Source organism: Spinacia oleracea, chromosome 4 (assembly GCF_020520425.1).
Source record: "Spinacia oleracea cultivar Varoflay chromosome 4, BTI_SOV_V1, whole genome shotgun sequence".
NCBI classification, from domain to species: Eukaryota; Viridiplantae; Streptophyta; class Magnoliopsida; order Caryophyllales; family Amaranthaceae; genus Spinacia; species Spinacia oleracea.
In genome coordinates this window covers 72,001,707-72,145,885 of record NC_079490.1, presented here as the reverse complement: position 1 = coordinate 72,145,885, position 144,179 = coordinate 72,001,707, and the positions used below count along the sequence as shown (strand labels likewise).

At 38.6% G+C, this 144,179-nt stretch overlaps 2 protein-coding genes, 5 long non-coding RNA genes, 1 other non-coding gene and 1 pseudogene across 13 annotated transcripts; 5 read left to right on the top strand and 4 right to left on the bottom strand.

Annotated features, from left to right (window-relative positions):
- The first annotated feature begins 48,465 nt into the window (after window positions 1–48,465).
- On the top strand, window positions 48,466–50,064 carry LOC130459357 (uncharacterized). Its single transcript, XR_008918713.1, has 2 exons — window positions 48,466–49,189; window positions 49,704–50,064. It is a non-coding gene; the product is annotated as an uncharacterized lncRNA (long non-coding RNA).
- Window positions 50,065–59,114: 9,050 nt separating this feature from the next.
- Window positions 59,115–60,773, top strand: LOC130459248 (uncharacterized). Its single transcript, XR_008918509.1, has 2 exons — window positions 59,115–59,838; window positions 60,353–60,773. It is a non-coding gene; the product is annotated as an uncharacterized lncRNA (long non-coding RNA).
- Window positions 60,774–68,915: 8,142 nt separating this feature from the next.
- On the bottom strand, window positions 68,916–99,996 carry LOC110775041 (serine/arginine-rich-splicing factor SR34-like). Of its 3 annotated transcripts, none has more exons than XM_056826756.1 (5): window positions 99,805–99,996; window positions 99,653–99,707; window positions 99,472–99,572; window positions 99,303–99,389; window positions 68,916–69,091 (listed from the first exon to the last, which is right to left on the bottom strand). In XM_056826756.1, the coding sequence occupies exons 2-5, from the start codon at window positions 99,692–99,694 to the stop codon at window positions 69,028–69,030; spliced, it is 294 nt and encodes a 97-aa protein (XP_056682734.1). In that variant the 5' UTR covers window positions 99,695–99,707; window positions 99,805–99,996; the 3' UTR covers window positions 68,916–69,027. The 3 variants fall into 3 exon arrangements, with proteins under 3 accessions (XP_056682734.1, XP_056682732.1, XP_056682733.1); XM_056826754.1 differs by having other exon boundaries at window positions 68,917–69,091; window positions 99,800–99,996; XM_056826755.1 differs by lacking the exon at window positions 99,805–99,996 and having other exon boundaries at window positions 68,921–69,091; window positions 99,653–99,774.
- A 20,253-nt stretch (window positions 99,997–120,249) lies between these two features.
- Window positions 120,250–122,662, bottom strand: LOC110775040 (uncharacterized; annotated as a pseudogene).
- On the top strand, window positions 122,047–122,155 carry LOC130460409 (small nucleolar RNA R71). Its single transcript, XR_008920284.1, has one exon. It is a non-coding gene; the product is annotated as a small nucleolar RNA R71 (small nucleolar RNA).
- A 1,491-nt stretch (window positions 122,663–124,153) lies between the features above and the next one.
- On the bottom strand, window positions 124,154–128,305 carry LOC130459119 (uncharacterized). The gene is made up of 5 exons (XR_008918819.1): window positions 127,532–128,305; window positions 127,247–127,314; window positions 125,326–125,557; window positions 125,088–125,182; window positions 124,154–124,433 (listed from the first exon to the last, which is right to left on the bottom strand). It is a non-coding gene; the product is annotated as an uncharacterized lncRNA (long non-coding RNA).
- A 6,158-nt stretch (window positions 128,306–134,463) lies between these two features.
- Window positions 134,464–139,016, bottom strand: LOC130459123 (uncharacterized). Of its 4 annotated transcripts, none has more exons than XR_008920086.1 (4): window positions 138,877–139,016; window positions 138,484–138,557; window positions 138,099–138,165; window positions 134,464–135,350 (listed from the first exon to the last, which is right to left on the bottom strand). XR_008920086.1 is itself a non-coding variant. In XM_056827828.1 (3 exons), exons 1-3 carry the CDS (start codon window positions 138,567–138,569, stop codon window positions 135,156–135,158), a joined length of 348 nt encoding a protein of 115 aa, XP_056683806.1. In that variant the 5' UTR covers window positions 138,570–138,869; the 3' UTR covers window positions 134,464–135,155. The 4 variants fall into 4 exon arrangements, 2 of the variants coding, with proteins under 2 accessions (XP_056683806.1, XP_056683805.1); XR_008920085.1 differs by having other exon boundaries at window positions 134,465–135,350; window positions 138,099–138,174; XM_056827828.1 differs by lacking the exon at window positions 138,877–139,016 and having other exon boundaries at window positions 138,484–138,869.
- Window positions 135,362–138,951, top strand: LOC130460142 (uncharacterized). Its single transcript, XR_008920088.1, has 3 exons — window positions 135,362–136,749; window positions 137,692–137,887; window positions 138,866–138,951. It is a non-coding gene; the product is annotated as an uncharacterized lncRNA (long non-coding RNA).
- Window positions 139,017–139,240: 224 nt separating the features above from the next.
- LOC130460141 (uncharacterized) lies at window positions 139,241–140,263 on the top strand. The gene is made up of 2 exons (XR_008920087.1): window positions 139,241–139,746; window positions 139,859–140,263. It is a non-coding gene; the product is annotated as an uncharacterized lncRNA (long non-coding RNA).
- The last annotated feature ends 3,916 nt before the right edge of the window (window positions 140,264–144,179 follow it).

The window sequence follows — 144,179 nt, the reverse complement described above, 5'->3', positions numbered from 1 at the left end:
CAAAGTGACCAGCCAACCCTCCACCATGAGCCTCACGAACTAGTAGCTCACGAATTGAGTGCTTGGGAATACAAAGACGATTGCCTTTGAAAAGAAACCCATCTTGCAACATGTACTCTCCATAGGCACCAACTGCACATTTCTCAAATGCAACTCCAAAGTCAACGTCAGTCTTTCAAGGTCTCAAACCCCAATAGACAAACATAAAGTGTAGCAAGCAAAGTATATCTCCGTGATAATGCATCAGCCACCACATTGCTCTTACCATCTTTGTACTTCGAAGAAAAATGAAAGGATTGCAAGAACTCAACCCATTTAGCATGCATTGGACTCAATTTTTGTTGCCCATTAATATACTTCAAAGATTCATGGTCAGAATGCAAGACAAAGTGACTAGAACGCAAATAATGACTCCAATGATCCAAAGCTCTAACAATGGCATAGAACTCTTTATCATAAGTGCAATAATTTAAACGAGCACCCCCTAACTTTTCCGAAAAATAAGCTACGGGACGCTTACCTTGGATCAAAACAGCACCAATTCCCACACCACTAGCATCACACTCGACCTCGAAAGGTTGAGAAAAATCCAGCAATGCCAAAATAGGAGCAGCACACGTTTGCTCCTTAATTACATCAAATGCCTTTTGAGCGTCCTCCCCCCATACAGACGCACCTTTCTTTAAACAACTAGTAATAGGACTAGTAATGGTACTGAAATCACGAATAAAACGTCTATAAAATGAAGCAAGACCATGAAATGAACGCACCTCACTTATAGTTTTAGGACTAGGCCATGATTTGATATCCTCGATCTTGGACTGATCCACGGACACCCCATCCTTCGGAACCACATAGCCCAGGAATACCACATTATCAACAAGGAACAAACACTTCTCTAGCTTCCCATAGAGCTTTTGAGGTCTAAGGGTTTCAAAAACATCCCTCAAATGAATCAGATGCTCTTCTTCGTTCTTACTATACACCAAGATGTCATCGAGATATACAACAAAGAATCTGCCCAAAAATGATTCAAGCACTTCGTTCATTAACCTCATAACTTACTAGGAGCATTAGTGAGACCAAATGGCATGACGGTCCATTCATACAAACCATGTTTTGTCTTGAAAGCCGTTTTCCACTCATCTCCTTCACGCATCCGAATCTGTTGATAACCACTCCGCAAATCAATTTTTGAGAACAACTTCGAACCATGGAGCTCATCTAACATATCATCAAGTCACGGAATTGGAAAACGATACTTGATGGTAATGTTATTCACAGCCCTATTATCAACACACATACGCCATGTCCCATCTTTCTTAGGCACAAGCAACACCGGAACATCACATGGACTCATGACTCACAAGTTCATCAAGATGTCTTTATTTTAGGTAAACAACTCAGCAACTCCCTCCAATTTGACATCAAATTAATTTGTGTTCGACGAAATGTGGATGTTAAGTTGAACTTTTGAAGGGTTATTAATTTCTGAGGCAATCTAGTCGTTTAATTTGGTATCTTGCCTCTTAGAAATGCAGATAGGGTGTCCGAAAAAATGCTTCACTGAAGTTCCATGTTTTGGAATAAGAATGTTGTATGGGATTTAGCAGCTTAAATCCAAAGTAGATTTGAAAATAATGGATCTACAGGATGATAGATGCAAAGTTACATAAGGATCTTTTAATGGATATTTTCCTCCTTGTATGGTCAGTTCACATGAGGCTTCGGTGTTGAAACTATAAGAGCATTCGATCAGTTGAGAGACAAGGCAAGATCATGTCATGTACATGTCAGAATTTACAGCAGACTCACCAACAATCTATACAGCATCCAAACCAAATAGCAACAACAGAACCAGACATCCTTGCATGACTCAGTCAGTTCTTACTAAATGGAAGTGTTTTTTTCCACTTATTCTTGTACAGTTGTCCATTAATTGGTTATGTGGAATCCATGCAATCAAGCTTACTGTTTTTTTTGTTTTGAGTCTATAAGCACCAACATGAAGGAATTATGTCCTTAGACATTTCCGGCAATTACTAAATATAAATAGGAATTAATTATGAAGATAATAAGTTAATTATTTTAGTAATCATATTTGCTTGCTAGAGAATAAATGTGATTAGCAGGACAATATTGATTGGACCTACAACTAAAATATATTAATCCTATAAGGTCACACATATAAGCATTAATTGGAATGGGCCCAAAAAGGCCCGATGGCAACCGGTCTGTTAAGGGAAGAATGTTGGGCTTTGGTTTTGTGTTAACCTAAAACTCTCACATTATAATAGTTATAATGTCAGGGATTTAGAAATCACGTTCATTCAATATCTGACAAAAGGAAAACACAAAAACCCTAATTCTAATTCTCTAAACGCCGTACATCCCAAACAAAGCAAGAGACAGATTGTGATCGTTCTCTTCCGTACTAGCATACGTGGGATTCAATTGGTGCTTGTGGACTAAGTAGAGGAGCAACAAGTGGGGCTCTAAGATCTTTGAAACTTGCATACGAACGGGAGAACACGCTACAAAGGTGATTATTCTTTCGACTTAATCTGATCTATATTATTGTTATGCATGTGATCCTGTGATAGATGTTAGGAAATTGTTTCCTGAAATTCCGCTTTATGCATCTATATGTTCCTACAGTGGTATCAGTTTTAGCCTCTTGCATAATATTTTATGATCATGATTGTATGCAACATTATTATTTTGATTCAATTAAGGGAAGATTTATTTATGGCTTGAATTTGCAAAATTAATATATGATATTAATTGATTGGAATCATTAAATCGTGATTTAATTAATTTTTGCTCAAAATAAATTTATAAAATTCCGAAATTTTTATCACAGGTTCGAAATTAACAGTTAATATCTCATAAAAATTTTCGGATTTTTTAAAATTAAATTCGTCAGATTTTAAATTATTTAATGGTTAATAAGATTAATCATGGAAATTGTTGTGGGCAAAATTACCGTGCCTTCGTGTACCAATGAGGACGTGACACATGGCACGTATTGCGCCCCCTAAAGCAGAAATCATACGAAGTCTACTCCGAGGCATGAGTATTAATCTAGGTATCTACAATGTATGTATTTAAGTGTGTATAAATGTATGTATAAAACCTATACCTGGAAAGGGGCTTAATTAGTATGTATCCCAAGTGAATGACTAAGCACAATAGGCCCAAACAGCCCACTATTGCCAAATGAGGCCAGAGAATTGTAAGGAGAAAGGACACGTGTCCTCCTCCCATTCCCCAGCCAATCATGTAAGGGGAATATTAGGTCATTCCCCCAAAAACCTAGTACTATAAATATTCCCACTTCCCTAGAAAAAAGGGTCACAATCAATACATTCTAGAGCAATTGCTGCTCTGCCTTCTCTCTACTTTCTCTCTCTATAAAAATACAATCTTGTTTAATCTGTAAAAGTTACCAAGAAACCTCCCAGGTATCTCACCGGAAAAACCCCACAACATTTGGCGCCGTCTGTGGGGAGGTACGGTAACATGGAAGATCAACGACAGGACAACGATGCTGGGCGGCCTACACGCGTAGAGCGGCCACCCCTCGAAAGAGAAATGCCGACTGAACATCATACGCCGGCCACAAGAATCACTGAAGATGCCGCACGTACATTTGCGGCCGGGCACACCCCTCGTCACACTGCCGAGGTAGAGGTGCTCAGCGAGGAGGACGACCAGGCCAATCGCACCCCTCCTGGAGGACACCTGGATCCTCGGGTGGATACGGTAATAGAGGAGAACCCTGATATGCCTGTCTCTGTGGGTGCTCTTCGGGCTATTTTGGCTGAGTTCCAAGCTGATGTAGGGAAGACAGTTAATGCTGAGGTACAGAAGAGTATGCTGATTTACACCACTGCTGTGGCTGCAAATCATGAGAGGCCGGCAAGCAATAGGCCAACACTTTCTTTGCGCCCCCCAAATGTCTGGACCAGGCTGACAGGCGAGGACCTAAGGAGACAGCCGCCAACAAGTCAGCCAAATCAGACCATGTCTTACCTACCACGCCGAATGCCACGGCGGCTGATCGGAGAAACGTCCCGAGGACGTGAGCAGCCACGCGCAGAGCGGTTGCCCGACTCTGAGTCGGAACTTTCTGACACTGGGTCAACCCCCGTCATGCCGGATAGACCTCTCCCTCATCCAACTTATACGCATCTGAGCCAGGCACGTCCAGGGGCCACCCGTCCAACCCGTCAAACTCGCGGACGCGAGTCCTCCCTGCGGCTACCTTACTCCAGGCGCCAAGACCCTGTATATCACATTCAGGAGGGGGTGTCCAACATGGCCCTAGGGCACACCACCCCTTTTGCAGACTCTATCATGAGAGCCCCGAGGGAACCCAAAGTCAAGCCGCCCAACATTGATGCTTACGATGGTACCACAGATCCGGACATGCACCTCTTGGTTTACCGGCATCACATGTATGTCCAAGGAACAACTGACTCAACTTGGTGTAAGTATTTCCCGGGCACACTCAAAGGAGTAGCCTCTAAGTGGTTCGAGAGACTTCCAGCCGGAACTATTCGCTCTTTTTCGGAGCTCGAGCTATTGTTCTCTACTCGGTTCATGGCTCACAAGGAAGAGAAGAAGACGAGCATGCATCTGAGTAGGATTCAGCAAGGGAAGGACGAGTCCCTGAGGAGTTATGTGAAGAGATTCAATCTAGAGGCAGGGCAAATTCCGGATTTGCCAGATGGTGTTGCATTCGATAACTTCATTCGAGGGCTTAAAAAGGGCTCTTTCAAGTTTGATCTGGTAAAGAAAAGCGTCCGAACAATGGCAGAAGTGCTGGATGAGGCGGAGGCCTTCATTCATGCAACAGAGATTTGCAGCGTCCCGAAAGACCCCAGAGGAAGTGATAACGCCGAGCTAGCGGCAAAAAAGGAGAAATTTGAAAAGAAGAACCGGCCTAACGGGACGTGGGCTATTGCAAAAGAATCAGACAGGGCCCCCGGAGCGGCAGGTCAGAAACGGCCCAGAACTTATGATCGGGAGCGTTTCGAGTATAACACAGACATGTACACAATCCTGATGGACGTCGGGTCCAAATATGACATTGATCGTCCATTTCCCATGAAGTCACCACCAGAAAGTAGGGACCCCAAACTGTACTGTCACTTTCACAGTGACATTGGGCATGACACCAATGAATGTAAAAGCTTGAAAAGGGCATTGGATGGCCTAGCCACCAAGGGGTTCTTAAAAAGTTATATCAGCAGGAACACGGGAGGTTCTGGCAAACCCTTCTACAAGAAAAACAAATCCCCTCCCTCGGAGGAAGATGGGAATCGTACCGACCCAGAGTGCGTGGCAGTCATCTCAGGAGGATTGGCCGCCGGCGGGCCGACCATGAGGGGCCAGAAGGATTATGCCAAGCGATTGGGACAAGTGATGCTGTCCGGCAAGGCCACAGTTGACCCGTTTCCAAAAGTTGAAATCGGCGAAGCCGACCGTGGGAAAATCTCCACCCCGCATGACGATCCTTTGGTAATTGAGTTAAAAGTTGCTAACCTAAGGGTTAGGCGTATTTTGGTTGATACAGGAAGTTCGTCGGACATAATTAGTCTAGAGTGCTTGAATCGGCTGCAACATGATCCCTCAAAAATTGAGAAAATCCACTATCCCATTATAGGCTTCGGAGGTAGTGTCATCCACCCAGTCGGCATAATTACCCTTCCTCTGAGGATGGGAAATAAAAAGGAATCTCGGCAAATGGATGTCCGTTTTCTCATAGTGAAAGATCTGACGGCATATAACATCATCTTGGGGCGTCCCACGTTGAACAGGGCAAAGGCTGTCATTGTGACTCATCTGATGCTTCTTAAGATCATTTGTGACGATGGGAGCGTCAGCACTATACATGGTGACCAGCAACAAGCTAGAGATTGCTACCTAACCACCTTGAGTCCAGAAGCATGGGGGACAGGTGAAGAGAAAGGGACGTCGAGCAACAAACGAAAATGTGGCGACACACAACCCAAGGTCGTCAAAGAAACATTAACTATCTCAGCAGGGCACATGGAAGAGAGACGTCCAGAGCCTGTTGGGGCCCATTTCAATGTGGTTTTAAACACAGACAAACCTGACAGAGTAGTGCCCATCGGGATTTCTCCTGACGACCCGCTGGCGGCAGAATTGGTCCACCTTTTGAGAGAATTTGAAGATATCTTTGCTTTCACGGTGGACGAAATGCCGGGTATTGACCCGGCTGTGGCCGTCCATAAGCTGAATGTGGACCCAAACTTTAAACCGGTTCGTCAGAAGAAAAGGAACCATGGGGAAGATAGAAATCAGGCGGCAGCCGCGGAAATACAGAAGTTGATGGAGGCTGGGTTCGTCAGGCCTAGTCAGTACCCCGACTGGGTTGCTAATGTGGTCCTCGTCAAAAAACCTAATGGTACCTGGAGAATGTGTGTTGATTACACCAACCTCAATAGGGCATGTCCAAAGGACAGTTTCCCATTGCCCAAGATTGACCGGCTCGTCGACTCTACAGCGGGGCATGCCATGATGAGCTTTATGGATGCCTACTCAGGGTTTCACCAGATTCCGTTGTGGCCTGACGACCAGGAGAAAACGTCATTTGTTACTGAACAAGGCCTTTACTGCTACAAGGTGATGCCGTTTGGGTTAAAAAATGCACCGGCCACTTTTCAGCGTCTTATTAACACTGTGTTCATTAAGCAGCTCGGCAGGAATATTGAAGCTTACATTGACGATATGATCGTAAAAAGTAAGCTGAGGGCGGCGCATATAACTGATCTCAGAGAGACATTTGAGACTATTCGAGCTTACAACATGAGGTTGAATCCTAAGAAGTGTGTGTTCGGGGTGACGGCAGGCAAATTCTTAGGTTTCTTGATTGATGAAAGAGGAATTGAAGCCAACCCAGACAAAATCCAGGCAGTAATTGATATGAGCTCACCAAAGACAGTGAAGGAGGTCCAGCGGCTCACAGGTTGCTTGGCCGCCCTGGGCAGATTCCTTTCCAGGGCTGGAGACAAGTGCCACTACTTTTTTAGATCTGTCAGAAAGAAGGCCAAGTTTGAATGGTCGGACGAGGCCGAGGCGGCATTGGTCAGATTAAAGGATCACTTACACACCTTGCCTCGTCTTGTTAGTCCCTTGCTAGGAGAGACTTTGTACATGTATCTCGCCGTGTCCGAGCACTCGTTGAGTGCCGTTCTACTGACAGAGAGGGAGGGAATACAGATGCCGGTATACTTTGTCAGTCATGTTCTTCAAAATGCTGAAGTTAGATATCCTACAGTGGAAAAGTTTGGCTTAGCTCTGTTCATGGCCAGCAGAAAGCTCCGTCCTTATTTCTTAGCTCACAAAATAGTGATCTACACCGATCAGCCGCTCAAACTACCCTTCACAAAGCTGGAGGCGTCAGGACGAATGCTGAATTGGGCAATAGAACTGAACGCCTTTGATATCACCTATGAGCCGAGGAAAGCTGTCAAGGGGCAGGCATGTGCCGACTTCATTGTTGAAATGACGAGGCCAGACTTTGCCAAGAATACAAGCACAGTGTGGACAGTGTATGTAGACGGCTCATCCACACAGAATGGATGTGGAGCAGGGATAATCTGTCACTCCCCAGAAGGAGATACTTTTGAATATGCTATGCGATTTAACTTCCAGGCGTCAAATAATGAAGCCGAATATGAAGCCCTGCTTTGTGGCATTAAAATGTGTAAGGCGGCAGGCGCCGAGGAGATTGTAGCACTTTCTGACTCCCAACTGATTGTGAGCCAAGTTAATGGGACCTACGAAGCTAGGGATCCGACTATGGTCAAATACATGCAGGCCGTCCATCAGGAAGTAGAGCCACTGAAAAGCTTTGAAGTAAGGCAAGTCCCTCGCTCGGAAAATAACCAAGCTGATGCCCTGTCAAAGTTGGCAAGTTCCGCGTCTTGTGATACCCCTCGGCACGTGTTCTGGGAGGTAAAAGAGCACAAAAGTGTTGAGCAAATGGAAGTAGAAACTCTTGACAGAACGTCCACATGGATGGATGACATAGTAAACTTCAAAATGAATGGAGTCTTGCCCGAAGACTCAAGGGAAGCGGCAAAACTTCAAAAGAAATGTTCTTGGTTTGAAATGTGGAACGGCACCCTCTACAAAAAGGCCTACTCCCGTCCTTTGTTAAGATGTGTAACACCTGAGAAGGGGCAGGAAATTTTAGAAGACCTTCATCAGGGGTTGTGCAGCTCGCATATTGGTGGAAGGGCTTTGGCTGAAAAGGCACTTCGAACCGGCTATTACTGGCCGACCCTTAAGGAGGACGCAATCTCACTGGTCAAGAAGTGTGACAAATGTCAGCGCTTTTCTCACCTAATACATCAACCGGCACGAGTTCTGACGCCCATTATAAGCCCAATTCCATTTGCTAAATGGGGGATGGATCTCCTAGGCCCATTCACGACCGCACCAGGAGGAAGGCGTTATGTCATCGTTGCCGTAGATTACTTCACCAAATGGGTGGAGGCAGAAGCGCTCAAAAACATAAAAACTGCTGATGTGAGAGCATTCATTTGGAAGAACATCATGACTCGCTTTGGGATTCCACAGGCTATCGTCTTCGATAATGGGCCCCAGTTTGAGACACCTAAGCTGAAAGAGTGGCTGGCAGATCACGGCATACACACCTGTTTTGCATCAGTCGGACGACCCCAAGCCAATGGTCAGGTTGAGGCGTTCAACAAAATTATCTCTGAAGGAATTAAAAAGAAGCTTGACGAAGCCAAAGGCCTATGGGCTGATGAGCTGCCAAATGTCTTATGGTCCATCCGCACCACGGCTAAGAATTCAACCGGTGAAACACCCTTCTTGCTAGCCTATGGCGCCGAGGCTGTCCTACCCATAGAAATGTGTGAGCCAACGTTGAGAGTCATGCTGTATGACGAAAATGCTAACTGGGAGACAATGAAAGCAGCCTTGGACTTTCTGCCCGAGGTTAGAGGAAATGCAGCGCTCAGACAACAGCTGTACAAGATAAGGATGGCAAGAGAATACAACAAGAGAGTCTCTAATAGAGTGCTCAAAGTGGGAGATTTTGTTCTCAGAAAGATGGAGTCCACAGGACGAGCAAATGAACAAGGTAAGCTGACGCCCACTTGGGAGGGACCTTACGAGATCTATGATGAAGTTAGAGATGGAACCTACCGCATTCAAGACATGCAAGGCCGCCCTATTTCACGCACTTGGAATGCCGACAACCTCAAGAAATATTTCTTCTAGATATGTGCTAAGCCTTGTCTTACTTACCACGATCCATTGCCCAAGGGGCGGCCTCTAATGGTCATAGTAGGGTAGTAATTACTTTTGTAACCGGCTAAATTCGCCTTGCAAAGTTATAAATAATACTACTCTATTTGTTTCGTAATATTTATTGTTCGCACAATGAATATAAACATACACACTCCAATGCATAACCAAATCCTAATTGTATGACGGCCTGAGAAGTGGCCCAGATTAGCAAAAACTCAGCAAGACTAATTGTTTGAAGCCTAAGAAGTGGCCCAGATTAGCACCAAGTTGTAGGCTGATCACCTATCCAACTCCCCTCCTAATATAAGCAAGCCGCTGGCCGACCAGTACAGCATAATACGTGCCAGCGGCACTCACAACTTTGAAACATAGGTTGTTCGCTAAATCAGGGGGCGGCCGCATCGTCCTCGTCATCAGATGATACAAACTCAGGGGGCGGCTGACCAAGACGTTCAGCAGCCAACACAGCGGCACTGTGCTCCATTCGCCGCTGGAACCACCCAAGATCATACTCTGACATGTGGCTCTCCCAGGCGTGCTTAACAGCGTCCTTGGTCGCTTGTTCCCCCTGATCATAGGATTCCAGAAGACGCTCACGCAAGGTGCGAACTTGCGATCTGGCCGTCTCTAGCTCCCCACGAAGATGCTCGGCTTCCTCAGCCGCCTCTTTGACCTGAGGGTACTCCCGCAACTGGTCCTGAAGCGCCCGTATTTCCGCCGCCGCTGTCTTGGCCTCCTCGACCATTGCCACCATGTCCTTGTCCTGCGCCAAGATCTTCTTAAGCAGCTCGGCCTTGTCAGATCTCAACGCAGCCACCTCCTTCGCTTGAAGGTCTATGGTCTTCAATGGACTTGAACGCATAGTCACCATGGTGGGTGGACTCAGCCACCTGAGCTTTGAGCTCCTCAGCAGTGCGGGTCTTCCAGCTCTTGCAGAATTCCATGCGGCAGAACAACTGCAGAAGAAGCTACATATTAGTAAATGACTCAAAGGGAAGACAAGTAAAAGCAAGTTGGAAATAGACTTACGTCGAGAAGAGTGGCCTGGATCGCACCAAACTGGGCGTCAGTCTTGCGGCCAGGAAGAGAAGCAACATACTCTGCGGGGACGGCCTTAAAAACCTTGCGGCATATAGCCACCCTATCCTTTGACGAATAGTGGGGAGTAGCAGGTACGTTCTCATCCTCGGCAGCAGCTGCATCCTTCCCTTTGTCTTTGGCTATAGGAAAAACAATGGCCTTAGGATGACGCGGAGAGTAAGAAGAACTGCCAGAGGAGGCTCGATACTTCTGAACGACGTTCGAATAATACTTACCGCCCGAAGACCTAGATCGGCGGGCCACCTCCGCCGGTATCTGAGAGCGGACGTCGGCCGGGATTCCCGAAAGAGGGTCCTCCACCAAGTCCACCACCAGAGACGGCTTGTCCACGCCCATCTCTTCGTCATCAGGGCATCCCCCCTCAGCAACCTTCGACTCGTCTTTCTTCACGAGACGGCGAGGTAGGGGTTTTGGCTTCTTGAAGGTACTCGGAGTCTCCGAGCCAGCCGGCACAGCTCTCTTCTTCAGCTGGGACAGAGTCGTCCCCTTCTTCTTCCCTGACGCCCTAGCCGCGTCCTTAGCTTGCTAAAAAAGAAAGGACAGTCAAATATTAGGCCTCGTCATCTATCACAAGTCACTCACAAGACAGTGGCTCGTCATTTAAAAGGACGCCCGTCTTAAAAATGACGAGGCGTACCTCATCTATCACAAGTCACTCACAAGACAGTGGCTCGTCATTTAAAAGGACGCCCGTCTTAAAAATGACGAGGCGTACCTCATCAATCACAAGTCACTCACAAGATAGTGGCTCGTCATTTAAAAGGACGCCCGTCTTAAAAATGACGAGGCGTACCTCATCAATCACAAGTCACTCACAAGATAGTGGCTCGTCATTAAAAAGGACGCCCGTCTTAAAAATGACGAGGCGTACCTTATCAATCACAAGTCACTCACAAGATAGTGGCTCGTCATTAAAAAGGACGCCCGTCTTAAAAATGACGAGGCGTACCTTATCAATCACAAGTCACTCACAAGATAGTGGCTCGTCATTAAAAAGGACGCCCGTCTTAAAAATGACGAGGCGTACCTTATCAATCACAAGTCACTCACAAGATAGTGGCTCGTCATTAAAAAGGACGCCCGTCTTAAAAATGACGAGGCGTACCTTATCAATCACAAGTCACTCAATAAATAGTGGCTCGCCATTAATAAGGACGCCCGTCTTAAAAGTGACGAGGCGTACCTTATCATGTGCAAGTCAATCGCAGAAAAGTGGCTCGTCATTAAAAAGGACGCCCGTCCCAAAAATGACGAGGCATACCCTATCAATCACGAGTCACTTGGAAAAAAAAAAAACACTAACTAAGGGGCCCGTCAATAAAAAGTGACGAGGCCTACCTTAGCAAACACGGGTCAGATATCAGGATATCGGCTCGTCACTAAAAAGTCGTCCACTGTAGACGCTGGACGGGAAAAGTTTAACTTGCAAAAAACAACCTAAGAGAGTACTTACCTTCTCCTCCAACTCGGCCTTGGCTTTCTGCATCTTGGCCTCATAGATGTCCGCCATCCAATCGGTCATATCGCCCTTCCCAATATCCGCCGCCGATAGCTTGCTCATTCCTTCCTCTGTGAACAAAAGAAATCCAAAGTTAGAAAAAATGAAGATAAAATAGACCAACGCGGAACGGCACATAAATTGGCATACAACCTCGAGTCATGGAATATCCTAAGCCTACGGCCGCTAGAAAGGCCTCGTTCCGAAACTGGCTAATGTGCGGCAACCACTCGGCCGGCACATGGAAACTCTTATCCACTGTTAAGTGGTAAGTGTTGGCCCTGAACAGGACCATTATCTGATCCCACTCTTCGGCAGTAAGGGGGGGAAGGGGCTCGTCACGATCCATGAAGTTGGCGTCACAGTTCCAACGGCTCATTCTCTCATACATCTCCTGGTCGTCAGTGTAAAACACGACCCACCTCTTCCTCCACATATGCCACTTGCTGAGCTTGCCGACCACTGTCTGGTAGGTACCACGGCTGCTCAGATTAAACCACCCTTTGGCGGCACTGGGGGAACGAGAGAGGGAGACCAGATGCAGAAAGGCATTGAAGGACGGCTCCACGTCGTTCAGTGCACATTTGGCAATGTAGCCAAAGATATCCGCCCATGAGTTGGGGGTCAGCTGGGCCACCCCAATATTGAAACCATCTAACACCTCCACAACGAAGGGGTGTGGAGGGAATCTCATGCCGAGTTTGATTGACGCGGCATACACAGGGAATTCTCCCTCGGCAAGCAGGCTGACGGTCGAGTCCAGACCGGCCGGCACGCGCATTTGGTACCCTTCCCCCACGCAGAGGTCATCCCTCATCTTGGCTCCGTGCCTGTCTAGCCACCGCATCCAGCCCACGTCTGGGTGAATCTCTGACGGAAGCAATTGGGCCTCCTCCCGTCCTCTGGGCCTAATAAGCTGGGGAGCAGCTTCTTGTTCCTCGGCGGCCGACGACAATGGAGCGACGCTTGGCTCCCCCACTGCCTGGCTCGCTGTACCCTCCGACGAGCTTGCCGCCTGCTCCCCCGCCTCGACGTACTCGTCGATCTCTTGAAAGAGTTCGGCAAATTCTTCGTCGACTGCCGAGGCGGTGGAAGAATATCTCTCCCTAGGAGGTGTCGATGCTTCTTCCCGCAAGCGCAGGCGCGTCGGATCTGCCGTTTGCTTGGTTCTAGCCATGCCTTCTGCATAGTGAACGAAGCACGGCTTAGGGGTGACCAACAATGAAGAAAAAGACGCGATTGGGCGTCCGCCCCGACAAAAGATGAACGGCGGAAAAATCTTAAATAAAACCTTTAAACCCTTACCTAGTACTAAGAGGTCGGCCGCTAACAAAGAGAAAAATGACGAGAGGATAACAAAAACAAGAAAGGCGAAAACTAACCTTGAAAGATCTGCGAAGTACTTGGTGAAGAACAGGATGAGTTTCGCGAAGAACGAGATGAGTTTCGCGAAGAACGGGATGAGTGTGACGAGGAAAAGGATGAGTCTCGTGGTGGCCGGAAATCGCCTGATGGTGGTAGGAACACGCCGGAAATCGCCTATGAAAGCTCTGTGAAAATGAAATGTAAAAAATGAAATTTACCCCCCTCACCTCTATATATAGGGAGGGGCAAAATGGAGAAAGGTGACACGTGTCACCATCTCAACACCTGACCCAAAGATGAAGATGCAAAACAAGAGTCAAGAAGCGATACCCGGAATGTGTTTCCAGAAATGCCCTTCTTGAGGGGCAAATGTTGTGGGCAAAATTACCGTGCCTTCGTGTACCAATGAGGACGTGACACATGGCACGTATTGCGCCCCCTAAAGCAGAAATCATACGAAGTCTACTCCGAGGCATGAGTATTAATCTAGGTATCTACAATGTATGTATTTAAGTGTGTATAAATGTATGTATAAAACCTATACCTGGAAAGGGGCTTAATTAGTATGTATCCCAAGTGAATGACTAAGCACAATAGGCCCAAACAGCCCACTATTGCCAAATGAGGCCAGAGAATTGTAAGGAGAAAGGACACGTGTCCTCCTCCCATTCCCCAGCCAATCATGTAAGGGGAATATTAGGTCATTCCCCCAAAAACCTAGTACTATAAATATTCCCACTTCCCTAGAAAAAAGGGTCACAATCAATACATTCTAGAGCAATTGCTGCTCTGCCTTCTCTCTACTTTCTCTCTCTATAAAAATACAATCTTGTTTAATCTGTAAAAGTTACCAAGAAACCTCCCAGGTATCTCACCGGAAAAACCCCACAACAGAAATAATTTGTTAACAATTAAAGATTTGATTTTTAATTTGTTAAATAAATCTACTGATTATCCCCTAATTTTTATACAATAGCCGAAATTTTTTGGTAATTTTTTAACTAATTTTCGGAATTTTTGTATATTAATTATTGAATTTGGTTAATTTTTATGTTTAATTCGATTAATCATAAAATTTAAGGATAACAATTAAAATTTTTGATTTTATTTGTTAAGAAAATTCAATAGATCTTCCTGGTAATTTAATTCGAATTTTTGGGATTATAATTGTTATTTTCTTGAATTATTTGAATAAAATGAGATAATTATGCCTTAAATTTTGAATTCTTGTTAGATTTAATTTTAATAAAGAGTTTAAATTGAAATCTAACTTCTAACAACCCTAAAATTCAGTTTAAGGATTGTTAATTTATTCAAATTTTTTTGCCATTATTTTCGGATAATTAAACCCTAATTAAATTGTTAATCTTTAACAAAAGTTGAATAAAGATTAATTTAATTTAGGTAATTGTTACCCAAATTAAAATAACAACCTCCATGGCTGGGTGGCCACCACCCGCGACGGTGGAGCCACGGTGGAGGGATAATTAGGGCGGCGTTCCGGCGAGGCAGGGGCGGGTCTCATGCCTGCCTGCTGTTCTCTTGCTTTAAAACAATAAAAAAAAATAAAAAAAAAAAAGAGGGAAAAGAAGAAAGGGGATTTTTCATACAATTAATTTCCAAAAAGTTTGAGTAATTTGATTTTTTTTTTAAATTGGAAAATCAGATCTTCGTTTTGAGCATAATTCGTAATTTTCAATGAATGCAAATTCTAGATTAATGAGATTATTCTAGCCATATTTAAATAGTAATTGAATTAAAATAATGTTAAACTTAAATTGTTTAAGTTTTTAGTATTATTTTGGAAATGTTATTTGCTTATTAATAGTTAATAAGTAAATAATTTTTGTCTAATATATTTTAAAATTATATGCGTGTATGGAATATTATGATATTTTGTTACAGGCAAGTGACTAAGTATGGCCCAAAATAGGATAGAAAATACGATCTGCGTATCGTTTTGTATTCTTGTAAATTTTGAAATACGATCTGCGCATCGTTCTGTATTGTTGTAATTTAATTTAAAAGTTTAAATTAGATTATAAAGTTCGTATTATGAGTTCGATGAAGTAAGAAGGTTCAATCAAAAATTCAAGGATGGAGATCCAAGAAAGATGAACAGGAACCCAAGAAGATTTGAGCTTATTTTTAGGGGCCATACTAGGATCACATTTATTTTTATGCATTTTATATTGCCTTAAAATGCTTATTGAGTTTATGTATGTGGTTATTTAAAGCAATGTGTTCACTTTTAATTAACCAACATAGTAAACTTAGGTCCCAAAATAATATTGAGTTTAAGTGCTTTTCCATACAACACCTATAAAGCCTTAGATCATGAGTAATAGGTTCTGCCAAAGCAGGGTGTTGCTTATAATTCCGGGGATAGTAGGGTAGGTTTTTTGAAACTTACATGTTAATGTTTGGTTTAACTCAACAAAACTATCAAAAGACAAAGTTTTGGGTTTTGAAGCTAAGAGATAGGATAATACAAAGAGTTGTTAACCTGTCTACCAAGAGTTATAATCAGTTATAATTAGTAAAATGTTTACTTACCTCGAATACTATAAATTAAAGTAGCAGGGCCAAAGTCCGTTTGATTGTAGTGGGAGGGGATCTTGGTTAATTCTTTATTCAATGGGGACTTCTAATTTTGAATAAAGGGTAGTAGTGAATTGAATTTGTTTAATTGCTACTTTTGATAAACATTATATTGAATCTTGCTTTACTTTTTATTGTAGTTATCATGTCTGGTGCAAACAACTCTACTTTTAACTTGCGCCCTCTAATTGAAAAAGACAAACTGAATGCTACCAACTTCCTACAATGGCAAATGGCTGTGAGAATTGTTCTCAGAGCGGAAGGAAAAGAAAGTGTTCTTGACAATCCTCTACCTGAACCCTTGCCAGAAAATGCTACTGCAGCTCAAAAGCGAGCTAGACAAACTCTAGAGGATAACTCCTTGCAAGTAACATGCTTGATGCTTTCTTGCATGGAACCAGAGTATCAAAAACGTTTTGATGGTCTGGATGCCTACAGCATAATCCAGCAACTGAAAACTTTGTTTCAGAAAAATGCTAGATTGGAGAGATTTGAAGCAAACTGCAAACTTCTGGATTCCAAGTTGGAAGAGGGGAAGCCCGTTGGTCCGCATGTGTTCGATTTGATTGGACATTTTCAGACCATGGAGAAATTGGGTTTCCCTTATCCTAAGGACCTGGCAACTGACATAGTCATCAGATCTTTGCCTGAAGATTTTCATAACTTTAAGTTGAACTTCTACATGCAAGGAGGGGAGGCTACCCTGCAAGAGTTGCATGGTTCACTAATTCAGGCTGAGAGAAACTTACCAAGTAAACCTAAACATAAGGATGTTCTAATGGTTAGTAAAGGTAAGCAGTTCAAGAAGAAAGGGGCTCCCATGAAGAAGAACAAGGGCAAGGTAGTTGCCAATGAGAACTCTTCAACCAAGCCAAAGGCCACTCCCAAGGCTAAGGTAGCTGCTCAACATGAGTGCTACCACTGCCACAAGATTGGTCATTGGAAGAGGAACTGCCCCAAATATCTGGAGGATAAGAAGACTGGTGCTTTAACTTCAGGTATCTATGTCATAGAAGTTAATTTAGCTACAACTGCTTCTTGGGTATTTGATACCGCTTATGGATCTCACATTATTGGTAATGTGCAGGGACTAAAAAGAAGTAGGAGCTTGAGCAAAGGCGAAGTGGATCCCCGAGTAGGCAATGGAGCAAGAGTTGCTGCTTTAGCTGTAGGAGATTATAGTTTACGCTTGCCTTCTGGTTTAATATTAGAACTTTATAATTGTTATTACGTTCCAGTTATTACCAAGAACATAATTTCTATTCCGATTTTGGATTCGGAAGGTTTTTCATTTCAAATTATGAATAATTGTTGTTCAGCATATTTGAATGGTATGTTCTATGTCTCTGCTAAATTATCAAATGGTTTGTATGTACTAGACTTACAAAACCATATCTATCACATAGAAAACAAGAAACACAAACCAAATGATTTGAACCCTACTTACCTATGGCATTGTCGATTAGGCCACATAAGCTCAAAGCGCATAGAGAAACTTCATAAGGATGGAATTCTCAAATCATTTGATTTTGAATCATTTGAAGTATGTGAGTTTTGCTTAATGGGGAAAATGACAAAATCTCCTTTCACAGGCTCAAGTGAAAGGGCCAATGATCTTTTAGCCCTCATACATACTGATGTGTGCGGACCTATGAGTACTTTGGCTAGGGGAGGGTACGGGTATTTCATTACTTTTACTGATGATGTGAGCAGATTTGGATATGTTTACCTCATGAGACATAAGTCGGAATCCTTTGAAAAGTTCAAGGAATTCCAAAATGAAGTACAAAACCAACTTGGAAAGAAAATTAAAGCATTGCGATCCGATCGTGGTGGTGAATATTTATCTCAAGAGTTTGGTGATCATTTGAAAGATTGTGGAATACTTTCGCAATTGACTCCACCAGGGACACCACAATTGAATGGGGTTTCCGAAAGAAGGAATCGAACTTTATTAGATATGGTTCGGTCCATGATGAGTCTTGCTAACCTTCCTGCCTCATTTTGGGGATTTGCGCTTGAAACAGCGGCATTCACACTCAACAGAGCTCCGTCCAAAGCAGTAGAAAAGACGCCATATGAGATGTGGACTGGAAAAGTTCCGAAATTGTCTTTTCTAAGGACATGGGGTTGTGAAGTTTATGTAAAACGTTTACTTTCTGATAAGCTTTCACCCAAGTCCGATAAGTGTCTTTTTGTGGGTTACCCAAAACAGACTAAGGGATACTACTTCTACAACCAAAGCGAAAACAAAGTGTTTGTTGCTCGCGATGGTGTCTTTCTGGAAAAGGAGTTTATTTCCAGAAAAACAAGTGGGAGTAATGTATATCTCGAAGAAATTCGAGATGAGCAACAAATGGATGAGGTTCACACCTCGTCAGAGACGACCCAGCATGAAAATGCTCAGGAGGCGGTGCATTCCATTCATGCGCCTTCTACCGTCCCACTTGGAGATAATCCATGCGAAGTCCCTCAACCTAATGAGGTGGAAACTTCTCCTGTTGTTCCCCAACGTAGGTCTAGTAGGACTGTCATTCCGTCAAAGAGATATATTGATTTCCTTTTGACTGAAAGTTCTGAAATAGAGATTTTAGAACATGAGGAACCTATTAGCTACACAAATGCTTTGACGAGTCAAGACTCCGAGAAATGGCTTGAAGCCATGAGATCCGAAATGGATTCGATGTTTGAAAATCAAGTATGGGACTTGGTTGCTTTGCCTGATGGGGTTAAACCCATAGGTTGCAAATGGATTTTCAAACTGAAAAAGGACAAAGATGGAAACATTGATGTCTTTAAAGCAAGACTAGTGGCAAAAGGTTTTAGACAAATTCATGGTATTGACTATGATGAAACCTTCTCACCAGTAGCCATGCTGAAATCCATTAGGATAATTCTTGCGATTGCTGCCTTTCATGACTATGAGATCTGGCAAATGGACGTCAAAACCGCTTTCTTGAATGGGTTCTTGAAAGAGGATGTGTACATGACACAACCACAAGGTTTTGAAGATCCAAACAGTCCAAGAAAAGTTTGCAAGCTTAAGAAGTCCATTTATGGGCTTAAGCAAGCATCCCGGAGTTGGAACCTCAGATTTGATGAGGCAGTCAAATCTTTTGGCTTCCTCAGAAATGAAGAGGAATCTTGTATATACAAGAACTTGAGTGGGAGTAGTATTGCTTTCCTAGTCTTGTATGTGGATGACATACTTCTAATAGGAAACGACAAGACCATGCTTGAGTCAGTCAAGGAATGGCTTAAAAGTTGTTTTTCCATGAAAGAACTAGGAGAAGCTGAATACATCTTGGGAATAAGGATCCATAGAGATAGATCCAAAAGGCTGATTGGACTTAGCCAAGAGACTTATATTGATAAGGTTCTTGCAAGGTTCAAGCTGGAAAACTCCAAAAGAGGTTTCATTCCCATGCAACATGGCATTTCACTTGGCAAGACTCAGTGTCCTTCGACACCTGATGAGGTCAAGCGCATGAGTAATGTTCCTTATGCCTCTGCAGTAGGGTCCATTATGTATGCCATGGTATGCACTCGACCGGATGTTGCATATGCTTTGAGTATGTGCAGCAAATACCAGTCAAACCCAGGAGAGGCGCACTGGATGGCAGCAAAGAATATCCTTAAGTACTTAAGAAGGACTAAGGATGACTTCTTGGTCTATGATGGAGATAATGAGTTGGTTGCCACTGGATACACCGATGCAAGCTTCCAAAGTGACAAAGATGATTTCCGATCACAATCTGGTTTCATATTTTGTCTCAATGGAGGGGCTGTGAGCTGGAAGAGTTCTAAGCAGAGTACCATCGCAGATTCTACAACAGAGGCTGAGTATATTGCAGCAAGTGATGCAGCAAAAGAAGCTGTTTGGATCAAAAAGTTCATTAGTGAACTTGGTGTAGTTCCTAGCATTAAAAATGGCATTGAGTTGTATTGTGACAACAATGGTGCCATTTCCCAGTCCAAGGAACCCAGATCGCACCAAAAATCCAAACATGTGCTCAGGAGATTCCATCTTATTCGAGAGAGCGTTGAAAGAGGGGATGTGAAAGTAAGCAAGGTTCATACTGAGGATAACGTGGCTGATCCTCTGACTAAACCGCTTGCTCAACCTAAGCATGAGAGTCATACTAGGTCTATGGGGCTTAGGCATATGGGAGAATGGCTTTAGTTTGTTTACTTTATGTTTACAATTGTAAAGACATTTATTATGCTTTGAATGTTTATCAATAAAAGTTCATTCTTATTTAATTATTTTGGTTTAGTATTAAATAAAATGTCCAAATAACTTGTGTTTTCAAATAGGATTATCGAAAACGTTTTGATAATGGAACCCTATAAAGTGAACTGAAATCACAACTTATTAAGTCCCTAGTCTAAATCACTAAATTGGACATAAGTGATTTATGTGAAGACTAGCATGTAATTAATTGATAGTGCAGTTCCATGGGCTATGGAGACATAGGGATGTCTAATTGATTATATGGATGTATACTTGATGCATTGAGACTTGACCTAACTAGATTCTAAAAGTAGAATCAAACTTCTATATTTAGTGGATTCCTTAGACATGAGTATGTCTTAATAACCACGAGACAATTAGTTTAACTTTGACGCTGTTAAACGCCGCGCCGTAAAAGGAGGTTATAAAGGCAGTGATCAGGTGGGCTAAGAATTGAGTGGGAGTTATGGTCATACAGGAGTGAATAAGTCCTCCTATTTGATACGAATGGTGTCTGGGCCTCTTGATGAGCGAGAACTGAAAATTGCATGGCCATGCGGAATGGGATTAAAAGTTAATCTTTATTTGAACAGTTCGAACTCGGCGATCAAGAAACTAGAATTTGAGAATAACACTGTGTTCTCAAATTTTGGCATTAAGAGACTTAAGGAATTTAGCATTGCGTTCTTGTCTTCGGACAAGTGGGAGATTGAAGGAATTATGTCCTTAGACATTTCCGGCAATTACTAAATATAAATAGGAATTAATTATGAAGATAATAAGTTAATTATTTTAGTAATCATATTTGCTTGCTAGAGAATAAATGTGATTAGCAGGACAATATTGATTGGACCTACAACTAAAATATATTAATCCTATAAGGTCACACATATAAGCATTAATTGGAATGGGCCCAAAAAGGCCCGATGGCAACCGGTCTGTTAAGGGAAGAATGTTGGGCTTTGGTTTTGTGTTAACCTAAAACTCTCACATTATAATAGTTATAATGTCAGGGATTTAGAAATCACGTTCATTCAATATCTGACAAAAGGAAAACACAAAAACCCTAATTCTAATTCTCTAAACGCCGTACATCCCAAACAAAGCAAGAGACAGATTGTGATCGTTCTCTTCCGTACTAGCATACGTGGGATTCAATTGGTGCTTGTGGACTAAGTAGAGGAGCAACAAGTGGGGCTCTAAGATCTTTGAAACTTGCATACGAACGGGAGAACACGCTACAAAGGTGATTATTCTTTCGACTTAATCTGATCTATATTATTGTTATGCATGTGATCCTGTGATAGATGTTAGGAAATTGTTTCCTGAAATTCCGCTTTATGCATCTATATGTTCCTACACAACATTCTTGATTAGATTATTATATAAGTATAAGTATTAGATTAGGAGTGTTCCTATAAGTTTATTGCATTTATCAGGTTGGAACATAAGTAGATAAGCTCCATGTTCATGGAACATAAGGCCCCTTGGATTAACAAGCTAGTATAATGATATTTCTTATTCAGATTTGTTAGTGTCTATTTCTAAGATATTAATTCTAGAGACATGACTTTAGGGGGTCATGGGTGTTTCTTGTGTTGTCTTTTTTTTTTTGTACTACGGGGAGCTTGTGTGAGTAGTGTTGTTTATATGTGGTGTTGTTATAGGGAGGTGTAGCTGGGAGCTGGGTTTTTGTTTCAGGTTTCCTTGCAGTTGGGCTCTAGAAACTGCTGTCAAAGTGGATGATGTAGGTACCAGTTTGTGTTGGATTTTCTGCAACTGTTCAGTCAGTTGGGAAGTGTTGTTTTTGTAGTGGCTTAAAGTTAAGTGCATGCATGCTGCTTTCTTGTTTTGGTTTCTGGTCAACTTTACTAGAGTTTACTTGCTGATTTTTGTGCGTGTTTTGTTGAGCGTTTTGTTGCTCAGTTGGGCTTGGTTTGATAATTATTTAACCTTCAATATTTTATGCAGCCGGAAATAGGGTAATTCTTTAGAAAATAGGAACACTTAGTTTTGAGTTTCGATCTACTTTGTCAATTTGTGGGTTTCGTATGAAATTGTTGGTGTGCTCCTAATTAATACTCACCCAAATTTTTGTTCATTATCTTAATTTTCTTTTTTTTACATTAAGATAATCCATTTTGTCCTTATGATTAGGTCCATTTGTTTTATAAAACATTCTTATTTGACCTTCTAACATTGCGGGTCTTTCTGAAATAGGCCTTTCAAAAAGCTTGTTCTACTTTGACCTTGCCGCTGCATATAGGTATCCTTCTCATTCATATCATCAAGCTATATTTTTTCTATGTTTAATTTCTTTTAAAGATGCTCTTGCCTTGCCTTTTCATTACTGTTTTTTTTAAGATGCTCTTGTGTTTCCTTGTCATTAATGTCACATATTTATGTACCTAAACATATGTTTGGTTCTTAGAGCCTGCCTAGAAGTAGCCCTACTATTAAATAGTTAGTCATTTGAGCATGTTATCCGGACTATGTTGAAATACTCAATTTGCCTCCCTGCTAGTAGATCAGTCACTTACTTTTCTCTTTCAAATGCTTCATGTATCATTACACACTCCCATTGTGCATTCATCGTGTTCATGATTAGCACATGTATATTGTTTACAAGAATAAGTATTATGATCGGTTCTGACATGTAGGTAATGAATTACTACATAGTTTGGTGGAGATAATGAGGTCATGGATGAAGTTGATGGTCAAGGTGACAGTGTTATGCTAACAATTGGAACCAAAGCTGATTTAGGTTCAATGGCTCATTTTGTGTGCACGGTGACTTGGATTGAATGAGTTCGTTTGATGGTCCGTTTAATCAAGGTGGTACGATGCACTTAATTAAGATGGTCCGTTTAATCAAGGTGATTCGTTGGTTAAAATCTGATTGTTATTTTCTTTTGTTTAATTCAGTTTAATAAGGGGACAATAGTTGTAATCCCATTTAAATTCAGTCATTCAATAGCTTTAAAGGTTGCTAATTGTAAGGAGGGTTTTAAGCCCTTTGTAACTGTAAATTAGTGACTGCATTAGGGAGGCTCTCATTTCTTTGTAACCACCGAAAAAAGGCCCTTAAATGGCTTTTAAATGGCTGTTTAAAGCTTTGTAACTGCCGTTCTTTGGCTGCTGTTTTAGGCTATTTATAGCCAGTTTGTTGAATGGAATAAACAACCAATTGGAAGAATAAACACTTGTTTTCAGTTTACTTTGAATTATTGATTATAATTCTGCCTTTTCTTTGTTTTTGGACGTGTTTCCTACTCAAAGAGTCGATTGTGAGTCAATAGGTCTTGTCTTGCAATCACGATCAACGAGCTAAAGGTCTAGCTTGTTAATCAACTATCCTTAATTATACAACGAGTTTTTAAACTCGTATCATTAGTGGTATCAGAGCAAGGTTCGTGATTCTTACGAGCAAAAAAAAAAAAGGATTGTGACGATCCAGACTTTCTACAACATCTCCAAGAAGCCTTGAAGAACATTCGAGATGGGTGATTTCGAAGGCATCCTAGACGTGATCCACTACGGGTTGTGGATGAATTTAAAGTCACAGAACTTCCTAAATTTGTTGGTGGAACAGATCCGGAAGCTTATTTGGAGTGGGAGCGCAAGATAGAGCGAATGTTCGATTTCAAGGACATTGATGATGAGAAGTGTTGCAAATATGCCATATTGAAGCTAGGACGAGGAGCTTCATTGTGGTTTGAGGGACTGAAATCCAAGAGAATTCGTGATGGGAAAGAGAAAATCACCTCTTGGGAGTCTTTGAAACGTAAGCTACGTAAAAGGTATGTGCCAACAACTCATAGAATAACGACTTATCGTAAAATTGCTGAATTGAGGCAAGGAAAAATGAGTGTGGCTGAATATATAGATGAGTTTGAAAAGTTGTCCTTAATGGGGGAAATTGATGAGATTGAGGAATAAAAACTGTCCAGATTTTTAAGTGGTTTAAACTACAATATTTCCAATACCGTAGACCTTTATCCATATTCTGATTTTGATACTCTTTGTGGACTTTGTTTAAAATTGGAAAACCAAGGGAAGGCAAAATATGGGGGAGGGTCAAGTATGGATGGTAACGCCAAGTCTTGGGCTAAATCCGAAACAGTCTTGAAACCAAACACATCACCTAGTACCGTAGGTTCAAGTAATTCTACGGCTGCCCCCAAATTAACTAATCCATCTAAAGAAACAAGTCTGTCCAAGGTGCGTTGTTTTAAGTGCCAAGGGTTTGGGCATTATCAAAATGCGTGTCCAAATAAACGGGTAGTGACCTTGAGAGAAGCTGTTGAGTGCCGTGAGGAGTTGTTTGAAGAGGAGAAGAGGTTGGGGGAAGTGTTTGTATTTGATGAGAGTGATCATGAAGAGGAGGAAGAGGGATATGAGGCTCCAATTCATGACACAAAGCGCTACAAACTCAGATTTCACCTACTGATTTGGACCAACGAGATCAGTTATTTCATACTAAATGTCTATTGAAGGATAAGTGGTGTAGTGTGATTGTTGATGGGGGGAGTTGTACCATTGTTGCTTCTAGTGAAATGGTGTCAAATTTAGGCTTAATCTAGTGCCCATCCTAGGCCATACGCACTCCATTGGCTAGATGATGGTAATAGTGTGAAAGTGTCGAAGCAAGTAAGGGTTTGTTTGACTATGGGTTCGTATGTGGATGAGATTCTTTGTGATGTTATTCCTATGGATGCTTGTCATATTTTGTTGGGTCGTCCTTGGCAGTTTGATAGGGACGTGGTTCATAAAGGAAGAAGCAACGAGTATGAATTGAGATATAAAGGCAAGAAAATTGTGCTAAAGCCTATGTCATCTCAAGCGGTTCGATCCATGACTGTGAAGCAAAAAAAGAAGCCGAATCTCACCATGTTGGCTAGTGAACGAGAAATTGAGCAAGCTCTAGATCATGGAGAATTGGTATATTTGCTCGTGGCTAAGGAGAGTCCAATCAAAGGCCAAAATTGGAATGAAGGCAGTCCCATTGCCGAGTTGCTGTTTGAGTTCAAAGATGTATTTCCCGATGAATTACCACTAGGTTTGCCTCCTATTCGTAGTATTGAACATCAAATTGATCTATTCCAGGAACTTCTTTTCCTAATAAGGCTTCCTATCGTTGCAATCCGGAGGAAACAAAGGAGTTGCAAAAGCAAATTGATGAACTTGTGAATCGAGGCCATGTGAGAGAAAGTTTGAGTCCATGTGCTGTTCCGGTGTTGCTTGTGCCTAAGAAAGATGGGACATGGCGAATGTGTGTTGATAGTAGGGCTGTGAATAACATTACCATCAAGTATGGTTTTCCAATTCCGAGACTTGATGATATGTTAGATAAACTCCATGGTTCGAAGGTGTTCTCAAAAATTGAATTGCGGAGTGGTTATCATCAGATTCGGATGCGTGAAGGAGATGAGTGGAAAACGACTTTCAAGACAAAGCATGGTTTGTATGAATGGACTGTCATGCCATTTGGTCTCACTAATGCTCCTAGTACGTTTATGAGGCTAATGAACGAAGTGCTTAAATCATTTTTGGGCAGATTCGTTGTGGTATATCTTGATGACATCTTGGTGTATAGGAAGAACGAAGAGGAGCATCTGATTCATTTGAGAGATGTTTTTGAACCCTTAGAGCTCAAAAACTCTATGGGAAGCCAGAGAAGTGTTCATTCCTTGTTGACAATGTGGTATTCTTGGGCTATGTGCTTTCTAAGGATGGAGTGTCCGTGGATCAGTCCAAGATCGAGGCTATCAAATCATGGCCTAGTCCTAAAACTATAAGTGAGGTGCGTTCATTTCATGGTCTTGCTTCATCTTATAGACGGTTTATTCGTGATTTCAGTACCATTACTAGTCCTATTACTAGTTGCTTGAAGAAAGGTGCTTTTGTATGGGGAGAGGACGCTGAAAAGGCGATTGATGTGATTAAAGAGCGTTTGTATGCTGCTCCTATTTTGGCGCTGCTAGATTTTTCTCAACCTTTCGAGGTCGAGTGTGATGCTAATGGTGTGGGAATTGGTGCTGTTTTGATCCAAGGTAAGCGTCCCATAGCTTATTTTTCAGAAAATTTAGGGGGTGCTCGTTTGAATTATTGCACTTATGATAAAGAGTTCTATGCTATTGTTAGAGATTTGGATCATTGGAGTCATTATTTGCGTTCTAGCCACTATGTTTTGCATTCTGATCATGAATCTTTGAAGTATACTAATGACCAACAAAAATTGAGTCCAAGGCATGCTAAATGGGTTGAGTTCTTGCAATCCTTTCATTTTTCTTCGAAGTACAAAGATGGTAAAAGCAATGTGGTGGCTGATGCACTATCACGAAGGTATACTTTGCCTGCTACACTTGATGTTCGTCTATTGGGGTTTGAGACCTTGAAAGACTATTATCGTGATGGTGGTGACTTTGGAGTCGCATTTGAGAAATGTACAGTTGGTGCCTATGGAGAATATATGTTGCAAGATGGGTTTCTTTTCTAAGGAAATCGTCTTTGTATTCCTAAACACTCAATTCGTGAGCTACTAGTTCGTGAGGCTCATGGTGGAGGATTGGCTGGTCACTTTGGCATAGCCAAGACCTTGGAGATTTTGAGAGGGCATTTCTTTTGGCCTAAAATGTTAGGCAATGTAACAAATATTGTGAATAAATGCGTGACTTGTCATATGGCCAAGTGTTCTTTCAAGCCCGGTTTATACTCACCTTTTCCGGTTCCAGTTCGTCCTTGGGAAGACATTTCTATGGATTTTATAGTGGCTTTGCCTCGTACTCAAAGAGGTAAGGATGCTATTATGGTCGTGGTTGATAGATTTTCAAAGATGGCTCACTTCGTTGCTTGTCACAAAACGGATGATGCTTGTAATGTGGCTGATTTGTATTATAAAGAGATTGTTCGTTTGCATGGGATTCCCAAAACTATTTTTTCTGATCGTGACTCCAAGTTCTTGAGTTACTTTTGGAATACATTGTGGAGAAAGGTGAGAACCAAGTTGTTGTTTAGCCCCTTCACATCACCCTCAAACTGATGGGCAAACGAAGGTTACAAATCGAACCTTGGGAACGTTGTTGCGAGGGTTGGTAAGTAAAACGCAAAAGGATTGGGATGTCAAGCTTGCTCATGCTGAATTTGCTTATAATCGTTCTCCTACTTATGCTACTGGTCATTCTCCATTTGAAGTGGTATATGGGATTAATCCTTACTTGCCATTGGATCTGATTCCATTACCAAAAGGTGAGTTGGTTCACAAAGATGCCGATGCCAAGTTGAAGTCTATGATGAGACTGCACCAACGTGTTCGTGACCGTATTGAAGCTATCAATGCCTCTTATAAACAGAAATCAAATAAGAATCGCAAGGCTCGGGTGTTTGACGAAGGTGATTTGGTTTGGGTTTATTTGAGGAAAGAGCGTTTGCCAAGCAAACGCAAAAACAAGCTTATGCCTAGGGCAGAAGGTCCTTACAAGGTGGTTGCACGTGTGAATGATAATGCTTACAAGATCGAGCTTCCGGGAGATTATGGTGTCCATGCTACTTTCAATGTAGGTGATATGACCCTATCTTGATGATGATGGTCTTGCTGAATTGAGGTCGATTCCTTTTAAAGGGGAAGGGGATGATACGGTCATGGATGAAGTTTGATACGATTATGGATGAAAGTGATAGTCTTATGCTAGCAATTGGAACCAAAACTGATTTGGGTTCAATGGCTCATTTTGTGTGCATGGCGACTTGGATTGAGTGAGCTCGTTATATGGTCCTTATTATCAAGGTGGTACGTTAATCAAACTGGTCCGTTTAATCACATTAGTCCGCTTGTTTAAACAGATTGTACGCACTTATTATTTTTAATTGCTTTGGTTAAAGTCGGTTTAATAAAGGGATATTTGTTTAAATCCCCAATTTAAATTCAGTCATTACTTAGCTTTGATTATTGCTGTTTGTAAGGAGAGTTTTAAGCCTTTGTAACCTCCAATTTAGTGACTGAATTAGGAGGCTTTAGAGCTTGTAACTGCCAGTTTTAAAGGCTCTTAAATGGCTCTTAATTAGCCGTTTAAAGCTCTTGTAGCTGTTGGTTTTTGGCTATTTATAGTCAGCTTCTTGATTGGAATAAACAACCAACTGGATGATTAAAACACTTGTTTGTTACATTTCGAATTATAGTTTATAATTCAGCCTTTTTCTTTGTTTTGGACGCGTTTCCTATTGAAAGAACTGATTGTGAGTCAATAGGTCTTGTCTTGCATTCACGATCAACGAGTTAAAGGTCTAGCTTGTTAATCAACTATCCTTGTTTATACAAGGACTAGTATTTTATGCACGCGATGCGTGTGAATTATATAAAAGCATAAAATTATTACAACCGCTTTATAAACGATGTCATTTTCATTAGCATATAGCTCAGTTGTTATAGGCAATAGTTCTCAATTCCCTGTTTTTTTTAATATTAAAAATTTACCCTAATTGCCATGACACCATTTTTTGGGATCTTATCCGTAACCCCTCTATGTGCTAACAGCTGCTAATTACTTTATATAGAAAAAATTACTCCGTAATACGATTTTTTTATTTACAATGAGTTAGTCCCAAATATATGTAGATGAACAGAGTTCCAAAACCATGGAATATCAAGCTTATAAAAAGTCAAATACAAAAATATGATCATCTACTGGCAAATTATACTCAATTTACAATACTCCAAATGGAAACAGTAATTTAATACACTGCTACCCATATTCTTCAATCTCTTTGATATTCCAATCCATCTTCTTCAATCTCGTTGATATATATTCTTGCAAAAGCAGCAATAACATCAAAAGACCAAAATTTAGAAATTTCGGCATAGATATATAATACCCTAGTGCTTTCATTAAAAGACTTCGGCATAGATGACATGTTCTTTCTTTAAAAAACTTTGGCATCATATGTAGGCCAAAAAGGTGCATGTTACTCTTTCCTCAATTTAAGTATTTCTTTAAAAAAACTTTAAACCTGTCATGCTTTTGTGGGAATAAAAACTAAAACCCAATCCTTTTTTCTGAAACAGAAAACTTCGTAAATCTAATTAAAACTAAGGCAATTAGAATTATACAAATTAAAACCATGATAGAATACCATTTTTACAAAATAATCCCAGAAAAATACTTACTCACGTACTTGAATTCGCAGGATTCATAACCAAAAAGATAGTAAATCAATTTATTTAACAATTGATGTAACACAATGAATTAAAGAGAGGAAGTCAGACATAAAAATTAAAATAACGAAGAATTGTAATCAAAATAAGATCTTACCTTCTCAAAAACCTCACAGTTGGGGAAGGTTATTGTTGAAGAAGATCTAGAGCCAACCATAGCTCTCCGCATCGTCTACAATATCCCACAAACATTTTAATAATTTTGCACAGCAATCCAGAAGAAATCAGTGTGAATCACCCCCATAAACAATACCTAGAAAAACACAAACAAAAAACTCAGATTATTGGGAAATTCGCAAGTGATTCGTTTTCCTAGGAATACAGAAAATTAGGGAAAGTGTAGAAGTAAATTAGGGGAAAAGAATAACAAAATTGTAGCCTTTCATGCGCCATAAAAATATTACTAAGTTAATCCTCAATTTAAGAATGAAAGAAAAATATTACACTAACTTCCAGCATGGAAGTACTAATTCATAGCATCGAAGTAAAAATTCACAACATGTAGAAAGAATACATGGTCAATGAGTTGCTCAATAATGTCTTCTTCCCTTATGAATAACTGGATTATAATTAATCATTAAATGAATCCCTCTTGGATAAATATAGCAAGGAGTATATAAATGAGGCATGTGTACAACACTCACTGCCCTTTCATACATATGTGACCAGTTCTACGATAGACATGATGCTGTCACAAATAATGTTGTTAGAAAATAGTGATGTTATATAGACTTGAGACAATAATGATATGGAAAGCATATATATGGTGAAATTATAAATACAGGAGGGAGGTCGTTTCAGTGTTCACCTAGTTCTGAATGAGCCAAACGAATGAATAGATCAGCTCATCAGCACCATCGAAGCAATAATGATGGACTTGAGACAATAATGATGTGGAAAGCATATAGATCAGCATGAAATTCGAATGAGCCAAACGAATGAATAGATCAGCATCATTCGATTGAGCCAGACAAATGAATTAATAGAATGAAATTTAAAGATTTCTACAAAAATTCAAACAACGCATTAAACAGAATCATACCTGAACAAAAAGAATCGATCTAGCAATAATAAACCTTACATTCCTAGCAGTCTCCCTGTACCAAGATCGTACTTCATTATTTGCATATTCCTAATAATTTCCCGCAAAAAAATTATCATTTCCATACCCTACATCCCTAATTATCTAATTGTATGATTATTTACCTAAGAAAATAGAACATCACATTTCAATTTTAAAGTTGAAGCCTTTGTAATAATCACTGTTTCACAACAAAACAAAAAAAATACAATAATCACAGTACAAACATAATTCTTTCATACATAACCAATTGAAACAATTTATCACCAAAATTAACCCAAAAATATTCTTGATATTACAAACTATCAATATTACTGTAACAATTACTTCCACACATAACCAATCAAACCATTAATCACCAAAAATTAACCCAAATAATTCATAATATTACAAATCATAACTGTTACTATAACAAATCACATTTCTATGCAACAAAATACAAAATTTTATGTAATCAAACTAAAAAAATAGAGAAACACATCACTAAACCACAGAAACTAAGCCCTAATTATTCATTCCCATAAATTACAATAACTGAAAATAATCACACTGATTTTCTCTAAAAATACAGAAATTCCAAGTTCAACACAAAAAATTGAGGATATTTCTACCAACAAACAACACCAATTAAACCCTAATATAATCAACAAAATATCACTATTACAACATTAAAAACAATGTTTTCCAGTAAAATTCAACAATTCCGCCATCAAAATCAAGAGACAGAGAGATAAAGTTACGAAAAAACCTGACGGAGAAGATCGGCCTCTTTACCTGGCAACAACAATCTTTGCACAAACATTCAATTTTTTTGGCTCAATAATGTCCACCTTGTTCAGCCATCAACAAAAGTTTCTCCGCTAAATCCTTCGTCGTACCTGTTTTAGTCGACATTACAACAAATTTCTAAACTTTCCCGATAAAATTAAACCCGGAAAATGTATTTTTTAGAAAAACAAAAATCTCTAAATCTCTCTCTTCAATCCCACAATATTTTAAAAATCGGAATGGCTAGAGCTCCAGAATAAAAATCTCTCTCTAAACAATTGGAAAAAACAAAAAAAATTGGAAAAAAACACATCAAATAAACAAAATCTCCAGAATTAATTGGAAAAAAATAAAAATTTACACAAAAATATTGAAATCTCACCCGAATCTCCAGAAGATCAGACGGTGATGGTGATTGGTGCTGTTTTGATCCAAGGTAAGCGTCCCATAGCTTATTTTTCGGAAAAGTTAGGGGGTGCTCGTTTGAATTATTGCACTTATGATAAAGAGTTCTATGCCATTGTTAGAGCTTTGGATCATTGGAGTCATTATTTGCGTTCTAGCCACTTTGTTTTGCATTCTGATCATGAATCTTTGAAGTATATTAATGGGCAACAAAAATTGAGCCCAAGACATGCTAAATGGGTTGAGTTCTTGCAATACTTTCATTTTTCTTCGAAATACAAAGATGGTAAAAGCAATGTGGTGGCTGATGCATTATCACGAAGGTACACTTTGCTTGCTACACTTGATGTTCGTTTGTTGGGGTTTGAGACCTTAAAAGATTATTATCATGATGATGGTGATTTTGGAGTTACATTCGAGAAATGTGCAGTTGGTGCTTATGGGGAGTACATGTTGCAAGATGGGTTTCTTTTCAAAGGTAATCGCCTTTGTATTCCTAAGCATTCAATTCGTGAGTTACTAGTGCGTGAGGCTCATGGTGGAGGATTGGCTGGTCACTTTGGCATAGCCAAGACCTTGGAAATCTTGAGAGAACATTTCTTTTGGCCTAAAATGTTAGGTGATGTAACGAACATTGTGAATAAGTGTGTGACTTGTCATATGGCCAAGAGTTCTTTCAAACCCGGTTTATACTCACCTTTGCCGGTTCCAGTTCGCCCTTGGGAAGATGTATCCATGGATTTTATAGTGGCTTTGCCTCGTACTCAAAGAGGTAAGGATGCTATTATGGTCGTGGTGGATAGATTTTCAAAAATGGCTCACTTCGTTGCTTGTCACAAAACGGATGATGCTTGTAATGTGGCTGATTTGTATTATAAGGAGATTGTTCGTTTGCATGGAATTCCAAAGACTACTGTTTCTGATCGAGATTCCAAGTTCTTGAGTTACTTTTGGAATACATTGTGGAGAAAGGTGGGAACCAAGTTGTTGTTTAGCACTTCACATCACCCTCAAACTGATGGGCAAACAGAGGTGACAAATCGAACCTTGGGAACGCTATTGAGAGGGTTGGTAAGTAAAACGCAAAAGGATTGAGATGTCAAGCTTGCTCACGCTGAATTTGCTTATAATCGGTCTCCTACTTATGCTACTGGTCATTCTCCATTTGAGGTAGTATATGGGATTAATCCATACTTGCCCTTGGATTTAATTCCATTACCAAAAGATGAGTTGGTTCACAAGGATGCCGATGCTAAGTTAAAGTCTATGATGAAACTGCACCAACAAGTTCGTGAGCGAATTGAAGCTATTAATGCCTCTTATAAACAGAAATCAAATAAGAATCGCAAACCGAGGTTGTTTGAAGAAGGTGATTTGGTTTGGGTTCATTTAAGGAAAGAGCGTTTTCCAAGCAAACGCAAGAACAAGCTTATGCCTAGGGCTGAAGGTCCTTACAAGGTGGTTGCACGTGTGAATGATAATGCTTACAAGATTGAGCTTCCGGGAGACTATGGTGTCCATGCTACTTTCAATGTAGGTGATCTTTCACCTTATCTTGATGATGATGGCCTTGCTGAATTGAGGTCAATTCCTTTTAAAGGGGGAGGGGATGATACGGTTATGGATGAAAGTGATAGTCTTATGCTAGCAATTGGAACCAAAACTGATTTGGGTTCAATGGCTCATTTTGTGTGCATGGCGACTTGGATTGAGTGAGCTCGTTGTATGGTCCTTATTATCAAGGTGGTACGTTAATCAAACTGGTCTGTTTAATCACATTGGTCCGCTTGTTTAAACAGATTGTACGCACTTATTATTTTTAATTGCTTTGGTTAAATTCGGTTTAATAAAGGGATATTTGTTTAAATCCCCAATTTAAATTCAGTCATTACTTAGCTTTGATTATTGTTGTTTGTAAGGAGAGTTTTAAGCCTTTGTAACCTCCAATTTAGTGACTGAATTAGGAGGCTTTAGAGCCTGTAACTGCCAGTTTTAAAGGCTCTTAAATGGCTCTTAATTAGCCGTTTAAAGCTCTTGTAGCTGTTGATTTTTGGCTATTTATAGTCAGCTTCTTGATTGGAATAAACAACCAACTGGATGATTAAAACACTTGTTTGTTACATTTCGAATTATAGTTTATAATTCAGCCTTTTTCTTTGTTTTGGACGCGTTTCCTATTCAAAGAACTGATTGTGAGTCAATAGGTCTTGTCTTGCATTCACGATCAACGAGTTAAACGTCTAGCTTGTTAATCAACTATCCTTGTTTATACAACGAGTTTTTAAACTCGTATCAAAGTTGATGGTCAAGGTGACGGTCTTATGCTAATAATTGGAACCAAAGCTGATTTAGGTTCAATGTCTCATTTTGTGTGCATGGTGACTTGGATTGAATGAGTTCGTTTGATGGTCTGTTTAATCAAGGTGGTACGTTGCACTTAATCAAGATGGTTCATTTAATCAAGGTGGTTCGTTGGTTAAAATCTGATTGTTATTTTCTTTTGTTTAATTCAGTTTAATAAGGGGACAATTGTTTTAATCCCATTTAAATTCAGTCATTTCAATAACTTTAAAGGTTGCTGATTGTAAGGAGGGTTTTAAGCCCTTTGTAACTGCAAATTAGTGACTGCATTAGGGAGGCTCTCATTGCTTTGTAATCACCGAATTTAAAGGCCCTTAAATGGCTTTTAAATGGCTGTTTAAAGCTTTGTAACTGCCGTTCTTTGGCTGCTATTTTAGGCTATTTATAGCCAGCTTGCTGAATGGAATAAACAACCAATTTGAAGAATAAACACTTGTTTTCAGTTTACTTTGAATTATTGATTATAATTCTGCCTTTTCTTTGTTTTTGGACGTGTTTCCTACTCAAAGAGTTGATTGTGAGTCAATAGGTCTTGTCTTGCAATCACGATCAACGAGCTAAAGGTCTAGCTTGTTAATCAACTATCCTTAATTATACAACGAGTTTTTAAACTCGTATCAGATAAAAGAAAAACATATTTTTACCAAATAAGGTGAGTTTTGTGCAGTATCGAACATGTATAATGTTTACACAAACTAGAGAACTAGCAGGAATCCATAGGCCACTAGTCCAATATTGCTCGTTTTTAATCCACAACAAAATGAACGCATTAAGATCACTCTCTATTGTAAAAAAACCCAGTTCCAGGATCAATCAAAAATGATATTTTATAAACTGAGTCACTCGCAATTTTGGTTAAATTTGGAGTGTTGAAATATTTGACAATTTAAACAGATTGGTGATTATGTTGAGAGGTTTAAGATTCATTATATAGTTCCACTTTTCCCTTTTATATTATCTTGCAATTCGTTGTTATTCTTTAGGATAAACTATGATTATATCTTGTTCTATCATTAAGCTTAAGTTGAACCTTTTATTGGTTAGGTGTTCAGTCTTTTTGACAGTCAGACCTCACTCTCACCACCAAACTATACACTATTATGTTAGTACTTTCAGGCTTAAACATATTATTTACATTTTGGTGTATAGGAAGAACGAAGAGGAGCATCTGATTCATTTGAGAGATGTTTTTGAAACCCTTAGAGCTCAAAAACTCTATGGGAAGCCAGAGAAGTGTTCATTCCTTGTTGACAATGTGGTATTCTTGGGCTATGTGCTTTCTAAGGATGGAGTGTCCGTGGATCAGTCCAAGATCGAGGCTATCAAATCATGGCCTAGTCCTAAAACTATAAGTGAGGTGCGTTCATTTCATGGTCTTGCTTCATCTTATAGACGGTTTATTCGTGATTTCAGTACCATTACTAGTCCTATTACTAGTTGCTTGAAGAAAGGTGCTTTTGTATGGGGAGAGGACGCTGAAAAGGCGATTGATGTGATTAAAGAGCGTTTGTATGCTGCTCCTATTTTGGCGCTGCTAGATTTTTCTCAACCTTTCGAGGTCGAGTGTGATGCTAGTGGTGTGGGAATTGGTGCTGTTTTGATCCAAGGTAAGCGTTCCATAGCTTATTTTTCAGAAAATTTAGGGGGTGCTCGTTTGAATTATTGCACTTATGATAAAGAGTTCTATGCTATTGTTAGAGATTTGGATCATTGGAGTCATTATTTGCGTTCTAGCCACTATGTTTTGCATTCTGATCATGAATCTTTGAAGTATACTAATGACCAACAAAAATTGAGTCCAAGGCATGCTAAATGGGTTGAGTTCTTGCAATCCTTTCATTTTTCTTCGAAGTACAAAGATGGTAAAAGCAATGTGGTGGCTGATGCACTATCACGAAGGTATACTTTGCCTGCTACACTTGATGTTCGTCTATTGGGGTTTGAGACCTTGAAAGACTATTATCGTGATGGTGGTGACTTTGAAGTCGCATTTGAGAAATGTGCAGTTGGTGCCTATGGAGAATATATGTTGCAAGATGGGTTTCTTTTCTAAGGAAATCGTCTTTGTATTCCTAAACACTCAATTCGTGAGCTACTAGTTCGTGAGGCTCATGGTGGAGGATTGGCTGGTCACTTTGGCATAGCCAAGACCTTGGAGATTTTGAGAGGGCATTTCTTTTGGCCTAAAATGTTAGGCAATGTAACAAACATTGTGAATAAATGCGTGACTTGCCATATGGCCAAGTGTTCTTTCAAGCCCGGTTTATACTCACCTTTTCCGGTTCCAGTTCGTCCTTGGGAAGACATTTCTATGGATTTTATAGTGGCTTTGCCTCGTACTCAAAGAGGTAAGGATGCTATTATGGTCGTGGTTGATAGATTTTCAAAGATGGCTCACTTCGTTGCTTGTCGCAAAACGGATGATGCTTGTAATGTGGCTGGTTTGTATTATAAAGAGATTGTTCGTTTGCATGGGATTCCCAAAACTATTGTTTCTGATCATGACTCCAAGTTCTTGAGTTACTTTTGGAATACATTGTGGAGAAAGGTGAGAACCAAGTTGTTGTTTAGCCCCTTCACATCACCCTCAAACTGATGGGCAAACGAAGGTTACAAATCGAACCTTGGGAACGTTGTTGCGAGGGTTGGTAAGTAAAACGCAAAAGGATTGGGATGTCAAGCTTGCTCATGCTGAATTTGCTTATAATCGTTCTCCTACTTATGCTACTGGTCATTCTCCATTTGAAGTGGTATATGGGATTAATCCTTACTTGCCATTGGATCTGATTCCATTACCAAAAGGTGAGTTGGTTCACAAAGATGCCGATGCCAAGTTGAAGTCTATGATGAGACTGCACCAACGTGTTCGTGACCGTATTGAAGCTATCAATGCCTCTTATAAACAGAAATCAAATAAGAATCAAAAGGCTCGGGTGTTTGACGAAGGTGATTTGGTTTGGGTTTATTTGAGGAAAGAGCGTTTTCCAAGCAAACGCAAAAACAAGCTTATGCCTAGGGCAGAAGGTCCTTACAAGGTGGTTGCACGTGTGAATGATAATGCTTACAAGATCGAGCTTCCGGGAGATTATGGTGTCCATGCTACTTTCAATGTAGGTGATATGACCCTATCTTGATGATGATGGTCTTGCTGAATTGAGGTCGATTCCTTTTAAAGGGGAAGGGGATGATACGGTCATGGATGAAGTTTGATACGGTTATGGATGAAAGTGATAGTCTTATGCTAGCAATTGGAACCAAAACTCATTTGGGTTCAATGGCTCATTTTGTGTGCATGGCGACTTGGATTGAGTGAGCTCGTTATATGGTCCTTATTATCAAGGTGGTACGTTAATCAAACTGGTCCGTTTAATCACATTGGTCCGCTTGTTTAAACAGATTGTACGCACTTATTATTTTTAATTGCTTTGGTTAAAGTCGGATTAATAAAGGGATATTTGTTTAAATCCCCAATTTAAATTCAGTCATTACTTAGCTTTGATTATTGCTGTTTGTAAGGAGAGTTTTAAGCCTTTGTAACCTCCAATTTAGTGACTGAATTAGGAGGCTTTAGAGCTTGTAACTGCCAGTTTTAAAGGCTCTTAAATGGCTCTTAATTAGCCGTTTAAAGCTCTTGTAGCTGTTGGTTTTTGGCTATTTATAGTCAGCTTCTTGATTGGAATAAACAACCAACTGGATGATTAAAACACTTGTTTGTTACATTTCGAATTATAGTTTATAATTCAGCCTTTTTCTTTGTTTTGGACGCGTTTCCTATTGAAAGAACTGATTGTGAGTCAATAGGTCTTGTCTTGCATTCACGATCAACGAGTTAAAGGTCTAGCTTGTTAATCAACTATCCTTGTTTATACAAGGACTAGTATTTTATGCACGCGATGCGTGTGAATTATATAAAAGCATAAAATTATTACAACCGCTTTATAAACGACGTCATTTTCATTAGCATATAGCTCAGTTGTTATAGGCAATAGTTCTCAATTCCCTGTTTTTTTTAATATTAAAAATTTACCCTAATTGCCATGACACCATTTTTTGGGATCTTATCCGTAACCCCTCTATGTGCTAACAGCTGCTAATTACTTTATATAGAAAAAATTACTCCGTAATACGATTTTTTTATTTACAATGAGTTAGTCCCAAATATATGTAGATGAACAGAGTTCCAAAACCATGGAATATCAAGCTTATAAAAAGTCAAATACAAAAATATGATCATCTACTGGCAAATTATACTCAATTTACAATACTCCAAATGGAAACAGTAATTTAATACACTGCTACCCATATTCTTCAATCTCTTTGATATTCCAATCCATCTTCTTCAATCTCGTTGATATATATTCTTGCAAAAGCAGCAATAACATCAAAAGACCAAAATTTAGAAATTTCGGCATAGATATATAATACCCTAGTGCTTTCATTAAAAGACTTCGGCATAGATGACATGTTCTTTCTTTAAAAAACTTTGGCATCATATGTAGGCCAAAAAGGTGCATGTTACTCTTTCCTCAATTTAAGTATTTCTTTAAAAAAACTTTAAACCTGTCATGCTTTTGTGGGAATAAAAACTAAAACCCAATCCTTTTTTCTGAAACAGAAAACTTCGTAAATCTAATTAAAACTAAGGCAATTAGAATTATACAAATTAAAACCATGACAGAATACCATTTTTACAAAATAATCCCAGAAAAATACTTACTCACGTACTTGAATTCGCAGGATTCATAACCAAAAAGATAGTAAATCAATTTATTTAACAATTGATGTAACACAATGAATTAAAGAGAGGAAGTCAGACATAAAAATTAAAATAACGAAGAATTGTAATCAAAATAAGATCTTACCTTCTCAAAAACCTCACAGTTGGGGAAGGTTATTGTTGAAGAAGATCTAGAGCCAACCATAGCTCTCCGCATCGTCTACAATATCCCACAAACATTTTAATAATTTTGCACAGCAATCCAGAAGAAATCAGTGTGAATCACCCCCATAAACAATACCTAGAAAAACACAAACAAAAAACTCAGATTATTGGGAAATTCGCAAGTGATTCGTTTTCCTAGGAATACAGAAAATTAGGGAAAGTGTAGAAGTAAATTAGGGGAAAAGAATAACAAAATTGTAGCCTTTCATGCGCCATAAAAATATTACTAAGTTAATCCTCAATTTAAGAATGAAAGAAAAATATTACACTAACTTCCAGCATGGAAGTACTAATTCATAGCATCGAAGTAAAAATTCACAACATGTAGAAAGAATACATGGTCAATGAGTTGCTCAATAATGTCTTCTTCCCTTATGAATAACTGGATTATAATTAATCATTAAATGAATCCCTCTTGGATAAATATAGCAAGGAGTATATAAATGAGGCATGTGTACAACACTCACTGCCCTTTCATACATATGTGACCAGTTCTACGATAGACATGATGCTGTCACAAATAATGTTGTTAGAAAATAGTGATGTTATATAGACTTGAGACAATAATGATATGGAAAGCATATATATGGTGAAATTATAAATACAGGAGGGAGGTCGTTTCAGTGTTCACCTAGTTCTGAATGAGCCAAACGAATGAATAGATCAGCTCATCAGCACCATCGAAGCAATAATGATGGACTTGAGACAATAATGATGTGGAAAGCATATAGATCAGCATGAAATTCGAATGAGCCAAACGAATGAATAGATCAGCATCATTCGATTGAGCCAGACAAATGAATTAATAGAATGAAATTTAAAGATTTCTACAAAAATTCAAACAACGCATTAAACAGAATCATACCTGAACAAAAAGAATCGATCTAGCAATAATAAACCTTACATTCCTAGCAGTCTCCCTGTACCAAGATCGTACTTCATTATTTGCATATTCCTAATAATTTCCCGCAAAAAAATTATCATTTCCATACCCTACATCCCTAATTATCTAATTGTATGATTATTTACCTAAGAAAATAGAACATCACATTTCAATTTTAAAGTTGAAGCCTTTGTAATAATCACTGTTTCACAACAAAACAAAAAAAATACAATAATCACAGTACAAACATAATTCTTTCATACATAACCAATTGAAACAATTTATCACCAAAATTAACCCAAAAATATTCTTGATATTACAAACTATCAATATTACTGTAACAATTACTTCCACACATAACCAATCAAACCATTAATCACCAAAAATTAACCCAAATAATTCATAATATTACAAATCATCACTGTTACTATAACAAATCACATTTCTATGCAACAAAATACAAAATTTTATGTAATCAAACTAAAAAAATAGAGAAACACATCACTAAACCACAGAAACTAAGCCCTAATTATTCATTCCCATAAATTACAATAACTGAAAATAATCACACTGATTTTCTCTAAAAATACAGAAATTCCAAGTTCAACACAAAAAATTGAGGATATTTCTACCAACAAACAACACCAATTAAACCCTAATATAATCAACAAAATATCACTATTACAACATTAAAAACAATGTTTTCCAGTAAAATTCAACAATTCCGCCATCAAAATCAAGAGACAGAGAGATAAAGTTACGAAAAAACCTGACGGAGAAGATCGGCCTCTTTACCTGGCAACAACAATCTTTGCACAAACATTCAATTTTTTTGGCTCAATAATGTCCACCTTGTTCAGCCATCAACAAAAGTTTCTCCGCTAAATCCTTCGTCGTACCTGTTTTAGTCGACATTACAACAAATTTCTAAACTTTCCCGATAAAATTAAACCCGGAAAATGTATTTTTTAGAAAAACAAAAATCTCTAAATCTCTCTCTTCAATCCCACAATATTTTAAAAATCGGAATGGCTAGAGCTCCAGAATAAAAATCTCTCTCTAAACAATTGGAAAAAACAAAAAAAATTGGAAAAAAACACATCAAATAAACAAAATCTCCAGAATTAATTGGAAAAAAATAAAAATTTACACAAAAATATTGAAATCTCACCCGAATCTCCAGAAGATCAGACGGTGATGGTGATGGTGATGGCGGCGGCGAGAGGCGGAGGAGAAAGAGCGTGTGTGTGCGGTGAAAGAGAAACGAAATATTTAGGATATTTAGGGTTTAGAATGGAGGATGGGGTTTGGTGGAAGAGGATTAGAAGAAGAAGATCGAAGAAGATGAAGAGGATCGAAGGAGAAAACCGGAGGAAGGAGAGAAAAAACGGGAGGGAGGAAGGAGAGAGAAAACGGTGGAGCAAAGGGTTAGGGTAGTTTTGTCGAGAGGCTCCAGCACAATAAACAACAAAAGAAGGGTGTTTAGTATTTTTAATTGGGGACACGAAAAGTGTGATTACCAAATTAACCTCAGCTGTTCCTTTATATTTATACAAGGATGATACGGTTATGGATGAAAGTGATAGTCTTATGCTAGCAATTGGAACCAAAACTGATTTGGGTTCAATGGCTCATTTTGTGTGCATGGCGACTTGGATTGAGTGAGCTCGTTATATGGTCCTTATTATCAAGGTGGTACGTTAATCAAACTGGTCCGTTTAATCACATTGGTCCGCTTGTTTAAACAGATTGTACGCACTTATTATTTTTAATTGCTTTGGTTAAAGTCGGTTTAATAAAGGGATATTTGTTTAAATCCCCAATTTAAATTCAGTCATTACTTAGCTTTGATTATTGCTGTTTGTAAGGAGAGATTTAAGCCTTTGTAACCTCCAATTTAGTGACTGAATTAGGAGGCTTTAGAGCTTGTAACTGCCAGTTTTAAAGGCTCTTAAATGGCTCTTAATTAGCCGTTTAAAGCTCTTGTAGCTGTTGGTTTTTGGCTATTTATAGTCAGCTTCTTGATTGGAATAAACAACCAACTGGATGATTAAAACACTTGTTTGTTACATTTCGAATTATAGTTTATAATTCAGCCTTTTTCTTTGTTTTGGACGCGTTTCCTATTCAAAGAACTGATTGTGAGTCAATAGGTCTTGTCTTGCATTCACGATCAACGAGTTAAAGGTCTAGCTTGTTAATCAACTATCCTTTTTTATACAAGGATGATACGGTTATGGATGAAAGTGATAGTCTTATGCTAGCAATTGGAACCAAAACTCATTTGGGTTCAATGGCTCATTTTGTGTGCATGGCGACTTGGATTGAGTGAGCTCGTTATATGGTCCTTATTATCAAGGTGGTACGTTAATCAAACTGGTCCGTTTAATCACATTGGTCAGCTTGTTTAAACAGATTGTACGCACTTATTATTTTTAATTGCTTTGGTTAAAGTCGGTTTAATAAAGGGATATTTGTTTAAATCCCCAATTTAAATTCAGTCATTACTTAGCTTTGATTATTGCTGTTTGTAAGGAGAGTTTTAAGCCTTTGTAACCTCCAATTTAGTGACTGAATTAGGAGGCTTTAGAGCTTGTAACTGCCAGTTTTAAAGGCTCTTAAATGGCTCTTAATTAGCCGTTTAAAGCTCTTGTAGCTGTTGGTTTTTGGCTATTTATAGTCAGCTTCTTGATTGGAATAAACAACCAACTGGATGATTAAAACACTTGTTTGTTACATTTCGAATTATAGTTTATAATTCAGCCTTTTTCTTTGTTTTGGACGCGTTTCCTATTCAAAGAACTGATTGTGAGTCAATAGGTCTTGTCTTGCATTCACGATCAACGAGTTAAAGGTCTAGCTTGTTAATCAACTACCCTTGTTTATACAACGAGTTTTTAAACTCGTATCATTAGTGGTATCAGAGCTGCTGTTCGTGTGATCCGCCCAAAAAAAAAAAAAAAAAAAAAAAAAAAGAGCTGCTGTTCGTAATTCTTACAAACTGAAATATGGATTTTGATGATCCTGACTTTCTACAACATCTCCAAGAAGCCTTGAAGAACGTTAGAGATGGGGGGTATCGTAGGCCTCCTAGGTGTGATCTACGGGCTATGGATGAATTCAAAGTCACCGAACTTCCTGAATTTGTTGGTGGAACAGATCCGGAAGCCTATTTGGAGTGGGAGCGCAAAATAGAGAGAATGTTCGATTTCAAGGACATTGATGATGAGAAGCGTTGCAAATATGCCATATTGAAGCTAGGACGAGGGGCTTCATTGTGGTTCGAGGGACTGAAATCCAAGAGAATACGTGAAGGGAAGGAGAAAATTACCTCTTGGGAGTCTTTGAAACGTAAGCTACGTAAAAGGTATGTGCCAACAACTCATAGAATAACAACTTATCGTAAAATTGCCGAATTGAGGCAAGGAAAAATGAGTGTGGCTGAATATATTGATGAGTTTGAAAAGTTGTCCTTAATGGGAGAAATTGAGGAAATTGAGGAACAAAAACTGTCCAGATTTTTAAGGGGTCTAAATTATAATATTGCCAATACCGTAGACCTTTATCCATATTCTGATTTTGACACTCTTTGTGGACTTTGTTTAAAACTGGAAAATCAAGGGAAGGCTAAATATGGGGAAGGGTCTAGTATGGATGGTAAAGCCAAGTCTTGGGCTAAATCCGAACCTAGCTTGAAACCAAACACATCACCTAGTACCGTAGGTTCAAGTAATTCTACGGCTGCCCCTAAACTATCTAACCCAACCAAAGAAACAAGTCTGTCCAAGGTGCGTTGTTTTAAGTGTCAAGGGTTTGGGCATTATCAAAATGCGTGTCCAAATAAACGAGTAGTGACCTTGAGAGAAGCTGTTGAATGTCGTGAGGAGTTGTTTGAAGAGGAAAAGAGGTTGGGGGACGTATTTGTGTTTGATGAGAGTGGTGATGAGGAGGAAGAGGAAGGGTATGAGGCTCCAATTTATGACACAAATCTGGTTCTTAGAGCGCTACAAACTCAAATTTCACCTACTGATCTAGACCAACGAGATCAGTTGTTTCATACTAAATGTCTAGTGAAAGATAAGTGGTGTAGTGTAATTGTTGATGGGGGGAGTTGTACCAATGCTGCTTCTAGTGAAATGGTGTCAAAATTAGGCTTAATCACTACTGCCTATCCTAGGCCATACGCACTCCATTGGCTTGATGATGGTAATAGTGTAAAAGTGTCGAAGCAAGTAAGGGTTGGTTTGACTATGGGTTCCTATGTGGATGAAGTTCTTTGTGATGTTATTCCTATGGATGCTTGTCATATTTTGTTGGGTCGTCCTTGGCAGTTTGATAGGGACGTGATTCATAAAGGGAGAAGCAATGAGTATGAATTGAGAGACAAAGCCAAGAAAATTGTGCTAAAGCCTATGTCATCTCAAGCGGTTCGATCCATGAGTGTGAAACAAAAGAAAAAGCCGAATCTCACCATGTTGGCTAGTGAACGAGAAATTGAGCAAGCTCTTGATCATGGAGAGTTGGTGTATTTGCTCGTGGCTAAGGAGAGTCCAATTGAAGGCCAAAATTGGAAAGAAGGCAGTCCCATTGCCGAATTGCTGTTTGAGTTCAAGGATGTATTTCCGGATGAATTACCACCAGGTTTGCCCCCTATTCGTGGTATTGAACATCAAATTGATCTTATTCCAGGAACTTCTTTGCCTAATAAGGCTGCCTATCGTTGCAATCCGGAGGAAACAAAGGAATTACAAAAGCAAATTGATGAACTTGTGAATCGAGGCTATGTTAGAGAAAGCTTGAGTCCATGTGCTGTTCCGGTGTTGCTTGTGCCTAAGAAAGATGGAACATGGCGAATGTGTGTTGATAGTAGGGCTGTGAATAACATTACCATCAAGTATCGTTTTCCAATTCCGAGACTTGATGATATGTTAGATGAGCTCCATGGTTCGAAGTTGTTCTCAAAAATTGATTTGCGAAGTGGTTATCATCAGATTCGGATGCGTGAAGGAGATGAGTGGAAAACGGCTTTCAAGACAAAACATGGTTTGTATGAGTGGACCGTCATGCCATTTGGTCTCACTAATGCTCCTAGTACGTTTATGAGGCTAATGAACGAAGTGCTTAAATCATTTTTGGGCAGATTTGTTGTGGTATATCTTGATGACATCTTGGTGTATAGTAGGAACGAAGAGGAGCATCTGATTCATTTGAGGGATGTTTTTGAAACACTTAGAGCTCAAAGACTCTATGGGAAGCTAGAGAAGTGTTCATTCCTTGTTGACAATGTTGTATTCTTGGGCTATGTGGTTTCGAAAGATGGAGTGTCCGTGGATCAGTCCAAGATCGAGGCTATCAAATCGTGGCCTAATCCTAAAACTATAAGTGAGGTGCGTTCATTTCATGGTCTTGCTTCATTTTATAGACGTTTCATTCGTGATTTCAGTACTATTACTAGGCCTATCACTAGTTGCTTGAAGAAAGGTGCTTTTGTATGGGGAGAGGATGCTCAAAAGGCGTTTGATGTGATTAAAGAGCGTTTGTGTGCTGCTCCTATTTTGGCGCTGCCAGATTTCTCTCAACCTTTTGAGGTCGAGTGTGATGCTAGTGGAGTGGGGATTGGTGCTGTTTTGATCCAAGGTAAGCGTCCCATAGCTTATTTTTCGGAAAAGTTAGGGGGTGCTCGTTTGAATTATTGCACTTATGATAAAGAGTTCTATGCCATTGTTAGAGCTTTGGATCATTGGAGTCATTATTTGCGTTCTAGCCACTTTGTTTTGCATTCTGATCATGAATCTTTGAAGTATATTAATGGGCAACAAAAATTGAGCCCAAGACATGCTAAATGGGTTGAGTTCTTGCAATACTTTCATTTTTCTTCGAAATACAAAGATGGTAAAAGCAATGTGGTGGCTGATGCATTATCACGAAGGTACACTTTGCTTGCTACACTTGATGTTCGTTTGTTGGGGTTTGAGACCTTAAAAGATTATTATCATGATGATGGTGATTTTGGAGTTACATTCGAGAAATGTGCAGTTGGTGCTTATGGGGAGTACATGTTGCAAGATGGGTTTCTTTTCAAAGGTAATCGCCTTTGTATTCCTAAGCATTCAATTCGTGAGTTACTAGTGCGTGAGGCTCATGGTGGAGGATTGGCTGGTCACTTTGGCATAGCCAAGACCTTGGAAATCTTGAGAGAACATTTCTTTTGGCCTAAAATGTTAGGTGATGTAACGAACATTGTGAATAAGTGTGTGACTTGTCATATGGCCAAGAGTTCTTTCAAACCCGGTTTATACTCACCTTTGCCGGTTCCAGTTCGCCCTTGGGAAGATGTATCCATGGATTTTATAGTGGCTTTGCCTCGTACTCAAAGAGGTAAGGATGCTATTATGGTCGTGGTGGATAGATTTTCAAAAATGGCTCACTTCGTTGCTTGTCACAAAACGGATGATGCTTGTAATGTGGCTGATTTGTATTATAAGGAGATTGTTCGTTTGCATGGAATTCCAAAGACTACTGTTTCTGATCGAGATTCCAAGTTCTTGAGTTACTTTTGGAATACATTGTGGAGAAAGGTGGGAACCAAGTTGTTGTTTAGCACTTCACATCACCCTCAAACTGATGGGCAAACAGAGGTGACAAATCGAACCTTGGGAACGCTATTGAGAGGGTTGGTAAGTAAAACGCAAAAGGATTGAGATGTCAAGCTTGCTCACGCTGAATTTGCTTATAATCGGTCTCCTACTTATGCTACTGGTCATTCTCCATTTGAGGTAGTATATGGGATTAATCCATACTTGCCCTTGGATTTAATTCCATTACCAAAAGATGAGTTGGTTCACAAGGATGCCGATGCTAAGTTAAAGTCTATGATGAAACTGCACCAACAAGTTCGTGAGCGAATTGAAGCTATTAATGCCTCTTATAAACAGAAATCAAATAAGAATCGCAAACCGAGGTTGTTTGAAGAAGGTGATTTGGTTTGGGTTCATTTAAGGAAAGAGCGTTTTCCAAGCAAACGCAAGAACAAGCTTATGCCTAGGGCTGAAGGTCCTTACAAGGTGGTTGCACGTGTGAATGATAATGCTTACAAGATTGAGCTTCCGGGAGACTATGGTGTCCATGCTACTTTCAATGTAGGTGATCTTTCACCTTATCTTGATGATGATGGCCTTGCTGAATTGAGGTCAATTCCTTTTAAAGGGGGAGGGGATGATACGGTTATGGATGAAAGTGATAGTCTTATGCTAGCAATTGGAACCAAAACTGATTTGGGTTCAATGGCTCATTTTGTGTGCATGGCGACTTGGATTGAGTGAGCTCGTTGTATGGTCCTTATTATCAAGGTGGTACGTTAATCAAACTGGTCCGTTTAATCACATTGGTCCGCTTGTTTAAACAGATTGTACGCACTTATTATTTTTAATTGCTTTGGTTAAATTCGGTTTAATAAAGGGATATTTGTTTAAATCCCCAATTTAAATTCAGTCATTACTTAGCTTTGATTATTGTTGTTTGTAAGGAGAGTTTTAAGCCTTTGTAACCTCCAATTTAGTGACTGAATTAGGAGGCTTTAGAGCCTGTAACTGCCAGTTTTAAAGGCTCTTAAATGGCTCTTAATTAGTCGTTTAAAGCTGTTGTAGCTGTTGGTTTTTGGCTATTTATAGTCAGCTTCTTGATTGGAATAAACAACCAACTGGATGATTAAAACACTTGTTTGTTACATTTCGAATTATAGTTTATAATTCAGCCCTTTTCTTTGTTTTGGACGCGTTTCCTATTCAAAGAACTGATTGTGAGTCAATAGGTCTTGTCTTGCATTCACGATCAACGAGTTAAACGTCTAGCTTGTTAATCAACTATCCTTGTTTATACAACGAGTTTTTAAACTCGTATCAAAGTTGATGGTCAAGGTGACGGTCTTATGCTAATAATTGGAACCAAAGCTGATTTAGGTTCAATGTCTCATTTTGTGTGCATGGTGACTTGGATTGAATGAGTTCGTTTGATGGTCTGTTTAATCAAGGTGGTACGTTGCACTTAATCAAGATGGTTCATTTAATCAAGGTGGTTCGTTGGTTAAAATCTGATTGTTATTTTCTTTTGTTTAATTCAGTTTAATAAGGGGACAATTGTTTTAATCCCATTTAAATTCAGTCATTTCAATAACTTTAAAGGTTGCTGATTGTAAGGAGGGTTTTAAGCCCTTTGTAACTGCAAATTAGTGACTGCATTAGGGAGGCTCTCATTGCTTTGTAATCACCGAATTTAAAGGCCCTTAAATGGCTTTTAAATGGCTGTTTAAAGCTTTGTAACTGCCGTTCTTTGGCTGCTATTTTAGGCTATTTATAGCCAGCTTGCTGAATGGAATAAACAACCAATTTGAAGAATAAACACTTGTTTTCAGTTTACTTTGAATTATTGATTATAATTCTGCCTTTTCTTTGTTTTTGGACGTGTTTCCTACTCAAAGAGTTGATTGTGAGTCAATAGGTCTTGTCTTGCAATCACGATCAACGAGCTAAAGGTCTAGCTTGTTAATCAACTATCCTTAATTATACAACGAGTTTTTAAACTCGTATCAGATAAAAGAAAAACATATTTTTACCAAATAAGGTGAGTTTTGTGCAGTATCGAACATGTATAATGTTTACACAAACTAGAGAACTAGCAGGAATCCATAGGCCACTAGTCCAATATTGCTCGTTTTTTATCCACAACAAAATGAACGCATTAAGATCACTCTCTATTGTAAAAAAACCCAGTTCCAGGATCAATCAAAAATGATATTTTATAAACTGAGTCACTCGCAATTTTGGTTAAATTTGGAGTGTTGAAATATTTGACAATTTAAACAGATTGGTGATTATGTTGAGAGGTTTAAGATTCATTATATAGTTCCACTTTTCCCTTTTATATTATCTTGCAATTCGTTGTTATTCTTTAGGATAAACTATGATTATATCTTGTTCTATCATTAAGCTTAAGTTGAACCTTTTATTGGTTAGGTGTTCAGTCTTTTTGACAGTCAGACCTCACTCTCACCACCAAACTATACACTATTATGTTAGTACTTTCAGGCTTAAACATATTATTTACATTTTATTTTGCAGGTGCTTGCCTATGTAATTTTCATATTCATGTTCTTTGGATGGCTTGCTACAGTATCAGACATTAAAGTGCCGGAGATGGCGACACAGGGCCAAACACATGTGGAATTGGTGTATATTCGCCTGCACATGTGTTGACAAAAGAACTTCAATCTTTGGTGAAGAGTTCTATAGCTATTCCCACTGTGAAAGGGATGGGAGAATAAGGTTACAAATTTTTTGGGTCGTGTATGTCGGGCTTATGATTGAAAGAAATTTGAACTTCCTATGCTTATTAAGTACAATGTCCAGTTTGGATACCAGAATGCCAGGTGAGTAGACAGTTAGTTGTTGTTAAGCTACTCGTTTGTTGATTGTAGAGTACTATAAATATTTGCATATAAGGACTGAAAATTGTATACATCTTATCTAAAAGATGTGGTTGTTCTTTGCTATTTGGAAAGATAAAGTTTGTAAAATTTAAGAATGGTTCCAAGTAGCTTTCACACTATTATATATTTATACGAACAACAAGATTGATGGTCTTATAAAATGACGAGTGATCACCTGTTATTAAATCTGTGACCACTTATTCACACAACTTTTGATGATGTGTTTGGAGTCGGATTTGGCACAAGTTCTTTTTGCTGCTTGTAGAGGTGATCTAACTAGAGTATCACTAAAATGGTCTCCTAGTTCTGCTATGGTAGTAATCATGGCTAGCAAGGGATATCTCGGAAGCTATAAAAAGGGAACTGTGATATGTAATGTAGAAGCAACAGAAGAAGAGTATTACATGCAGGAACCGCTTTAGATTTTGAAGGCAACTTGATTTTTGCTGGGCAGGGTTCTTGGAATTACAGCCAAGGGGGATGACCTTTAAGAAGCACGAGATAGTGGCCTGAAGGGTTTTATCCACAAGATATCAGCTGGAGAGCCCTCCCCAAAAGCAATTTTCATCAAGATGTTTCATTTTCGTTGTTCAGAAATTTTGGATATATATCGTGAAACATTAAACTATAACACGTTAGGGAAGAAAGAGAGATAAGAGTAGTTGTTTGAACTTTAGATAGCCCAATCTTGTTTTCTTATTATTTCTATGTATTAGATTTCCCCTTGCGTTATTTCTAATTGAGAATACATAAAGAAGTCTCCGAATGTTGTATCTTTAGATATTGAATTTTACCATTTAATCACGATTCTTGAACTTTGGCTGGCTCATCCATGTACTTAAATTTGATGATCTCCTTTTGCTAATCTGTTTCACGACCATATATTATTATTATGTCTTTCAATTAAGGTTTTGTTAGTTGATATTTCATCAATTAGGGGGTATATTTTCTTCGAAAATGATAAAGGTCGCAACATGCGACCTTTAAGCCGTGTCACAATGATGACATGGCATGCTTATGTGTCATGATTTAAATTGGAAACTAATGAATAGATCAGCATCATTCGATTGAGCCAGACAAATGAATTAATAGAATGAAATTTAAAGATTTCTACAAAAATTCAAACAACGCATTAAACAGAATCATACCTGAACAAAAAGAATCGATCTAGCAATAATAAACCTTACATTCCTAGCAGTCTCCCTGTACCAAGATCGTACTTCATTATTTGCATATTCCTAATAATTTCCCGCAAAAAAATTATCATTTCCATACCCTACATCCCTAATTATCTAATTGTATGATTATTTACCTAAGAAAATAGAACATCACATTTCAATTTTAAAGTTGAAGCCTTTGTAATAATCACTGTTTCACAACAAAACAAAAAAATACAATAATCACAGTACAAACATAATTCTTTCATACATAACCAATTGAAACAATTTATCACCAAAATTAACCCAAAAATATTCTTGATATTACAAACTATCAATATTACTGTAACAATTACTTCCACACATAACCAATCAAACCATTAATCACCAAAAATTAACCCAAATAATTCATAATATTACAAATCATCACTGTTACTATAACAAATCACATTTCTATGCAACAAAATACAAAATTTTATGTAATCAAACTAAAAAAATAGAGAAACACATCACTAAACCACAGAAACTAAGCCCTAATTATTCATTCCCATAAATTACAATAACTGAAAATAATCACACTGATTTTCTCTAAAAATACAGAAATTCCAAGTTCAACACAAAAAATTGAGGATATTTCTACCAACAAACAACACCAATTAAACCCTAATATAATCAACAAAATATCACTATTACAACATTAAAAACAATGTTTTCCAGTAAAATTCAACAATTCCGCCATCAAAATCAAGAGACAGAGAGATAAAGTTACGAAAAAACCTGACGGAGAAGATCGGCCTCTTTACCTGGCAACAACAATCTTTGCACAAACATTCAATTTTTTTGGCTCAATAATGTCCACCTTGTTCAGCCATCAACAAAAGTTTCTCCGCTAAATCCTTCGTCGTACCTGTTTTAGTCGACATTACAACAAATTTCTAAACTTTCCCGATAAAATTAAACCCGGAAAATGTATTTTTTAGAAAAACAAAAATCTCTAAATCTCTCTCTTCAATCCCACAATATTTTAAAAATCGGAATGGCTAGAGCTCCAGAATAAAAATCTCTCTCTAAACAATTGGAAAAAACAAAAAAAATTGGAAAAAAAACACATCAAATAAACAAAATCTCCAGAATTAATTGGAAAAAAATAAAAATTTACACAAAAATATTGAAATCTCACCCGAATCTCCAGAAGATCAGACGGTGATGGTGATGGTGATGGCGGCGGCGAGAGGCGGAGGAGAAAGAGCGTGTGTGTGCGGTGAAAGAGAAACGAAATATTTAGGATATTTAGGGTTTAGAATGGAGGATGGGGTTTGGTGGAAGAGGATTAGAAGAAGAAGATCGAAGAAGATGAAGAGGATCGAAGGAGAAAACCGGAGGAAGGAGAGAAAAAACGGGAGGGAGGAAGGAGAGAGAAAACGGTGGAGCAAAGGGTTAGGGTAGTTTTGTCGAGAGGCTCCAGCACAATAAACAACAAAAGAAGGGTGTTTAGTATTTTTAATTGGGGACACGAAAAGTGTGATTACCAAATTAACCTCAGCTGTTCCTTTATATTTATACAAGGATGATACGGTTATGGATGAAAGTGATAGTCTTATGCTAGCAATTGGAACCAAAACTGATTTGGGTTCAATGGCTCATTTTGTGTGCATGGCGACTTGGATTGAGTGAGCTCGTTATATGGTCCTTATTATCAAGGTGGTACGTTAATCAAACTGGTCCGTTTAATCACATTGGTCCGCTTGTTTAAACAGATTGTACGCACTTATTATTTTTAATTGCTTTGGTTAAAGTCGGTTTAATAAAGGGATATTTGTTTAAATCCCCAATTTAAATTCAGTCATTACTTAGCTTTGATTATTGCTGTTTGTAAGGAGAGATTTAAGCCTTTGTAACCTCCAATTTAGTGACTGAATTAGGAGGCTTTAGAGCTTGTAACTGCCAGTTTTAAAGGCTCTTAAATGGCTCTTAATTAGCCGTTTAAAGCTCTTGTAGCTGTTGGTTTTTGGCTATTTATAGTCAGCTTCTTGATTGGAATAAACAACCAACTGGATGATTAAAACACTTGTTTGTTACATTTCGAATTATAGTTTATAATTCAGCCTTTTTCTTTGTTTTGGACGCGTTTCCTATTCAAAGAACTGATTGTGAGTCAATAGGTCTTGTCTTGCATTCACGATCAACGAGTTAAAGGTCTAGCTTGTTAATCAACTATCCTTTTTTATACAAGGATGATACGGTTATGGATGAAAGTGATAGTCTTATGCTAGCAATTGGAACCAAAACTCATTTGGGTTCAATGGCTCATTTTGTGTGCATGGCGACTTGGATTGAGTGAGCTCGTTATATGGTCCTTATTATCAAGGTGGTACGTTAATCAAACTGGTCCGTTTAATCACATTGGTCAGCTTGTTTAAACAGATTGTACGCACTTATTATTTTTAATTGCTTTGGTTAAAGTCGGTTTAATAAAGGGATATTTGTTTAAATCCCCAATTTAAATTCAGTCATTACTTAGCTTTGATTATTGCTGTTTGTAAGGAGAGTTTTAAGCCTTTGTAACCTCCAATTTAGTGACTGAATTAGGAGGCTTTAGAGCTTGTAACTGCCAGTTTTAAAGGCTCTTAAATGGCTCTTAATTAGCCGTTTAAAGCTCTTGTAGCTGTTGGTTTTTGGCTATTTATAGTCAGCTTCTTGATTGGAATAAACAACCAACTGGATGATTAAAACACTTGTTTGTTACATTTCGAATTATAGTTTATAATTCAGCCTTTTTCTTTGTTTTGGACGCGTTTCCTATTCAAAGAACTGATTGTGAGTCAATAGGTCTTGTCTTGCATTCACGATCAACGAGTTAAAGGTCTAGCTTGTTAATCAACTACCCTTGTTTATACAACGAGTTTTTAAACTCGTATCATTAGTGGTATCAGAGCTGCTGTTCGTGTGATCCGCCCAAAAAAAAAAAAAAAAAAAAAAAAAGAGCTGCTGTTCGTAATTCTTACAAACTGAAATATGGATTTTGATGATCCTGACTTTCTACAACATCTCCAAGAAGCCTTGAAGAACGTTAGAGATGGGGGGTATCGTAGGCCTCCTAGGTGTGATCTACGGGCTATGGATGAATTCAAAGTCACCGAACTTCCTGAATTTGTTGGTGGAACAGATCCGGAAGCCTATTTGGAGTGGGAGCGCAACATAGAGAGAATGTTCGATTTCAAGGACATTGATGATGAGAAGCGTTGCAAATATGCCATATTGAAGCTAGGACGAGGGGCTTCATTGTGGTTCGAGGGACTGAAATCCAAGAGAATACGTGAAGGGAAGGAGAAAATTACCTCTTGGGAGTCTTTGAAACGTAAGCTACGTAAAAGGTATGTGCCAACAACTCATAGAATAACAACTTATCGTAAAATTGCCGAATTGAGGCAAGGAAAAATGAGTGTGGCTGAATATATTGATGAGTTTGAAAAGTTGTCCTTAATGGGAGAAATTGAGGAAATTGAGGAACAAAAACTGTCCAGATTTTTAAGGGGTCTAAATTATAATATTGCCAATACCGTAGACCTTTATCCATATTCTGATTTTGACACTCTTTGTGGACTTTGTTTAAAACTGGAAAATCAAGGGAAGGCTAAATATGGGGAAGGGTCTAGTATGGATGGTAAAGCCAAGTCTTGGGCTAAATCCGAACCTAGCTTGAAACCAAACACATCACCTAGTACCGTAGGTTCAAGTAATTCTACGGCTGCCCCTAAACTATCTAACCCAACCAAAGAAACAAGTCTGTCCAAGGTGCGTTGTTTTAAGTGTCAAGGGGTTTGGGCATTATCAAAATGCGTGTCCAAATAAACGAGTAGTGACCTTGAGAGAAGCTGTTGAATGTCGTGAGGAGTTGTTTGAAGAGGAAAAGAGGTTGGGGGACGTATTTGTGTTTGATGAGAGTGGTGATGAGGAGGAAGAGGAAGGGTATGAGGCTCCAATTTATGACACAAATCTGGTTCTTAGAGCGCTACAAACTCAAATTTCACCTACTGATCTAGACCAACGAGATCAGTTGTTTCATACTAAATGTCTAGTGAAAGATAAGTGGTGTAGTGTAATTGTTGATGGGGGGAGTTGTACCAATGCTGCTTCTAGTGAAATGGTGTCAAAATTAGGCTTAATCACTACTGCCTATCCTAGGCCATACGCACTCCATTGGCTTGATGATGGTAATAGTGTAAAAGTGTCGAAGCAAGTAAGGGTTGGTTTGACTATGGGTTCCTATGTGGATGAAGTTCTTTGTGATGTTATTCCTATGGATGCTTGTCATATTTTGTTGGGTCGTCCTTGGCAGTTTGATAGGGACGTGATTCATAAAGGGAGAAGCAATGAGTATGAATTGAGAGACAAAGCCAAGAAAATTGTGCTAAAGCCTATGTCATCTCAAGCGGTTCGATCCATGAGTGTGAAACAAAAGAAAAAGCCGAATCTCACCATGTTGGCTAGTGAACGAGAAATTGAGCAAGCTCTTGATCATGGAGAGTTGGTGTATTTGCTCGTGGCTAAGGAGAGTCCAATTGAAGGCCAAAATTGGAAAGAAGGCAGTCCCATTGCCGAATTGCTGTTTGAGTTCAAGGATGTATTTCCGGATGAATTACCACCAGGTTTGCCCCCTATTCGTGGTATTGAACATCAAATTGATCTTATTCCAGGAACTTCTTTGCCTAATAAGGCTGCCTATCGTTGCAATCCGGAGGAAACAAAGGAATTACAAAAGCAAATTGATGAACTTGTGAATCGAGGCTATGTTAGAGAAAGCTTGAGTCCATGTGCTGTTCCGGTGTTGCTTGTGCCTAAGAAAGATGGAACATGGCGAATGTGTGTTGATAGTAGGGCTGTGAATAACATTACCATCAAGTATCGTTTTCCAATTCCGAGACTTGATGATATGTTAGATGAGCTCCATGGTTCGAAGTTGTTCTCAAAAATTGATTTGCGAAGTGGTTATCATCAGATTCGGATGCGTGAAGGAGATGAGTGGAAAACGGCTTTCAAGACAAAACATGGTTTGTATGAGTGGACCGTCATGCCATTTGGTCTCACTAATGCTCCTAGTACGTTTATGAGGCTAATGAACGAAGTGCTTAAATCATTTTTGGGCAGATTTGTTGTGGTATATCTTGATGACATCTTGGTGTATAGTAGGAACGAAGAGGAGCATCTGATTCATTTGAGGGATGTTTTTGAAACACTTAGAGCTCAAAGACTCTATGGGAAGCTAGAGAAGTGTTCATTCCTTGTTGACAATGTTGTATTCTTGGGCTATGTGGTTTCGAAAGATGGAGTGTCCGTGGATCAGTCCAAGATCGAGGCTATCAAATCGTGGCCTAATCCTAAAACTATAAGTGAGGTGCGTTCATTTCATGGTCTTGCTTCATTTTATAGACGTTTCATTCGTGATTTCAGTACTATTACTAGGCCTATCACTAGTTGCTTGAAGAAAGGTGCTTTTGTATGGGGAGAGGATGCTCAAAAGGCGTTTGATGTGATTAAAGAGCGTTTGTGTGCTGCTCCTATTTTGGCGCTGCCAGATTTCTCTCAACCTTTTGAGGTCGAGTGTGATGCTAGTGGAGTGGGGATTGGTGCTGTTTTGATCCAAGGTAAGCGTCCCATAGCTTATTTTTCGGAAAAGTTAGGGGGTGCTCGTTTGAATTATTGCACTTATGATAAAGAGTTCTATGCCATTGTTAGAGCTTTGGATCATTGGAGTCATTATTTGCGTTCTAGCCACTTTGTTTTGCATTCTGATCATGAATCTTTGAAGTATATTAATGGGCAACAAAAATTGAGCCCAAGACATGCTAAATGGGTTGAGTTCTTGCAATACTTTCATTTTTCTTCGAAATACAAAGATGGTAAAAGCAATGTGGTGGCTGATGCATTATCACGAAGGTACACTTTGCTTGCTACACTTGATGTTCGTTTGTTGGGGTTTGAGACCTTAAAAGATTATTATCATGATGATGGTGATTTTGGAGTTACATTCGAGAAATGTGCAGTTGGTGCTTATGGGGAGTACATGTTGCAAGATGGGTTTCTTTTCAAAGGTAATCGCCTTTGTATTCCTAAGCATTCAATTCGTGAGTTACTAGTGCGTGAGGCTCATGGTGGAGGATTGGCTGGTCACTTTGGCATAGCCAAGACCTTGGAAATCTTGAGAGAACATTTCTTTTGGCCTAAAATGTTAGGTGATGTAACGAACATTGTGAATAAGTGTGTGACTTGTCATATGGCCAAGAGTTCTTTCAAACCCGGTTTATACTCACCTTTGCCGGTTCCAGTTCGCCCTTGGGAAGATGTATCCATGGATTTTATAGTGGCTTTGCCTCGTACTCAAAGAGGTAAGGATGCTATTATGGTCGTGGTGGATAGATTTTCAAAAATGGCTCACTTCGTTGCTTGTCACAAAACGGATGATGCTTGTAATGTGGCTGATTTGTATTATAAGGAGATTGTTCGTTTGCATGGAATTCCAAAGACTATTGTTTCTGATCGAGATTCCAAGTTCTTGAGTTACTTTTGGAATACATTGTGGAGAAAGGTGGGAACCAAGTTGTTGTTTAGCACTTCACATCACCCTCAAACTGATGGGCAAACAGAGGTGACAAATCGAACCTTGGGAACGCTATTGAGAGGGTTGGTAAGTAAAACGCAAAAGGATTGAGATGTCAAGCTTGCTCACGCTGAATTTGCTTATAATCGGTCTCCTACTTATGCTACTGGTCATTCTCCATTTGAGGTAGTATATGGGATTAATCCATACTTGCCCTTGGATTTAATTCCATTACCAAAAGATGAGTTGGTTCACAAGGATGCCGATGCTAAGTTAAAGTCTATGATGAAACTGCACCAACAAGTTCGTGAGCGAATTGAAGCTATTAATGCCTCTTATAAACAGAAATCAAATAAGAATCGCAAACTGAGGTTGTTTGAAGAAGGTGATTTGGTTTGGGTTCATTTAAGGAAAGAGCGTTTTCCAAGCAAACGCAAGAACAAGCTTATGCCTAGGGCTGAAGGTCCTTACAAGGTGGTTGCACGTGTGAATGATAATGCTTACAAGATTGAGCTTCCGGGAGACTATGGTGTCCATGCTACTTTCAATGTAGGTGATCTTTCACCTTATCTTGATGATGATGGCCTTGCTGAATTGAGGTCAATTCCTTTTAAAGGGGGAGGGGATGATACGGTTATGGATGAAAGTGATAGTCTTATGCTAGCAATTGGAACCAAAACTGATTTGGGTTCAATGGCTCATTTTGTGTGCATGGCGACTTGGATTGAGTGAGCTCGTTGTATGGTCCTTATTATCAAGGTGGTACGTTAATCAAACTGGTCCGTTTAATCACATTGGTCCGCTTGTTTAAACAGATTGTACGCACTTATTATTTTTAATTGCTTTGGTTAAATTCGGTTTAATAAAGGGATATTTGTTTAAATCCCCAATTTAAATTCAGTCATTACTTAGCTTTGATTATTGTTGTTTGTAAGGAGAGTTTTAAGCCTTTGTAACCTCCAATTTAGTGACTGAATTAGGAGGCTTTAGAGCCTGTAACTGCCAGTTTTAAAGGCTCTTAAATGGCTCTTAATTAGCCGTTTAAAGCTGTTGTAGCTGTTGGTTTTTGGCTATTTATAGTCAGCTTCTTGATTGGAATAAACAACCAACTGGATGATTAAAACACTTGTTTGTTACATTTCGAATTATAGTTTATAATTCAGCCTTTTTCTTTGTTTTGGACGCGTTTCCTATTCAAAGAACTGATTGTGAGTCAATAGGTCTTGTCTTGCATTCACGATCAACGAGTTAAACGTCTGGCTTGTTAATCAACTATCCTTGTTTATACAACGAGTTTTTAAACTCGTATCAAAGTTGATGGTCAAGGTGACGGTCTTATGCTAATAATTGGAACCAAAGCTGATTTAGGTTCAATGTCTCATTTTGTGTGCATGGTGACTTGGATTGAATGAGTTCGTTTGATGGTCTGTTTAATCAAGGTGGTACGTTGCACTTAATCAAGATGGTTCATTTAATCAAGGTGGTTCGTTGGTTAAAATCTGATTGTTATTTTCTTTTGTTTAATTCAGTTTAATAAGGGGACAATTGTTTTAATCCCATTTAAATTCAGTCATTTCAATAACTTTAAAGGTTGCTGATTGTAAGGAGGGTTTTAAGCCCTTTGTAACTGCAAATTAGTGACTGCATTAGGGAGGCTCTCATTGCTTTGTAATCACCGAATTTAAAGGCCCTTAAATGGCTTTTAAATGGCTGTTTAAAGCTTTGTAACTGCCGTTCTTTGGCTGCTATTTTAGGCTATTTATAGCCAGCTTGCTGAATGGAATAAACAACCAATTTGAAGAATAAACACTTGTTTTCAGTTTACTTTGAATTATTGATTATAATTCTGCCTTTTCTTTGTTTTTGGACGTGTTTCCTACTCAAAGAGTTGATTGTGAGTCAATAGGTCTTGTCTTGCAATCACGATCAACGAGCTAAAGGTCTAGCTTGTTAATCAACTATCCTTAATTATACAACGAGTTTTTAAACTCGTATCAGATAAAAGAAAAACATATTTTTACCAAATAAGGTGAGTTTTGTGCAGTATCGAACATGTATAATGTTTACACAAACTAGAGAACTAGCAGGAATCCATAGGCCACTAGTCCAATATTGCTCGTTTTTTATCCACAACAAAATGAACGCATTAAGATCACTCTCTATTGTAAAAAAACCCAGTTCCAGGATCAATCAAAAATGATATTTTATAAACTGAGTCACTCGCAATTTTGGTTAAATTTGGAGTGTTGAAATATTTGACAATTTAAACAGATTGGTGATTATGTTGAGAGGTTTAAGATTCATTATATAGTTCCACTTTTCCCTTTTATATTATCTTGCAATTCGTTGTTATTCTTTAGGATAAACTATGATTATATCTTGTTCTATCATTAAGCTTAAGTTGAACCTTTTATTGGTTAGGTGTTCAGTCTTTTTGACAGTCAGACCTCACTCTCACCACCAAACTATACACTATTATGTTAGTACTTTCAGGCTTAAACATATTATTTACATTTTATTTTGCAGGTGCTTGCCTATGTAATTTTCATATTCATGTTCTTTGGATGGCTTGCTACAGTATCAGACATTAAAGTGCCGGAGATGGCGACACAGGGCCAAACACATGTGGAATTGGTGTATATTCGCCTGCACATGTGTTGACAAAAGAACTTCAATCTTTGGTGAAGAGTTCTATAGCTATTCCCACTGTGAAAGGGATGGGAGAATAAGGTTACAAATTTTTTGGGTCGTGTATGTCGGGCTTATGATTGAAAGAAATTTGAACTTCCTATGCTTATTAAGTACAATGTCCAGTTTGGATACCAGAATGCCAGGTGAGTAGACAGTTAGTTGTTGTTAAGCTACTCGTTTGTTGATTGTAGAGTACTATAAATATTTGCATATAAGGACTGAAAATTGTATACATCTTATCTAAAAGATGTGGTTGTTCTTTGCTATTTGGAAAGATAAAGTTTGTAAAATTTAAGAATGGTTCCAAGTAGCTTTCACACTATTATATATTTATACGAACAACAAGATTGATGGTCTTATAAAATGACGAGTGATCACCTGTTATTAAATCTGTGACCACTTATTCACACAACTTTTGATGATGTGTTTGGAGTCGGATTTGGCACAAGTTCTTTTTGCTGCTTGTAGAGGTGATCTAACTAGAGTATCACTAAAATGGTCTCCTAGTTCTGCTATGGTAGTAATCATGGCTAGCAAGGGATATCTCGGAAGCTATAAAAAGGGAACTGTGATATGTAATGTAGAAGCAACAGAAGAAGAGTATTACATGCAGGAACCGCTTTAGATTTTGAAGGCAACTTGATTTTTGCTGGGCAGGGTTCTTGGAATTACAGCCAAGGGGGATGACCTTTAAGAAGCACGAGATAGTGGCCTGAAGGGTTTTATCCACAAGATATCAGCTGGAGAGCCCTCCCCAAAAGCAATTTTCATCAAGATGTTTCATTTTCGTTGTTTAGAAATTTTGGATATATATCGTGAAACATTAAACTATAACACGTTAGGGAAGAAAGAGAGATAAGAGTAGTTGTTTGAACTTTAGATAGCCCAATCTTGTTTTCTTATTATTTCTATGTATTAGATTTCCCCTTGCGTTATTTCTAATTGAGAATACATAAAGAAGTCTCCGAATGTTGTATCTTTAGATATTGAATTTTACCATTTAATCACGATTCTTGAACTTTGGCTGGCTCATCCATGTACTTAAATTTGATGATCTCCTTTTGCTAATCTGTTTCACGACCATATATTATTATTATGTCTTTCAATTAAGGTTTTGTTAGTTGATATTTCATCAATTAGGGGGTATATTTTCTTCGAAAATGATAAAGGTCGCAACATGCGACCTTTAAGCCGTGTCACAATGATGACATGGCATGCTTATGTGTCATGATTTAAATTGGAAACTAAAATATTTAACTTATATAACATATTATACATATTTCAAACAAAGGTAGGAAAATCCTAATATTCCAATTTTTTTCCTTCTTTAGATCGAATACCTTAATTACATATTTTCATAGTAAAAATATTGCATTGATAGTAAAAATATTCTGATGACGCATATCTACGTGGCGCTTATATGTACCAATTAAATTCCGACACGTAAGATTGCGACAACTAAATATTGTCACAACTTGCGACCTTTATCATCATCCTATTTTCTTAAAGATTTTATATTGTTGGACATGCCTTTGTATGTGGTGCAAAAATTATAACTTTTTATTTGTATGGTTTTTTGGGCTGCATCACGTAGTACATACTGCGCACAACGATGTACTTGTTTACAAGGTATCCTTTCTTGAAGTGGGTTGTTTATGTTGTGGCTAAACGAGGAAGAAAGAGATGAAAATCGAATGTTATATTATGTCAATCCTTAATGTAAATTCAATATCAATTGTATTGTTAAAGTCAATCCTTTAATCGGTATATTTTTGTGACAGGAGAAGGTAGGGTTGTTGTTTATGGCAACTTAAATTTCACTGATGCTAAAAAAAGTTTTAGATGCAATCATTATTTCATTAATGCCAAAATGTAGTTTTCAGGGGCAACCTAAATTTCATTGATACTAAAAAGAAATGTTTTTGAGGCAACCGCTATTTCAGGTGCTAAAAATAGGTTTTAGAGGCAACCATTACTTCATTAATGCTAAAAGGTACTTTTAGAGAAACATAATTTCACTAAGGCTAAGAAAAAGTTTTAGAGGCAACTATTAATTCATTAATGCTAAAGATTACTTTTTAGGGGCAACTTAAATTTCATTGACGCTAAAAATAAGTTTTAGAGGCAACTATTTTTTCATTAATGGTAAAAGGTACTTTTTAGGGGGAACTTGAATTTTGTTGATGCTAAAAAAATGTTATAGAGGCAAACATTATTTTATTCATGCTAAAAGGTACTTTTAGGGGCAGCCTAAATTTCCCCGACACTAAAAATAATTTTAGAGGCTACCATAATTAATAAAGGCTAAAAGGCACTTTTAGAGGCCAAAAATAATTAACCGCCTCAAGGTGTTGCTTCTAAATGTAAATTTTCATTTAGTGTTAGTCAATGGATCTGCGACGTTGTCGTCCATTCCAACCTTGCAAATCTAGATTAACTTTCTCGAAGTATATGAAATTGCCGCAATTGTGTTTGAGTTTCTGGTGGCTCCTAGGCTCCTTATCCTTGGCAATGGCTCCACTAGTGTCACAATACAAAGCCACTAGTTCCTTTATGGAGGGGACAACCTAAAGTTATTCGATGAACTTCATTGCTGCTTATGAGGCAACAATGTATTCTGCTTTAGTTGTAGAATCTACTATAGTTATTTGGTTAGCACTTTTCTAGCTTACTGCTCCGCCATTGAGGCAGAACACAAAACCAGAATGCAATCTGAAATCATCTTTGTCGGTTTAAAAACAGGCGCCCGTATGCCCTTAACAATCAACATCTCAGTTCCACCACAAACTTGGAATTGACCCTTTTTCCTTTTCAGGTAGTTTAAGATATTTTTTGCAGCATTCCAATGCACCTCTCCTGGGTATGACGGGTATCTGCTTGTTGCACTGAGAACGTCCAACTTGTACAAATCATGGAATGCATGATAGAGCCAATTGCCGAAGCATATGGAATCGTACTCATCTTTCGACTCTCATCGGATGTCTTAGGACACTGAGTCTTTCTTAGATATATACCTTGTGTCATGGGTAGATGGCCTCTCTAGGCTTCCATCATATTCAACCGAGCTAGCACGTTGTCAATGTAAGTGCTTAGGCTTAGTCTAATCATCCTCTAAGATCTATCCCTATAGATCTTGATGCCCAAGATGTATTGTGCCTATCCTAAGCCCTTCATTGGAAAACACATTCCAAGCCAAGCCTTTACAGACTCCAACATAGGAATGTCATTTCCAGTTAGTAGCATGTCATAAACATACAAGACTCGCAATGCAATCTTACTCCCACTGAACTTCTTGTTTATACAAGACTCGCCAAGAGTCTTGATGAATCCAATGCACTGTACTTTAAAAAATCGTATATTCCAACTCATGGATGCTTGCTTTAATCCATAAATAGATTTCTTGAGCTTGCATACCTTTCTTGCATTCTTTGGATCAATAAAACCCCATGGCTGTCTCATAAGCACAGTCTCTTCAAGAATACCATTTAAGAAGGAAGTTTTGACATCCATTTTCCATATTTCATAGTCATGTTTACGCAGTAATTGCAAAGATTATACGAACAGACTTAAGCATTGCAACTGGAAAAAAGGTTTCACCATAGTCAACGCTGTGAACTTGTCTGGAGCCTTTTTCTACCAATCTAGCTTTGTATACATATATATTTTATCTTTGTCTTTCTTCAACTTGAAGACCCATTTTCTTCTAATAGGTGTAAACCCACTCGACAAATCAACCAAATCCCAGACTTGATTTTCAAACATGGAGTTTATTTCAGATTTCATGGCTCTAACCATTTTGTGGAGCTTGGACTAGTCATATATTTCTTGTAGAAAATAGGTTCTTCATTATGCAATATGAGAACTTCTAAGATTTCAGTCAAGAGGACTCCAATTCATCTATCTTCATGAACCTTAGTTCTGTGTGATCTACAAGGGGAAACAACGTCTTGAGGAACTACTCCCACTAGCTCTTCCAAAGACCTTGGAGATTCTTCATCTTGAACTTCTTCCAAAGAGTTCTCGATTTATTGTTCGTCTCGAATCTCTTCGAGGTTTATTTTTCTCCAACTTGTCATTTTGGAAATGTGATTTCATATAGCTCAACTAATTAGAACATGTAGCTCAACTTATTAGAACATGTAGCTTAACTGATTAGAACATATAGGATTAATGTACAAAACATGTAGCTTAACTGATTAGAACATATAGGATTAATGTACAAAACATGTAGCTTAACTGATTAGAACATGTAGCTTAACTGATTAGAACATATAGCTCAACTGATTAGAACATGTAGCTTAACTAATTAGAACATATAGGAATAATGTTTAGAACATATAGCTCAACTGATTAGAACATATAGCTCAACAGATTAGAACATGTAGCTACTGATTAGAACATGTAGCTCAACTGATTAGAACATTTAGCTTAACTGATTAGAACATATAGAATAATGTACAGAACATATAGCTTCACTTGTTGGAACATATAAATTCAATTGTTAAAACATATAGCTTATCTTGTTAGAACATATAGCTTGTTCAAGGTAACGTACGATTTCAAAATTTGAGTCTATTTTTCAATTTGTGTCATCTCTGCTATAATTTTTTGTTAGTATAAGTAGTTAGCTTTATTTGGAGAGGATTCAATGCTTTTTTAACCTTTTTGTGCTTTTAGTTAGGAATTCAAGGATTTCTTTGTTTTTTAATTGAATTTTAGATTAATTTGGGAACTTAAGAATACAGTGGCATGATATTATGATCTGTGATAAGCTGAAACCTAATGAAAGACTAATGCTTTCAAAAAGACGCAAGCATTACTTTATCATTAATATACTCAAATAGTTCGATATTTGAAGTTATAAGAAATTTATAGCTTCTACTAATTGGTAAACTCATGCTCTTGATTTTAGGGAAATTGAAATTTATGTTTTAAGTTATCTGAATTTTGGTTTGTTGATCATGAGAATTTCAATCTAGTAATTAATCACCCTTTCTTATGTTCTAAATCACCCTTGATTAAGTTCTAAATCACCCTTGATTATGTTCTAAATCATCCTCGCTTAAGTTCTAAACTGGGAACTTCACCAAAATCATCTGTTAGAAATGTCACATAAGTTAGTAGAACTCTGTACTATTGGCGTAAAACATTACAGGTTTAACCATTAATCAGTTTGAGAGTTGAGATGTGCTAGTTTTTCTTTTTATAACGAGAATATATTTTACGAGAAGTTTGGGAGCACCCTCTCTCTTTGACGTCACTCTTTTCTCAATATCTATAAGACAACATGGGTCTAAAAGTGTAAACTTAACCCCTATAAAACCCGAATAAGATTCAATCATGCACTAAGTTCGGGGCTTGAAATTTCAATTCACCTTTACTTTGTGTGACTTCGAAACAGAGTGTGCTTGTGCAGTCGTATATAAAACAGTGTGCTTGTTTATTTTACTTTATTTGTGGTTAGTTTTTGAACTTTTGAATTTTTAGGTTACTTTTTCTGATTTTTCTGATTTTTCTACTTTTCAAATTAATTTATTTCCTATTTTACTGAGTTTATGAAATAAATCATGAAGATCTAAAACTTAGAGTTATATGTTCTGAATTTTTAAATAGAGAAAATTCAAAGAACGTAAATGAGATTAAACATGCCAAAAAATCAAAGCTAAATCGACCGCACTGATAGTACAATTGTCGAAGAAGCAATCCGAAGGATATCCTTGAAAAATGTTGGTAAGATTTTATAATCTCAATTCTTTAGAACGTGAAGGTTCGACATTTAGAACATAAAGGTTCATTGTTAAGAACAAATTTGTTTAATATTTAGAACACAAAAGTTACTTTTTAAAACATCAAAAATTAGGCATAGTGATGGTAATTTTCAATATTTTATGATGTTCTGAAAGTAAGAGTTATATGTTCTGCATTTTTAAACAGAGAACATGAGAATAAACGCGCCAATACAACGGAGCAAATTGTCCCGCCATCACTTATGAAGGACATCATCAGAAATATTGGGTAATATTTTATGCTTTCAATACTTTAGAGAAAAAAGGTTAAGAATGTAGAACATGCATGAAAGCTCACTGTTTAAATTGTTTAATGTATAGAACATAAAAATTATTGGTAGAAATTAGATGTTATTTGACTACACTTACAATTTACTACAGCAGGGAAGGTTTGGGCTAGAGTGACTGGACTGGGGATATTTATGTTCTAAATCTCATAACAAGATGTTCTGAAACTAGAAAGTTATGTTCCAATGTTCTCTTCATGTATCTAATATGTTTCTGAATGTGTTTTGTGTCTGATTTTTTGCCTTTTTTGATGACAATTTGGGTCAGGCTAGCTATGTTTTGTTTTCATGTGCAACATCATGGGCTAGTATAGTTGTTGCATATATTGGTGTTGGTCTTAAGTGGTTTCATAACTGCTGGTGCAAGCTATTTCTTTTGTGGGAGGGTTGTTGCAGGCTAGTCTGGGGTGGGCACCGGTTCTGCTCTATTTGGTTGCTTCTAGAAGTTAGTGTACGTGTGGTGTTGTTGCAAGTAATGGTCGTCAATGATTGATGTTTTGGGACAATGCCTATTAGCTCAATTGGTAGAGCTTTGTGCGATTGCACAATGATGTAGGTTCGAATCCTACATAGGCAACTCTTTGCATTCCATTTATGATATTAATTAATTCTCCTATTTGATGATTCTTTACTTTTGAATCACTTATATTTACTTTTGAATCTGTTATACTTTCTTTATATCATATGTATAAATTATCAGAACATTAGCCTTAGTTTTTAGAACATTAAATCTAACACTTGAACTGAAGGCAGCAGTTTGTACGTAGAGAAAACTAGCCAGGGAGCAGGGAAGCATGACTGAGATGGACAAGATGTATGACCAACATAATTCCTCAATGGCGGAGTCTGATAAGAAAATAGGTAACCGCTCAGGACCTTTATTCATAGCATTTGACAACAAATTAAATTATCATGAATTGGTGTTGATATATTTTAAAGAGGTGATGACAGAGGAATCATTAGACTTTTCCTCTACAGGGGTGTCCTTTCTTCTAGCTCTACTCATAGGTGTAGTTGGAACTTTGCTTTATTGTGAGCCTTATTTACCAACATATGAGGCCCTAGGCCAAACAACGAAAAAATATCTACAAGTTGAGTTAAGTTGATAGAGCTGATAGAGTTGCACTACTAAGCTTTAAAGCTAAAATCATCAAGGACACGATTGGAATTCTCGAGTCGTGGGTGGGTGTTTAAGACACTTAGTTCAACTTGTGCTGGAGGGTAATTCTCTAGTAGGACCTATCCCTAGAAATACAACCTATGTAGGATTTGAACCTACATCCATGTGCAATGGCACATTGCTCTACCATTTGAGCTAATAGGCTTTAAAAAAATAGTCAAGAAAACAATGCATGTAGTACTACTATAGAAAATAGAAAAATGCAACAACTTGCGTTATAGTATAATAAAAGAACATATGCAATAATAATTAGAACATACACAACTATAATTAGAACATGCGCCCAATATAAAGATATTTACCTATGCATTCTCATTATAACACAAATGACCTCGAGTTTTCCTACTATTTATGCAATTATTTCACACTGAGATCAAATTCACTGATTATATTTAGCAGACAAATGACCTTGAATTTTCCTACTTCCATATTCCATTATCTCAGGTGGCAACTGCTATTTCTAAAACACACATTACTATGTTTCTATATCCAATTATACCTGATACAACATTCAATGCGTAAATGCAACAAAGTAGCTAGACCTTACTTATCCAACAGATGTGTATTAGTCATATATGACTCTAATAATGTAGTTTAGTAATACATTATACAAATCACGTGAATTCTTAAATAGATGACAAAATTACAGAATAAGCTCTCATGTTTCTTCAAGTAAAAAAAACCAAGAGTATATTAGAGTCCGACATACTTTCAGCAGAAAGAGTCCCCCCTGCCCTCTCTTTCTGTCAAGTATATGACATCCGTTTTTTTATTTTATCTTCCGCAGAGGACACTTGCCATGAGCCAAATATTTTGTGATTCATTTGGAGTTAGCAAATTACTTATTTTGGATCCCCTAAAAAATATTGATAAGCGGAAACTTAATTTTCCAAACAACGCTATTTTAGAACACATGTATCACTAGTTAGAATATAAGAAATGATGATTCTGAACATGACGTCGTCAACAAAAAATCATGGAAAATTTATTTGTTCCATATTTGACGAAGAATTCTGCTGAAGTACAGGTTGCAATACATATTTTCAACAAAATAAATCATATATCTACCTGACATTATCAACCTATGGAAGACAGAAAGAGGGACCTGGTGCTTGAACATAACAGTTGGATATTGATTAAATGGAATAAACAGGGGTTCGAGAGGCACTGGATTCTCAGACCAATATGCTGATCAATTATATTCATCATTGCTACTACCCACTGACAACAAATCAAAATAGAAATAGGAGGATTTTACAGCTTAAAATTTGAGAACTAAAAGTTCTTCAAAATTTGTTGAGTCGTTCAAGTATAAGCAACAGGGAATAAAGTAAACATACCCTGGATGTCCCTAAAACTAGATTCTGGAAGAAGACACTTAGAGTCATGTAAGATTATAGTTTAGAACACATGTTATATTCAGAACATATGCTATTATAATTTAGAACATATACAATTATAATTAAGAACATATGCAATTACTATTTAGAAAATGAAACCCTTACATAAGTAGTAAGAAATTTCACCTGATTCATGATGATTCGTCAGAGCAACATGAAATTCATTCTCTAGTTCCTCCAGGACATAATATAGGAATTACTTCAGGAGTAACAAGCACATTTGAATTAGAACAACTTGCATATTGTTCGTTATTCACAACAGAAACTAGAAAAGAACAACAAAAAACAATTCAGAACATGTATACTGTTTACATAGAACATTGGCTTAAAAATGCAGAACATGTAAAGCAATAATTCAGAACAGCAGAAACAATGTCACAGGAAATAAAAACAACTATACAGAACACTAGAAGAAACTATTAAAAAAAAAGACTATTACTTAGAAGATTTAAACCGATATGCAGAAGATGTAATGCAGCAATTTAGAACATCAAAAACAATATACAACTTGCATATTGTTCATTATTCATAACAGAATCAAGAAAACAATAACAATAAAACAATTCAGAACATGTATAATGTGTACATAGAACATTTGGTTTCAAATGCAGAACATTTAAAACGATTATTCAGAACATTAAACATCAGACACATGAATAAGAAAACTTGCTTGATTCCGTCAATGATGAGGACGAACTATGATGAACTTCCGATTCCATTGCTCAAACAGAAAGAGTACTGATCTGTAAATAAAAAAGCATGAAACACACACACGATTGAATACGAATTTAAACACATAAATTAAAATAATTAATTGACAAGAACAATTCGATAATAATAAATCTAAAACTAAAACAAACCCAAATAAAAAACAAATCAGAATATCAAAAACAAAACAAATCAGTTACGAAGTAAACAATTCGGTAATCAAAAATAGCTCACGAAATTCAGGAAATCAATAATAAGCAATTCGATAATCAACAATTAGATAATTACAATTCGATAATAATGAAATTGAAAACGATAATCAAAACTAGGTCAGAAATCGAAAAATTATCAAGAAAAATACACAAACCAGAATTGCAAAAAATGAACAAATATTGATACAAGTACCTTTAAAAAACAATCATATGATTGCATTCGAGAATAAATTTGAATTCTAAAGCAAATTTGAAGATGAATTCGACCTTGATTAAGGTCCAGTAATGGCGCAAAAGAAGAGAGAGAGAGAGGAGAGAAAACAGGGAGAGAAAACATAGGTTAGAGAGAGAAAGAAAATAAGCGTGAAAAGTGATGAGATGAGCTTGGTATATTTGAACAAATTTACAAAAATGCCATTAGTAATCCCTTGATTTTCAACTGTTAGATTAGAAACGATCCAAAGGCCAAGATTTATTCTCACATAAAATTGTGTTCTCACATGAGCCTTCCTATATATATATATATAATTAAATTAAGGGTCGCATTAGATAAGGAAATGCTTAGAATAATAAATAAGCAATGCCATGACGAACCGGCCGATATTTGATCCATTCGATACATTAAACCCTGTTAAATTATCTTACGCGACCCAAAGGGGTTTGCTTATTTAATTTCATGAAATCGGTAAATCAAGTAAGTAAATAGAGTGTCCGACATTACCGATCTTTTGCAACAATCAATCTCTTGGTTCTATTACTTCCAAAGTTATTTAAATCTTTATTATTCCATATTTATTAAGTCCTAATGAATAAACTGGACGAGATTGCTTATGTCATGTAAAGGGTAACGCAAGAAAGTAAATAGGTTATCCAACACGTCCGTAATATATTTTTTCCATTTTTTTAATTATTTTTTCGGTAACAGTTACCAAATATAGGATTATATTAAATGTGATTTTTTATTATTTCCTTAAAAGTTACAGAATATAGGATTAAATTTAATTTAATTTGTTTTTAAAAATTTCGGTCCATATTACAGAATATCGATCAAATTAAATTTGCAATTTTTCATATCGGTAAAATTTTCAGAAGATAGGATTAAATTAAATTAGAATTTTTTTTTAAAAACATTTCGGTCTAATTTAAGTACAGAATTAGTTTTTGGTAAAAAAAATTAAAAAATTATAATATTATTCAAATTGATTTAGTCTCAATATATAAATATATCAGATAAACGTTATCTTGTCAATGATTTAGTATCTATTTAGGAAACTTAGGAGACTAAATAGGAGAATAAATCTTAGAGAATATCTAAATAAATAAATATTATTCTCCATTAAATAAGGGAAAAATATCCGATGGAGCAAATCAGATATACGGTATACCATCATCAATATCCGTAACAAATAAAATCTGATTTAAAAAAAATCGGTAAAACTTATTGAATTAAATTTGATATTTTTTTAATATATGTCAAAATTAGATAATATCGGATAAATAAAAATAATATTTTAAAAAACTGAACTGTTATTTACTTATAATTAAATAAGATTATTATTTAATTTATTATTAAATAAGATTATTATTTAATTAATTATTAAATAAGATTATTATTTAATTAATTATTAAATAAGATTATTATTTAATTAATTATTAAATAAGATTATTATTTACTTAATTATAAAAGTAAAAAAAAATTATTATTTAATTAATTCGGTTTAGGGTTTATATGAACTTATTATTTCTAATCTAACCTAATCTAATAAACGAAAAGACTTAGCTAGTACCAATAACGGTAAAGGTCGTCAGCTAGTACCAGCTAGTACCAATTATAGAATACCCAGAAAAAAAAAATCAATAACGTAATTGATTTAGTATAAATCAGATAAAAGATATCTTGTAAATGATTTAGTATCAATAAAGTAATCTAAGGCATCAATTTAGGAAAATTAGGAGACTAAATAGGAGACTAAATAAATTAGAGAATATATATTTTTATTTCGGTAATAAAATAAAATCTTATTTTTTTGAAAAAATTATCGGTAACAATCAAATAAATTTCTGTAACAATCAAATAAAATTTCGGTAACATATAAGATAAGTTTTTTTGTAAGATAAGATAAGATTCTTTTTAAAAAATTTCGGTAACAATATTAGATAAGATTTGTTTTTAATACAAGATAAGATTTTTAAAAAAAAAATTTAGGTAACAATATTTAGAATCAAATAATATAAGATAAGATTTTTTTAAAAAATTTCGGTAACAATCAAATAAAATCTGATTTTGTTAACAGGGTAATATCGGACAATCTATTTAACAGGATTTGATTAGATTGAAATTACCTATATTTTAATCAAATAAAATCTCGGTAACATATAAGATAATTTTTTTTTTAACATAAGATAAGATTCTTTTTAAAAAATTTCGGTAACAATATAAGATAAGATTTGTTTTTAATACAAGATAAGATTTTTTTAAAAAAAAATTAGGTAACAATATATAGAATTAAATAATATAAGATAAGATTGTTTTTAAAAAACATTTCGGTAACAATCAAATAAAATCTGATTTTTTTTTTTAGAATTTCGGTAACAATTATTAACGAAATCTAAGGCATCAATTTAGGAAAATTAACATACTAAATAAATTAATGAATATCCAAAAATATAAATATTATTCTATAATATAAGAATCTATTTTATCCCTTAAAAAAATTTAAAATCAATTTTTATTTCGGTAACCAAATAAAATCTGATTTTTTTTTTATTTCGGTATTTTTTTAAAAAATTTCGGTAACAAATCAGTTTTTATTTGTAAACAATTTCGGTAACAATTATTAACTAATATAATTCAGATATACAATATCAAAATCTAAAAAATTTTAGTAATCGAATAAAATTTAATATTTTTTATTTCGGTAATTTTTTAAAAATTTCGGTAACAATTCAGATTTTATTTGTTAACAATTTCGGAAACAATTCAGATTTTATTTGTTAATAAATAAGCAATGTCGTGACGAACTTGCCGGTATTTGATTCGTTCGATAGATTAAACCCTGTTAATTATCTAACACGACCCAAAGGGGTAAGCTTATATAATTTCGGTAACAATTCAGATATTATTTGTTAATAACTAAGCAATGCAGTGACGAACTTACCGGTATTTGATTCGTTCGATAGATTAAACCGTGTTAATTATCTAACACGACCCAAAGGGGTTTGGTTATTCAATTTCTTGTAAACGTTAATGCAAATAAGTAAACAGAGTGTCTGAAATTACCAATATTTTGCAACACTCACTCTCTTGATTATTTTATTTCCAAAGTTATTTAGATCTTTATTATTCCCAATTCAGTAACTCCTAATTAATAAACCGGAAATACCAAAGTATTTGGTAACTCCAAAAAATAATTAGGAGGTCCTATCATATATATGTAGATTTATTTATGATCAAAGGGTCACACTAGATAAGAAATGCTTAAAATAATAACTAAGCAATGCCGTGACGAACATGCCGGTATTCGTTAATGCAAATAAGTAAACAGAGTGTCTGAAATTACCAATATTTTGCAACACTCACTCTCTTGATTATTTTATTTCCAAAGTTATTTAGATCTTTATTATTCCCAATTCAGTAACTCCTAATTAATAAACTGGAAATACCAAAGCATTTGGTAACTCCAAAAAATAATTAGGAGGTCCTATCATATATATGTAGATTTATTATGATCAAAGGGTCACACTAGATAAGAAATGCTTAAAATAATAACTAAGCAATGCCGTGACGAACTTGCCGGTATTTGATTCGTTCAATACATTAAACCCTGTTAATTTATCAAACACGACCCAAAGGGGTTTGTTTGCTTATAAAATTTCATGAAAACGGTAACGCAAATAAGTAAATAGAGTGTCCGAAATTACCGATATTTGGCAACAATCGCTCTCTTGATTCTCTTACTTCCAAAGTTAATTAAGTCTTTATGATTCCCAATTCAATAACTCCTAATTAATAAACTGGAATTCCAAAAGTATTTGGTAACTCCAAATAATAAATAGGAGGTCCTAACATAAATATATATAGATTTATTTATAATTAAAGGGACGCATTAGATAAGGAAATGCTTAAAATAATAAATAAACAATGTCGTGACGAACTTGCCGGTATTTGTTTCGTTCGATACATCAAACCCTGTTAATTTATCTAACACGACCCAAAGGGGTTTTTTTGCTTATATAATTTCATGAAAACGGTAACGCAAATAAGTAAATAGAGTGTCCGAAATTACCGATATTTGGCAACACTCGCTCTCTTGATTCTCTTATTTCCAAAGTTAATTAAATCTTTATGATTACCAATTTAGTAACTCCTAATTAAAAAAGTGGAATTCCAAAAGTATTTGGTAACTCCAAAAAATAATTAGGAGGTCCTAACATAAATATATATATATATATATATATATATATATATATATATATATATATATATATATATATATATATATATATATATATATATATATATATATATATATAAGGGGCACATTAGATAAGGAAATGCTTAAAATAATAAATAAATCATGTCGTAACGAACTTGCCGGTATTTGATTCGTTCGATACATTAAATACTGTTAATATTTCTAACACGACCCAAAGGGGTTTGTTTGCTTATATAATTTCATGAAAACGGTAACGCAAATAAGTAAATAGAGTGTCCGAAATTACCGATATTTGGCAACACTCGCTCTCTTGATTCTCTTACTTCCAAAGTTAATTAAATCTTTATGATTACCAATTCAGTAACTCCTAATTAATAAAGTGGAATTCCAAAAGTATTTGGTAACTCCAAAAAATAATTAGGAGGTCCTAACATAAATAGATATAGATTTATTTATAATTAAAGGGTCGCATAAGATAAGGAAATGCTTAAAATAATAAATAAACAATGTCGTGACGAACTTGCCGGTATTTGATTCGTTAGATACACTAAACCCTGTTAATTTATCTAACACGTCCCAAAGGGGTTTGTTTGCTTATAAAATTTCATGAAAACGGTAACGCAAATAAGTAAATAGAGTGTCCGAAATTACCGATATTTGGCAACAATCGCTCTCTTGATTCTCTTACTTCCAAAGTTAATTAAGTCTTTATGATTCCCAATTCAATAACTCCTAATTAATAAACTGGAATTCCAAAAGTATTTGGTAACTCCAAATAATAATTAGATGGTCCTAACATAAATATATATAGATTTATTTATAATTAAAGGGTCGCATTAGATAAGGAAATGCTTAAAATAATAAATAAACAATGTCGTGACGAACTTGCCGGTATTTGTTTCGTTCGATACATCAAACCCTGTTAATTTATCTAACACGACCGAAAGGGGTTTTTTTTGCTTATATAATTTCATGAAAACGGTAACGCAAATAAGTAAATAGAGTGTCCGAAATTACCGATATTTGGCAACACTCGCTCTCTTGATTCTCTTATTTCCAAAGTTAATTAAATCTTAATGATTACCAATTTAGTAACTCCTAATTAAAAAAGTGGAATTCCAAAAGTATTTGGTAACTCCAAAAAATAAGTAGGAGGTCCTAACATAAATATATATATTTATTTATTTATAAATTAAGGGGCACATTAGATAAGGAAATGCGTAAAATAATAAATAAAACATATCGTGATGAACTTGCCGGGATTTGATTCGTTTGATACATTAAATTCTGTTAATTTATCTAACACGACCCAAAGGGGTTTGTTTGCTTATATAATTTCATGAAAACGGTAACTCAAATAAGTAAATAGAGTGTCCGAAATTACCGATATTTGGCAACACTCGCTCTCTTGATTCTCTTACTTCCAAAGTTAATTAAATCTTTATGATTACCAATTCAGTAACTCCTAATTAATAAAGTGGAATTCCAAAAGTATTTGGTAACTCCAAAAAATAATTAGGAGGTCCTAACATAAATAGATATGGATTTATTTATAATTAAAGGGTCGCATTAGATAAGGAAATGCTTAAAATAATAAATAAACAATGTCGTGACGAACTTGCCGGTATTTGATTCGTTCGATACATCAAACCTTGTTAATTTATTTAACACGACCCAAAGGGTTTTGTTTGCTTATATAATTTCATGAAAAAGGTAACGCAAATAAGTAAATAGATTGTCCGAAATTACCGATATTTGGCAACACTCGCTCTCTTGATTCTCTTATTTCCAAAGTTAATTAAATCTGAATGATTACCAATTTAATAACTCCTAATTAAAAAAGTGGAATTCCAAAAGTATTTGGTAATTCCTCCCCACCTCACGTGCTCGCTGGCGCGACATCGGCGCGCTCGTTTGATGGGACGTCCTCCTCCATGGGAGAAGAAGATTCCCCTTCGAATTGTTCTTTGTCTTCTATTCGCGCCATGAAATCCTGCACAGGCTGAAGACTTGGCTCAAGACGAGGGGCATTACTTGAAAAGAGAAGGCGTCAAAAAGAGAGGTTGACGCCCTCTGTTTGACGTAACCCTTGCATAGTTAAGAAAAGAGAATTGGGAAGGATCAGAATCAACAAACAAATTTTCCCAAAAGAAAGCATTACCTGATAGATCAAAGAGAATTTTTGAAGAAACTTGATGAAAAATTGCTAGAACAGGGCTTTGAAGATTGTGGTGGCGCTACAGTGAATTTCGGTGGATGCAAGACGCCGTAAATCGCCTTCTCTTATAGCTCTCAAGTAATCACTAGAAATGAGGGGGAAAGTCACTCAAAATGACCACTTATTTATAGAGGGGTAAGAAATGATTACCCCTGCCACGCGTCGTCATCCCATTGAACACTCCAAGAGCAGTGAAAACTAACGTCCGTTTTCACTGCTCATGAGGGGCAAATGATGTGGGCCTGAATATCTCCGCCATAAGGCCCAAAGAAGCTACAATGACCAATGCAGGCCAGCTAGGCCCTAGCCTAGGAAGTAGACTCAAAACTTGGTACTTAAACGAAATAAGAGTAAAGCCTTATTTTGGAAAGCCCACCTTCTCTGAGAAGCCAAGCCCAATTCGTAAAAGGCTCATCATTGTTGGCCAAATGGCACGTGTCCTAACTCCCCAAGGGGCACGTATCCCACAGCTAGGGTTGAGGGATCAATTCCCAAGACACCCTAGCCCTATAAATAGCTCAGATCCCAAGGTAACGGGTAATAAATTCATTCCCACCAAAAAAAAAACGATCATTGCTCTGCCTTCTTTCTACAAATTACTTCTTTCTCTAGCTTATACTTACTTAAGCATCGGAGGGAATATTCCTACGGGAATATTCTTGTTTTGCAGGTTTCCAGAAGTTCGTGCCAGGTCATACTTGATACCTCCGAGGAACGCGTGCCACGTCAGCACCGTAAAAGATCCCACAACAGTTATCATTCACACGTGCAGCCACCTTGTAAGGACCTTCAGCCCTAGGCATAAGCTTGTTCTTGCGTTTGCTTGGAAAACGCTCTTTCCTCAAATGAACCCAACCCAAATCACCTTCGACAAACACCCGAGGCGTGCGATTGTTATTTGATTTCTGTTTATAAAAGGCATTGATAGCTTCAATACAGCCACGAACTTGTTGGTGCAATTTCATCATAGATTTCAACTTGGCATCAGCAACTTTTTGAACCAACTAATCCTTTGGCAATGGAATCAGATCCCATGGAAAATATGGATTAATCCCATATACCACTTCAAATGGAGAATGGCCAGTAGCATAAGTAGGAGAACGAATATAAGCAAATTCAGCGTGAGCAAGCTTGACATCCCAATCCTTTTGCGTCTTACATACCAACCCTCGTAACAACGTTCCGAAGGTTCGATTTGTAACCTTCGTTTGCCCATCAGTTTGAGGGTGATGTGAAGTGCTAAATAACAATTTGGTTCCCACTTTTCTCCACAATGTATTCCAAAAGTAACTCAAAGACTTGGAATCACGATCCGAAACAATAGTCTTGGGAATTCCATGCAAAGGAACAATATTTTTATAATACATATCAGCCACATTACAAGCATCATCCGTTTTGTGACAAGCAACAAAGTGAGCCATCTTGGAAAATCTATCAACAACGACCATGATAGCATCCTTACCTCTTTGAGTACGAGGCAAAGCCACTATGAAATCCATAGAAACATCTTCCCAAGGACGAATCAGAACTGGTAATGGTGAGTACAAACCGGGCTTGAAAGAACTCTTGGCCATATGACAAGTCACGCACTTACCCACAATGTTCGTTACATCGCCCAACATTTTAGGCTAAAAGAAATGCTCCTTCAATATCTCCAAGGTCTTAGCTAACCCAAAGTGACCAACCAACCCTCCACCATGAGCCTCACGAACTAGTAGCTCACGAATTGAGTGCTTGGGAATACAAAGACGATTGCCTTTGAAAAGAAACCCATCTTGCAACATGTACTCTTCATAGGCACCAACTGCACATTTCTCAAATGCAACTCCAAAGTCACCATCAGTCTTTGAAGGTCTCAAACCCCAATAGACGAACATCAAGTGTAGCAACCAAAGTATATCTCCGTGATAATGCATCAGCCACCACATTGCTCTTACCATCTTTGTACTTCGAAGAAAAATGAAAGGATTGCAAGAAGTCAACCCATTTAGCATGCCTTTGACTCAATTTTTTTTGCCCATTAATATACTTCAAAGATTCAAGGTCAGAATGCAAGACAAAGTGACTAGAATGCAAATAATGACTCCAATGATCCAAAGCTCTAACAATGGCATAGAACTCTTTATAATTACTGCAATAATTCAAACGAGCACCCCCTAACTTTTCCGAAAAATAAGCTATGGGACGCTTAGCTTGGATCAAAACAGCACCAATTCCCACACCACTAGCATCACACTCGACCTTGAAAGGTTGAGAAAAATCCGGCAATGCCAAAATAGGAGCAGCACACAAACGCTCCTTAATTACATCAAATGCCTTTTGAGTGTCCTCTCCCCATACAAACGCACCTTTCTTCAAACAACTAGTAATAGGAATAGTAATGGTACTGAAATCACGAATAAAACGTCTATAAAATGAAGCAAGACCATGAAATGAACGCACCTCACTTATAGTTTTAGGACTAGGCCATGATTTGATAGCCTCGATCTTGGAATGATCCACGGACACCCCATCCTTCGAAAGCACATAGCCCAAGAATACCACATTATCAACAAGGAACGAACACTTCTCTAGCTTCCCATAGAGATTTTGAGCTCTAAGGGTATCAAAAACATCCCTCAAATGAATCAGATGCTCCTCTTCGTTCTTACTATACACCAAGATGTCATCGAGATATACCACAACGAATCTGCCCAAAAATGATTTAAGCACTTTGTTCATTAGCCTCATAAACGTACTAGGAGCATTAGTGAGACCAAATGGCATGACGGTCCATTCATACAAACCATGTTTTGTCTTGAAAGCCGTTTTCTACTCATCTCCTTCACGCATCCGAATCTGATGATAACCACTCCGCAAATCAATTTTTGAGAACAACTTCGAACCATGGAGCTCATCTAACATATCATCAAGTCTCGGAATTGGAAAACGATACTTGATGGTAATGTTATTCACAGCCCTACTATCAACACACATACACCATGTGTCATCTTTCTTAGGCACAAGCAACACCGGAACACCACATGGATTCAAGCTTTCTCTAACATAGCCTCGACCCACAAGTTCATCAATTTGTTTTTGCAACTCCTTTGTTTCCTCCTGATTGCAACGATAACCAGCCTTATTAGGCAAAGAAGTCCCTTGAACAAGATCAATTTGATGTTCAATACCACGAATAGGAGGCAAACCTGGTGGTAATTCATCGGGAAATACATCCTTGAACTCAAAAAGAAACTCGGCAATGGGACTGCCTTCTTTCCAATTTTGGCCTTCGATCGAAGTTTCCTCAGCCATGAGCAAATACACCAACTCTCCAAGATCTAGAGCTTGCTTTAACTCTCGTTCACTAGCCAACATGGTCAGATTCGGCTTCTTTTTTTGCTGCACAATCATGGATCGAACCGCTTGTGATGACATATGCTTTAGCACAATCTTCTTGCCTTTGTCTCTCAATTCATACTCGTTGCTTCTCTCCTTGTGAACCACGTCCCTATAAACTGCCAAGGACAACCCACCAAAATATGACGAGCATCCATAGGAATAACATCACAAAAAATCTCATCCACATACGAACCCATAGTCAAACCAACTTGTACTTGTTTCAACACCTTCACACTATTACAATCATCGAGCAAATGGAGTGCGTATGGCCTAGGATGGGCTGTAGTGATTAAGCCTAATTTCGAAACCATCTCACTAGAAGCAACATTGGTGCAACTCTGATACGGTTATGGATGAAAGTGATAGTCTTATGCTAGCAATTGGAACCAAAATTGATTTGGGTTCAATGGCTCATTTTGTGTGCATGGTGACTTGGATTGAGTGAGCTCGTTATATGGTCCTTATTATCAAGGTGGTACGTTAATCAAACTGGTCCATCTAATCACATTGGTCCGCTTGTTTAAACAGATTGTACGCACTTATTATTTTTAAATGCTTTGGCTAAAGTCGGTTTAATAAAGGGATATTTGTTTAAATCCCCAATTTAAATTCAGTCATTACTTTGCTTTGATTATTGCTGTTTGTAAGGAGAGTTTTAAGCCTTTGTAACCTCCAATTTAGTGACTGAATTAGGAGGCTTTAGAGCTTGTAACTGCCAGTTTTAAAGGCTCTTAAATGGCTCTTAATTAGCCGTTTAAAGCTGTTGTAGCTGTTGGTTTTTGGCTATTTATAGTTAGCTTCTTGATTGGAATAAACAACCAGCTGGATGATTAAAACACTTGTTTGTTACATTTCGAATTATAGTTTATAATTCAGCCTTTTTCTTTGTTTTGGACGCGTTTCCTATTCAAAGAACTGATTGTGAGTCAATAGGTCTTGTCTTGCATTCACAATCAACGAGTTAAAGGTCTAGCTTGTTAATCAACTATCCTTGTTTATACAACGAGTTTTTAAACTCGTATCATTAGTGGTATCAGAGCTGCTGTTCGTGTGATCCGCCCCAAAAAAAAAAAAAAAAAAAAAAAAGAACTGAAGTTCGTAATTCTTACAAACTGAAATATGGATTTTGATGATCCTGACTTTCTACAACATCTCCAAGAAGCCTTGAAGAACGTTAGAGATGGGGGGTATCGTAGACCTCCTAGGCGTGATCTACGGGCTATGGATGAATTCAAAGTCACCGAACTTCCTGAATTTGTTGGTGGAACAGATCCGGAAGCCTATTTGGAGTGGGAGCGCAAAATAGAGAGAATGTTCGATTTCAAGGACATTGATGATGAGAAGCGTTGCAAATATGCCATATTGAAGCTAGGACGAGGGGCTTCATTGTGGTTCGAGGGACTGAAAACCAAGAGAATACGTGAAGGGAAGGAGAAAATTACCTCTTGGGAGTCTTTGAAACGTAAGCTACGTAAAAGGTATGTGCCAACAACTCATAGAATAACAACTTATCGTAAAATTGCCGAATTGAGGCAAGGAAAAATGAGTGTGGCTGAATATATTGATGAGTTTGAAAAGTTGTCCTTAACGGGAGAAATTGAGGAAATTGAGGAACAAAAACTGTCCAGATTTTTAAGGGGTCTAAATTATAATATTGCCAATACCGTAGACCTTTATCCATATTCTGATTTTGACACTCTTTGTGGAATTTGTTTAAAATTGGAAAATCAAGGGAAGGCAAAATATGGGGGAGGGTCTAGTATGGATGGTAAAGCCAAGTCTTGGGCTAAATCCGAACCTAGCTTGAAACCAAACACATCACCTAGTACCATAGGTTCAAGTAGTTCTACGGCTGCCCCTAAACTATCTAACCCAACCAAAGAAACAAGTGTGTCCAAGGTGCATTGTTTTCAGTGTCAAGGGTTTGGGCATTATCAAAATGCGTGTCCAAATAAACGAGTAGTGACCTTGAGAGAAGCTGTTGAATGTCGTGAGGAGTTGTTTGAAGAGGAAAAGAGGTTGGGGGACGTATTTGTGTTTGATGAGAGTGGTGATGAGGAGGAAGAGGAAGGGTATGAGGCTCCAATTTATGACACAAATCTGGTTCTTAGAGCGCTACAAACTCAAATTTCACCTACTGATCTAGACCAACGAGATCAGTTGTTTCATACTAAATGTCTAGTGAAAGATAAGTGGTGTAGTGTAATTGTTGATGGGGGGAGTTGTACCAATGCTGCTTCTAGTGAAATGGTGTCAAAATTAGGCTTAATCACTACTGCCCATCCTAGGCCATACGCACTCCATTGGCTCGATGATGGTAATAGTGTAAAAGTGTCGAAGCAAGTAAGGGTTGGTTTGACTATGGGTTCGTATGTGGATGAAGTTCTTTGTGATGTTATTCCTATGGATGCTTGTCATATTTTGTTGGGTCGTCCTTGGCAGTTTGATAGGGACGTGATTCATAAAGGGAGAAGCAATGAGTATGAATTGAGAGACAAAGGCAAGAAAATTGTGCTAAAGCCTATGTCATCTCAAGCGGTTCGATCCATGAGTGTGAAACAAAAGAAAAAGCCGAATCTCACCATGTTGGCTAGTGAACGAGAAATTGAGCAAGCTCTTGATCATGGAGAGTTGGTGTATTTGCTCGTGGCTAAAGAGAGTCCAATTGAAGGCCAAAATTGGAAAGAAGGCAGTCCCATTGCCGAATTGCTGTTTGAGTTCAAGGATGTATTTCCGGATGAATTACCACCAGGTTTGCCCCCTATTCGTGGTATTGAACATCAAATTGATCTTATTCCAGGAACTTCTTTGCCAAATAAGGCTGCCTATCGTTGCAATCCGGAGGAAACAAAGGACTTACAAAAGCAAATTGATGAACTTGTGAATCGAGGCTATGTTAGAGAAAGCTTGAGTCCATGTGCTGTTCCGGTGTTGCTTGTGCCTAAGAAAGATGGAACATGGCGAATGTGTGTTGATAGTAGGGCTGTGAATAACATTACCATCAAGTATCGTTTTCCAATTCCGAGACTTGATGATATGTTAGATGAGCTCCATGGTTCGAAGTTGTTCTCAAAAATTGATTTGCGAAGTGGTTATCATCAGATTCGGATGCGTGAAGGAGATGAGTGGAAAACGGTTTTCAAGACAAAACATGGTTTGTATGAGTGGACCGTCATGCCATTTGGTCTCACTAATGCTCCTAGTACGTTTATGAGGCTAATGAACGAAGTGCTTAAATCATTTTTGGGCAGATTCGTTGTGGTATATCTTGATGACATCTTGGTGTATAGTAGGAACGAAGAGGAGCATCTGATTCATTTGAGGGATGTTTTTGAAACACTTAGAGCTCAAAGACTCTATGGGAAGCTAGAGAAGTGTTCATTCCTTGTTGACAATGTTGTATTCTTGGGCTATGTGGTTTCGAAAGATGGAGTGTCCGTGGATCAGTCCAAGATCGAGGCTATCAAATCGTGGCCTAATCCTAAAACTATAAGTGAGGTGCGTTAATTTCATGGTCTTGCTTCATTTTATAGACGTTTCATTCGTGATTTCAGTACTATTACTAGTCCTATCACTAGTTGCTTGAAGAAAGGTGCTTTTGTATGGGGAGAGGACGCTCAAAAGGCGTTTGATGTGATTAAAGAGCGTTTGTGTGCTTCTCCTATTTAGGCGCTGCCAGATTTCTCTCAACCTTTTGAGGTCGAGTGTGACGCTAGTGGAGTGGGGATTGGTGCTGTTTTGATCCAAGGTAAGCGTCCCAAAGCTTATTTTTCGGAAAAGTTAGGGGGTGCTCGTTTGAATTATTGCACTTATGATAAAGAGTTCTATGCCATTGTTAGAGCTTTGGATCATTGGAGTCATTATTTGCGTTCTAGCCACTTTGTTTTGCATTCTGATCATGAATCTTTGAAGTATATTAATGGGCAACAAAAATTGAGCCCAAGGCATGCTAAATGGGTTGAGTTCTTGCAATCCTTTCATTTTTCTTCGAAATACAAAGATGGTAAAAGCAATGTGGTGGCTGATGCATTATCACGAAGGTACACTTTGCTTGCTACACTTGATGTTCGTTTGTTGGGGTTTGAGACCTTAAAAGATTATTATCTTGATGATGATGGCCTTGCTGAATTGAGGTCAATTCCTTTTAAAGGGGGAGGGGATGATACGGTTATGGATGAAAGTGATAGTCTTATGCTAGCAATTGGAACCAAAACTGATTTGGGTTCAATGGCTCATTTTGTGTGCATGGTGACTTGGATTGAGTGAGCTCGTTATATGGTCCTTATTATCAAGGTGGTACGTTAATCAAACTGGTCCGTTTAATCACATTGGTCCGCTTGTTTAAACAGATTGTACGCACTTATTATTTTTAATTGCTTTGGTTAAAGTCGGTTTAATAAAGGGATATTTGTTTAAATCCCCAATTTAAATTCAGTCATTACTTAGCTTTGATTATTGCTGTTTGTAAGGAGAGTTTTAAGCCTTTGTAACCTCCAATTTAGTGACTGAATTAGGAGGCTTTAGAGCTTGTAACTGCCAGTTTTAAAGGCTCTTAAATGGCTCTTAATTAGCCGTTTAAAGCTCTTATAGCTGTTGGTTTTTGGCTATTTATAGTCAGCTTCTTGATTGGAATAAACAACCAACTGGATGATTAAAACACTTGTTTGTTACATTTCGAATTATAGTTTATAATTCAGCCTTTTTCTTTGTTTTGGACGCGTTTACTATTCAAAGAACTGATTGTGAGTCAATATGTTTTGTCTTGCATTCACGATCAACGAGTTAAAGGTCTAGCTTGTTAATCAACTATCCTTGTTTATACAACGAGTTTTTAAACTCGTATCAAACTCCCCCCATCAACAATCACACTACACCACTAATCTTTCACTAGACATTTAGTATGAAACAACTGGTCTCGTTGGTCCGAATAAGTAGATGCAATTTGGGTTTGTAGAGCTCTAAGAACCAGATTTGTGTCATAAACTGGAGCCTCATACCCCTCCTCTTCCTCTTCATCGCCACTCTCATCAAACACAAATACGTCCCCCTACCTCTTCTCCTCTTCAAACAACTCCTCCCGGCATTCAACAGCTTCTCTCAAGGTCACTACCCGTTTATTTGGACACGCATTTTGATAATGCCCAAACCCTTGACACTTAAAACAATGCACCTTGGACAAACTTGTTTCTTTGGTTGAATTAACTAATTTTGGGGCAGCCGTAGAATTACTTGAACCTACGGTACTAGGTGATGTGTTTGGTTTCACGAAAGGTTCGGATTTAGACCAAGACTTGGCCTTACTATCCATACTTGACCCTCCCCCATGTTTTGCTTTCCCTTGGTTTTCCAATTTTAAACGAAGTCCACAAAGAGTATCAAAATTAGAATATGGATAAAGGTCTACGGTATTGGCAATATTATGGTTTAAACCCCTTAAAAATCTATACAGTTTTTGTTCCTCAATCTCCTTAATTTCCTCCACTAAGGAACACTTTTCAAACTCATCAATATATTCAGCCACACTCATTTTCCCTTGCCTCAATTCAGCAATTTTACGATAAGTCGTTATTCTATGAGTTGTTGGCACATACCTTTTATGTAGCTTACGTTTCAAAGACTCCTAAGAGGTGATTTTCTCCTTCCCATCACGAATTCTCTTGGATTTCAGTCTTTCGAACCACAATGAAGCTCCTCGTCCTAGGTTCAATATGGCAAACTTACAATGCTTCTCATCATCAGTGTCCTTGAAATCGAACATTCGCTTTATCTTGCGCTCCCATTCCAAATAAGCTTCCGGATCTGTTCCACCAACAAATTCAGGAAGTACCGTGACTTTGAATTCATCCACCACCCGTAGTGGATCACGTCTAGGATGCCTTCAAAATCCCCCATCTCGAATGTTCTTCAAGGCTTCTTGGAGATGTTGTAGAAAGTCAGAATCGTCAAAATCCATTTTAGCTCGTAAGAATCACTAACAGCAGCTCTGATACCACAAATGATACGAGTTTAAAAACTCGTTGTATGAGTAAGGATAGTTGATTAACAAGCTAGACCTATAGCTCGTCAAACGTGATTGAAAGGCAAGACTTATTGACTCACAATCGGCTCTTTGAGTAGGAAACACATCCAAAACAAAGAAAATGTTGAATTATAATCAATAATTCAAAGTAAACTGAAAACAAGTGTTTATTCTTCAAAATTGGTTGTTTTATTCCATTCAACAAGCTGGCTATAACTAGCCTAAACAATAAGCTAAAAACCGGTGGTTACAAGACCTTTAAACATCCATTTAAAAGAGTAAGTTCCTTGGCTTGGACAGGACATTTAGTTCATGTCGCTATTCCCGGATCCAGAGGAGAGTACGTTCGATGGAATAATTTCTTAGACGTATTACCACATCCTGAAGGATTAGGTCCCCTTTATACAGGTCAGTGGAATCTTTATGCTCAAAACCCCGATTCAAGCAGTCATTTATTTGGTACCTCCCAAGGGGCGGGAACTGCCATTCTAACCCTTCTTGGGGGATTTCATCCACAAACGCAAAGTTTATGGCTAACTGCCATTTAAGAGCCTTTAAAATCGGTGGTTACAAAGCTCTAAAGTCTCCTAATTCAGTCACCAATTTGGAGGTTACAAAGGCTTAAAACCCTCCTTATAAACAGCAATATTTAAAGCTAAGTACAAGACTGAATTTAAATGGGATTAAAACAATTGTCCCCTTATTAAACTGAATTAAATGAAAACAAATAAAGATAAGCTTAAACGGACCATCAAACGCACTTGATTAAACAGACCATCAAACACATTTGATTAAACGGACCATCAAACGCACTTGATTAAACGGACCATCAAACGCACTTGATTAAACGGACCATCAAATGACTCACTCAATCCAAGTCACCATGCACACAAAATGAGCCATCGAACCTAAATCAGCTTTGGTTCCAATTGTTAGCATAAGACCGTCACCTTTACAATCACCTTCATCCATGACCGTATCATCCCCTCCCCCTTTAAAAGGAATTGACCTCAATTCAGCAAGGCCATCCATCAAGATAGGGTGAGAGGTCACCTACATTTAAAGTAGCATGGACACCATAATCTCCCGGAAGCTCGATCTTGTAAGTGTTATCATTCACACGTGCAACCACCTTGTAAGGACCTTCAGCCCTAGGCATAAGCTTGTTCTTGCGTTTGCTTGGAAAACGCTCTTTCCTCTAATGAAGCCAACCCAAATCACCTTCGACAAACACCCGAGGCTTGCGATTGTTATTTGATTTCTGTTTATAAAAGGCATTGATAGCTTCAATACGGTCACGAACTTGTTGGTGCAATTTCATCATAGATTTCAACTTGGCATCAGCATCTTTGTGAACCAACTAAATCCTTTGGCAATGGAATCAGATCCAATGGAAAATATGGATTAATCCCATATACCACTTCAAATGGAGAATGACCAGCAGCATAAGTAGGAGAACGATTATAAGCAAATTCAGCGTGAGCAAGCTTGACATCCCAATCCTTTTGCGTCTTACTTACCAACCCTCGTAACAACGTTCCGAAGGTTCGATTTGTAACCTTCGTTCGCCCATCAGTTTGAGGGTGATGTGAAGTGCTAAACAACAATTTGGTTCCCACCTTTCTCCACAATGTATTCCAAAAGTAACTCAAAGACTTGGAATCACGATCTGAAACAATAGTCTTGGGAATTCCATGCAAAGGAACAATATCTTTATAATAAAAATCAGCCACATTACAAGCATCATCCGTTTTGTGACAAGCAACAAAGTGAGCCATCTTGGAAAATCTATCAACAACGACCATGGTAGCATCCTTACCTCTTTGAGTACGAGACAAAGCCACTATTAAATCCATAGAAACATCTTCCCAAGGACGAATCGGAACTGGTAATGGTGAGTACAAACCGGGCTTGAAAGAACTCTTGGCCATATGACAAGTCACGCACTTACCCACAATGTTCGTTACATCGCCCAACATTTTAGGCCAAAAGAAATGCTCCTTCAATATCTCCAAGGTCTTAGCTATGCCAAAGTGACCAACAAACCCTCCACCATGAGCCTCACGAACTAGTAGCTCACAAATTGAGTGCTTGGGAATACAAAAACGATTGCCTTTGAAAAGAAACCCATCTTGCAACATGTACTCTCCATAGGCACCAACTGCACATTTCTCAAATGCAACTCCAAAGTCACCATCAGTCTTTGAAGGTCTCAAACCCCAATAGACGAACATCAAGTGTAGCAAGCAAAGTATATCTCCGTGATAATGCATCAGCCACCACATTGCTCTTACCATCTTTGTGCTTCGAAGAAAAATGAAAGGATTGCAAGAAGTCAACCCATTTAGCATGCGTTTGACTCAATTTTTTTTGCCCATTAATATACTTCAAAGATTCAAAGTCAGAATGCAAGACAAAGTGACTAGAACGCAAATAATGACACCAATGATCCAAAGCTCTAACAATGGCATAAAACTTTTTATCCTAACTGCAATAATTCAAACGAGCACCCCCTAACTTTTCCGAAAAATAAGCTATGGGACGCTTACCTTGGATCAAAACAGCACCAATTCCCACACCACTAGCATCACACTCGACCTCGAATGGTTGAGAAAAATCCGGCAATGCCAAAATAGGAGCAGCACACAAACGCTCCTTAATTACATCAAATGCCTTTTGAGCGTCCTCTCCCCATACAAACGCACCTTTCTTCAAACAACTAGTAATAGGAATAGTAATGGTACTGAAATCACGAATAAAACGTCTATAAAATGAAGCAAGACCATGAAATGAACGCACCTCGCTTATAGTTTTAGGACTAGGCCATGATTTGATAGCCTCGATCTTGGAATGATCCACGGACACCCCATCCTTCGAAAGCACATAGCCCAAGAATACCACATTATCAACAACGAACGAACACTTCTCTAGCTTCCCATAGAGATTTTGAGCTCTAAGGGTATCAAAAACATCCCTCAAATGAATCAGATGCTCCTCTTCGTTCTTACTATACACCAAGATGTCATCGAGATATACCACAACGAATCTGCCCAAAAATGATTTAAGCACTTTGTTCATTAGCCTCATAAACGTACTAGGAGCATTAGTGAGACCAAATGGCATGACGGTCCATTCATACAAACCATGTTTTGTCTTGAAAGCCGTTTTCCACTCATCTCCTTCACGCATCCGAATCTGATGATAACCACTCCGCAAATCAATTTTTGAGAACAACTTCGAACCATGGAGCTCATCTAACATATCATCAAGTCTCCGAATTGGAAAACGATACTTGATGGTAATGTTATTCACAGCCCTACTATCAACACACATACGCCATGTCCCATCTTTCTTAGGCACAAGCAACACCGGAACACCACATGGACTCAAGCTTTCTCTAACATAGCCTCGACTTACAAGTTCATCAATTTGTTTTTGCAACTCCTTTGTTTCCTCCTGATTGCAATGATAACCAGCCTTATTAGGCAAAGAAGTCCCTTGAACAAGATCAATTTGATGTTCAATACCACGAATAGGAGGCAAACCTGGTGGTAATTCATCGGGAAATACATCCTTGAACTCAAAAAGAAACTCGGCAATGGGACTGCCTTCTTTCCAATTTTGGCCTTCGATCGAAGTTTCCTCAGCCATGAGCAAATACACCAACTCTCCATGATCTAGAGCTTGCTCAAACTCTCGTTCACTAGCCAACATGGTGAGATTCGGCTTCTTTTTTTGCTGCACAATCATGGATCGAACCGCTTGTGATGACATATGCTTTAGCACAATCTTCTTGCCTTTGTCTCTCAATTCATACTCGTTGCTTCTCTCCTTGTAAACCACGTCCCTATAAAACTGCCAAGGACAACCCACCAAAATATGACGAGCATCCATAGGAATAACATCACAAAGAATCTCATCCACATACGAACCCATAGTCAAACCAACTTGTACTTGTTTCAACACCTTCACACTATTACAATCATCGAGCAAATGGAGTGCGTATGGCCTAGGATGGACAATAGTGATTAAGCCTAATTTTGAAACCATCTCACTAGAAGCAACATTGGTGCAACTCCCCCCATCAACAATCACACTACACCACTAATCTTTCACTAGACATTTAGTATGAAACAACTGGTCTCGTTGGTCCGAATAAGTAGATGCAATTTGGGTTTGTAGAGCTCTAAGAACCAGATTTGTGTCATAAACTGGAGCCTCATACCCCTCCTCCTCCTCTTCATCGCCACTCTCATCAAACACAAATACGTCCCCCAACCTCTTCTCCTCTTCAAACAACTCCTCTCGGCATTCAACAGCTTCTCTCAAGGTCACTACCCGTTTTGCAACTCCTTTTTGTTTTCTCCGGATTGCAACGACAAGCAGCCTTATTAGGCAAAGAAGTTCCTGGAACAAGATCAATTTGATGTTCAATACCACGAATAGGAGGCAAACCTGGTGGTAATTCGTCGGGAAATACATCCTTGAACTCAAAAAGAAACTCGGCAATGGGACTGCCTTCTTTCCAATTTTGGCCTTCGATCGAACTTTCCTTAGCCACGAGCAAATACGCCAACTCTTCATGATCTAGAGCTTGCTCAATCTCTCGTTCACTAGCCAACATGGTGAGATTCAGCTTCTTTTTTTGCTGCACACTCATGGATCGAACCGCTTGTGATGACATAGCTTTAGCACAATCTTCTTGCCTTTGTCTCTCAATTCATACTCGTTGCTTCTCTCCTTGTGAACCACGTCCCTATAAAACTGCCTAGGACAACCCACCAAAATATGACGAGCATCCATAGGAATAACATCACAAAGAATCTCATCCACATACGAACCCATAGTCAAACCAACTTGTACTTGTTTCAACACCTTCACACTATTACAATCATCGAGCCAATGGAGTGCGTATGGCCTAGGATGGGCTGTAGTGATTAAGCCTAATTTCGAAACCAACTCACTAGAAGCAACATTGGTGCAACTCCACCCATCAACAATCACACTACACCACTAATCTTTCACTAGACATTTAGTATGAAACAACTGGTCTCGTTGGTCCGAATAAGTAGATGCAATTTGGGTTTGTAGAGCTCTAAGAACCAGATTTGTGTCATAAACTGGAGCCTCATACCCCTCCTCCTCCTCTTCATCGCCACTCTCATCAAACAAAAATACGTCCTCCAACCTCTTCCCCTCTTCAAACAACTCCTCGCGGCCTTCAACAGCTTCTCTCAAGGTCACTACCCGTTTATTTGGACACGCATTTTGATAATGCCCAAACCCTTGACACTTAAAACAACGCACCTTGTATAGACTTGTTTCTTTGGTTGAGCCAACTAATTTTGGGGTAGCCGTAGAATTACTTGAACCTACGGTACTAGGTGATGTGTTTGGTTTCAAGATAGGTTCGGATTTAGACCAAGACTTGGCCTTACCATCCATACTTGACCCTCCCCCATATTTTTCTTTCCCTTGGTTTTCCAATTTTAAACTAAGTCCACAAAGAGTATCAAAATCAGAATATGGATAAAGGTCTACGGTATTGGCAATTTTGTAGTATAAGCCCCTTAAAAATCTAGACAGTTTTTGTTCCACAATCTCCTCAATTTCCCCCACTAAGGACAACTTTTCAAACTCATCAATATATTCAGCCACACTCATTTTCCCTTGCCTCAATTCAGCAATTTTACAATAAGTCATTATTCTATGAGTTGTTGGCACATACCTTTTACGTAGCTTACGTTTCAAAGACTCCTAAGAGGTGATTTTCTCCTTCCCATCAGGAATTCTATTGGATTTCAGTCCTTCGAACCACAATAAAACTCCTCATCGTAGCTTCAATATGGCTTACTCACAACGCTTCTCATCATAAATGTCCTTGAAATCGAACGTTCGCTCTATACTTTGTTAATTTGATGAGATACTTTGATTCAAATATTGGTATTATTATTGATTTATGGTTATGATATTTTTCAATTTAATGTTATTTGAATTTTGCTTGTTCTTGATTATTAATTTTGCAATTTGACGTTGATTGTTATCTTTCAAGTATTGGGTTGTGAATTATTGCTATCTATACAATTTGGCTTAGTTTAAATCGTACAGTGAAGTAGTCCCTAATTTAGGTTGAGTTTGCGATTATGGTTTGGCTTAAATTAGAGAGCAATATCAATCTAAATAATCTTTCATTTATGTGATTAGATTAGTTAGGACTAATGAGGACTAATGAGGAATAATCTTTCATTTATGTGATTAGATTAATGCTTCCAATTCTAATTCATACAAGTTGCGATCATATTTGTGTTAATTAGATTGGTTTAGAGTCAATTTCGGCTTAGTTCAATTTTGATTTCAAGTAAGGGAGATAGGGAGTCTTTGTTATCTTAGGCTCTACAGTTAGTCTAGTTGTTAAATTGATTAATTTCGTAAGGTTGATTCATTAATATTATCAATAGTTTAATTTTAATAGAGTTATAAATAGATTCGGTCAAGTTTGTTGTCACTTGTAAATAGTAGTTTACCACATTATCAACAAGGAACGAACACTTCTCTAGCTTCGAAGCTCTAAGGGTTTCAAAAACATCCCTCAAATGAATCAGATGCTCCTCTTTGTTCTTACTATACACCAAGATGTCATCGAGATATACCACAACGAATCTGCCCAAAAATGATTTAAGCACTTCGTTCATTAGCCTCATAAACGTACTAGGAGAATCAGTGTGACCAAATGGCATGACGGTCCATTCATACAAACCATGTTTTGTCTTGAAAGCTGTTTTCCACTCATCTCCTTCACGCATCCGAATCTGATGATAACCACTCCGCAAATCAATTTTTGAGAACAACTTCGAACCATGGACCTCATCTAACATATCATCATGTCTCGGAATTAGAAAACGATACTTGATGGTAATGCTATTCACAAGGCTACTATCAACACACATACGCCATGTCCCATCTTTCTTAGGCACAAGCAACACCGGAACAACACATGGACTCAAGCTTTCTCTAACATAGCCTCGACTCACAAGTTCATCAATTTGTTTTTGCAACTCCTTTGTTTCCTCCGGATTGCAACGATAAGCAGCCTTATTAGGCAAAAAAAGTCCCTAGAACAAGATCAATTTGATGTTCAATACCACGAATAGGAGGCAAACCTGGTGGTAATTCGTCGGGAAATACATCCTTGAACCCAAAAAGCAACTCGGCAATGGGATTGCCTTCTTTCCAATTTTAGCCTTCGATCGAACTTTCTTTAGGAACGAGCAAATACACCAACTCTCCATGATCTAGAGCTTGCTCAATCTCTCGTTCACTAGCCAACATGATGACATTCGGCTTCTTTTTTTGTTGCACACTTATGGATCGAACCGCTTGTGATGACATAGGCTTTAGCACAATCTTCTTGCCTTTGTCTCTCAATTCATACTCGTTGCTTCACCCCTTGTGAACCACGTCCCTATCAAACTGCCAAGGACGACCCAACAAAATATGACAAGCATCCATAGCAATAACATCACAAAGAATCTCATCCACATACGAACCCATAGTCAAACCAACCCTTAATTGTTTCGACACTTTCACACTATTACCATGATCAAGCCAATGGAGTGCATATGGCTCAGGATGGGCTGTAGTGTTTAAGCCTAACTTCGAAACCATCTCACTAGAAGAAATATTGGTGCAACACCCCCTAACAACAATCACACTACACCACTTATCTTTCACTAGACATTTAGTATGAAACAACTGATCTCGTTGGTCCGAATCAATAGATACAATTTTGGTTTGTAGAGCTCTAAGAACCATTTGTGTCTTGAACTGGAGCCTCATACCCCTCATCCTCCTCTTCATCGCCACGCTCATCAAACACAAATACGCCCCCCACCCTCTTCTCCTCTTCAAACAACTCCTCACAGCTCAACCGCTTCTCTCAAGGTCACTACCCCTTTATTTGGACACGCATTTTGATAATTCCCAAACCCTTGACACTTAAAACAACGCACCTTGGACATACTAGTTTCTTTGGTTGAGTTAATTAATTTTGGGATAGCCGTAGAATTACTTGAACCTACGGTACTAAGTGATGTGTTTGGTTTCAAGATAGGTTCGGATTTTGACCAAGACTTGGCCTTACCATCCATACTTGACCCTCCCCCATATTTTGCTTTCCCTTGGTTTTCCAATTTTAAACAAAGTCCACAAATAGTATCAAAATCAGAATATGGATAAAGGTCTACGGTATTGGCAATATTGTAGTTTAAACCCCTTAAAAATCTAGATAGTTTTTGTACCTCAATTTCCTCAATTTCCCCCACTAAGGATAACTTTTCAAACTCATCAATATATTCAGCCACACTCATTTTCCCTTGCCTCAATTCAGCAATTTTACGATAAGTCGTTATTCTATGAGTTATTGGCACATACCTTGTACGTAGCTTACGTTTCAAAGACTCCCAAGAGGTGATTTTCTCCTTCCCATCACGAAATCTCTTAGATTTCAGTCCTTCAAACCACAATGAAGATCCTCGTCCTAGCTTCATGTCTAGTGAAGGATAAGTGGTGTAGTGTGATTGTTGATGGGGGGAGTTGTACCAATGTTTATTCTAGTGAAATGGTGTCAAAATTAGGCTTAATCACTACTGCCCTTCCTAGGCCATACGCACTCCATTGGCTAGATGATGGTAATAGTGTGAAGGTGTCAAAGTAAGTAAGGGTTGGTTTGACTATGGGTTCGTATGTGGATATGATTCTTTGTGATGTTATTCCTATGGATGCTTGACATATTTTATTGGGTCGTCCTTGGCAGTTTGATAGGGACGTGGTTCGTAAAGGAAGAAGCAACGAGTATGAATTGAGAGACAAAGCCAAGAAAATTGTGCTAAAGCCTATTTCATCTCAAGCAGTTCGATCCATGAGTGTGAAGCAAAAAAAGAAGCCGAATCTCACCATGTTGGCTAGTGAACGAGAAATTGAGCAAGCTCTAGATCATGGAGAGTTGGTATATTTGCTCGTGGCTAAGGAGAGTCCAATCGAAGGCCAAAATTGGAAAGAAGGCAGTCCCATTGCCGAGGTACTGTTTGAGTTCAAAGATGTATTTTCCGATGAATTACCACCAGGTTTGCCTCCTATTCGTGGTATTGAACGTCAAATTGATCTTATTCCAGGAACTTCTTCGCCTAATAAGGCTGCCTATAGTTGCAATCCGGAGGAAACAAAGGAGTTGCAAAAGCAAATTAATGAACTTGTGAATCGAGGCTATGTGAGAGAAAGTTTGAGTCCATGTGCTGTTCCGGTGTTGCTTGTGCCTAAGAAAGATGGGACATGGCGTATGTGTGGTTATAGTAGGCCTGTGAATAGCATTACCATCAAGTATCGTTTTCTAATTCCGAGACATGATGATATGTTAGATGAGGTCCATGGTTCGAAGTTGTTCTCAAAAATTGATTTGCGGAGTGGTTATCATCAGATTCGGATGCGTGAAGGAGATGAGTGGAAAACAGCTTTCAAGACAAAACATGGTTTGTATGAATGGACCGTCATGCCATTTGGTCTCACTAATGCTCCTAGTACGTTTATGAGGCTAATGAACGAAGAGCTTAAATCATTTTTGGGCAGATTCGTTGTGGTATATCTTGATGACATCTTGGTGTATAGTAAGAACGAAGATGAGCATCTGATTCATTTAAGGGATGTTTTTGAAACCCTTAGAGCTCAAAAACTTTTTGGGAAGCTAGAGAAGTGTTCACTCCTTGTTGACAATGTGGTATTCTTGGGCTATGTGGTTTCGAAGGATGGAGTGTCCGTGGATCAGACCAAGATCGAGGCTATCAAATCATGGCCTAGTCCTAAAACTATAAGTGAGGTGCGTTCATTTCATGGTCTTGCTTCGTTTTATAGACGTTTTATTCGTGATTTCAGTACCATTACTAGTCGTATTACTAGTTGCTTGAAGAAAGGTGCTTTTGTATGGGGAGAGGACGCTCAAAAGGCGTTTGGTGTGATTAAAGAGAGTTTGTGTGCTGCTCTTACTTTGGCGCTGCCAGATTTTTCTCAACCTTTCGAGGTCGAGTGTGATGCTAGTGGTGTGGGAGTTGGTGCTGTTTTGATCCAACGTAAGCGTCCCATAGCTTATTTTTCGGAAAAGTTAGGGGGTGCTCGTTTGAATTATTGCACTTATGATAAAGAGTTCTATGCTATTGTTAGAGCTTTGGGTCATTGGAGTCATTATTTGCGTTCTAGCCACTTTGTTTTGCATTCTGATCATGAATCTTTGAAGTATATTAATGGGCAACAAAAATTGAGCCCAAGGCATGCTAAATGGGTTGAGTTCTTGCAATCCTTTCATTTTTCTTCGAAGTACAAAGATGGTAAAAGCAATGTGGTGGCTGATGCACTATCACGAAGGTATACTTTGCTTGCTACACTTGATGTTCGTCTATTGGGGTTAGAGACCTTGAAAGACTATTATCGTGATGATGGTGACTTTGGAGTCGCATTTTGAAGGAAATATGCATTAAGTCTAATACCAAGGTTCAGATTAATTGCGAACAATTAATTCAGTGAGATCAAGTGATCGGAACAGCTAGCTGGAGCAATGCTTCCGATCAGTGAGTTCTAATGGATATTGAACTCACAACTTACTCTTGACTGAACCTACAAGGTCACACCAATGACACGTAACAGATCACCGGATTAAATGAATCGGAAATTCATTTAATAGCTTTTCGGGAATTAGTTGGAAAACGTATTATACGATACGACCTTGCATCGGAATCGTATATCGTATCGCGAATATTCGTAAGCTAGGCGAAACGAATAAATCGTATCGTACGACGGTGATTCGTCGTATACGAAACGATAAATAATATATCGGAAATATATTAATCGCGGATACGGAAAGGGGCAACGCTGCCAGCCCAACGAGCCAGCGCGCAAGGCCCACTGGGCGTAGCAGCGAGCCAGCGCGCAAGGCCCAAGCCTTGGCTGGGCGCGCGCGCGCACGCGAGGTACAGCAGCAGCAGCGCACACAGCGCGGCCCAAGGCCCAACGCCTGTGTGGCTGTGCGCGTGTGGGCTTGCACGGACGTGGCTGGCTGGCGCATGGCCTATGTGCCTTGGCCGGTTGATATTATAACCTAAGGGTTATAATATTATTCCAACTCACGTTTTCCAATACCTAATGCAAAAAAACAGATTCTAACCTAAGGCAAGAGAAACCCGAAACTCTCTGTGCCTCCATTAGAATCGTTCTTCCCAAAAGCACAAACTCTTGATCGATTGTCTAAGCTACGATAATCAAGACGGATCTGATCGTGTCGGTGAACCAAGTAGAGGAACGACAAGTGGAGTTCTTTGTTCGTGTTCGTTGACGGATTATTGTGGAAAAACACGCTTCGAATGTAAGTTTGCTTAATCTGTGCTTTATACATGTTTCCTGGCTTTGGGGATTGTTCCGCACATGTTATTATGTTTAACTGTATTCCCCTACATTGGTATCATGAGCCTTATGTATTCAAAGCATGAATTAGCATGATTTTTTATTGTTTTTGCATTGTCGAAATTTTTGGAACTTTTGTTGATTTTTCGGAATTTTTTCGAATTATGGGATTAATTGCGAAATTGCCAGTTCCGAAATAAAAAATATTCGCTTTTTTTATTTTTAAAACCCTAGTCTGATGGAAAACGATTTTCTAAGATCAAATCATGAGAATAGAATTGCGAAAACAGGCCTCGAAGCATCGTTTTTTGGGCGTTTTTGTTAATTTTTCATTAAAAATTAAAAGTGTCGGACAGTAATTCAATTAAAAGGTCGACCTAAACTACTCGGAATTGCTTGAAATTTTGACACAATGTTTCTAGGTATATGCTTGATCTACGGTAAACATTTCAGATTTTTCCGATAAGTATAAACCCTAATTTTTCCTTTCCCCAATTCGTAAAATTTACAACCCTAATTGAATTTTAATTAATTTTGGTTTAATAATTCGGTTAATTGGGGAAGGGGGTATAATTTCATGGGTCAGTGGCTAATTTTAAAAATTATTGGATTAAAATTTTGAATGGTTTCGTTAATTTTAATCGCACTTAAACCAAATTATTAATAATCTGAAATTTAATTGTTTATGAACAATATAAAGTTTCGGGTTTTATTAATTAAAAGTTCAAACTTTAAAGTTGATTCGATCGTTCTTGAAAGTTTGAATATTGTTAGCCCTTGATTTATTAATTTAAGAAATTGGATTGTCGTTAAAGTTTATTAAATCGTTAAAAATCGTTGTTTTTCGAAAATTAAATCGTAACTTTTTTTGAAAAATAAAATTAATGCAAGTTCGTGAATTAAATTTAATTTTAATTATGTTGGTCCGTATTACGAACCAAAAACACGAACATGGGCATGGTGGAAGTATGGCTCGTCGAGCCATACGAGGCCATTGTGCTCGCCGAGCCATGCGACACGGGCAGCAGCAGCAAGGCTGCGTGCCTCGTGCGCGCTAGGCAAGGAAGGGGCAGGCGAGGGCGCTTGCGGGGCTGCGACGAAGCAAGGGCAAGCCTTGCGACGTCCAGCACACTCGATGCACAACACACGCAACGCAGGGGCAGCGTGGCTGCGGGTACGCGGTGCGCATGCGGTGCGATGGGCCTGGGGCGCGCGGGCATTGCTCGTGTGCTCTTGGGCCGCGCGCACATTGCTCGTGTGCTCTTGGGCCGCGCGCACAATGGGGCTGGGGGTGCGTGGGCAATGCTCGTGTGCTCTTGGGCTTCACGCAAGGCGGGGCTGGGCGCAAGCCTAGCCCGATTAGGCAATTGAACTTTTTTTTTAAATCGTTTAATTCGTTGGGCTTCGTATATTTGCATTAATTTGGGCTAACGGGATATTTAATTTGATATTTTATTTGCTTGGGCCGGGCCGCGAGTTTTAATTTAATATTTCATAATTAATTATCAAGAATAATTATTGGTTTGAGTGGGAGCCACTAAATGAAATTAAAATGAAATAATTATTTTAATTATTTCGTAGGTCGCATTATTTTAATTAAATTCAATTTTAATTAGAATAAAGTCTAAGGATTAATAATTTGGAAATTGATTAATCTTTTAGGACGCGTTTATGTGAACGTGAATTTTAATTAATTCACGTAAATACTTGCATATTAACATGGGCCATTCGTTTTAGCATACGAATGGGTGAATGCGTAGAATATATATTTTATGCAATGCAGGTACACCAAGTGACTAGTATGGCCAAATTTAGGATAGTTAAATACGGTCTGCACACCGTTCTATCTTTGAATGTAAAGTTTTAAATATGGTCTGCGTACCATGGAAATTTTGATGTAATTTATTATTTTCAAGTATTTCTAAGTTTAGAACTTTAAGTTAGCATTTGAACGAAGATTCAAGACGATGCCAAGCTAACAAGGAGGTGATGAAGATTGGATGCTTTATCTGTAAGTCTGTAACTGGCTGTCTGTAACTGGCTGTCTGGTATTATACCCTCTTAACATCTTTCACACAGAAACAAGTAAGAAGGCCTACTGTATTCCCGTTAATAGGCTGTTGTACTTCCGAAAGTAATAGAACGATCTTACTCCGTATATCAGGAAAAAATATATTACATTACATGTTTAACCAAGGTCAAATCAGGGGGAATTAGTGTAAAACGACTGGTATGTCTGGCTCATCACTAAAAGCTAAATCATACAACATATGTATCCTTCAACCAAGGTTAAATCAGGGATACTTCGTAAATACAAAATAATGCAGCCACATGAATATGGATTGCCAATAGAAGCTAGACATATACAACCTAGCTTCGTTGAAGAACTATAACCAGATGTTGGTATAAGCTAAGCAGTTTACTGAAATGAACCAGATATATGACGCAATATTATGCAATCTTGTTAACCATATATGATTAGTCATTATACTTCCTTAAGGTGATTGATGAGCACGAGTAACAGGAGCAACAACATACCTAGAGCGAGAACGAGAGGGAGATCTCGAGCGGGACTTCGAAGGAGATCTAGAATAACAACGGCGTGAATTTCTTCGCGGAGATATACTGCATCAAAGGAGACCTTTCAGCATAGTTTCATTATCATAAAACCTTAGCACAAAATCCATCTTAAAACAAATAACAGCACCTGTGGTTGCGGCTGCGGCTTCGACTATAACTACAGCCACGGTTGTAGCTTCTGCTTCTCGACCTGTCATCTAGACTCAGACTCCTCGAGTCCTCCCTCACCTGGAGATGTAAAATAAATGTGAATAACTATAAGAAAACAGTAATACCCAGTTTGATAATCAACTCTTTTTGAGACGTACTCGGATATAAGCGCGAGAGAATGCATAGAAATTCAGAATCATCCAGCTTCCTGAACTGCATTAAAGGCAACGCCTGATTAGTCTATTAGAAAAAAAGAACACTAAACAAAATTACCACTAAACAACTAACAGAAAAAAACATCTTACAGCACGTTTCATATCATTATAATTTGCATATTCAACAACTCCAGGCGTGCCTGCAAAAAGAACGCTTTATCGGGCCAAAGGGCAACTTTACAACTAGAAGTATGCAGTGAACAAAACATCTCCACTTTTAAGGATGACCCTAAAGGCCTGCACCACATATTAGACTAAACAATAATCCGAATGATTACACAATGTGAGAGCCAACATAAGTTCGAAAAGATAAGAACTTTTAGATTTTCTGGTCCAAATTTCAAGACTTAGCCTTGAATTCAACTTAATGCGGTAGTTAGCTCATCCTCTAATATGCATGGTCGTCAGCATCTGTCACATGCTAGCTTGCATAAAGGACTATGAGCTTTTTAGGGAAGGTAGAGGTATGGATTTACCTAGTAAAGGCGTAATCATTGTGGAACTTAAGTACCATGATGCATTCCAGATAATACTAGGAAATTGTCAAAACCAAAAGGGGTAAAAATATTAACACAAGTAAAATGCTAGAGAGTTTTTAAGCCGATTAAACTTTAGGACCAGATATCACATTTACTACCTAGAGTTACAGAACGATATGATAAAATTAATCAGTGCCACTAATACAAGAAACACTAGGAAAGCAACAACTCAAGGATCATCAAAAGCACCAACTAACCACCATAACGACGATCCTTGAATACATCTGAGAAACAAACTTCACCGGCTCGTCGCATGTGATCTTGATATTGATACATATACAAATCAGAACAACATGAATAATAGATAGAAGACATATAATGGGAATAGGAACATCGAACTCGTGCGAGACCCAAACTGCACAGCGAATATATGGGTAAATAAATGAGGCGGTTTTGAGTAATATGGGGCGGTAAATAGTAAGCCCCTTAATTTTTTCGAATTAGTTATTCAATCAAATTGCAGCGAATAAACTTTTCATCAGGGTTATTGCAGGGGCTTTAAAATGTACGCTGCAATAAAAATGGGCTATTACAAGGGGCTTTTATTCTGTACGCTGCAAAAAGCTCTTTTGTAGGGGGCAATTAATTTGTATGCTGCAACAACCCTTTAAAGGGTTTGACCCGCGTTGACCAACTGGTTGTTGAAGCGTATAATACATGTACGCTGCAACAAGGGGGCTGCAACAGGGGTATTTTCTACTAGTGCGGGATTTATCGCCCCATGTGGTACCTGGGTGAGCGGGTGACTCTTCAGCATATTAGTGTGGGCCGACTCGTTCCCTTGGATCCTCCAGAGTCCATGATGCTCAAGGCTGCCGAGGTGGCTCGGGTCTATGTGGAGGACATGGAGGAGGGTGGTGATTCCCTTTGTCCCCCATGGGAGAACTTTGTAGACAAGGGTGCTAGCTACATAGACTTCTTGCCGAGGCTTGCTCCGGCCGTTCGCTTTGTGCCACTGGTAAGTTTTGGATTTGAATCTTGTATTCTCGTATTCTTATCTTCTTGTACTCTTGTATGACTTGAATCTTGTATGTGTGCTTGTAGGTCGAGGAGGTTGACCCAGAGGATGTGCCCTATGCTGACAGGGTCCTCCACTATGTGGACTCGAATGGGGAGCAGGTAGAGCTCACTGTCCCGATGGCCTCTCCCAAAGAACGGATGGCGGCCAATGCTCTTCTTGAGCATTATGCAGTTGTGATTGCTTTTGTATTTCTTGAAATGGTTGTAGTCTTGTATATAGAAATTGATTTTGAATTTTGTATATATGCAGGCGCCTCGAGCAAGAGTGCACCGTTGGATGCTGGTAATTGATTCCTTGAAGAAGCTGAGTGTCAAGCTGACCAAGACGCTCGCATATAGAGACCGAGTTGTAGGTTTATCATTTATGTGATGCTTGATTCTTGAAACTTGTATATAGATATCTGATGCTTGAAATTTGAACCTTGTACAGGAGCGTCGTCGGGGCCGTAGAGAATCAGAGGATAGAGCTCCTCGGGCCGGTGTTTCGATGGAGCAGACCGGGCGGAACTTGGGTCGGGGCTTTGACTCTAGTGCTGAGACTCATCGGAGGCCCTTAGATGTTGATCCAAGGGATGTTCCCTCTTCTTCTATTTAGCTTTGCAGGTATTCGTACTCCTTTGGAGATGCAGGCGGTCAGATGCCTTATATGACTCCTCCTGGTGGTCACTTGGGAGTGAGCAGTTCTTAGTCCTGGGGACATGGCTATGGTGTTGTTCCTTGGACTCAGTGGCAGGAGTATCAGAGGATGCACCAGTCAACTTATTTTGATAGGGACGTGGTTCACAATGGGTGAAGCAACGAGTATGAATTGAGAGACAAAGGCAAGAAGATTGTGCTAAAGCCTATGTCTTCACAAGCGGTTCGATCCATGAGTGTGCAGCAAAAAAGAAGCCGAATGTCATCATGTTGGCTAGTGAACGAGAGATTGAGCAAGCTCTAGATCATGGAGAGTTGGTGTATTTGCTCGTGGCTAAAGAAAGTTCGATCGAAGGCTAAAATTGGAAAGAAGATAATCCCATTGCCGAGTTGCTTTTTGGGTTCAAGGATGTATTGCCCGACGAATTACCACCAGGTTCGCCTCCTATTCGTGGAATTGAACATCAAATTGATCTTGTTCTAGGGACTTGTTTGCCTAATAAGGCTCCTTATCGTTGCAATCCGGAGGAAACAAAGGAGTTGCAAAAACAAATTAATAAACTTGTGAGTCGAGGCTATGTTAGAGAAAGCTTGAGTCCATGTGTTGTTCCGGTGTTGCTTGTGCCTAAGAAAGATGGGACATGCCGTATGTGTGTTGATAGTAGGCCTGTGAATATCATTACCATCAAGTATCGTTTTCTAAATCCGAGACATGATGATATGTTAGATGAGCTCCATGGTTCGAAGTTGTTCTCAAAAATTGATTTGCGGAGTGGTTATCATCACATTCGGATGCGAGAAGGAGATGAGTGGAAAACGGCTTTCAAGACAAAACAAGGTTTGTATGAATGGACAGTCATGCCATTTGGTCTCACTAATGCTCCTAGTACGTTTATGAGGCTAATGAACGAAGTGCTTAAATCATTTTTGGGCAGATTCGTTGTGGTATATCTCGATGACATCTTGGTGTATAGTAAGAACGAAGAGGAGCATCTGATTCATTTGAGGGATGTTTTTGAAACCCTTAGAAGCTAGAGAAGTGTTCGTTCCTTGTTGATAATGTGGTATTCTTGGGCTATGGGGTTTCGAAGGATGGGGTGTCCGTGGATCAGTCCAAGATCGAGGCTATCAAATCATGGCCTAGTCCTAATACTATAAGTGAGGTGCGTTCATTTCATGGTCTTGCTTCATTTTATAGATGTTTTATTCGTGATTTTAGTACCATTACCAGTCCTATTACTAGTTGTTTGAAGAAAGGTGCGTTTGTATGGGGAGAGGACGCTCAAAAGTCATTTGATGTAATTAAGGTGCGTTTGTGTGCTGCTCCTATTTTGGCATTACCGGATTTTTCTCAACCTTTCGAGGTCGAGTGTGATGCTAGTTGTGTGGGAATTGGTGCTGTTTTGATCCAAGGTAAGCGTCCCATAGCTTATTTTTCGGAAAAGTTAGGGGGTGCTCGTTTGAATTATTGCACTTGTGATAAAGAGTTTTATGCCATTGTTAATGCTTTGGATCATTGGAGTCATTGTTGGATCATTGGATCAAACGCAAGAACAAGCTTATAAAGAGTTTCAAAAACATCCCTCAAATGAATCAGATACCTCTTCGTTCTTACTATACACCAAGATGTCATCAAGATATACCACACCGAATCTGCCCAAAAATTATTTAAGCACTTCGTTCATTAGCCTCATAAACGTACTAGGAGCATTAGTGAGACCAAATGGCATGACGGTCCATTCATACAAACCATGCTTCGTCTTGAATGTCGTTTTCCACTCATCTCCTTCACGCATCCGAATCTGATGATAACCACTTCGCAAATCAATTTTTGAGAACAACTTCGAACTATGGAGTTCATCTAACATATCATCAAGTCTCGGAATTGGAAAACGATACTTGATGGTAATGTTATTCACAGCCCTACTATCAACACACATTCGCCATGTCCCATCTTTCTTAGGCACAAGCTGTTGTGGGCAAAATTACCATGCCTTCGTGTACCAATGAGGATGCGACACATGGCACGTATTACGCCCCCTAAGCAGAAACCATACGAAGACTACTCCACAGCATGGGTACCAGTCTACGTATCTACAATGTATATGTATTTGTATTTAAGAGTGTATAAATGTATGTAGTGTACCTATACCTGAAAAGGGGCCTAAGTAGTAGGTATCCCAAGTAGCATGAATAAGCGCAATAGGCCCAAGCAGTCCACTATTGCCAAAAGGGGCCAGAGAATTGTAAGGAGAAAGGACACATGTCCTCCTCCCATACCCTAGCCAATCATGTAAAGGGAATATTAGGTCATTCCCACAAAAACCTAGTACTATAAATAGTCCCACTTCCCTAGAAAAAGGGGTCACAATCAATACAATCAAGAGAAATTGCTGCTCTGCCTTCTCTCTACTTTCTCTCTCTATAAAAATACAATCTTGTGAAATCCTGAGAAGTTACCGGAAAACCTCCAGGGTATCTCACCGGAAATAACCCCACAACATTTGGCGCCGTCTGTGGGGAGGTACGGTAACATGGAAGATCAACGACAGGACAACGATACTGGGCGGCCTACGCGAGTAGAGCGGCCACCCCTCGAAAGAGAAATGCCGACTGAACATCATACGCCGGCCACGAGAATCACTGGAGATGCCGCGCGAATATTTGCGGCCGGGCACACCCCGCGTCACGCTGCCGAGGTAGAGGTGCTCAGCGAGGAGGACGACCAGGCCAACCGCACCCCTCCTGGAGGACACCTGGATCCTCGGGCGGATACAGTAATAGAGGAGAACCCTGATATGCCTGTCTCTGTGGGTGCTCTTCGGGCTATTTTGGCTGAGTTCCAAGCTGATATGGGAAAGACAGTTAATGCTGAGGTACAGAAGAGTATGCTGATTTACACCACTGCTGCGGCTGCAAATCATGAGGGGCCGGCAAGCAATAGGCCAACACTTTCTTTGCGCCCCCCAAACGTCTGGACCAGGCAGACAGGCGAGGACCTGAGGAGGCAGCCACCAGCGAGTCAGCCCAATCAGGCAATGTCTTACCTACCACGCCGACTACCACGGCGGCTGATTGGAGAAACGTCCCGAGGACGTGAGCAGCCACGCGCAGAGCAATTGCCTGACTCTGAGTCTGAACTTTCTGACACTGGGTCAACCCCCGTCATGCCGGATAGACCTCTCCCTCATCCAACTTATACGCATCTGAGCCAGGTGCGCCCAGGGGTCACCCGTCCAACCCGTCAAACTCGCGGACGCGAGTCTTCCCAGCGGGTACCCTACTCAAGGCGTCAAGATCCTGTGTATCACATTCAGGAGGGGGTGTCCAACATGGCCCTAGGGCACACCACCCCTTTTGCAGACTCCATCATGAGAGCCCCGAGGGAACCCAAAGTCAAGCCGCCCAACATTGATGCTTACGATGGGACCACAGATCCAGACATGCACCTCTTGGTTTACCGGCATCACATGTATGTCCAAGGAACAACTGACTCAACCTAGTGTAAGTATTTTCCGGGCACACTCAAAGGAGTAGCATCTAAGTGGTTCGAGAGACTTCCAGCCGGAACTATTCGCTCTTTTTCGGAGCTCGAGCTATTGTTCTCTACTCGGTTCATGGCTCACAAGGAAGAAAAGAAGACGAGCGTGCATCTGAGTAGGATTCAGCAAGGGAAAGACGAGTCTCTGAGGAGCTATGTGAAGAGATTCAATCTAGAGGCAGGGCAAATTCCGGATTTGCCAGATGGTGTTGCATTCGATAACTTCATTCGAGGGCTTAAAAAGGGCTCTTTCAAGTTTGATCTGGTAAAGAAAAGCGTCCGAACAATGCCAGAAGTGCTGGATGAGGCCGAGGCCTTCATCCATGCAACGGAGATTTGCATCGTCCCGAAAGATCCCAGGGGAAGTGATACCGCCGAGCCGGCGGCAAAAAAGGAGAAATTCGAAAAGAAGAGCCGGCCTAACGGGACGTGGGCTATTGCAAAAGAATCAGATAGGGCTCCCGGGGCGGCAGGCCAGAAACGGTCCAGAACTTATGATCGGGAGCGATTTGAGTATAACACAGACATGTACACAATTCTGATGGACGTCGGGTCCAAATATGACATTGATCGTCCATTTCCCATGAAGTCGCCACCAGAAAGTAGGGACCCCAAACTGTACTGTCACTTTCACAGTGACATTGGGCATGACACAAAAGAATATAAGAGCTTGAAAAGGGCATTGGACGGCCTAGCCGCCAAGGGATTCTTAAAGAGTTATATCAGCAGGAACACAGGAGGTTCTGGCAAACCCTTCTACAAGAAAAACAAATCCCCTCCCTCGGAGGAAGATGGGAATCGTACTGACCCAGAGTGCGTAGCAGTCATCTCCGGAGGATTGGCCGCCGGCGGGCCGACCATGAGGGGCCAGAAGGATTATGCCAAGCGATTGGGGCAAGTGATGCTGTCCGGCAAGGCCACAGTTGACCCGTTTCCAAAAGTTGAAATCGGCGAGGCCGACCGTGGGAAAATCTCCACCCCGCATGACGATCCTTTGGTAATTGAGTTAAAAGTTGCTAATCTGAGGGTTAGGCGTATTTTGGTTGATACAGGAAGTTCGTCGGACATAATTAGTCTAGAGTGCTTGAATCGGCTACAACATGATTCCTCAAAGATTGAGAAAATCCACTATCCCATTATAGGCTTCGGAGGTAGTATCATCCACCCAGTCGGCATAATTGCTCTTCCTCTGAGGATGGGAAATAAAAAGGAATCTCGACAAATGGACGTCCGTTTTCTCATAGTGAAAGACCTGACGGCATATAACATCATCTTGGGGCGTCCCACCTTGAATAGGGCAAAGGCTGTCATTGTGACTCATCTGATGCTTCTTAAGTTCATTTGTGACGATGGGAGTGTCAGCACTATACATGGTGACCAACAACAAGCTAGAGATTGCTACCTAACCACCTTGAGTCCAGAAGCATGGGGGATGGGTGAAGAGAAAGGGACATCGGGAAACAAACGAAAATGTGGCGACACACAACCCAAGATCGTCAAAGAAACATTAACTATCTCAGCAGGGCACATGGAAGAGAGACGCCCAGAGCCTGTTGGGGCTCATTTCAATGTGGTATTAAACACAGATAAACCTAACAGAGTAGTGCCCATCGGGATTTCTCCTGACGACCCGCTGGCGGCAGAGTTGGTCCACCTTCTGAGAGAATTTGAAGATATCTTTGCTTTCACAGTGGACGAAATGCCGGGTATTGATCCTGCTGTGGCCGTCCATAAGCTGAATGTGGACCCAAACTTTAAGCCGGTTCGTCAGAAGAAAAGGAACCATGGGGAGGATAGAAATCAGGCGACAGCAGCGGAAATACAAAAGTTGATGGAGGCAGGGTTCGTCAGGCCTAGTCAGTACCCCGACTGGGTTGCTAATGTGGTCCTCGTCAAAAAACCTATTGGTACCTGGAGAATGTGTGTTGACTACACCAACCTCAATAAGGCATGTCCCATGGACAGTTTCCCATTGCCCAAGATTGACCGGCTCGTCGACTCTACAGCAGGGCATGCTATGATGAGCTTTATGGATGCATACTCAGGGTTTCATCAGATTCCGTTGTGGCCTGACGACCAGGAAAAAACGTCATTTGTTACTGAACAAGGCCTTTACTGCTACAAAGTGATGCCGTTTGGGTTAAAGAATGCACCAGCCACCTTTCAGCGTCTTATTAACACTGTGTTCATAAAGCAGCTCGGCAGAAATATTGAAGCTTACATTGATGATATGATCGTAAAAAGTAAGCTGCGGGCGGCGCACATAACTGGTCTCAGGGAGACATTTGAGACTATTCGAGCTTACAACATGAGGTTGAATCCTAAGAAGTGTGTGTTCGGGGTGACGGCAGGCAAATTCTTAGGCTTCTTGATTGATGAAAGGGGAATTGAAGCCAACCCAGACAAAATCCAGGCAGTAATTGATATGAGCTCACCAAAGACAGTGAGCTCACAGGTTGCTTGGCCGCCCTGGGCAGATTCCTTTCCAGGGCTGGAGACAAGTGCCACTACTTTTTTAGGTCCGTCAGAAAGAAGGCCAAGTTTGAATGGTCAGACAAGGCCGAGGCGGCATTGGTCAGATTAAAGGAGCACTTGCATACCTTCCCTCGTCTTGTTAGCCCCTTGCTAGGAGAGACTCTGTACATGTATCTCGCCGTGTCCGAGCACTCGTTGAGTGCCGTTCTACTGACAGAGAGGGAGGGAATACAGATGCCAGTATACTTTGTCAGTCATGTTCTTCAAAATGCTGAAGTTAGATACCCCACAGTGGAGAAGTTTGGCTTAGCTCTGTTCATGGCCAGCAAAAAGCTCCGTCCTTATTTCTTAGCTCACAAAATAGTGGTCTACACAGATCAACCGCTCAAACTGCCCTTCACAAAGCTGGAGGCGTCAGGACGAATGCTGAATTGGGCAATAGAGCTGAACGCCTTTGATATCACCTATGAGCCGAGGAAAGCTGTCAAGGGGCAGGCATGTGCCGACTTTATTGTTGAAATGACGAGGCCAAACTTTGCCAAGAATACAAACACAGTGTGGACAGTGTATGTAGACGGCTCATCCACACATAATGGGTGTGGAGCTGGGATAATCTGTCACTCCCCAGAAGGAGATACTTTTGAGTATGCTATGCGATTTAACTTCCAGGCGTCAAATAATGAAGCCGAATATGAAGCCCTGCTTTGTGGCATTAAAATGTGTAAGGCGGCAGGCGCCGAGGAGATTGTAGCACTATCTGAGTCCCAACTGATTGTGAGCCAAGTTAATGGAACCTACGAAGCTAGGGATCCGACTATGGTCAAATACATGCAGGCCGTCCATCAGGAAGTAGAACCACTGAAAAGTTTTGAAGTAAGGCAAGTCCCTCGCTCGGAAAATAACCAAGTTGATGCCCTGTCAAAATTGGCAAGTTCCGCGTCTTGTGATACCCCTCGGCACGTGTTTTGGGAGGTAAAAGAGCACAAAAGTGTTGAGCAAATGGAAGTGGAAACTCTTGACAGGACGTCCACATGGATGGATGACATAGTAAACTTCAAAATGAATGGAGTCTTGCCAGAAGACTCAAGGGAAGCGGCAAAACTTCAGAAGAAATGCTCTTGGTTTGAAATGTGGAACGGCACCCTCTACAAAAAGGCCTACTCCCGTCCTTTGTTAAGATGTGTAACGCCTGAGAAGGGGCAGGAAATTCTGGAAGACCTTCATCAGGGGTTGTGCAGCTCGCATATTGGTGGAAGGGCTTTGGCTGAAAAGGCACTTCGAACCGGCTATTACTGGCCGACTCTCAAAGAGGACGCAATCTCACTGGTCAAGAAGTGTGACAAATGCCAGCGTTTTTCTCACCTAATACACCGACCGGCACGAATTCTGACGCCCATCACTAGCCCAATACCATTTGCTAAGTGGGGGATGGATCTTCTAGGCCCATTTACGGCCGCACCAGGAGGAAGGCGTTATGTCATTGTTGCTGTAGATTACTTCACAAATGGGTGGAGGCAGAAGCGCTCAAAAACATAAAAACTACTGATGTAAGAGCATTCATTTGGAAGAACATCATGACTCGCTTTGGGATTCCACAGGCTATCGTCTTCGATAATGGGCCCCAGTTTGAGACGCCTAAGCTGAAAGAATGGCTGGCAGATCACGGCATACACACTTGCTTTGCATCAGTCGGACGTCCCCAAGCCAATGGCCAGGTTGAGGCGTTCAACAAAATTATCTCCGAAGGAATGAAAAAGAAGCTCGACGAAGCCAAAGGTCTATGGGCTGATGAGCTGCCAAACGTCTTATGGTCCATCCGCACCACGGCTAAGAATTCAACCGGTGAAACACCCTTCTTGCTAGCCTACGGCGCCGAGGCTGTCCTGCCCATAGAAATGTGTGAACCAACGTTGAGAGTCATGCTGTATGACGAAAATGCTAACTGGGAGACAATGAAAGCAGCCCTGGACTTCCTGCCCGAGGTTAGAGGAAATGCAGCGCTCAGACAACAGCTGTACAAGATAAGAATGGCAAGAGAATACAACAAGAAAGTCTCTAATAGGGTGCTCAAAGTGGGAGATTTTGTCCTCAGGAAAATGGAATCCACAGGACGAGCAAACGAACAGGGTAAGCTGACGCCCACCTGGGAGGGACCTTATGAGATCTATGATGAGGTTAGAGATGGAACCTACCGCATTCAAGATATGCAAGGCCGGCCTATTTTGCGCACTTGGAATGCCGACAATCTCAAGAAGTATTTCTTCTAGATATATGATAAGCTTTGTCTTACTTACCACGACCCATTGCCTAAGGGGCGGCCTCTAATGGTCATAGTAGGGTACTAATTACTTTTGTAACCGGCTAAATTCGCCTTGCAAAGTTATAAATAATACTACTCTATTTGTCTCGTAATATTTATTGCTCGCACAATGAATACAAAAATGTACACTCAAATGTATAACCAAAGCCTAATTGTATGACGGCCTGAGAAGTGGCCCAGATTAGCAAAAACTCTCAGCAAGACTAATTGTTTGAAGCCTAAGAAGTGGCCCAGATTAGCACCAAGTTGTAGGCTGATCACCTATCCAACTTCCTTCCCAGTATAGCAAGCCACTGGCTAACCAGTACGGCATAGTAAGTGCCAGCGGCACAAATAACCTTAAATCATAGGTTGTTTGTTCAAAAGCTCAGCGGCACGAATAACTTTGAAACAAAGGTTGTTTGCTCAAAAGTTCGGCGGCACGAACGTTTGGTCGTCCATTCCATTTGACGAGCATGTCTAGCGGCAATCATACCTATTGATTGACTTGCGTCAATCAATATCGTTATAGACACGCTCGCCAGAGAAAGAGACGACCACAGTAGTGCCTAGCGCATGCTCAGTTGCCTGCGGCACCAATAACTTTGAAACATAGGTTGTTTGCTCAAGCGGCACGAATAACTTTGAAACAAAGGTTGTTTGCTCAAAACTTCAGAGGCACGAACGTTTGGCCGTCCATTCCATTTGACGAGCATGTCTAGCGGCAATCATACCTATTGATTGACTTGCGTCAATCAATATCGTTATAGACACGCTCGCCAGAGAAAGAGACGACCACAGTAGTGCCTAGCGCATGCTCAGTTGCCTGCGGCACCAATAACTTTGAAACATAGGTTGTTTGCTCAAGCGGCACGAATAACTTTGAAACAAAGGTTGTTTGCTCAAAAGTTCGGCGGCACGAACGTTTGGCCGTCCATTCCATTTGACGAGCATGTCTAGCGGCAATCATACCTATTGATTGACTTGCGTCAATCAATATCGTTATAGACACGCTCGCCAGAGAAAGAGACGACCACAGTAGTGCATTGCGCATGCTCAATTGCCTGCGGCACCAACGTGCTTAGTGTATACTCAGTTGCACCTTGGCTACCATACCTATTGATTAAGCCTATTGATTAAGGAATAATCAAATTACGAAGAGAAAATAAATGCGAGATAAAAGAAGCAACAAAAATAACCTATTTACTTATAAAACAACGCCCGTAGAAAGGCGTGTAAAAGTAGCCCAGAATTCAAAAACAAAAAGAAAGAAATTGTTGTGTGCTCAGCAGGCACAATGGTACAGACGCCAGCGGCGACAAAACTTAACAAAATAATTGTTTTTGCCCTTAGGCATGGGAACATTGGAATAAAATTTTGAAGAACTTGGAAGGAAGCAAATCAGGGAGCAGCCGCATCGTCCTCATCATCAGAAGGTACAAACTCAGGGGGCGGCTGACCGAGACGCTCAGCAGCCAACACAGCGGCACTGTGTTCCAATCGCCGCTGGAACCACGCAAGATCATGCTCTGGCATGTGGTTCTCCCAGGCGTGCTTAACAGCGTCCTTGGCCGCTTGCTCACCCTGATCATAGGACTCCAGAAGACGCTCGCGCAAGGTGCGAACTTGCGACCTGGCCGTCTCCAGATCCCCCCGAAGTTGCTCGGCATCCTCAGCCGCCTCTTTGATTTGGGGAAGCTCCCGCAGCTGGTCCTGAAGCGTCCATATTTCCGCCGCCGCTGTCTTGGCCTCCTCGACCATCGCCACCATGTCTTTGTCCTGCGCCAAGATCTTCTTTAGCAGCTCGGCCTTGTCAGACCTCAATGAAGCTACCTCCTTTGCTTGAAGGTCTATGGTCGTCTGCATCTGCAGGCGGACCTCTTCAATGGATTTGAACGCATAGTCACCATGGTGGGTGGACTCAGCCACCTGAGCTTTGAGCTCCTCAGCAGTGCGGGTCTTCCAACCCTTGCAGAATTCCATGCGGCATAACAACTGCAAAAGGAGCTACATGTTAGTAAATGAATTGAAAAGGAAAACAAGTACAAGCAAAGTGGGAAATAGACTCACGTCGAGAAGCGTGGCCTGGATCGCACCAAACTGGGCGTCAGTCTTGCGGCCAAGAAGAGAAGCAACATACTCTGGGGGGACGGCCTTAAAAACCTTACGGCATATAGCCACCCTATCCTTTGACGAATAGTGAGGAGTAGCGGGTACGTTCTCGTCCTCTGCAGCAGCTGCATCCTTCCCTTTGTCTTTGGCTATAGGAAAAACAACGGCCTTAGGATGACGCGGAGAGTAAGAAGAACTGCCAGAGGAGGCTCGATACGTCTGAACGACGTTCGAATAATACTTACATCCCGATGACCTAGCTCGGCGGGCCACCTCCGCAGGTATCTGGGAACGGACGTCGGCCGGAATTCCAGAAAGAGGGTCCTCCAGCTCGTCAGGATGCCCAACAGACTTTGATTTGGACACCAAGTCCACAACCAGAGACGGCTTGTCCACGCCAAACTCATCGTCATCGGGGCGACCCCCCTCAGCAACCTTCGACTCGTCCTTCTTCACAAGACGGCGGGGTATAGGTTTGGGCTTTTTGAAGGTACTCGGAGTCTCCGAGCCAGCTGGCACGGCTCTTTTCTTCAGCTGGGACAGAGTCGTCCCCTTTTTCTTCCCTGACGCCTTAGCCGCGTCCTTAGCTTGCTAAAAAAGAACGTAAAGGACAGTCAGATGTTTGGCCTCGTGATGAATTACAAGTCACTCACTGAATAGTGGCTCGTCATTAAAAAAGGACGCCCGTCTTGATAATGACGAGGCGTACCTTATCAATCTCAAGTCACTCACTGAATAGTGACTCGTCATTAAAAAGGACGCCCGTCTTGAAAATGACGAGGCGTACCTTATCAATCTCAAGTCACTCACTGAATAGTGGCTCGTCATTAAAAAAGGACGCCCGTCTTGAAAATGACGAGGCGTACCTTATCATTCTCAAGTCACTCACTGAATAGTGACTCGTCATTAAAAAGGACGCCCAACTTGAAAATGACGAGGCGTACCTTATCAATCTCAAGTCACTCACTGAATAGTGGCTCGTCATTAAAAAAGGACGCCCGTCTTGATAATGACGAGGCGTACCTTATCAATCTCAAGTCACTCACTGAATAGTGACTCGTCATTAAAAAGGACGCCCGTCTTGAAAATGACGAGGCGTACCTTATCAATCTCAAGTCACTCACTGAATAGTGGCTCGTCATTAAAAAAGGACGCCCGTCTTGAAAATGACGAGGCGTACCTTATCATTCTCAAGTCACTCACTGAATAGTGGCTCGTCATTAAAAAGGACGCCCGTCTCAAAATGACGATGCGTACCTTATCAATCACAAGTCACTCACTGAATAGTGGCTCGTCATTAAAAAGGGCGCCCGTCTCAAAATGACGAGGCGTACCTTATCAATCACAAGTCACTCACTGAATAGTGGCCCGTCATTAAAAAGGACGCCCGTCTCAAAAATGACGAGGCGTACCTTATCAACCACAAGTCACTCACAGAATAGTGGCTCGTCATTAAAAAGGACGCCCGTCTCAAAAATGACGAGGCGTACCCTATCAATCACAAGTCACTTGTGAAAAATTGGCTCGTCACCAAAGGAACGCCCGTCTTAAAAAGTGACGAGGCGCACCTTGGCAACCGCAAGTCACTCACAGAATAGTGGCTCGTCATTAAAAAGGACGCCCGTCTCAAAAATGACGAGGCGAACCTTATCAACCACAAGTCACTCACAGAATAGTGGCTCGTCATTAAAAAGGACGCCCGTCTCAAAAATGACGAGGCGTACCCTATCAATCACAAGTCACTTGTGAAAAATTGGCTCGTCACCAAAGGAACGCCCGTCTTAAAAAGTGACGAGGCGCACCTTGGCAACCGCAAAAAAAAAAAAAAAAAAACACTAACTTAAGGGCACGTCATTAAAAAAGACGCCCACTGTAGACACAGGACGGGAAAAGCTTAACTTGCAAAGACAATGACCTAAGAGAATACTCACCTTCTCCTCCAACTCGGCCTTGGCTTTCTGCATCTTGGCCTCATAGATGTCGGCCATCCAATCGGTCATGTCGCCCTTCCCAATATCTGCCGCCGATAACTTGCTCATCCCTTCCTCTGCGAACAAAAAGAAATCCAAAGTTAGAAAAAAAAAATGAATAGACCAACGCGGAACGGCACATAAATTGGCATACAACCTCGAGTCATAGAATATCCTAAGCCTACGGTCGCTAGAAAGGCCTCATTCCGAAACTGGCTAATGTGCGGCAACCACTCGGCCGACACATGGAAAGTCTTGTCCAGTGTTAAGTGGTAAGTGTTGGCCTTGAACAGGACCATTATTTGATCCCACTCCTCGGTAGTAAAGGGTGGAAGGGGCTCGTCACGGTCCATATAGTTGGCGTTGCAGTTCCAGCGGCTCATCCTCTCATACATCTCCTGGTCGTCCGTGTAAAACACGACCCACCTTTTCCTCCACATATGCCATTTGCTGAGCTTGCCGACCACTGTCTGGTAGGTACCACGGCTGCTCAGATTAAACCACCCTTTGGCGTCACTGGGGGAACGAGAGAGGGAGACCAGATGCAGAAAAGCGTTGAAAGACGGCTCCACGTCGTTCAGCGCACATTTGGCAATATAGCCAAAGATATCAGCCCACGAGTTGGGGGTCAGCTGGGCCACCCCAATGTTAAAACCATCTAACACTTCCACAACGAAGGGGTGTGGAGGGAACCTCATGCCGAGCTTGATGGATGCGGCATACACGGGGAATTCTCCCTCGGCAAGCAGGCTGACGGTCGAGTCCAGACCAGCCGGCACACGCATCTGGTACCCTTCTCCCACGCAGAGGTCGTCCCTCATCTTGGCCCCATGCCTGTCTAGCCACCGCATCCAGCCTATGTCTGGGTGAATCTCCGACGGAAGCAATTGGGCCTCCTCCCGTCCTCTGGGCCTAATAGGCTGGGGAGCAGCCTCTTGCTCCTCGGCGGCCGATGGCAATGGAGCGACGCTTGACTCCCCCACTGCCTGGCTCGTTGTACCCCCTGACGAGCTTGCCGTTTGCTCCTCCACCTCGACATATTCGTCGATCTCTTGAAAGAGTTCGGCATATTCTTCGTCGGCTGCCGGGGCGGTGGAAGAATACCTCTCCCTAGGGGGTGTGAATGTTTCCTCCCGCAAGCGCAAGCGCGTAGGATCTGCCGTTTTCTTGGTTCTAGCCATGCCTTCTGCATAGTGAACGAAGCACGGCTTAGGAGTGACCAACAATGAAGAAAAAGACGCGATTGGACGCCCGCCCCGACAAAAGACGAACGGCGGAAAAATCTCAATTAAAACCTTCAAACCCTTACCTAGTACTAGGAGGCCGGCCGCTAACAAAAGGAAAAATGACGAGGGGATAACAAAAACAAGAAAGAAAGGCGAAAACTAACCTTGAAAGATCTGTGAAGTACTTGATGAAGAACAAGTTGAGTTTGGTGAAGAACAGGTTGAGTTTGGTGAAGAACAAGTTGAGTCTTGCGGTGGCCGCAAATCGTCTGCTGGTGGTGGGAGTTCACCGGAAATCGCCTGTGTACAGCTCTGTGAAAATGAAATGTAATAAATGAATTTTACCCCCCTCTATATATAGGGAGGGGCAAAATGGAGAAAGGTGACACGTGTCACCACCTCAACACCTGTCCCAGAGACGAAGATGCAAATCAAAGGTCAAGAAGCGATACCCGGAAAGTGTTTCCAGAAATGCCCTTCTTGAGGGGCAAATGTTGTGGGCAAAATTACTATGCCTTCGTGTACCAATAAGGATGCGACACATGGCACGTATTACGCCCCCTAAGCAGAAACCATACGAAGACTACTCCACAGCATGGGTACCAGTCTACGTATCTACAATGTATATGTATTTGTATTTAAGAGTGTATAAATGTATGTAGTGTACCTATACCTGAAAAGGGGCCTAAGTAGTAGGTATCCCAAGTAGCATGAATAAGCGCAATAGGCCCAAGCAGCCCACTATTGCCAAAAGGGACCAGAGAATTGTAAGGAGAAAGGACACATGTCCTCCTCCCATACCCTAGCCAATCATGTAAAGGGAATATTAGGTCATTCCCACAAAAACCTAGTACTATAAATAGTCCCACTTCCCTAGAAAAAGGGGTCACAATCAATACAATCAAGAGAAATTGCTGCTCTGCCTTCTCTCTACTTTCTCTCTCTATAAAAATACAATCTTGTGAAATCCTTAGAAGTTACCGGAAAACCTCCAGGGTATCTCACCGGAAAAAACCCCACAACACAAGCAACACCGGAACAGCACATGGACTCAAACTTTCTCTCACATAGCCTCGATTCACATGTTCATCAATTTGCTTTTGCAACTCCTTTGTTTCCTCCGGATTGCAGCGATAAGCAGCCTTATTAGGCAAAGAAGTTCCTGGAATAAGATCAATTTGATGTTCAATACCACGAGTAGGAGGCAAACCTGGTGGTAATTCATCGGGAAATACATCTTTGAACTCAAACAACAACTCGGCAATGGGACTGCCTTCTTTCCAATTTGGCCTTCGATTGGACTCTCCTTAGCCACGAGCAAATATACCAACTCTCCATGATCTAGAGCTTGCTCAATTTCTCGTTGACTAGCCAACATGGTGAGATTCGGCTTCTTTTTTTGCTTCACACTCATGGATCGAACCGCTTGAGATGACATAGGCTTTAGCACAATTTTCTTGCCTTTGTCTCTAAATTCATACTCGTTGCTTCTTCCTTTATTAACCACGTCCCTTTCAAACTGGCATATTTGCAACGCTTCTCATCATCAATGTCCTTGAAATCGAACATTCGCTCTATCTTGCGCTCCAACTCCAAATAGGCTTCCGGATCTGTTCCACCAACAAATTCATGAAGTTCCGTGACTTTGAATTCATCCACAACCCGTAGTGGATCACGTCTAGGATGCCTTCGAAATCCCCCATCTCGAATGTTCTTCAAGGCTTCTTGGAGATGTTGTAGAAAGTTTGGATCGTCAAAATCCATTTTTTTTTTGCTCGTAAGAATCACGAACCTTGCTCTGATACCACTAATGATACGAGTTTAAAAACTCGTTGTATAATTAAGGATAGTTGATTAACAAGCTAGACCTTTAGCTCGTTGATCGTGATTGCAAGACAAGACCTATTGACTCACAATCGGCTCTTTGAGTAGGAAATACGTCCAAAAACAAAGAAAAGGCAGAATTATAATCAATAATTCAAAGTAAACTGAAAACAAGTGTTTATTCTTCAAATTGGTTGTTTATTCCATTCAGCAAGCTGGCTATAAATAGCCTAAAACAGCAAGCCAAAGAACGGCAGTTACAAAGCATTAACAGCCATTTAAAAGCCATTTAAGGGCCTTTAAATTCGGTGGTTACAAAGCAATGAGAGCCTCCCTAATGCAGTCACTAATTTGCAGTTACAAAGGGCTTAAAACCCTCCTTACAATCAGCAACCTTTAAAGGTATTGAAATGACTGAATTTAAATGGGATTAAAACAATTGTCCCCTTATTAAACTGAATTAAACAAAAGAAAATAACAATCAAATTTTAACCAACGAACCACCTTGATTAAACGAACCATCTTGATTAAGTGCAACGTACCACCTTGATTAAACGGACCATCAAACGAACTCATTCAATCCAAGTCACCATGCACACAAAATGAGACATTGAACCTAAATCAGCTTTGGTTCCAATTGCTAGCATAAGACCGTCACCTTAACTATCAACTTCATCCATGACCGTATCAATAACCACTCCGCAAATCAATTTTTGAGAACAACTTCGAACCATGGAGGTCATCTAACATATCATCACGTCTCGGAATTGGAAAACGATACTTGATTGTAATGTTATTCACAGCCCTACTATCAACACACATACGTCATGTCCCATCTTTCTTAGGCACAAGCAACACCGGAACATCACATGGACTCAAGCTTTCTCTAACATAGCCTCGACTCAAAAGTTCATCAATTTGTTTTTGCAACTCCTTTGTTTCCTCCGGATTGCAACGATAAGCATCCTTATTAGGCAAAGAAGTTCCTGGAACAAGATCAATTTGATGTTCAATACCACGAATAGGAGGCAAACGTAGTGGTAATTTGTCGGGAAATACATCCTTGAACTCAAAAAGCAACTCGGCAATGGGACTGCCTTCTTTCCAATTTTGGCCTTCGATCATACTTTCCTTAGCCACGAGCAAATACACCAACTCTCCATGATATATATCTTGCTCAATCTCTCGTTCACTAGCCAACATGGTGAGATTCGGCTTCTTTTTTTGCTGCACACTCATGGATCGAACCGCTTGTGATTACACAGGCTTTAGCACAATCTTCTTGCCTTTGTCTCTCAATTCATACTCGTTGCTTCTCCCCTTGTGAACCACGTCCCTATCAAACTACCAAGGACGACCCAACAAAATATGACAAGCATCCATAGGAATAACATCACAAAGAATCTCATCCACATACGAACCAATAGCCAAACCAACCCTTACTTGTTTCGACACCTTCACACTATTACCATCATCGAGCCACTGGAGTGCGTATGGCCTAGGATGGGCTGTAGTGATTAAGCCTAATTTCGAAACCATCTCACTATCAGCAACATTGGTGCAACTCCACCCATCAACAATCACACTACACCACTTATCTTTTACTAGACATTTAGTATGAAACAACTGATCTCGTTGGTCCGACACAGTAGATGCAATTTGGGTTTGTAGAGCTCTAAGAACCAGATTTGTGTCATAAACTGGAGCCTCATACCCCTCCTTCTCCTCTTCATCGCCACTCTCATCAAACACAAATACGTCCCCAACCTCTTCTCCTCTTCAAACAACTGCTCACCGCATTCAACAGCTTCTCTCAAGGTCACTACCCGTTTATTTGGACACGCATTTTGATCATGCCCAAACCCTTGACACTTAAAACAACGCACCTTGGACAGACTTGTTTCTTTGGTTGAGTTAACTAATTTTGGGGCAGCCGTAGAATTTCTTGAACCTACGGTACTAGGTGATGTGTTTGGTTTCAAGATAGGTTCGGATATAGACCAAGACTTGGCCTTACCATCCATACTTGACCCTCCCCCATATTTTGCTTTCCCTTGGTTTTCCAATTTTAAACAAAGTCCACAAAGAGTATCAAAATCAGAATATGGATAAAGTTCTACGGTATTGGCAATATTGTAGTTTAAACCCCTTAAAAATCTAGACAGTTTTTGTTCCTTAATCCCCTCAATTTCCCCCCACTAAGGACAACTTTTCAAACTCATCAATATATTCAGCCACACTCATTTTCCCTTGCCTCAATTCAACAATTTTACGATAAGTCGTTATTCTATGAGTTGTTGGCACATACCTTTTACGTAGCTTACGTTTCAAAGACTCCCAAGAGGTGATTTTCTCCTTCCCATCACGAATTCTCTTGGATGTCAGTCCTTCGAACCACAATGCAGCTCCTCGTCCTAGCTTCAATATGGAATACTTACAACGCTTCTCATCATCAATGTCCTTGAAATCGAACATTCGCTCTATCTTGCGCTCCCATTTCAAATAAGCTTCCGGATCTGTTCCACCAACAAATTCAGGAAGTTCCGTGACTTTGAATTCATCCACAACCCGTAGTGGATCACGTCTAGGATGCCTTCAAAATCCCGCATCTCGAACGTTTTTCAAGGCTTCTTGGAGATGTTGTAGAAAGTCAGGATCGTCAAAATCCATTTTAGCTCGTAAGAATCACGAACAGCAGCTCAAATGATACAAGTTTAAAAACTCGTTGTATGAGTAAGGATAGTTGATTAACAAGCTAGACCTATAGCTTGTCAAACGTGATTGAAAGGCAAGACCGATTGACTCACAATCGGCTCTTTGAGTAGGAAACACGTCCAAAACAAAGAAAAGGTTGAATTATAATCAATAATTCAAAGTAATCTGAAAACAAGTGTTTATTCTTCAAAATTGGTTGTTCTATTCCATTCAACAAGCTGGCTATAAATAGCCTAAACAATAAGCTAAAAACCGGTGGTTACAAGAGCTTTAAACAGCCATTTAAAAGCCATTTAAGAGCCTTTAAAACCGGTGGTTACAAAGCTCTAAAAGCCTCCTCCTGAGCCATCCAATCAAAAGCATCAAAAGTATCTATAGAACTGACATTATTGATATCACTTGGGTATCTCATAGCATCAAAAATATTAAATTTAATCATTTCCCCCTCAAATTCCATCGTTAAGTTACCGTTTTGAACATCAATTTTAGTCTTAGAAGTTTTTAGGAATGGTCTACCTAACAACAGTGGAACACTATCGCTTCTATCACCCATAACAAGAACATAAAAATCAGCAGAAAATACCAATTCATTCACTTGCACAAGTACATATTCTAAAACTCCTATTGGAAATGCGTTAGATCTATCAGCTAACTGAATAACAATATCAGTTTTAGACAAAGAACCCACATTTAAAGTATCATAAACAGATTTCGGCATAACGTTAATGGAGGCTCCTAAATCTAACATACACCTTTCAAACTTAGAATCACCAATTTTGCAAGGAATACAAAACATGCCAGGATCCTTACACTTAGGGGTAAGCTTCTTTTGAATAATAGCTGAAATATTTTCCCCCATACTTACCTTTTCAGAAGGACGAAACTGTCTTTTGTTAGTACAAAGTTCCTTAAGAAACTTTGCATAACGAGGTACCTGTTTAATAGCATCAAGAAGGGGAATATTGACTTCAATTTTCCTAAAAGTTTCTAGAATTTCATTATCAAGACTCTCTTTCTTAGCCTTAGCAAAGCGAGAAGAGAAAGGGGGCAAATCTTTAAAGCGAGGAACAACAAAATTATTTTCAGTTTTACCCTTCCCTGCATTATACCCTCACTTTCCACTCTTTCCCCTGATCCAACTTTAGGATTGACTTCTATCTCTTTTTCAACTTCACGAATTTTCATTTTAGGTTCAGTTAACACTTTACCAATCCTAAGTGTGACAGCTTTAACATGACCATTGGGATTAGGGATTGTTTGTGATGGAAGTTTACCTGAAAGTTGAGTTTCAAGATTACTTAGAGAAGTGCAAATCTGACCTATTTGAGTGTCTATGTGATGAAGGCGCGTGTCAGTTTTCTTTTGATACTCAACACCTTGGTTATGGACTTGCCCTATTTGATTTGTTAGTTGCTTAACTAAATCTTCTAGTGAAGGACCAGATTGGGGTGGTGGATTTTGTTGACCATATTGCCTTGGTTGATTAGATTGTGGAGGTTGTGGTCTATTTCCATACCTTAGGTTAGGGTGGTCTTTCCAACCTTCATTATAAGTTTGTGAGTAAGGATCATATTTTCTTTGACCAGAACAACCACCTATAGCATTCACATCCTCAGAATGCAAGTCAGGACATTTATCAGTAGGATGAGACTCATTACAACAAATTCCACACACTCTAGCTTTAGACTCATTACTAGCAACAATTTTAGACACAAGAGTAGTTAAAGTAGCAATTTGTTGAGCATTTTCTTGTAATTGATTCTGAATACCACTTAAATCAACTCCATTTACTCTTTTAACATCATTTCTAGTACCATGGTGTTGGGTGTTCTGAGCCATATTAGAAATTAAAGCCCTAGCTTGGGTTGGTGTTTTATCCACTAGTGCCCCCCCCCCCCCCCCCCCACTCGAAGCATCTATCATACCCCTATCAGTAGGCAATAGGCCATCATAAAAGTATTGAATTGATAGTTGGTCACTAATCTGATGTTGGGGACAGGAGGAACACAATCTCTTAAAACGTTCCCAATACTCATATAAGGACTCATTATCATGCTGCCTAATGCCACATATCTCCTTCCTGATGGATCCAATTAGACTTGCAGGAAAGTACTTTCGTAGAAAAGTTGATGCCATAACATTCCAAGTCGTAATTGATCCAGCAGGAAGATCATACAACCAATCTTTAGCCACATCTTGCAAAGAAAAAGGAAAAGCATGCAATCTAATATGATCTTGTTCAACTCCTTCAAGATTCATAGAAGAACAAACAACCTTAAACTCTTTTAAATGTCGATGAGGATTCTCACCTCACTTCCCATAGTATTTGGGAAGAAGATTAAGGAAACCTGAATTCAGTTTGAGGGGTTTGTCCAACTCTGGAAACACAATGCAGAGAGGATCATCGCCGTATTTGGGGCTGCCATCTCCTTCAAGGTTCTTTCACCTATTCTGTTGATTCAACTTCCTCTGGTTTCACTTCTTCTGGTTGATCAATTTGAAAAGCGTGGATTAATCTCTCTTGACTTATGATGTTTACCGAATCAATATATTTCCTGATTCGCTTGAGTTTAGGATTAGGTGTGCCACCACTCATGCACCTGAAAAGTAAACTACTAGTTAATTAGGGACATGATTAACAATGTAGTGCATATTTATTAGATTAATTAACTACTGATCTTATACTATTAGACATATGTTTAAGCTCAAGAGAATCTGCAGTTATAAAAACACTAACAAATTCTAGATTTCAACAAGTAGCTGGCAATATATACATAGTTAAAATTCACTCGAAGTCCAATTAAATAACTGACCAGAACACCAATTAGCAAGATACACCAAATATAAGTTGTTGGACATACCAAAATACTCCTAGCCAAATTTTACAAAGAATTGGTTATGGGTAGTAACAAGTGTAACTCACATAAATCGTTAAACATGGTTTTTAAGTCGTTGGCATTTCTCTGATGTTACGATACGCACTATCAAATGTAAAATTAATTAACAGAACTTGCTTGCAAAAAAAAAAAATTATAAGGAAACACGCAATCATTGTTGGCCAAAGTAAACAAGCAATCAATCTCCAATAATATAAGACCCTTTTCTCTTTGTTTTTTTTCTTTCAGATTTGTCCTCTATGTTAGTCTTACATTTAGAAACCACTCATAGAGTCGTTTACCGTATTAAATTAAAAACCTATCTTAGACCTTCAAAAAAAAAATATTAACAAGTAGTAAAAGGGTAAGAAAGGGTCGATCCCATTGGGAGATTTTTAACTTCCTAAACTCAAAATTTAAAACTAAAAAGGAGTATTATATATATACACAATATATACACAATATTTACGCTCGCTATTTACGTATTTACATACTTACGATTATGGGGGGGGGGGGGTTATGAAATTGTTATTTGTTAATATTAAAACTAATACTAAACTACTATTTACAAGTGACAACAAACTTGACCAAATCTATTTATAACTCTATTAAAATTAAACTATTGATAATATTAATCAACCAACCTTACGAAATTAATCATTTTAACAACTAGACTAACTGTAGAGCCTAAGATAACAAAAACTCCCTATCTCCCTTACTTGAAATCGAAATTGAACTAAGCTGAAATTGACTCTAAACCAATCTAATTAACACATATATGATCGCAACTTGTATGAATTAGAATTGGAAGCATTAATCTAATCACATAAATGAAAGATTATTCCTCATTAGTCCTCATTAGTCCTAACTAATCTAATCACATAAATGAAAGATTATTTAGATTGATATTGCTCTCTAATTTAAGCCAAACCATAATCGCAGACTCAACCTAAATTAGGGACTTCTTCACTATACGATTTAAACTAAGACAAATTGTACAGATAGCAATAATTCACAACCCAACACTTGAAAGATAACAATCAACGTCAAATTGCAAAATTAATAATCAAGAACAAGCAAAATTCAAATAATCATTAAATTGAAAAATATCATAACCATAAATCAATAATAATACCAATATTTCAATCAAAGTATCTCATCAAATTAACAAAGTACTTCAAATAAGTAGTAATATGAACAATTGGGTAAGAAGAAGACTTATTAAGTACTAGTCTTATATGCACGCGATGCGTGCGAGATTATATAAAACTGTAGTATTACAACTAATCATCACAAATATGTAGTAGGCAAGAAAAAACGTTAGCAAAGTTCATCTAAAGAAAAAGTAATCATGCCTATTTTTACAAATCTAAATAGTAATACAATTTATTCATGCGCCTACATGATTAAAATCGAGATCTTAGTACCAAAGTAACTAAACATTTAAAATAGTTTGTTTCCAAGCCACTTCAATTCCTTCGTACCCAAATCCTGCAATAATCCAGCCAAATATAAACATTCTAAATAGAAAACTACCTTGTAAAAATTAAGTTCAAATCAAAATATGCAAATTAAGCTAAAGTCCTTGATAACAAAAATACTCCCTAAAATTAAGAATATATTGTCCAGGGATGATTATTTAAAAGATTAATGTATAATTTATCATGAAATTAAGGTACATACTTAAACGAATTCCTTGTTGCAAAGTTACATTCAACACCAAAAAACTGTCAACGCTTTGATCCACCCGTTTAAGGACAAACTTCATATCTTCAATACAGTTTTCTAGTACCCATTTGCATGGGTGTTGTTCAGTAATAGTACAAAAATAATGATATCACCACCAAAAGTATTCTTTTTAAGGAAAAAGGAAAATTCCACAAAACACAAAAAAATGCTCAAATTAGCCGATGATCACTCCCAACCTTCAATCAAGAAACTCCCAAAATCAAACTTAATTCAGACAATGGTCACAACTCACGGTCCAATAAAAAATAAAAACAAAATAAAAAATCACAAAAATAAAAGGTACCCATTAATCAATGTTTTTTTTTTTGAGGGAAGGTACCCATTAATCAATTTAGCAAGAGGGAAATGGGTTGTAATCAAAATCTTAAAATCCTATATAATATAAAAAAGTTATACCTGGAAGAAGCAGGAGCAGCAGAGAGGGAGCGAGGGAGCGAGTTGGAGAGTGAGTTCATATCTTCAGTACAGTTTTCTAGTATGCACTGGCGGTGCTGTTCAAACATAGAAAACAAATAAGTAAAGAAATAAAACAATGAAATTATTCATAAAATAATCTGCCTACTTCAAAATGATCTAGAATTGCATCACATGGGATTATTCATAAATCTAAACTCAAACATAAATGTGAGCATACCAAAAGATTGGAGAACTCCGATTTATTTGGACCAGCTATAGAGTAATTCTCTTCACCATTATCTGTATCTTTCACTCCCTTGCCTCGCCCTCTCACTTTATTCTACAAACTGTCCACTTGACTGTCATCATCCATTCTATCATTACCTTGTTTAATGCCGTTTCCACCGTCTCTTGCACTCATCCAAGAAGGCAAGGCTCGCTTTGGATTATTAGCGGTCAATACTCTGGGACTGCAGTAACCATCAACTTATTACAGTAAATCACCATAAATAATAGGTAAGAAAAAAATATTCGGAAAGCTCACATATATATATGCAATTTAATCATTCATGCCCTTAATCATGATCTCTATTTAAAAAATCTAAATAGTAAAACAATTTCATCATTCATGCCCTTAATCTCTAAGGGCATAACAATTCACACCAAACAGAACAAACTGCACGATAATAGACGCAACAATTGATCCTCCAAGTCCCATGCCTAACACAACTACTATTACTGTTCTCCATGTTTAGCTTCCTGTAATGATCCTAATTCTTGCCTTTTGACTTATGCAGAAATGTTGAATTATCAGTACTTGACATGAAAACCATCAAATATAATAAAGAAGGTGCGTTTTCGTGCACATTATCAAATTGAAAAGTATTTGCAACTGTCAAACATTTCAAATAGAGTTTCATAACTATTTGCAACTGTCAAACATTTCAATGAAAAAGCAGGGATCCTGAAATAAACAGCAGGCTAGCTCTGAAATAAATTAAGCATAATGATGCAGAAAATTAGGAAAATTCAGTGCTACTCCTTCGATCCCACATGTGAATCGGAAATTTGGCATGTAACCGGCACACTCTTGGACTATTTTAACAGAATTAGACAGTGAATTTGCACAGCATTTTCTAAACTAAATCATCCACTCCTGGTTTATAGTGAATCAGGACCAAATTCCTGGTTTATAGGTTAGCACTATCCAAGAAGGCAAGTCTCGCTAAGTCATCCACTCTAATTTCCCGCCCTTTCTTCCTTTCTTCATTTCTCCATATCATTAAACACCAATTGCGCTCTCTTTGCCCTCTCATATGAGTCCAATCCTCCAAAAAATGGATAAAATACAATACCTTCTCTCTCAAGGGAGAGCCAACTAATTAGTTCTCGACTTCTCGGTCATTTTCTTTAATCCAAAGGAACTGTTATCTTTCATACTCTGTACCTCTTTTTCTCAAAGGACCTTACCTTATCCATTTTATTGGAAGTGGGGCAAAACTTGATAATGATAAATGGCATTATCTAGATAGATTAAGCATGGTACTTACGTGCTCAAGTTTCTTGTGATGGGGCACATGTTAAATAGTGTTGGGCATTACCGATTTTGTCGACATAAACACAACCAATTGTTTAATATAAACAAAAACACAAATAATCAACATAAACTGATAAACCCACATGAGCAACATAATTGTCAGACATGAGCAACATAATTGTCAGACATGAGCAAACTCACCAAAGACTGAACTTTTGAATCATTGCACATTGTAGATTTGTATAACTTTATTAGCAATTTCACAAACATGGTTCTCGTATGATATTAGCTAAGTCATCCACTCTAAAGTTACTAATCATCTTCCGAATTTCTACATCTGCAGAATTTCCTGATATCATTGAACAAAAAGAGACAGAAGTTTTGAGTTTAGACGCGATTTAACACTCGCAAAAATTGCAAAACCCTAAAATCTAACAGAGAAAAAAATGGATTGAAGCTCACAAAATGTACAAACCCTAAACCTATACAAACAACAACTGAATTCAAACTCACAAAAATTGCAAACCCTAAAACCTAAACTTTGCTAATTAAGTACGCAAACAACAAAATAATCAAAAGTTGAAAATCGGAAATTAGTTGGAAGTGAAGATCCAGAAATTACCGGCGTAGCTGTTAGTGACATAGACAATACCCTTGAATGTGCTTCCAGCAAAACACCGACACACAAAACTAAGCCCAAAATACAGAAAATCAAATTCAAAATCAAATCATCTTTTAATTAAAATACTTTAGAAATTAAAAAATATATAGGGTGAAATTGAAGGGTCAAACAAATCGACAAACTGAGCAAAATAATCGATGAAATCACACAAATCGTTACATAAAATCGTAGATTCAATGAATTACTAAGCGAGAAGAACAAAAAAAATGAATGATTAAAACTAACCTTGAGAAAAGCAGAAGGATCGATCGAACTGAACATATGAGATCTTTGAGTGAAGTGATGCGGCGAAGAGTGAAGCGGCGATGAGAAGATTTGAGAACTGAAGATTTGAGAACTGAGGAGAGAGAAAGTACGGGAGAAAGAAGTAGCGGAGGAAGTGAGATTTAGGTAAGAGATTACGTTTTACGCGATGGGGTTGTGACTTGTGAGTAATAGGAAGGGGCATTTTAGTCATTTTTATGGCGGACACGAAAAGTTAAGTTACTAAATTAACCTCAGGAGCTGGCTTATATAATAGAGATACTCAAGAACATCCGAAAGAACCTCGGCTTCGACCCTGCTATTCACCGTCGACCTTGTTCAACCTTGGAATTGAGACTAAGCTTCCCTCCAATGGCTATCTTCTCTTCGTTAATTGCCCAATTAGGACTCACTCAAATTCCCTTGTTCTTTGTGTGATTTTCGGCTAGGTTTTTGTGTATATCCTCCTCCGAAACTGAGCAGGGGAAGTATATTTATATACTCCAAGTGCGTGAAGAACAAGGAAATTAAACCCCTAATTGCTAAGATCGGGATCCGAAATTTCAGCATCTTGTTGATCTCCTCTACTGCTTGGATAACCCCTCTCCGATTTGATAGGAACAGCTGTGTTTATACCCGACTATCTATAATTTTGCCGACAATCTCGAAGCTCGAAGGTAGCTTATTGATATGCTGCTTCTTTTGAAGGAAAGTACTTAACTCCATTTTTTTAGTGGGTTTCCTTCCTTGGACTAGCATTTCTCACGTAATGGTTGTTTTAGTTGGCTTTTCTTCTACTTATGGGCTTTATTTAACCTAAGTGGACCCATTCTCTTTCACAATCTCTATTAAATGTGAGCTTCACTTGACATCTTGGACTATTCTTCATTTCCCTTTATTAGTTGTAACTGTTAATATCTCATGTGAATCCCATGGGCTTCGGTTTCTTTTCAAGCAATTATGACCTGTAGCATAACCAAGTACTATTTAGGCTTATTTAACAATAAAATATAAAACAAAGAAAAATATACTTATAATTATTAAAAGTAATTTAAGACCCAAAATAGTAAATAAATGATGACTACATAGTTAGTATATATGGAATATACTAAGGGAATAAATATATGGTAAATAATGCACTTATCAGTATTCCAAAAGTAACTCAAAAACTTGGAATCACGATCCGAATCAATAGTCTTGGGAATTTCATGCAAACGAACAATCTCTTTATAGTACAAATCAGCCACATTACAAGCATCATCCGTTTTGTGACAAGCAACAAAGTGAGCCATCTTGGAAAATCTATCAACAACGACCATAACAGCATCCTTACCTCTTTGAGTACGAGGCAAAGCCACTATAAAATCCAAAGAAACATCTTCCCAAGGACGAAGCGGAACTGGTAATGGTGAGTACAAACCGGGCTTGAAAGAACTCTTGCCATCACCTTCATCCATGACTGTATCATCCCCTCCCCCTTTAAAAGGAATTGACCTCAATTCAGCAAGGCCATCATCATCAAGATAGGGTCAGAGATCACCTACATTGAAAGTAGCATGGACATCCTAATCTCCCGGAAGCTCGATCTTGTAAGCATTATCATTCACACGTGCAACCACCTTGTAAGGACCTTCAGCCCTAGGCATAAGCTTGTTCTTGCGTTTGCTTGGAAAACACTCTTTCCTCAAGTGAACCCAAACCAAATCACCTTCGACAAACACCCGAGGCTTGCGATTGTTATTTGATTTCTGTTTATAAGGGGCATTGGTAGCTTCAATATGGTCACGAACTTGTTGGTGCAATTTCATCATAGATTTCAACTTGGCATCGGCATCTTTGTGAACCAACTCATCTTTCAGATCCAATGGAAAATATGGATTAATCCCATATACCACTTCAAATGGAGAATGACCAATAGCATAAGTAGGAGAACGATTATAAGCAAATTCAGCGTGAGCAAACTTGACATCCCAATCCTTTTGCATCTTACTTACCAACCCTCGTAACAACGTTCCCAAGGTTCGATTTGTAACCTCCGTTTGCCCATCAGTTTGAGGACGATGTGAAGTGCTAAACAACAATTTGGTTCCCACCTTTCTCCACAATGTATTCCAAAAATAACTCAAAAACTTTGAATCACGATCCGAAACAATAGTCTTGGGAATTCCATGCAAACGAACAATATCTTTATAATACAAATCAGCCACATTACAAGCATCATCCGTTTTGTGACAAGCAACAAAGTGAGCCATCTTGGAAAATCTATCAACAACGACCATGATAGCATCCTTCCCTCTATGAGTACGAGGCAAAGCCACTATGAAATCCATAGAAACATCTTCCCAAGGACGAATCAGAACTGGTAATGGTGAATACAAACCGGCCTTGAAAGAACTCTTGGCCATATGACAAGTCACGCACTTACCCACAATGTTCGTTACATCGCCCAACATTTTAGGCCAAAAGAAATGCTCCCTCGATATCTCCAAGGTCTTAGCTATGCCAAAGTGACCAGCCAACCCTCCACCATGAGCCTCACGAACTAGTAGCTCACGAATTGAGTGCTTGGGAATACAAAGACGATTGCCTTTGAAAAGAAACCCATCTTGCAACATGTACTCTCCATAGGCACCAACTGCACATTTCTCAAATGCAACTCCAAAGTCACCATCAGTCTTTCAAGGTCTCAAACCCCAATAGACGAACATCAAGTGTAGCAAGCAAAGTATATGTCCTTGATAATGCATCAGCCACCACATTGCTCTTACCATATTTATACTTCGAAGAAAAATGAAAGGATTGCAAGAACTCAACCCATTAAGCATGCCTTTGACTCAATTTTTGTTGCCCATTAATATACTTCAAAGATTCATGGTCAGAATGCAAGACAAAGTGACTAGAACACAAATAATGACTCCAATGATCCAAACCTCTAACAATGGCATAGAACTCTTTATCATAACTGCAATAATTCAAACGAGCAGCCCCTAACTTTTCCGAAAAATAAACTATGGGACGCTTACCTTGGATCAAAACAACACCAATTCCCACACCACTAGCATCACACTCGACCTCGAAAGGTTGAGAAAAATGCGGCAATGCCAAAATAGGAGCAGCACACAAACACTCCTTAATTACATCTAATGCCTTTTGAGCGTCCTCTCCCCATACAAACGCACATTTCTTCAAACAACTAGTTATAGGAATAGTAATGGTACTGAAATCACGAATAAAACGTCTATAAAATGAAACAAGACCATGAAATGAACGCACCTCACTTATAGTTTTAGGACTAGGCCATGATTTGATAGCCTCGATCTTGGACTGATCCACGGACACCCCATCCTTCGAAACCACATAGACCAAGAATACCACATTATCAACAAGGAACGAACACTTCTCTAGCTTCCCATAGAGCTTTTGAGCTCTAAGGATTTCAAAAACATCCCTCAAATGAATCAGATGCTCCTCTTCGTTCTTACTATACACCAAGATGTCATCGAGATATACCACAACGAATCTGCCCAAAAATGATTTAAGCACTTCGTTCATTAGCCTCATAAACGTACTAGGAGCATTAGTGAGACCAAATGGCATGACGGTCCATTCATACAAACCATGTTTTTTCTTGAAAGCCGTTTTCCACTCATCTCCTTCACGCATCCGAATCTGATGATAACCACTCCGCAAATCAATTTTTGAGAACAACATAGAACCATGGAGCTCATCCAACATATCATCAAGTCTCGGAATTGGAAAACGATACTTGATGGTAATGTTATTCACAGCCCTACTATCAACACACATACGCCATATCCCATCTTTCTTAGGCCCAAGCAACACCGGAACACCACATGGACTCAAGCTTTCTCTAACATAGCCTCGACTCACAAGTTCATCAATTTGTTTTTGCAACTCCTTTGTTTCCTCCGGATTGCAACAATAAGCAGCCTTATTAGGCAAAGAAGTCCCTGGAACAAGATCAATTTGATGTTCAATACCACGAATAGGAGGCAAACCATGTGGTAATTCGTCGGGAAATACATCCTTGAACTCAAAAAGCAACTCGGCAATGGGACTGCCTTCTTTCCAATTTTGGCCTTCGATCGAACTTTCCTTAGCCACAAGCAAATACACCAAATCTCCATGATCTAAAGCTTGCTCAATATCTCGTTCACCAGCCAACATGGTGAGATTCGACTTCTTTTTTGTTGCACACTCATGGATGGAACCGCTTGTGATGACATAGACTTTAGCACAATCTTCTTGCCTTTGTCTCTCAACTCATACTCGTTGCTTCTCCCCTTGTGAACCACGTCCCTATCAAACTGCCAAGGACGACCCAACAAAATATGACAAGCATCCATAGGAATAACATCTCAAAAAATCTCATCCACATATTAAGCCATAGTCAAACCAACCCTTACTTGTTTCGACACCTTCACACTATTACCATCATCGAGCCAATGGAGTGCATATGGCCTAGGATGGGCTATAGTGATTAAGACTAATTTTGAAACCATCTCACTAGAAGCAACATTGGTGCAACTCCCCCCCATCAACAATCACACTACACCACTTATCTTTCACTAAACATTTAGTATGAAACAACTGGTCTCGTTGGTCCGAATAAGTAGATGCAATTTGGGTTTGTAGAGCTCTAAGAACCAGATTTGTGTCATAAACTGGAGCTTCATACCCCTCCTCCTCTTCATCGCCACTCTCATCAAACACAAATACGTCCCCCAACCTCTTCTCCTCTTCAAACAACTGCTTACAGCATTCAACAGCTTCTCTCAAGGTCACTACCCGTTTATTTGGACACGCATTTTGATAATGCCCAAACCCTTGACACTTAAAACAACGCACCTTGGACAGACTTGTTTCTTTGGTTGAGTTAACTAATTTTGGGGCAGCCGTAGAATTACTTGAACCTATGGTACTAGGTGATGTCTTTGGTTTCAAGAAAGGTTCGGATTTAGACCAAGACTTGGCCTTACCATCCATACTCTACGCTCCCCCATGTTTTGCTTTCCCTTGGTTTTCCAATATGGATAAAGGTCTACGATATTGGCAATATTGTAGTTTAAACACCTTAAAAATCTAGACAATTTTAGTTCTTCAATCTCCTCAATTTCCCCCACTAAGGACAACTTTTCAAACTCATCAATATATTCAGCCACACTCATTTTCCCTTGCCTCAATTCAGCAATTTTACGATAAGTCGTTATTTTATGAGTTGTTTGCACATACCTTTTACGTAGCTTACGTTTCAAAGACTCCCAAGAGGTGATTTTCTCCTTCCCATCACGCATTCTCTTGGATTTCAATCCTTCGAACCACAATGAAGCTCCTCGTCCTAGCTTCAATATGGCATACTTACCATGCTTCTCATCATCAATGTCCTTAAAACGAACATTCGCTCTATCTTGCGCTCCCATTCCAAATAAGCTTCCGGATCTGTTCCACCAACAAATTCAGGAAGTCCCGTGACTTTGAATTCATCCACAACCCATAGTGGATCACGTCTAGGATGCCTTCAAAATCCCCAATCTCGAACGTTCTTCAAGGCGTCTTGGAGATGTTCGTCAAAATCCATTTTAGCTCGTAATAATCACGAACAGCAGCTCGGATGCCACAAATGATACGAGTTTAAAAACTCGTTGTATGAGTAAGGATAGTTAACAAGCTAGACCTATAGCTCATCAAACGTGATTGAAAGGAAAGACTTATTGACTCACAATCGGCTCTTTGAGTAGGAAACACGTCCAAAACAAAGAAAATGTTGAATTATAATCAATAATTCAAATTAAACTGAAAACAAGGGTTTATTCTTCAAAATTGGTTATTTTATTCCATTCCAGAAGTTGGCTATAAATAGCCTAAACAATAAGCTAAAAACCAGTGGTTACAAGAGCTTTAAACAGCCATTTAAAAGCCATTTAAGAGCCTTTAAAACAGGTGGTTACAAAGCTCTAAAAGTCTCCTAATTCAGTCACCAATTTGGAGGTTACAAAGTCTTAAAACCCTCCTTACAAACAGCAATATTTAAAGCTAAATACAAGACTGAATTTAAATGGGATTAAAACAATTGTCCCCTTATTAAACTGAATTAAACGAAAACAAATAAAGATAAGCTTAAACGGACCATCAAACGCACTTGATTAAACAGACCATCAAACGCACTTGATTAAACGGAACATCAAACACACTTGATTAAACAGACCATCATACGACTCACTCAATCCAAGTCACCATGCACACAAAATGAGCCATCGAACCTAAATCAGCTTTGGTTCCAATTGTCACGAACAGCAGCTCTGATACCACAAATGATACAAGTTTAAAAACTCGTTGTATGAGTAAGGATAGTTGATTAACAAGCTAGACCTATAGCTCATCAAACGTGATTGAAAGGCAAGACCTATTGACTCACAATCGGCTCTTTGAGTAGGAAACACGTCCAAAACAAAGAAAAGGTTAAATTATAATCAATAATTCAAAGTAAACTGAAAACAAGTGTTTATTCTTCAAAATTGGTTGTTTTATTCCATTCAACAAGCTGGCTATAAATAGCCTATACAATCTCTATTATATAAGCCAGCTCCTGAGGGCTTTTAAGTAAATTAACTTTTCGTGTCCCCCAAGAAATTTACAATAACACCCTTTGCTGTTTCACAAATTGAAAAACAAATTAAAAAAAAAGGGAGACAGAAACGGCTATCCTTAAACAACTGCGCCCCATATATTCAGCCAGAATTTGTGGGATTGAAGAGAGAGATTGAGAGACTTTTATTCTGATTTATACGCTGATTTTTATTCTGAAAAATTGGTAAAATATTGTGGGATTGAAGAGAGAGATTTAGAGTTTTTTTTTTTAAAAAAAAAATACATTTGCCGGGTTCAATTTGATCGGAAAAGTTTGGAAATTTGCTGTAATGTCGATGAAAACGGGTACGACGACGGATTTAGCGGAGAAAATGTTGTTGATGGCTGAACTAGGTGGACATTATTGCTCCAAAAAAACCGAATGTTTGTGCAAAGATTGTTGTTGCCGGGTAACTACTTTATCTCTCTTGATTTTTACAGATTTTGGGAATTATTTTTGTGATTTGGGTTTTCTGTGCATTATTGAAATTGTTTGATTGAAACCCTTTAATTTGTTTGATGAAAGTTTGGAAATGTTTTTATGACCTGAGTAATTAAACCAGATTTCGCTTCGTTTTTAATCTGCAAAGTACTAACATGAGCTGCCATTATTCAAACTAGTATTTTATGCACGCGATGCGTGCGTGGATTTTAGAAATTTTATTGTGCCTAGTATTTCATGCATGCGATGCGTGCGGAATTTTAATTTTATTGTGCCTAGTATTTCATGCAGGCAATGCGTGCGGAATTTTACAAAATCATTCGCATAGTCCATATTTTGCGATATTGAGGTCATATAATACTCGAGCCTTACATGACGAATGATCGAATCTTATGACCAATTAAAGCTATTAAAAAACTTAACATTATTTTGATACAACTAACATATCCAATCGAAAAACCAAAATTGAAGTACTGAAAGTAAAGTTATTAAATTAAACATACAAAATAGTAAGTATCACTTTCTTCTTTTGCTTGCAATATATTTGTTTAACCACATGCACTCCTCCGCCCAATCGAGATGCAACACATAACCAACCGTATACGAATGTTCAGGATTAAAAGCTCCAATTGGTGGATGTAGCACCCACGAAAAAGCTCTGTATCCGAAACATGCAAATACTTTTTCCATCACTCGATTACGTCTATTAGGCTGCATGAATGTTAAAAAATATATTAAGATGTAAAAGCAACATGAGTTAATCATAAAAAAAAAACATTATCTTGTTAGAGTATTAGATTGAAACCTGTTGAAAACTGATTTTATTTCAGTAGCTAAACAACCTAATTGAATTATTTTATTTTGTTTCCTTTTTCTTTTCTGCTAAAACAAAAATTTTAATTTTTTTTAAAAAACCAAATGAATTAGTAAATTAAAGTAAATATTTTATTTTGATGCTTTTTATTTTTATTTTCCGCTAAAATAAAAGTCTATTCATTTTCGTTTTAATAAAGTTCGGAGAACGGACCTGTAATCAAACATAACTTGTCAAGTTAATGAGAGATATATTCATTTCGTTTTAAGTTCGGAGAATGGGCCGGCCCATTTCATTCTCAAATGTTGACAATAGGGGTCTTTTCTTTCCAAATTCTAACCCTAATTTATTTTTGTTGCTCCTTTCTCTCTCATTCTTATCCGCCGCTCTCCTGAAAATTGTTTCTCTTGCTTGCTATCACTCCGTTCTCTCTCCTCATTGCTACTTTCCTTCATTTCTCTCCTCAGAAAATGGTTTCTCATATTATCCCTCCTTTTCTCTCTCCTCTTTCCAACTATATCAAGACTCTCTCTCCTCCTGTAGTTCGTTTTATGGGGTTCGTTTGTTGGAGACTCAACTAAGTCATCGAAACGCCGTCGATTGGAATTGTCGACGATGCACAGGTAATATTCCTCATCTCTTCGTCAATTAATCTGTCTATGGTGTTGGGGTTCGAGGGTATTTAAAATCGCCTGATCAGGAGTTATTTTAGCAAATATTTTGATATTTTGAATGTCGTTAATATCTATTATTTTCGATCAATTTCGTTAATTGTTTGGGGAAATGTTTGGGGGTTTTAAGGGTTTGTTCAAATGATTTTTTTGGGGTTTTAATCATTCATTACTTCATGCAAAATATTGATTTAGGGAAATTGTTGGTAATTTAGGGTTTAGTTTCAGGATTAATTGATATTTAGGGTTTAAATTCATGATTAATTGTTGGTTCATTAATTAAAGTGTTTTTCAAGCAATTTGTGGAATAGATTAATTGTTGCTTAAGTGCTCAATTTGAGGTTTAATTGTTGCTTAAGTGATTAATTTGAGGATTAATTGTTGCTTAAGGGTTTGAGGGTAATTAATTGATATTTAGGGATTAATTTGAGGATTAATTGTTGCTTAAGTAATTGTAGTTGGAGTTCGTTTGCTAAATTGTTGCTTAACTAATTTTGATTGCACTTTTGGTTTGCATGTCGTGCCCTCTATGGCTCTATGGGTTGGAGAGAAAGGTGCAGATGCAGATGTGTTTTGGGAGGCGCTGGTAGAGGCGCTGAATTTAATTTACTTTTGTTTTAATTTGGTGAGATTTTTAACTACTTGTTAGTCAATTCTTTGCATGATTTTTGTAAGTTGGTAGTGGTATGATTTGTTGTTGAGAGTTAATAAGATTGAGATTGTGAGAATATGGTGTGGCTTCTTCTTTGTTATGGAGTTTGTATGCTTGTGAAAATTCTTGTTCATATAGTTCTATTTCCACACGCACCTGTGCAGCATAATAGTATTTGTTTATTTTTCACTTTGATTGCGGAGTATTTTTTAATTTCATTAAGGTTGTCCTATTTGAAGCCGTAATATTTGCAATAATACAATAATATGGCTTAATAGTATTTTCTGTTACATGTTAACCATTAGGATTGAATTTATTTATAGGTTCTTTTAAGCCTATTAGTTGTTTGAAACAGACATTTTAGATTTTAGTATTCTTGCAGTAGTGTGTTTATGGGTTCGTCAATTTTGGTGTTCTTGCAGTAGTGTGTTTTGTGAAATACATTTTGAGAGTCTGATCACTTTATCTTGAAATACTTGCAGTAGTGTGTTTATGGGTTCCTCAAAAGGTTGAAATTTGACAATTTTGTACTTTGTTATGTTGAATATGTAATTGTTATTCAATCTGATTTGATGGGCTTGTTGATCTCACTTTGTTGACTGGCTGACTGTTCATCTGTTCTTGAATTTTGATTTGGACCTGTAATTTTGGGTTTTTAGGAAATTGATATGCCCTATGGCCCTGACAATTAAACATTAATAATAACGATCGACGACAACCTTGTTTATCATGAATTCCTAAACTTACACGGAGTTTGTGATTGTAGGAATTATATTTATTGGATATAGACTTATAGCTAACCTGTGTGAATCAAAACTGTTAAAGTTTCGGTCTTCTAAAAGTTCCCTTCTTTTTGTTCTGGTTACTTTCATAGTTCCATAGAACTTTAATGATTTTTTTTAATGTTTTATGTAGGTACATCAAAATGACACGATTCAAAACTGTCAAAATGACACGAATCAAAACTGTTAAAGTTTCGGTCTTCTAAAAGTTCTCTTCTTTTTGTTCTGGTTACTTTCATAGTTCCATAGAACTTTAATGATTTTTTTGATGTTTTGGTACATCAAAATGACACGATTCATCTTCCCTCTTCTCTATTAACTGCAAAAAGGTCCGTATTTTGTGTGTCCTTTTCACTTGATTGTGTTTTTTTAGTGTATTGCATTCCCAAAACCAATAAAATCTGAAAGTAGAGATTAACTAATCATAACAGGCTTACTTAATTAAAAGCATGATGTAAAATATTAAATAATTAATTAAAATAAATAGAAGCATGCATATAACTATTTATTTTTTGTGTCAGAGATTGATAGGGCACATACCTTGTGTCGTTGGTTTTTGTTAAAAGATGATGAGCTTAAAAACTGAACGTTAAACTGAATGTAAAACCTGCAAAAACTATTTTTTACTTCAGATTTTCATGATTTTAATCAAATAATCTGTCAAATTAAACTAAGCACTCTGAAAATTGGTAAATTTGATTATAAACAATATCATAAATGTGACAAATGTGGACATTTAATTAAGAGGTTTTATTATTTGACACCTGATATGGAGATGTGAACCCTACTTAAAAAATTTCTCGAACAATAGCTAACTGTTAGATGATCTTAAGAAAAACTAAAAGCATGAAATAATTAATTAAAATCAATGGAAGCATATGTGTTGCTATTTATTTTTTGGTGAAGAGACTGATGGGGCACATACCTTATGTCGTTGGTTATTGTATGCCGTGTTGAATTTAACACCCAACTTAAAATCGAACGTACTGGAAGTAAATCCTGCAAAACCATGATTTCTTTCAAAATGTAATATGTCAAATTAAATAAAGCACTCTAAAAATTGGTAAATTGATTTTAAACAATATCATAAATTTGACAAATATGCATATTTAATTAAATTTGACAAATTTCATCTGCAAAAAATAACGAATAATCAATTTGATTGCAATGACCCGTTTTCTCTATAAAATTACAAATTGTTTTCTCTATAATTCATTTCATTGCAATAACCAATTGCACATAGCTCCAGTTTAATATCTCTATTAACACAGAATTTGTTTATATTTTGTACATTTATCGATGAGAAGAGTCTACTTACATGTATTGGCGGTGGTGGAGCTTTTTCACAACGAACCTCTGATGGAACTCTGGAACGCTGTACAGAGATTATTTGGTTTACATACTGTAATCAATCAATTTGTAGTTTTGGAAACAGTAATCAAGTTGTAATTTTATTTGATTCCTTTTTCTTTACTGACGTGAGGGATGAGAGTTTACAGGGAGAGATTACAGGGAAATTTAAATCCTTTCCTGTTTTGGTGAGAGATTACAGGCAGGGATTAAAAGGTTTCTTTCCATTTTTCTAAATCCTTGCCTGATTCCTTATTGGCCTTTAAACATTTAATTAGGAAATATCACACAAAGTTAGACGTTTAAATTGACGTTTAAAAAATTAGCCAAAAATAGATTCTGTTTTTAAATCAATAATTAATTCGTTTTTTAAAATAGATAATAATCAGAATTAATGTAATTATGGGCCATTAATCACGTTTTGGGCGTTAGAAACTGGAAGCCTGAAAGGGTCTGACATACACTGTTAAACAGAGAAGGGTGTTATTGTAAATTTAGTGGGGGACACGAAAAGTTAATTTACTAAAAAGCCCTAAGGAGCTGGCTTATAGAATAGAGATTCTTTGCCCAAAAATGAAAAAACAGAGAGAGAAATGAAGAAGAAAGAGAAAAAAAAATGTGGAGTTTTAGGAGAAATGGGATGCGTGCTCTCCCCCAAAACCTTTGAAGCTGTTGGGTCACTTCAAATTATAACCTAATACTTCAAATTAAAAAGTATGGTCTACTTGAGAGTTTAGGAGAAATGGGATGCCTGCTTCCGATTTCTTCTACTCCCCCGAAACCTTCATCCTCTCCGATTCTCTCTCCTCTCACATTTGATCGCTGCAACTCTTACAAGGTTAGTAACATTTTTTTTAGTTTTGAAATTTGATTAAAAATAATAATTTTTTTTTTGAGGGGAAAAATAATAATTAATTCTAGAGTTTTTTTTATTTCACTTTTTGTTACAGGTTAAAATTGATCGCAATTTGTTGATTTGTTGAAGGTGATTTTTTGATTTTTTTTGGCATTTGGGAGATTTATTTTGGGATATTTGATGTGAAATCTGTTGAGTTTTTGATGTTTTATTGAGTTTTTAGTGTCAAAAACATGTTTTTTGTTTGTGGAGAAGAAGACGAAGAGCCCGAATTGAAGGGTACCCGAATTGAAGACCACATATTGAAAAGACGAAAAAAGAAGAGCCCCTTCCCCTTTTATTAATTCATTTTTATTTTTATTTTATTCATTTATTAAACGAGTACATCTCAGCATTTAGATGTTTTTGTTGTTTTTGAGGGAAGATATATTCTTTATGTAACATATGAGGACAGCTGTTAGATATATCTATACTATATATTAAAAGGCGTTTGTGAAAACGTATATGTGTCACGTAGACTCCCTCCGTATTACGCCATGTCATCACTAATAAGCATCATGGTATGTTATTGACAACCAAAAAAGCATGTAGCAAGGATCGAGCATCGAACCTCATGGATTAAAAGTTTCACTTCCTACCATCTCAACTAGCTACAATGTTTGTCATATTTTCACATATAAATGTAAAATACAATCTTTTAAAATTGGGCATATTTTTGGAAAACGTAAACCCGACTAAAAGTAAAACCCGGAGCAACGCCCGAGCCACACACTAGTTCTTTATCAAAAGGAGTATTGATATATTTTTTTTATTAATTTATTTTTCCATACATAGAAGTATTGTATAGGCCATATCAATATTTTATTAATTAGGAGTTATTTGTTTTGTTTTTTGGCTTTAATTTTTAATGATTCTAAAATTTAAAGTTCCAAAAAGTTTTAAAAAATAACCCAACGTATCGTAAACTCTAGAGATTGCGTTTTGTGTTCCCGTTCCCGTACCACATTCCAGAACGTTCCGCGGTCTATGTAACATTGTGATAGACATATAATTTTGTTGGATTGTTAATTTTTACCGACATTATTTGTTAGTTAAATAGCAGGCCATCAACTAATTAATTGGCGAATTTGATTATTAGAATTGTAAATTTGAAAAAAATGGCAAAATTATGTTAAATTTGCAGGTCATTATATTTTGTTGCTGTAATATTATCCATTTTTATAAGATGCTGCAAAGAATTTGCCAACTCTTCTGAAATTGGGAGATAAATCATATGAAGACCCTATTACAACCAAACTGTCTTTCTTAGTCCCTGACAGTTTGACATTTGCCCGTCTCAATATATCCACTAACTGAAATGATTTTGTTGCAGGTTAAAATTGATCTGGCCATCAATTTTTATTTTTTTATTTTCCGAATTTTCCATCCACTTTTTTTAATATATTTTTTTCTGGGTTTACCCCTTCTCCTAGAGCTTACTACTATGGCCGAGGGGCTATTCTTATTTATTGGCATGTGTACATTGGGTTTTGTTTCTCACCCGTTTGTCATTTTGCTTCATATGCTTTCCATTTCAGCAGGTGTGCTCTATTAGGAGTATGTATTTACTCAGTTTGATCTGCCGTGTATGTTTTGTGTTAGATTGTTTGTGAGGACGCTCTAACCGTAACCCACAGAAAATAAGTACATTATGTAGTTTGCTTAGTTTTTTCACTTATGTAATAGAGATTATGTATTTTTCTTTTTCCAAATTCTATTAAGATAAAATAAAAGAATTATGAAATTTTTGTGTTATTTGTTAATATTAATAATTTGATCTTGATTTTACAGTATGTTTGCTTAAGGGGGTCAAATTTGTTTTTTTATATTCGCACGCATCGCGTGCATATAAGACTAGTAAGCTATAAACCGGTGGTTACAAGAGATTTAAACAGCCGTTTAAAAGCCATTTAAGAGCCTTTAAAACCGGTGGTTACAAAGATCTAAAAGCCTCCTAATTCAGTCACCAATTTGAAGGTTACAAAGGCTTAAAATCCTTCTCACAAACAACAATATTTAAAGCTAAGTACAAGACTGAATTTAAATGGGATTAAAACAATTGTCCCCTTATTAATCTGAGTTAAACGAAAACAAATAAAGATAAGCTTAAACGGACCATCAAACGCACTTGATTAAACAGACCATCAAACGACTCACTCAATGCAAGTCACCATGCACACAAAATGAGCCATCGAACCTAAATCAGCTTTGGTTCCAATTGTTAGCATAAGACCGTCACCTTGACCATCACCTTCATCCATGACCGTATCATCCCCTCCCCCTTTAAAAGGAATTGACCTCAATTCAGCAAGGCCATCAACATCAAGATAGGTTGAGAGGTCACCTACATTGAAAGTAGCATGGACACTACAATCTCCCGGAAGCTCGATCTTGTAAGCATTATCATTCACACGTGTAACCACCTTGTAAGGACCTTCAGCCCTAGGCATAAGCTTGTTCTTGCATTTGCTTGGAAAACGCTCTTTCCTCAAATGAACCCAAACCAAATCACCTTTGACAACACCCGAGGCTTGCGATTGTTATTTGATTTCCGTTTATAATAGGCATTGATAGCTTCAATACGGTCACGAACTTGTTGGTGCAATTTCATCTTAGATTTCAACTTGGCATCGGCATCTTTGTGAACCATCTCATCTTTCGGCAATGGAATCAGATCCAATGGAAAATATGAATTAATCCCATATACCACTTCAAATGGAGAATGACCAGTAGCATAAGTAGGAGAACGATTATAAGCAAATTTAGCGTGAGCAAGCTTGACATCCCAATCCTTTTGCGTCTTACTTACCAACCCTCGTAACAACGTTCCCAAGGTTCGATCAGTTTGAGGGTGATGTGAAGTGCTAAACAACAATTTGGTTCCCACCTTTCTCCACAATGTGATCCAAAAGTAACTCAAAAACTTGGAATCACGATCCGAAACAATAGTCTTGGGAATTCCATGCAAACGAACAATCTCTTTATAATACAAATCAGCCACATTACAAGCATCATCCGTTTTGTGACAAGCAACAAGGTGAGCCATCTTGGAAAATCTATCAACAACGACCATGATAGCATTCTTACCTCTTTGAGTACGAGGCAAAGCCACTATGAAATCCATAGAAACATTTTCCCAAGGACGAACCGGAACTGGTAATGGTGAGTACAAACCGGGCTTGAAAGAACTCTTGGCCATATAACTAGTCACGCACTTACCCACAATTTTTGTTTCATCGCCCAACATTTTAGGCCAAAAGAAATGCTCCCTTAATATCTCCAAGGTCTTAGCTATGCCAAAGTGACCAGCCAACCCTCCACCATGAGCCTCACGAACTAGTAGCTCACGAATTGAGTGCTTGGGAATACAAAGACGATTGTCTTTGAAAAGAAACCCATCTTACAACATGTACTCTCCATAGGCACCAACTGCACATTTCTCAAATGCAACTCCAAAGTCACCATCAGTCTTTCAAGGTCTCAAACCCCAATAGACGAAAATCAAGTGTAGCAAGCAAAGTATATCTCCGTGATAATGCATCAGCCACCACATTGCTCTTACCATCTTTGTACTTTGAAGAAAAATGAAAGGATTGCAAGAACTCAATCCATTTAGCATGCCTTGGACTCAATTTTTGTTGCCCATTAATATACTTCAAAGATTCATGGTCAGAATGCAAGACAAAGTGACTAGAACGCAAATAATGACTCCAATGATCCAAAGCTCTAACAATGGCATAGAACTCTTTATCATAAGTGCAATATTTCAAACGAGCACTCCCTAACTTTTTCGAAAAATAAGCTATGGGACGCTTACCTTGGATAAAAACAACAACAATTCCCACACCACTAGCATCACACTCGACCTCGAAAGGTTGAGAAAATCCGGCAATGCCAAAATAGGAGCAGCACACAAACGCTCCTTAATTACATCAAATGCCTTTTTAGCGTCCTCTCCCCATACAAACGCACCTTTCTTCTAACAACTAGTAATAGGACTAGTAATGGTACTGAAATCACGAATAAAACGTCTATAAAATGAAGAAAGACCATGAAATGAACGCACCTCACTTATAGTTTTAGGACTAGACCATGATTTGATAGCCTCGATCTTGGACTGATCCACGGACACCCCATCCTACGAAACCACATAGCCCAAGGATACCACATTATCAACAAGGAACGAACACTTCTCTAGCTTCCCATAGAACTTTTGAGCTCTAAGGGTTTCAAAAACATCCCTCAAATGAATCAGATGCTCCTCTTCGTTCTTACTATACACTAAGATGTCATCGAGATATACCACAACGAATCTGCCCAAAAATGATTTAAGCACTTCGTTCACAGTACAAACACTAGTAGAGAAATCGTCATTT

Bases quoted from the DNA above. Each gene is read 5' to 3' on its own strand.
- LOC130459123 (XM_056827827.1), bottom strand. From the start codon at position 138,569: ATGGTTTTGCAGGATTTACTTCCAGTACGTTCGATTTTAAGTTGGGTG. The intron at 138,175-138,483 runs GTATGTGCCCCA...AGTAAAAAATAG, and splicing joins ACAATAACCAACGACATAAG to TTTTTGCAGGTTTTACATTC. The intron at 135,351-138,098 runs GTATGTGCCCTA...ACATTCATGCAG, and splicing joins ACAAAAACCAACGACACAAG to CCTAATAGACGTAATCGAGT.
- LOC110775041 (XM_056826756.1), bottom strand. From the start codon at position 99,694: ATGATTCTGAATTTCTATGCATTCTCTCGCGCTTATATCCGA. The intron at 99,573-99,652 runs GTACGTCTCAAA...TTACATCTCCAG, and splicing joins TCTCTCGCGCTTATATCCGA to GTGAGGGAGGACTCGAGGAG. The intron at 69,092-99,302 runs GTATGTTGTTGC...TTTTATTTACAG, and splicing joins CCCTCTCGTTCTCGCTCTAG to ATCAGTACTCTTTCTGTTTG.